Source organism: Zea mays, chromosome 10, assembly GCF_902167145.1.
Source record: "Zea mays cultivar B73 chromosome 10, Zm-B73-REFERENCE-NAM-5.0, whole genome shotgun sequence".
Taxonomy (NCBI): domain Eukaryota; kingdom Viridiplantae; phylum Streptophyta; class Magnoliopsida; order Poales; family Poaceae; genus Zea; species Zea mays.
This window is the reverse complement of record NC_050105.1, coordinates 132,116,332-132,260,510: the sequence shown is the minus strand read 5'-3', so window position 1 is coordinate 132,260,510 and position 144,179 is coordinate 132,116,332. Positions and strand designations below refer to the sequence as shown.

The window sequence follows — 144,179 nt, the reverse complement described above, 5'->3', positions numbered from 1 at the left end:
TCCGCTGTCGATAATCCAGCTTGAACCCCCGGATGCATAAACCTGCAAGGCAAATTTAGGCTTGGGTCTTAGGTACCCAACTCTTGTTGGGTCCTACAAGGTTAGTCAAAATTGTCTTAGGGACCCAAATGCAAGTTTTATCACCCTTGCATTTTGCCCCTAACTTCCTAGCAACTATCTTCCTATCCTTTCTACAAATAGCAAAGGAAACATTTAAAGCATGATAAATTGTAGAGGGTCCATTCATAACTTTCCTAGGAGCATGAACAATATTCTTTCTAGGCACATGATGAATATTTTTCCTAGGCATATCTCTACCATGCATATAGGAAGAACTGGAAGCATACATAGCATAAGAATCATAGGCATGTGAATCAAACGCATTACAACTTCTATGAGACTGTCTTCTATCATTGTACATAAAAGCATGATTCTTTTTAGTACTACTTGCCATAGGGGCCTTCCCTTTCTCCTTGGCTGAGATGGGAGCCTTATGGCTTGTTAAGTTCTTGGCTTCCCTTTTGAAGCCAAGCCCATCCTTAATTGAGGGGTGTCTACCAATCGTGTAGGCATCCCTAGCAAATTTTAGTTTATCAAAATCACTTTTGCTAGCCTTAAGTTGGGCATTAAGACTAGCCATTTCATCATTTAATTTTGCAATAGAAGCTATGTGTTCACTACAAGCATTAATATCAAAATCTTTACATCTATTGCAAATAACAACATTTTCTACACAAGTTGTTGATTTACTAGCTATTTCTAACTTAGCATTCAAATCATCATTAATGCTCTTTAAGCTAGAAATTGTCTCATGGCAAGAAGATAATTCAAAAGAAAGCATTTCATTTCTCTTAACTTCTAAGGCATGAGATTTTTGTGCTTCTACAAATTTGTCATGTTCTTCATACAACAAGTCCTCTTGTTTTTCTAAAAGCCTATTTTTATCATTCAAGGCATCAATCAATTCATTAATTTTATCTACCTTGGTTCTATCTAGGCCCTTAAACAAACATGAATAATCTATTTCATCCTCATCACTAGACTCGTCCTCACTTGAAGAAGCATAAGTAGAGTTTTGACTACATACCTTCTTCTCCCTTGCCATAAGGCATGTGTGACGCTCGTTGGGGAAGAGGGATGACTTGTTGAAGGCGGTGGCGGCGAGTCCTTCATTGTCGGAGTCGGAGGAGGAGCAATCCGAGTCCCACTCCTTTCCTAGATGTGCCTCGTCCTTGGCCTTCTTGTAATTTTTCTTCTTTTCCCTCTTGCTCCCTTGTTCCTAGTCACTTTCATTATCGGGACAGTTAGCAATAAAATGACCAATCTTACCGCATTTGAAGCATGAGCGCTTCCCCTTGGCTTTGGTTTTGCTTGGCTGTCCCTTGCGACCCTTAAGCACCGTCTTGAATCTCTTGATGATGAGAGCCATCTCTTCATCATTAAGTCCGGCGGCCTCAATTTGTGCTACCTTGCTGGGTAACACCTCCTTGCTCCTTGTTGCCTTGAGAGCAACGGGTTGAGGCTCATTGATTGGACCGTTTAGAGCATCGTCCACGTACCTCGCTTCCTTGATCATCATTCGCCCACTTACGAATTTTCCAAGGACTTCTTCGGGCGACATTTTGGTGTACCTGGGATTCTCACGAATGTTATTCACCAAATGAGGATCAAGAACGGTAAAGGACCTTAGCATCAATCGGACGACGTCGTGGTCCGTCCATCGCGTGCTTCCGTAGCTCCTTATTTTGTTGATAAGGGTCTTGAGCCGGTTGTATGTTTGAGGCGGCTCCTCGCCCCTTATCATCGCGAATCGTCCAAGCTCGCCCTCCACCAACTCCATCTTGGTGAGCAAGGTGACGTCGTTCCCCTCATGTGAAATCTTGAGGGTGTCCCAGATCTGCTTGGCGTTATCCAAGCCGCTTACTTTGTGGTATTCATCCCTGCACAATGAAGCTAGAAGAACAGTAGTAGCTTGTGCATTCTTATGAATTTGCTCATTAATGAACATGGGACTATCCGAACTATCAAAGTGCATTCCACTCTCTACAATCTCCCATATACTAGGATGGAGAGAGAACAAGTGACTACGCATTTTGTGACTCCAAAATCCGTAGTCCTCTCCATCAAAATGAGGAGGTTTACCAAGTGGAATAGATAATAAATGAGCATTTGCACTTTGAGGAATACGCGAATAATCGAAAGAAAAGTTCGAGTTAACCGTCTTTCGTTTGTCGTAGTCGTTGTCGTCGTTGTCCTTGTGGGAAGAAGTGGACTCATCACTGTCGTCGTAGTAGACGATCTCCTTAATGCGCTTTGTCTTCTTCTTCTTCCCATCTTTTCGTCTATGACCCGAGCCCGAGTCGGTAGGCTTGTCATCCTTTGGCTCGTTGACGAAAGATTCCTTCTCTTTATCGTTGATCACGATACCCTTCCCCTTAGGATCCATCCCTTCGGGCGGTTAGTCCCTTTGTGAAGAGAACGGCTCCGATACCAATTGAGAGCACCTAGAGGGGGGTGAATAGGTGATCTTGTAAATCTTGAAAACTTAAGCCACAAAAACTTGGTTAAGCGTTAGCACAGTAAATGCCAAGTGGCTAGAGAGGAATCTCAACAAAACACAATAACCACAAGAAAACAATCACAGAGATGGCACGGTGGTTATCCCGTGGTTCGGCCAAGACCAACGCTTGCCTACTCCATGTTGTGGCGTCCCAACGGACGAGGGTTGCAATCAACCCCTCTCAAGCGGTCCAAAGACCCACTTGAATACCATGGTGTTTTGCTTGCTTTTTCTCAATCCCGTTTGCGAGGAATCTCCACAACTTGGAGCCTCTCGCCCTTACACTTGAAATTCACAAAGAACACGGAGCAAGGGAGGGATTAGCAACGCACACAAGACACAAGAATCAGAGTGTCAACACGCACACAAGTCGCAACAAGAGCTCGCAACACAACTCAATGAGTTCACAACTCCACTAGAGCTCTATATGCTATCACAATGAAACGAATGTGCGAAATCGATGTCTTGGTGCTTAGGAATGTTGTAGGAATACTTGGTGTTCTCCTCCATGCGCCTAGGGGTCCCTTTTATAGCCCCAAGGCAGCTAGGAGCCGTTGAGAGCAATCTAGGAAGGCTGATCTTGCCTTCTGTCGACTGGCGCACCGGACAGTCCGGTGCACACCGGACATTGTCCGGTGCCCGATTTCCTTCCATAAATGTCGCAGTCGACCGTTGGGAGCCTGAGAGCCGTTGGCGCACCGGACATGTCCGGTGCCCCCTTCTAGCCGTTGGCTCGGCTACGTGTCCCGCGCAGATCGCGCGGCCGACCGTTGGCCCTGCCGACCGTTGGCTCACCGGACAGTCCGGTGCACACCGGACAGTCCGGTGAATTATAGATGTACGTCGCCGGTGAATTCCCGAGAGCGGCCACTTCGCTCGAGCCAGCCTGGTGCACCGGACACTGTCCGGTGCACCACCGGACAGTCCGGTGCTCCCAGACTCAGCAGATTCTTGGCTGCTCGAGCCAAGACATTTTCAATTGGATTTTTCCTGTTTCCAGCACTTAGACACAATACATTAGTCCACAAAACAATGTACTAAGTCTGAGAAACATACCTTTATCCTTGATTTGTACATTGTCCACCTTTTTACAATTTGGCACTTGTGTTGGACACTAAATCACCAAAATACTTAGAAATGGCCCAAGGGCACATTTCCCTTTCAGTATGGCCGAGCTACGAAGACAAACTTCAGAATGCATGTTTGGTACCAGTACTCCATGCATGACTTACCAGCGTATGGGCTATTATGCGCCTGGTGTGTTCACGGTAAGTTCCCATGCCCAGTTTGCAAGGAAGCTCTCAGGTTCATTTGGTTGAAAAAGGGTGGCAAATATTCGTCCTTCGATAAACATCGACAATTTCTCCCTGCTGACCATCCATTCCGCCTAGACATCAAGAACTTTACGAAAGGTGTCGTAGTGATAGACCGCCCACCTGCAACGATGACTGGTGCTGAAATTCGTCAACATATAGATGGGCTTGTGGCCATACAGAAGGTGGTTTTGTGGGATATGGTGAGCAGCATATGTGGACACATAAGTCTGGCTTGACTCGGCTCCCCTATTATGACGACCTGCTCCTTCCACACAACATTGATGTGATGGACACTGAAAAGAATGTTGCCGAGGCACTGTGGGCAACAATTATGGACATTTCTGATAAGTCAAAGGATAACGTGAAGGCAAGAGTGGACCTGGCAGCGTTATGTGATAGACCAAACCTAGAGATGAAGCCGCCAAGTGGCGGAAAGACGTGGAGAAGGCCTAAGGCCGATTTCGTCCTAAGCAGGGCCCAGAGGAAGGAAGTACTTCAGTGGATCAAGATGTTGATGTTCCCTGATGGGTATGCAGCTAACCTGAGTAGGGGGGTGAACTTATCTACTATGCAAGTCTTAGGGATGAAGAGTCATGACTTCCACATATGGATTGAACGGACTCTTTATGCGATGGTTCGAGGCAATGTCCCTAAGCATGTCTGGCTAGCGCTTTCAGAGTTGAGCTATTTCTTCCGTCAGCTTTGTGCAAAAGAGTTATCTCGGACCGTGGTTGTAGACTTGGAAAGATTGGCACCCGTGTTACTGTGTAAGCTTGAGAAGATATTTCCACCCGGCTTCTTCAATCCAATGCAGCATTTGATTCTTCATCTCCCCTATGAGGCACGAATGGGGGGCTCGTGCAGGGACGTTGGTGCTATCCAATCGAGAGATGTCTAAAGACTATTCGAAAGAAATGTAGAAATAAATGCAAAATCGAGGCTTCCATTGCAGAGGCATACATTCTAGAGGAGGTCTCAAACTTCACAACAACTTATTATGGTGACAAACTGCTGAGCGTGCATAATCCACCCCCTCGTTACAATGATGGCGACAATGAATCGAACCTTAGCATATTTCGAGGTCAACTTGGAAGCGCAAGTGGCTCGACCACCAAGACCCTAACACATGAAGAGTGCGCGGCATATCATGCTATATGTATTGACCAACCTTGAAGAGGTGACGCCATACATGGAACAATTCCTTCATGAATTCTGGCGTCGATCAAGGGACCCCACTCCACAGGAATATGAAGCTCTTCTTAGAAAGGGTGCGAGAAATGGGTTGCCCGATTTCATTTCCTGGTTCAAACGTAAGGTACGTGCTTAGTTTGTAAAAGACATACGTCTTTGAACTCAATTTAGCGTCTTTTAACTTGCGAATACTTGCAGGGCCAAAGAGATTCGTCTATGAGTGCCGAGTTGAGACAAGTAGCCAACGACTTTGCTTATAGGGTCAAGAAATATTCTGGGTATGACGTCAATGGATACCGTTTTCGCACAACAAACTACGACAAAAGTCGGCCCAATCGAAAAACAACGTGTTCTGGAGTCTTTACGCCCGGCCTTGACAATGTCGATTATTTTGGACGAATCGAAGAAATATATGAGCTCAATTTTTATGGTTCCAAACCTCTTACTCTAGTGATATTCAAATGTCATTGGTTTGACCCTCAAGTGATGAGACGGACACATTCTAATCTTGGGATAGTCGAAATTCGACAAGATTCCACCTTACCAGGAGATGATGTCTATATCGTGGCCCAACAGGCCACACAAGTGTATTATCTCCCATATGCGTGCCAAACGAAAGAACATCTTAAGGGTTGGGATGTTGTGTATAAGGTATCGCCGCACGGGAGGTTACCTGTTCCTAACGATGAAGATTACAACTTAGACCCGGACACATATGATGGAGAGTTCTTCCAAGAAGATGGGCTAGAAGGGCGATTTGAGATAGACTTAACCGAAGCTATCGGAATGGATGTAGATATTGAAATGGTTGTTGATGAGGAGGAGGATGAGGTGCAAAATGATAATGACTTAGTAATCCTTAAATGCAATGACATTAATGACGAACTTGCGTCTTCCGATGGTGTTGAGATTAAAATGGTTGATAGTGATGATGAGAGTTATGATCCGGCTAACCCCGACACATATAAAGATTATTTTTAAACGATGTAATGTTATATGACTTTTTATTTCGCACATGTTTTTAAATACATCTTTTTATATGTGATTATTTGTTTACTCTTAATTGTAGGTTTTTGGACAAATATGGTCAGCGGTAATTGGCTGAGGAGGAGGAGGGGAGTAGGACGGCGGATGAGGCAGAGCAGGCAAAGCAGCAGGACGACCTTGTCCAGCAGCAGGCGGCGCCTCAGGACGACGACGACCAGCAGCAGGACGATGACGACCAGCAGCAAGATGCCTCAGGTTCAGGTGGCTCAAGTTCGAGGAGCATCTACCTGCGACGCCCCGCGAGTCTCCCTGAGCGTCCCATACTTCGGGACAGGCGGCCGCTGATTCGGCCGGAAGGGGAGAGGTATGTAACTTTATGTTCTTCATTCTTGTTCATATTATGTGTTCAAAATCATAATATAAACTAATACTTTTTATTTATCACTTGGACAGGTCTTGGACGGTTTTGGATTATGCTGGGGGTCATCGTCGCCCCCCCCCCAATGGCATCCTCGGCCTGCTGTGCAGGGAACACTTCCCTGGACTGATGGAGTACGCCAGAGTGACGGGCCCAGCCTTCACCTTCGACCACTACGCCGTCGCCCCCGATGCAGTAGACCGGGACGGCCGGGAATTCAATAACAAGGCGGAGCGGGTGAAGCAAGAGATGTGGGTAAGTCTTAGTATAATGTAAAATATGTCGCAAATTCTTGAAATAATGTATGGATATATCGTTTTTGTATGCAGGATTTCTTCAGATGTGATGCTGGATACGAGGCTAGGACGGATGTGGTGGCCACCACGAGCTGTAAGAAGCTCGTCGTGGACATGCACTATGAGGCCCGAATCCATGCCATCGTCACCTACCACGGCTCCGTCCTTGGGGAGAGGGTGACCAAACCTCAAGCCCGAACCATGTCATTGACCAGGGAGCAGTACCTGCAGGTAAAGTCATGCATGTTTGGTACCAATACTCCATGCATGAATTTTATTTTATCTTCTCATATGAACTTTATGTGTTTACTTTGTAGATGATTCCACATTGGTGCGCCGCACATCCTCTGTGTTGGGAGCAAATGGTGGATAGGTGGTGTTCGGCTGAGTGGGACGAGGCGCACACCGCTAGCCGGGAACGGCGTTTGATGATGCAAGGCCCCTCCCACCACCAAGGCAGTCGGAGCCTGGGCCAATATGCCGAAGCATGGGTACGCCCTCTTTTTATTTAGGTATATAGCATTGAATTAAATATTATTTCTAACTATCTCGTTGGTTTTCTTGCAGTCGGCGTCACATGGTGGCCGGCCTTGCTCCACCTTCTCGGCCTATGCTATGGCCCATAAGGGTAAGGCGACGTCCGACGTCACCTACAACCCGGATGACGGGCCCAAGGCCTACACCAACCCCGCCGTCTACAGCCGCCTCCATAACTACACCGCCATGGCGCAGGAGGTCCATGGCCCAGAATATGATCCGAGCACCGAGCCGATCGACCCCGATGTGCTCATGAGGGTCGGAGGAGGCAAGAGACATGGGCGGTACTGGATTGCCGATGGGGCAATCAACTCATCCTCCACTCCCACTCTGTCTCAGGTGAGAGCAAGGAGCGTGGGCTCGAGTCCAGTCGTACGACCTCGGCACGATAGCTCACAACATCGCATACAACAACTCGAGGTTAGTGCTTCTGTAACTCGTCCTTCCTTTAGTTATATACCTTCTCTTTGAGTTAGTATAACTTTGGCTTGTAATATTACAGACCCAACTAGAAGAAGAGAGGAGGGAACGTCACGAGATGGAGGCGAGGATTATGGCGGAGCGGGAGGCAGAGCGGGAGGCGGAGCGGGAGGCTCGCCGGGCAGATCATCAGAGGATGGCGGAGATGTTCCAGTACATGCAGAGCCTTGGCGCCGCAGAGGGCATCGCTCCACCACCTCCATTGTTCCCTCCAGTTGACCCTGCTCTCTTCCATACTCATGTGAGTATCAAAATTGTAGTTAGATGTTTGTAATGCATCTGGTATAACACATGCAATCTCTTCTCTGTGCAGGGCCAATCTGGGGCGGCATCCAACAACCCTCCGGAAGGGTTCAGCCCAACGCAGCACCAGTCAAACCGCCCACCTCCATGAGTGTTGTGTTTTCAGTGTTTAGACTTCATAACTTGTGTATAATACTTATGTTTGTGTTTCATACTTATGTCAGAGCTTGATACGTATGAGACTTATGTTTGTGTTTGATACTTGTGTTGAACACTTATGTTTGTGATGAATATTTATGTTTGTGGTGACAGTTTTATGTTTGTGTTGGCTATTTATGTTTGTGATGATATATGTGATGTATATATGTGATATCTTTTGTTTGTGTGGATAGAATACAAAAAACAAATAAAAAAGGTACATACTGGTCACTTTGCCAAGTGTAACACTCGGCAAAGAGGTGCTTTGGCCGAGTGTCAGGGTCATAACACTCGGCAAAGAGCACAGACCTGGGCACCAGTTTAGGGACTTTGTCGAGTGTAATGTCGCTGGCACTCGGCAAAGAACCTGACATGGGAACCCTCCATGGCGGGCTCTTTGCCGAGTGTCCCAGGTGGCACTCGGCAAAGATTGATTCTTTGCCGAGTGCTGCTGGGCAGACACTCGGCAAAGGTAACTCCTTTGCCGAGTGTCATCCGTGACACTCGGCAAAGAAGCCGTCTCCGTCACCCCGTCACCGTAACGGTTGCTTTTCTTTACCGAGTGCCCCCTGGCACTCGGCAAACCTCTTTGCCGAGTGTCCGAGAAAAAGTACTCGGCAAAGAAGGCTTTGCCGATGCACTGTTTGCCGAGCCTTCTTTGCCGAGTATGACACTCGGTAAAGCCTTTGCCGAGTGTTTTTACGGCTTTGCCGAGTGCTTCGGTCACTCGGCAAAGCGCCTGTTTCCGGTAGTGCAGAGGACCGGCTGCTATAGCTCGTAACTGCCGAGCATATAAATGTTTGACATGCACGCAGGGATTGTACATGATTTTTAGAGGTACCAGTTTATTTTCATGGAACAACTACTAGTACAGATAAGCTCTATAGTGGCGGTTGTAAACCTATTTACAGTGGCGTTTTTCGTAACCGCCAGTGCTAGGGGCCAGTAGAAATCATCATTTTTACAGGCGGGTAACTGAGAACCGCCAGTGAAAATAATAAAACCGCCAGTGAAAATCGTTTCCAGGAAACATAAAACGGATTTTAAAAATAGCAAAAAAAGGGATTGTACATGATTTTTAGAGGTACCAGTTTATTTTCATGGAACAACCACTAGTACAGATAAGCTCTATAGTGGCGGTTGTAAACCTATTTACAGTGGCGTTTTTCGTAACCGCCAGTGCTAGGGGCCAGTAGAAATCATCATTTTTACAGGCGGGTAACTGAGAACCGCCAGTGAAAATAATAAAACCGCCAGTGAAAATCGTTTCCAGGAAACATAAAACGGATTTTAAAAATAGCAAAAAAATATTTTTTATTAGGAAGGCCTCGCGGCCCACCCACCCCACCTGTCGTCTCTGTCGAAGTCGCAGGTCGCGGAATTTTTTGTGCACTACGCGGTTGTTAGGAATCGAACCCCTGACCTCACCCTCACACGTACCCTCCTCTATCACTTCGGCTATGGCATGCTTTGTGTCTAGTTTGTAGTTTTGTTGCCCACATATTACAACCAACTGAGTGTAAATTGCTTGTTTGAGATCGTAAACGAATTCAAATAAAACAGTTGTCAACTACAAAGTTGAATAATTTTTGAAGTTCTAAAACTTTCATTTTGATAATTTTTTCATCCGAGGTCGTTTGCAAAATTTGAATTTTAAATTTGACAAATTTAGATATAATTTTTGCGAGCCAAAATGATTTCAAATAAAAAAGTTGTCAACTACAAAGTTTTATAACTTTTAGAGATCTACAACTTTTATTTTGGTGGTTTCGTCATACGAGGTCGTTTGAAAAATTCGAAAAAATAAGGATAAAAATGATTTCCAGTGGCGGTTCCTTAAGAAAACCACCACTAGAAATCGATTTCTACATACGGTTTCTTAAGAAAACCGCAACTAAAAATCATGGATTTCTATAGACGGTTTTCATAAGGAATCGGCTCTAGAAATACAATTTCTAGTGGAAACCGCCATTAAAAATAGCACAGACGGTTGATAAACGAATCCGTCTATAAAAATATACCGCACCGCAGACTTTGAACCTTTTTCTACTAGTGAACGCAGAAAAAAAAGGGGATCATAATATTCCTGTTCGAACGACTGATATATAGTGTGTTGGAGCTTGAGTTGCACACACACACATATCGTTCTGTTTGTTTGAATTTACTAAATTCGATCTTGGAATAGCTAATAAATAATAGCTTAATTCGCAAGCAAAGAAACAAATTAAGTTTGTTCAAAGAGAGTAACGCGGAGCGTAAATTATTAGAACTAAGCCACCGAGATGGTGGAGACGAGGAAACGTGTATGCTGCATGCAATCTGGAGCTAGAGCGAGCGTGCAAGCAAACCGAAGTTTAATTACTACCGCTGCCTGCACGCGCTGGTGCAATTTACCTTTGCCCATTGATGTGTAAAGCTGCAGGTCACGGTCGAGAGCTACTACCTTTTCAGCAGTGCCTCACACTTTAGCACCATTATTATCTCAAGCTCGATCTCACGCACCATTAATTAATTTGTCGGACGTGACTGTTCCTGGCTAGTGCACAGCTAACTAGCTTTGTGTCGGGAAGAACGCCGTATCTAATTGCTTTCTACTTTTAGCTCCCGCGAGTTCCGTGTTGTGACCGAGATGGCGAGCTGCTTGCTTGCTTGGAGTATAAACATACCACTCCAATCCAAATGGATGTACATGCGTAGCTACGCCCAGCTTTTTGGGTGTTTATTAAGGCTTTTCGGGAGCCTTCTGGATCTCCAAAGTAAAAAGTGAGGAAAGCAAGCATGGTAGCTACCCCAGCTAGCTAGCCGTGCCTCGTCACACCATCACACATACAAATAATCACACATACAAATGGGAGGAGGATGCTTCATTTCACCGCACATACATGCATTAACATATATAATAACCCTTTGCAGCTCGATCAGCCACGAAAGCATTAATGAAAACCCAGCAGGCCGAATAATAATGGGACGCGGCCTACGTGCAATGGCCGAGAGCAAACGACGACATGCAATTGCAACCAGCTGCTGACAGAAAGCTAGCAGAGCGAATCATGAAGACCCCGGCCGGCCGGCCGTAACATGCACTGCAAGGCTAGCTAAACGACCTATAGATAATTATATACTAGCAAGCGATCTGCCGCCGTCTCTGTAGTGGTCCGCGCGGCCGTGCTTTATGCTCGCCGGAGTTGGCGACGCGATTAATAAACAAGGCGGTGGTCCTGGCGGAGCGGGCGACACCTGTCGCCGCACCCACGGCCCGGAGACGGCGATGCGCGCATAGAATAACCGCCCGCCGTACGTACGTGCTCGCTTGCCCGAAATAGCAGCCACGTTATTTTACGGGCGACGTCGCTAGCTATAGCTAGCTGCCCCCGGCCCACGGCGCGGGTGGCGCGGCGCGGTTGGGCGAGTGGTCACCCATCGCCATCGGCGCAACAGCGTAGCGCACCATGGATGTGGCACGTACGCGCGGGCCGGCCGGCCGGCGGCAGCAAGTTAAGGACGTCGGTCTACGACTAGCTAGCTTGTGAGGAACCTTAGCTACCTAGCGCCATGCATGCCGCCATATGTATATATATGTCGTGCTGATGCGCGCGCTGACGTTTGCAATGGAACCCTACCATATGAGCTCTTAATATATATAATACTATATATCAAATATATCAATGCATCACAACAGGACCTATAAACTCGTGCTGTGTTTGTGCCAACAATAATATATGAACTATAGCTATTTTTTTGTTGAATTTAGTTAGGCAATCTTTAATAAAAAGCTCATTGTTCGAACCCAAAAATGACCGTGCGGACGGTCCGGCCCGGAGGCCGGACGGTCCGCGGTCCGGACCGTCCGCGGTGGTGGCGCGGACGGTCCGCGCGTGCGCAGAGTTAGTTAGGGTTCCTAGTTTCTCGCGGGATTTGTTACCTAAAACCGCGAGATTAACTCGGAAATCAGTTGGAAGCGGATCCAGACCTCCCCCTTTATATAGATGAAGGGCTACGGCCGATTGAACCCCCAACAATCGAACAAATCAAGTCTATTACTCGTTTTTACCTTATGCATTAGGAGTAGTTCTAGTCTAGTTCTAGTTTAGCCCTAGTTTAGTATTTCCAATCCCCAAATTCTCCGCCTCTCCTCGACTCTACATCGATTAGAGGAGTCTAGATCGGCCTGCCCGAGCCTAGACAACTCCTATGATCTCTCCTCCCCGACGGGGTCCCTCCCGGGAGCGAGATCCAGGCGCCGTCGGCGATCTTCCGCCACCCCCGCGCACGCGCGGACCGTCCGGCCCCAGGGCGCGGACCGTCCGGCCGTCAGGCAGGGAATTCTTGCTCCTGCACCAGGTCGCGGACCGTCCGGCCCTGTGCCGCGGACCGTCCGCGTCTGACCAGAGAGCACCGCCGCCTCGCACCAGGCCGCGGACCGTCCGGCCCCAAGCCGCGGACCGTCCGCGCCTGACCAGAGAGCACCGCCGCTGGTTCTTTTGAGTGATTGGCGCCTCCGAAAAGGTGTCAACATACTTTTGGCGACTCCGCTGGGGACTAGGTGTCTAGACCTGCTAAAAATCGGCCCATAGATGGCCGGTTCTAAGGATCACACTAAGATCTCCACCACCAACATCATCAAGCCGGCCATGGAGGCGCTCCCGGCTGATGACCAAATGCCCTTTGAAGACCTCGTAATGCGCGATGAGAAGGAGGTGATGCGGCAATGGAACGAACAACGCGACAAGGAAGAGGCGGAGCTGCTGCATAAACTCTCCGAACGGCGCAAGGAGGCGGCGGACAAGTACTTGTCACACTTCACGGTAGATCGCCACCAGAAGATCGTCCGTCAAGGGGAGATCGATATGGAATCTCTCCTACCTCCACTTCAGGGTCCCGCTGTAAGTACTCCAGATCTATCTCTTACGACTTTCATGGATCAACGAGGAGATCAGTTAAAGCAATATGTAGATGAATCTATTAAAATGCATTTACGTGCATACGAGAAATCAGCTGCTCCTAACTTTCCATCGCGAGAGTCTAATACAGTGCCACCCGCGTCAAACACATCGGCTATAAATGGGTCACCCTTGACCCAGCCATCATATGGTATGCCGATACACGCTTTCGCGCCACCACCACAGCCACAACCACTAGGCACGCGGCAAGTACTGGACGCGGCCGGACCGTCCGAACATCATCTCAGACAGTCCGGTTATACCGCGGACCGTCCGGCGTATTTCGCCGGACCGTCCGACCAGATGCAGGCCCGCACACAAAACACTCAGGTCGCACCGTACATGGCCGGAACATCAGGATACAACCCTGAACACTTCGGCCCCATCACGGACCGTCCGGTGCATCACGCCGGACCGTCCGGATATGTTGCGGACCGTCCGCCATCTTACGCCGGACCGTCCGGATATGGCATGAACCGGCCGACGTATTACGCTGGACCATCCGACTCTACACGGGTCCATGCGCAGACTGCCCAAGTCACGCCATATATGGCTGATCCATCCGGGTACAGCCCTGGACCATTCGGCCCGATCGCGGACCGTCCAGTTCTTTACGACAGACGGTCTGGGTATGAGACTACCCACGTAGCACCATATACAGCTGGACAATCTGGATATACCTTCAGACCATTTGGCCAGGTCGCGGACCATTCGGCCTCTTACGCCGGACCGTCCGGATATGCATACGCAGAGCCGAGAGCTGCGCAATACGCACAGTTCCCACATTCATCGCAGCAACATTATGGTGCCCCACCAACAACACATTATAATCATGCCATACCACCTCATGGACATAGGGCTGAATACTATTCGGCCACAAGAGAGCCTGAGGGGTATAGGGCAGGAGCTGGTGACATTAATAGGACACCTAACACACACCTCAAACATACCTGGGAGGAAAGCCGACAGAGTAATGTCAGGCAACCTGAAATCTCCACCCACAAACTCAATGGATGGTCGCCAGACATGGCAGAGAGGGTCAGAGACGAGGTAGCCGAGATGTTCAGGGACAAACTCGGTGTTAGTGTGTCAGGTACAGGGCAATCGTATCGGAAGCCTTATAGCCACCGATTCAACACCGTGCCATACCCACAGGGAACTAGAATACCAGACTTCTCTAAGTTTTCTGGTGAAAGTGGGAAAAGCACACACGAACATATAAGCCAATTCATAGCACACTTGGGAGAATTGGCTGATGGGGAAGCCTACCGCGTTCGTTTATTCTCGTTGTCCCTTACTGATACTGCATTTGCATGGTACGCTGCTTTGCCACCAAATTCTATTAACTCTTGGGAAGAATTAGAGCAGAAATTTCATGAGCACTTCTTCTCAGGAGAACATGAGTTAGAATTGGCTGACTTAGCTTCAGTCCGACAGGGGCCTGAAGAATCGGTTAATGACTATATCCGGAGATTCCGGGACACTAGAAACCGATGCTTTCAGATTCATGTCGCGGAAAAACAACTAACAGGGCTAGCTTTCAATGGGTTGCGACCCTACTTAAAAGAAAAATTAGATGGCACTCAATTCTTTTCGCTAGTGCACTTGCACCAGCGGGCTATGACATGTGAAAGCCGAAGTAAGGAAACATCAAAATCGGCTAGCCATAAGATGCATCTAGTGGGATACGATAACTCGGACGATGAATCCACGGATGTATACACCGCCGAACTGGTTTGGCCAGGGCAGGCTAAACCTTCACCATGTTCTGCTTTACAGTCGATTCGAAAGAATCGACAAGAAGAAGTTAAGTTTACGTTTAATGTTGCCAAATGCGATAAAATATTTGACGAGTTACTGAAAAACGGCAACATTAAATTAACTCATTCTATTCCTCCTCCTGATGAATTAAAGAGGCGTGCTTATTGTAAGTGGCATAATTCCTTTTCTCATGCCACCAATGATTGTAATGTTTTTCGTCGACAGATACAATCGGCCATAAATGAGGGTCGATTGGCTTTTCAGGAGATGCAAGTAGACACACAACCCTTTCCTGTTAATACAATAGAACTCACATGCAAAAAGGTCTTGGTTCGGCCCGAAATGGCCGATAAAGGCAAAGGCAAGGGTATCATCATTGGCGATCCCCGCATGTCAGATATATCACAAAAGGAGATTGCTCGAAAGGCTTCGGACGAGAAGGCTAAAAAGTCCGAAGACACTGGGGGGCAGGCACAGTTAATGAACCAAACACATCAGCCTAGCCCGAACATCGTAGATGGTCCGGCACCTACGTGCGGACGATCCGGTGCTCAGACAAACGGTCCGGCTAACTCAGCCGGACAGTCCCCCTATGACCAAAGGCGTCAACCTCTACATAAAGCAAGAAAAAAGACGCAAGGTCAAAGCACATATAATCGGCTGATCAAAGCCGATCCTACTTTTGATCAGTTGCTCTCCAAAAATGCTAGCAAAAAGACTGTTCCACGTGATCGGTCAACAAAGAAACCCTGGCCACCTGCTAAAACAAAACGGTTAAACAAAACGGCCCAAAAGGCGACACAACAAGCATCGCCTATTCATTCTATGAGACCAGGGTACTTTCCACCTATTTACTCATCGTCGGTATATTATCCTGTTCAAACATGGAATGGCACGATGATGAATCCATGGTACATGTATAATCCCTTCGTCTATCCAGACTGGGGGGCACCTCCATTCTATTCCTTTTGATCCATTGATCAAATGGTCATGGCCGAGAAAGATACAATCCGAAACGGCCTTTATATTGGTGCTTTATTGAATAAATCTCCATATCGAAAAGCCGGTGACTTACATCAGGTTTAGTTCATATGCTTTTGGTTCGTCAACCTTCACCAAAAGGCAGGGGGCATATGTTCGAACCCAAAAATGACCGTGCGGACGGTCCGGCCCGGAGGCCGGACGGTCCGCGGTCCGGACCGTCCGCGGTGGTGGCGCGGACGGTCCGCGCGTGCGCAGAGTCAGTTAGGGTTCCTAGTTTCTCGCGGGATTTGTTACCTAAAACCGCGGGATTAACTCGGAAATCAGTTGGAAGCGGATCCAGACCTCCCCCTTTATATAGATGAAGGGCTACGGCCGATTGAACCCCCAACAATCGAACAAATCAAGTCTATTACTCGTTTTTACCTTATGCATTAGGAGTAGTTCTAGTCTAGTTCTAGTTTAGCCCTAGTTTAGTATTTCCAATCCCCAAATTCTCCGCCTCTCCTCGACTCTACGTCGATTAGAGGAGTCTAGATCGGCCTGCCCGAGCCTAGACAACTCCTAGGATCTCTCCTCCCCGACGGGGTCCCTCCCGGGAGCGAGATCCAGGCGCCGTCGGCGATCTTCCGCCACCCCCGCGCACGCGCGGACCATCCGGCCCCAGGGCGCGGACCGTCCGGCCGTCAGGCAGGGAATTCTTGCTCCTGCACCAGGTCGCGGACCGTCCGGCCCTGTGCCACGGACCGTCCGCGTCTGACCAGAGAGCACCGCCGCCTCGCACCAGGCCGCGGACCGTCCGGCCCCTGCGCGCGGACCGTCCGCCCCTGTGCAGAGGGCACCGCCGCCGGTTCTTCTTGAGTGATTGGCGCCTCCGAAAAGGTGTCAACACTCATAAACCGATAGTAGGATATATAAATGATTAATCTTGCATATGGGAAATGGCATAAGATTAACTCAACTTAAATAAATAGCTACTATATGTGTTAGCAGAAACACTAGAAAGAACGAAATAGATCAACCAACAAATCGCATAGTGAAAGTCGCCTAGAGGGGGGGTGAATAGGGCGAAACTGAAATTTACAAAGTTAATCACAACTACAAGCCGGGTTAGCGTTAGAAATATAATCGAGTCCGTGAGAGAGAGTGAAAAACAAATCGCAAGCAAATATGAAGTATGACACGCGGATTTGTTTTACCGAGGTTCGGTTCTCGCAAACCTACTCCCCGTTGAGGAGGCCACAAAGGTCGGGTCTTTTTCAACCCTTTCCCTCTCTCAAACGGTCCCTCGGACCGAGTGAGCTTTCTCTTCTCAAATCAACCGGGAACAAAACTTCCCGCAAGGACCACCACACAATTGGTGTCTCTTGCCTTGGTTACAATTGAGTATTGATCACAAGAAAGAATGAGAAAGAAGAAAGCGATCCAAGCGCAAGAGCTCAAAAGAACACGACAAATCACTCTCACTAGTCACTAATGCTTTTGTGGAATTGGGAGAGGATTTGATCACTTGGGTGTGTCTTGTATTGAATGCCTAGCTCTTGTAAGTGGTTGGAAGGTTGAAAACTTGGATGCAATGAATGGTGGGTGGTTGGGGGTATTTATAGCCCCAACCACCAAACTAGCCGTTTGGTGGGGCTGTCTGTCGCATGGTGCACCGGACAGTCCGGTGCACACCGGACAGTGTCCGGTGCGCCAGCCACGTCACCAGGCCGTTGGGTTCCGACCGTTGGAGCTCTGACTTCTGGGCCCGCCTGGATGTCCGGTGGCGCACCGGACATGCACTGTAGAGTGTCCGGTGCGCCACTTCGTGCGTGCCTGACTTCTGCGCGCTCTGGCGCGCATTTAATGCTTCTGCAGGTGACCGTTGGCGCGAAGTAGCCGTTGCTCCGCTGGCTCACCGGACATGTCCGGTGAATTATAGCGGAGCGAATTCCCGAAGCTGGCGAGTTCCTGAGACGCTCTTCCTTGGAGCACCGGACACTATCCAGTGTACACCAGACAGTCCGGTGAATTATAGCGGAGCGCCTCTGGATTTTCTCGAAGGTGAAGAGTTCAGCGTGAAGTCCCCTGGTGCACCGGACACTGGCCGGTGGCACACCGGACAGTCCGGTGCGCCAGACCAGGGCACACTTCGGTTATCCCTTTGCTCTTTTGTTGAACCCAATTCTTGGTCTTTTATTGGCTAAGTGTGAACCTTTAGCACCTGTATAACTTATACACTAGAGCAAACTAGTTAGTTCAATTATTTGTGTTGGGCAATTCAACCACCAAAATCAATTAGGAAATAGGTGTAGGCCTAATTCCCTTTCAATCTCCCCCTTTTTGGTGATTGATGCCAACACAAACCAAAACAAATATAGAAGTGCATAATTGAACTAGTTTGCGTAATGTAAGTGCAAAGGTTGTTTGGAATTGAGCCAATATAAATATTTATAAGATGCGCATGGATTGTTTCTTCATTTTTAACATTTTGGACCACGCTTGCACCACATGTTTTGTTTTTGCAAATTCTTTTGTAAATCTTTTCAAAGTTCTTTTGCAAATAGTCAAAGGTAGATGAATAAGATTTTGCAAAGCATTTTCAATATTTGAAATTTTCCCCCGGTTTCAAATGTTTTTCCTTTGACTAAACAAAACTCCCCCTAGATGAAATCCTCCTCTTAGTGTTCAAGAGGGTTTTGATATATCAATTTGAAATACTACTTTCTCCCCCTTTTGAACATAATAGGATACCAATTTGAAATTTCCAATTGAAAATCATTTTAAAATTAGGTGGTGGTGCGGTCCTTTTGCTTTGGGCTAATACTTTCTCCCCCTTTGGCATGAATCGCCAAAAAAACGGAGTCATTAGAGCCCTTCGAATTACTTTCTCCCCCTTTGGTCATAAATAAATGAGTGAAGATTATACCAAAGACGGAGTCCTTCTCCCCCAAAGGTGGAGAGTGGCTCGGAGCGACGGCGAGGGATGAGTTACGGAGTGGAAGCCTTTGTCTTCGCCGAAGACTCCAATTCCCTTTCAATACACCTATGACTTGGTTTGAAATAGACTTGAAAACACATTAGTCATAGCATATATAAAAGAGACATGATCAAGGTATATTAATGAGCGATGTGTGCAAATCAACAAAAGAAGTTTCTAGAATCAAAAATATTTAGCTCATGCCTAAGTTTGTTAAAAGTTTGTTCATCAAGTGGCTTGGTAAAGATATCGGCTAATTGATCTTTAGTGTTAATATATGAAATCTCGATATCTCCCTTTTGTTGGTGATCCCTTAGAAAGTGATACCGAATGGCTATGTGTTTAGTGCGGCTATGCTCAACGGGATTATCCGCCATGCGGATTGCACTCTCATTATCACATAGAAGAGAACTTTGGTTAGTTTGTAACCGTAGTCCCTAAGGGTTTGCCTCATCCAAAGCAATTGCGCGCAACAATGACCTGCGGCAATATACTCGGCTTCGGCGGTAGAAAGAGCTACGGAATTTTGCTTCTTTGAAGCCCAAGACACCAAGGATCTTCCCAAGAACTGGCAAGTCCCCGATGTGCTATTTCTATTAATCTTACACCCTGCCCAATCGGCATCGGAATAACCAATTAAATCAAAAGTGGATCCCCTAGGATACCAAAGCCCAAACTTAGGAGTATAAACTAAATATCTCAAGATTCGTTTTACGGCCGTAAGGTGAGCTTCCTTAGGGTCGGCTTGGAATCTTGCACACATGCATACGGAAAGCATAATATCCGGTCGTGATGCACATAAATAGAGTAAAGAACCTATCATCGACCGATATACCTTTTGATCAACGGATTACCTCCTTCGTCGAGGTCGAGATGCCCATTGGTTCCCATGGGTGTCTTGATGGGTTTGGCATCCTTCATCCCAAACTTGCTTAGAATATCTTGAGTATACTTCGTTTGGCTTAGGAAGGTGCCCTCTTGGAGTTGCTTCACTTGAAATCCTAAGAAATACTTCAACTCCCCCATCATAGACATCTCGAATTTTTGTGTCATGATCCTACTAAATTCTTCACATGTGGACTCGTTAGTAGACCCAAATATAATATCATCAACATAAATTTGGCATACAAACAAGTCATTTTCAAGAGTTTTAGTGAAGAGTTTAGGATCGGCCTTTCCAACTTTGAAGCCATTAGTGATAAGAAAATCTCTAAGGCATTCATACCATGCTCTTGGGGCTTGCTTGAGCCCATAAAGCGCCTTAGAGAGTTTATAAACATGGTTAGGGTACTCACTATCTTCAAAGCCGGGAGGTAGCTCAACATAGACCTCTTCCTTGATTGGTCCATTGAGGAAGGCGCTTTTCACGTCCATTTGATAGAGCTTGAAGCCAAGGTAAGTAGCATAGGCCAATAGTATACGAATTGACTCAAGCCTAGCTACGGGTGCATAGGTTTCACCGAAATCCAAACCTTCGACTTGGGAGTATCCTTTGGCCACAAGTCGTGCTTTGTTCCTTGTCACCACACCATGCTTGTCTTGCTTGTTGCGGAACACCCATTTGGTTCCTACAACATTTTGATTAGGACGTTGTCGGCTTTTCGAGACCGGGGGGTCCCTGGGCCGATGAGTGAGTGTCGCCGCGTGCCCCAACCCAGATGGGTCGAGCGCGAGGGCGAGCGCAAAGGGGGGAGAGCGAGGCGGCCGGAGACCGGCGTGAGAGAGGTGGGAATCCCGCGGCCTTCGTGTTCGTCCCGCGCCCAGGTCGGGTGCGCTTGCAGTAGGGGGTTACAAGCGTCCACGCGGGAGAGGGAAGCGAGCGGCTCTCAGGCGAGCGCCTGTCTCGTCCTCGTCCCCGCGCGGCCAACCCTCTCTAAGAGGGCCCTGGTCCTTCCTTTTATAGGCGTAAGGAGAGGATCCAGGTGTACAATGGGGGGTGTAGCAGAGTGCTACGTGTCTAGCGGAGGAGAGCTAGCGCCCTAAGTACATGCCGTTGTGGCAGCCAGAGAGATTTTGGCACCCAGCTGGTGTGATGTCGTGGCCGTCGGAGGAGCGATGGAGCCTGGCGGAGGGACAGCTGTCGGAGCGGTTGGGTCCTTGCTGACGTCCTCTTGCTTCCGTAAGGGGGCTGAGAGCCGCTGTCGTCATAGAGTATGCGGGGCGCCATCATTGCCTATCTGGCGGAGCTAGCCTGATGGGACGCCGGTCTTGTTCCCTGCAGCCCGAGTTAGCTCGGGGTAGGGTGATGATGGCGCCTCCTGTTGACGTGGCTGGCCTGCGCCCTAGGTTGGGCGATGTGGAGGCTCCTCCGAAGCCGAGGTCGAGTCTGTCTTCCGTGGCTGAGGTCGAGTCCGAGCCCCTAGGTCGGGCGAGGCGGAGGTCGTCGGCTGAGGCCAGGGCGGAGTCCGAGCCCTGGGGTTGGGCGAAGCGGAGTTCGTCGTCTTCTGGGGCTGAGCCCGAGTCCGAGCCCCTGGGTCGGGCGAGGCGGAGGTCGTCGGCTGAGGCCAGGGCGGAGTCCGAGCCCTGGGGTTGGGTGAAGCGGAGTTCGTCGTCTTCTGGGGCTGAGCCCGAGTCCGAGCCCTGGGTCGGGCGGAGCGGAGTTCGTCGTCTTCTGGGGCTGAGCCTGAGTCCGAGCCCTAGGTCAGGCGGAGCGGAGTTTGCCGTCTTCCGGGACTTAGCCCGAGTCCGAGCCCTGGGTCGGGCGGAGCGGAGTTCGTCGTCTTCCGGGACTTAGCCCGAGTCCGAGCCCTGGGTCGGGCGGAGCGGAGTTTCCTATGGTGCCTTCGGCAGGGCCTGACTGCCTGTCAGTCCCACTCTGTCAAGTGGCACTGCAGTCGGTGTGGCGCAGGCGACGCTGTCCTTCTGTCAGGCCGGTCAGTGGAGCGGCGAATTGACGGCGGTCACTTCGGCTCTGCCGGGGGGGCGCGCGTCAGGATAAAGGTGTCAGGCCACCTTTGCATTAAATGCTCCTGCGACTTGGTCGGTCGGTGCGGCGATTTAGTCAGGGTTGCTTCTTAGCGAAGGCAGGGCCTCGGGCGAGCCGGAAATATGTTCGCCGTCGGAGGGGGGCCTCGGGCGAGACGGAAATCCTCCGGGGTCGGCTCCCCTTGTCCGAGGCTAGGCTCGGGCGAGGCGTGATCGAGTCGCTCGAATGGACCGATCCCTGACTTAATCGCACCCATCAGGCCTTAGCAGCTTTATGCTGATGGGGGTTACTAGCTGAGAATTAGGAGTCTTGAGGGTACCCCTAATTATGGTCCCCGACAGTAGCCCCCGAGCCTCGAAGGGAGTGTTAGCACTCGCTTCGAGGCTTTCGTCGCACTTTTTTGCAAGGGGACCAGCCTTTCTCGGTGGCATTTTGTTCCGGTGGGTGCGCGCGAGCGCACCCACCGGGTGTAGCCCCCGAGGCCTCGGAGGAGTGGTTTCACTCCTTCGAGGTCTTAATGCCTCACGTAATGCTTCGGCTGGTCTGGTTGTTCCCTCATGCGAGCTGGCCGTAGCCCGGGTGTACGGTCGGGGCCCAGGTTCTCGGGCTGGTATGTTGACGCTGTCAACGGTTCGGCTGGAGCCGGGTTTGCGAGAGCAGCCCCCGAGCCTCTGCACAGGGCGAGAGGGCGATCAGGGGCAGACTCGGCTTTTTTACATACGCCCCTGCGTCGCCTTTCCGCAAGGAGGAGGGGGGGAAAGCGCCATGTTGCCCTCGATGGGCGCCGAACATGGTGTCTCCGGTGAGCTGCAAGCGGGTAATCCGAGTGGACGTCCGTGCCCCGTTCGTTAGGGGTCGGCTAGGGGCCCAGAGGCATGCCCAAAAGTACCTGCGGGTGATCTGCCGGACCCGGTCCCCTGGCGACGGGGTCCGAGGGCTCGATGCCTCTCTTTGATGGGATTCCGTTATAAGATCGCTCCCACTGGTCTCGGAAATGTCCTAGGGTACCTCGGGAGCGCAGCCCGAGCCTTGGTTATGTATCGAACGTACCCATGGTCATCCCTCGCTCAGCGTCTGAGGCGGCTGTGAACCCTTCGGGGGCCAGCCTTCGAACCCCTGATCAGTAATGGGCGCGGAGCCCGAGTAGCCTGAGGCGGCCGTGGAACCCTTCGGGGGGCCGGCCTTCGAACCTCTGACCAGTAGTGGGTGTAGGGCCCACGCGATCTGAGGCGGCTGTCGAACCCCTCCGGGGGGCCAGCCTTCGAACCTCTGATCAGTAGGGAGGCTCGGAGCCTGGTTCCTTCACGGGGAAGGATCCTTTTCGGGGTATCCCCCTTTCCCGGTCCCTGTTGCAAGAGAGAGAAAGAGGAAAAAAGGAAAAGGATATGAAATCGAACGACACGGCGTACCTTTACTGACGCGGTTATTATGGCGAAGGCGAAGCGTCGCCCGCTTCTCCTGCCTGAGGCGCCGCCTGTCCCGCCGCGGAGTTGATGCGACGGGGCGAGTGGTTGGTGGGGCGACCGTTGCGCGTGCGCGAGCCGTTCGAGGAACGGAACACGGGCGCGTTGTCTTCACGCCGTGAGGGAGGTTTCCCTCGCTGCCCCCGGATGGGACGTGAGCTTGGCTGACGACGTGACTGTTGCTCCTGCCCGCCTGCCACCGTCATTACTGCCGGCCCATTTTTGGTCGCATTGACCGTCGCGCCAGGCTGGCGCTGCTGGGTCGTGCGCTGGGTCGCCTCGAGCCGCGGTATTGGTTCCGCAGTCGAGGAGGCGCGGTAGTGGCGCGAGTGGCGGTGCAGTTGCTCGCACGAAGCATCCGGCGCGCCAGTTGCGTGACGCGTGGACCTGGGCCTCCATGCTGGGCGTGTCAGGAGTCGGAGAAGGGCGTCCACTTGGCGCGGTTGCATGCCGCCTGCATGGCTGCCCGCCCCTTTCGCCCGTTGGTCTGGGTAAAAGTGGAGGGTCACTTGTAACCGCTGGGCGGTCGTGCGCACCGCGCACGGCAGTTTGGCTTCTTCTGCTCTGAGCCGGCTTGCATGACATGTGGGACCCAGCCCTCGCGCCGCGGGGGAGGGCCTTGGAGTGTGTTGGAGGAGACCCAGCTCGTGACGGCTGGGGACGCAAGTAGGGATAGTCGCCTTTAAAAGGAGGATGACCCCCTTCGGAAGGCGACCATGTCTTCGCACTCCCTTATGCATCGTGTCTTTCCACCTTCCAAGCCCCCGGATGGGGGATACCCGCCGTCTTTTCGCCTCATCGTTGGAGGAACGCAACTCCGTGGGAGTTGGTACCTTTCAGCCATCGTTCGGCTTCAAGGATTTTCATCAGCCGGCCCAGCTGCACCCCTTCGCCGGCGGTCACCCGAGACGGCGACCACCAGCCCCTGGGTGGGGAGAAGCAAGCCGGGCTGCGATCTTGGTCCCACCCTCAGCTTCAAGGATGTTCATCATCCTCGCTGGGGTGGAGGCCGGGCTGAGCCGGAGCTCTACCTCCCTCGCGGGTTCGTGGGTCACCCTCTCCCGCGGTGTTCGAGGGAGAGGGCGCTCGCTGGCCCTGCGGGCGGGCCGGACTTCGACAACGCGGGGCTGGTCGACGGCGGGCGTCGTCAGCCCCAGCGTGTCGAGCTCGTCGACTTGGCTCCTAGTGACCCCTTCTGCCGGAAGGCGGCTGCCGCGCCGTGTGCACGGGAGGACCGCCCAAGATGTCGCGCGCTGCTAGGGCGGCGTTCGTGTTCTGGGGCGGTCATGCCTTTGCACCAGTATGGCGCCTCCGCGCAGAGGTCGGTGCCCCACTCGTCCGGGAGGATTTGAGTGGGGATCTGCCGGAGGGCTGACGGCCCCTGTCGTCGGTGCCGAGGCGGAGGCGGCTCGAGAAGTCCCCATCGCCGACGGGATCGCCGCCGCCATCCGCGCTTCGGGCCTCCGGCTCTTTGTACTTGTCCTCGCCCCTCGAGCGTCGGCGTGGGCGAGGGCAAGATTGCAGCAGCGCCCACCCGGAGCGGGGGTCGTTGTTGTCGCTGTTAGAGCGGGCGGCGGCGAGCCGCCCGTCAGTCTTCTGTTGCTCCGCAGGCCTTCCCCCATCGAGTGGGGTTGTTCGTACCTGCGGAGGGGGAACCGGAGTTCCGCTTGTAATGGCACTTTGAATGCAAGTGTTTTTGTTCATTGTGGCTGTCGAGGCCTGAACATGTATGTAATTTCGGCACGGAGCCGTATTTTTTCCTCATTTTCGAGCACTAAGACTCGCCTGTTGGTTATCTGAACCGCTTCACCAAGCGTGAGTCGCCCCGTGTCAAGGTGACGAGTGAGGTATCCGTATCCCGGAGGCGTAGGAGTCCCTCGGCTCGGTCGGCCTTGTTGTCCGAGGCTCCTCTAGCTTAGTTAAAGGGACCCCTCGGCCGCTCTTGAATGAGCCGAGGCCAGGGGTAGCGATATCAGCATGAACAGGGGCAGAGTTGGCTCAAAAAATGAAACCTGGTTGGCCGGAGCCTAGCCGGGGCGTCCGTTGGCGGGACCGACGCTGGGGTCGACCAGCCGACGCCTCGGGTCGGGCTGGCGCCCTTGGTGGAAGGCTGGTCGAGGCCCCGGAGCGACCGGCTGAGCCGCCTGCTCGGGTCGGACTCCCAGAGGAAACCCTGGCAGCGATTGCCCGGGCGTGGCGATGACGTCGTCCTTCAGAGCGGAGATCCTCGGACCGCGTCGCCGTCCGAGGCTAGGTCGAACCTCACCGAAGGTATCATCGATGCCAGGGTGCTGCTGCCCCCTTCCAGCGTCAAGACCCGAGCCTGCAGGATCAGATTGTCTTGTAGCATGTGTCTCCTGCGGCCGCTGAGGCCAGAACACACCCTCGCTGTGTTGTAAAGCTGCGTCTCTTTTCCTCTTGTTTCGAGTATCTGGACTTTTTTGTCGGTAACAGGGACGTTTGTGCGAGCGAGAGTTGCTTCTCGTGGAAGGTGATGAGTGAGGTATCCGTATCCCGGAGGCGTAGGAGTCCCTCGGCTCGGTCGGCCTTGCCGCTTATGCGCACTTTTACCCGTCCATGAGGCTCTGTTACCGACTCAGTCGAGAAGGCTCGAAGGATCGCTTCAGCAGAAGAACTTCCGAACGTGAAGACTTGTTCGGTCCGCGGAATCACTTATCCGAACGTGAGTTACTTATCGCAGAAGGTGATGAGTGAGGTATCCGTATCCCGGAGGCGTAGGAGTCCCTCGGCTCGGTCAGCCTTGGCTGCTTACGTGTACTCCATCGTTTTCAGGATCCACTTTTCGAAGTAGTCAAAAAGCAAGAAAGACATTCTGGCAGAAGAGATCTTTTTTCGAGGAAAATTTCAATGCAGAGGGGGTTCCCCCCCTTTTAGCCCCCGAGGGAGGGTCGGGCTTTGCCGAGGCGAGGCCGACCCTTCCTTGATGACTAAACTTTGCGTGGGTGCGAGGTATATGAACAACTTGAAAACATCTTAAGGGTAGAAGCGACGTAGCTGTTGGATGTTCCAAGCGTTGCCGTAGACCTCGCCTTGACTGTTGGCCAGCTTGTACGTTCCGGACTTCAGAACCTTGGCGATGACGAACGGTCCCTCCCAGGGGGGCGTGAGCTTGTGCCTCCCTCGGGCGTCTTGTCGCAGCCGAAGCACCAGGTCGCCCACCTGGAGGTCTCGGGACCAGACCCCTCGGGCGTGGTAGCGTCGCAGGGACTGCTGATACCGCGCCGAGTGTAGTAAGGCCTTGTCCCGAGCCTCTTCCAGCTGGTCCAGCGAGTTTTCTCGGCTAGCTTGGTTGCTTTGATCGTTGTAGGCCCTCGTCCTCGGGGAGCCGTATTCCAGGTCTGTGGGCAAGACGGCCTCGACCCCGTAGACTAGGAAGAACAGCGTGAAACCCGTGGCTCGGCTCGGCGTTGTCCTCAGGCTCCAGACCACCGAGGGGAGTTCCTTCATCCATCGCTTGCCGAACTTGTTGAGGTCGTTGTAGATCCGAGGCTTGAGCCCTTGTAGAATCATGCCGTTGGCACGCTCTACTTGCCCATTTGACATGGGATGAGCCACGGCGGCCCAGTCCACCCGGATGTGGTGATCCTCGCAGAAGTCCAAGAACTTTCTGCCGGTGAACTGGGTGTCGTTGTCGGTGATGATGGAGTTTGGGACCCCGAAGCGATGGATGATGTTGGTGAAGAACGCCACCGCCTGCTCAGACCTGATGCTGTTCAGAGGTCGGACCTCGATCCACTTGGAGAATTTGTCGATGGCGACCAGCAGGTGCGTGTAGCCCCCGGGTGCCTTCTGCAAGGGGCTGACGAGGTCCAGGCCCCACACAGCAAAGGGCTAGGTGATGGGTATCGTCTGCAGAGCCTAAGCGGGCAGGCGGGTCTGCGTCGCATAGAATTGACACCCTTCGCAGGTGCGGACAATTCTAGTGGCGTCGGCCACCGCCGTGGGCCAGTAGAAGCCCTGTCGGAAGGCATTCCCGACAAGGGCTCGAGGCGCTGCGTGATGGCCGCAAGCCCCCGAGTGTATCTCCCACAGGAGTTCCTGACCTTCGGCGACGGAGATGCATCGCTGGAGGATGACTGAGGGGCTGCGGTGGTAGAGCTCCTTTTCTTCGCCCAGCAAGACGAACGACTTGGCGCGCCGCGCCACCCGCCGAGCCTCGGCTCGGTCGAGGGGTAGCTCTCCTTGGTGGAGAAATTGCAGGTACGGGGTCTGCCAGTCTCGATCAGGCGTGGCCCCGCCTCGCTCCTCCTCGACGCGCAGTGCCTCACCCTCGGGGGCCGAGGGTACCTCGGGCTGAACCGAGGGCACCTCGGGCCGAGCTGAGGGTGCCTTGGGCTGTGCCGAGGGTACCTCGGGCTGGACCGAGGGTACCTCGGACTGGGCCGAGGGCGTCTCAGGCTCGGGCGTGTCGTCGATCTTGACGGAGGGTTGATGCAGATCCCGGGAGAAGACGTCCGGGGGAACCGTTGTTCGCCCCGAGGCTATTTTAGCCAGCTCGTCCACAGTCTCGTTGTAGCGTCGAGCGACGTGGTTGAGCTTGTGGGGGATAGATATTCCCCGGGTCCACTAAAGGAGTAAAAGACCTCACGAAAGGACCAAGGGCCCAATAAATCGTAAGGTCATTCTTTCGTGGGCCTGGGGAGAAACAACCAACAAAGCAGAGCGACGTGAGACCAGATTGGTGCAAACCCGGACGACCCACAACGTCGAGCGAGTAAATCGCAACAGAGACCCGACTTTCCCGCGCCGAAGCCCCCATGCAACGGAGTCATGCGAGGATAAGTCGGCGAGGGTTACGTAGGGATAATCTCAAGAGGTTCACTATCTTTTAGCTACTTGTTGTTATCATATCCACGTGTACTGCCCCACGGTCGAGTATATAAGGCCTAGGGGCGCCCCTTCAGATCGATCGACCTATCTTACTTAGCCACCCACATAAACTCTCTGCGTCCTCAATCCAGAGAGTCCCCTTGTAACCACGCCCACCAAGCATACTCACCAGGACGTAGGGTGTTACGCATTTCTAAGTGGCCCGAACCTGTAAATCTTGTCCACTGCCCCTCGTGCGATCGGCACGAACCATTTTGCTACAGTCGTCGACACCGTCCTACTCCTAAAAACACCTTGAGGGGCAACCCCGGGTGTGCGGTCGGACCCAAAACACCGACAGCTGGCGCGCCAGGTAGGGGGTGTGTCGACGATCCAAGCTAGCTTAATGGCCGTCACCTTCCACAGCAAGATCGCCCTCCGCCCCGGATCCGTATTCTGCTTCGGGACAATCTCATCCGTAGCAGATGAAGAGGGAACTCTACACCGCATTGCGGATTCGCCAGAAAAAAAGTCTCCTCCAACAAACTCCGAAAATGCCGGAAAAGCGCAACCTCCAGCTCTCCGGAAAAAGATCGTCTCCGGAAAGTCAGGGGCTGAGGGCTCGCTGACCCAAAGAACTCCACTGTCTACTTCTCCGACAACAGAATGGACACAGATCGCGAGGAAGAAGGAGACCAGGGAGAAGCAAGTCGTTCTTTCCGTTCTTCTGACCTCAAAGGAGAACGGAAAGAAAGTCGCCGCGACAGCAGCACCATTCTACCCCGACGTCCTCTTCATCGGGAGAGTGGAGTCACCTACCGTCTCCGATGACGAACCGACTACACCCGGAGAAGAACCGCCTCAACGAGAATCCCGCCGACGGAGGAATCGGCGCAGGAACGTTCGATGACATCACGCGGCCGGTGAGCGGGATCCGGAGCAGCCTGTCTCGCGAGACGAGGTCTCGGAGATAGGAGAAACTCCGGAAGAACGCGTCTTCAGAGAACGAAGGAACTCCCGACGACGTGATCGCCGGTGGGCCCAGGAACAAGCCGAGCAAGATGCAAGGCAACGCCGAGAGAATCCACTCTTCGGACGCAACTTGAATCCCGACTTCGCCCGAGCTATGAACACGCCGAGCGAAGTCGGAGGGGTACTAGCTCGGATAGCAGACGGACTTCCTCGGACCCCTGACGCTGAGGGCTACCGACGGCTGTTCACCCAGGCGGCCAACCATCTTCTACCGCTTGCTCACCCGCCGAACGATCTACGACATGCCATCAACAGTCGCCGGGACGCGCGAAGCTCCATCAATGCTTCGCGCGAACGGCGGCATGAGAATGAGATTCACCGTCGGGAGGAGTACGACAGGGACCATGGCATCCCGACTCAGAGCCAGGCCACCAGGACTGAGTCGGCAACAGCTTCAACTGGCGGTACCACCCGGGGACGGTCGAGGAACCACAATCACAACTCCCCTCCCCGGGACAGACATCGTCCCCGACGACAAGAGGACACGTGCGGAGTGTCCGCCCTTACTCCGCGCCTTAGGGCCATTCAATGGCCTCCCAACTTCAAGGTATCCAACGTTGACAAATATGAACCTAAGCAGGATCCAGGGGGTTGGCTAGCCGTCTACACCACCGCTGCTCGAGCTGCCGGAGCGTCCGAAGACGTCATGACCGCGTATTTGCCCATTGTCCTTGGGCAAGAAGCGCTGCATTGGCTGCGACACCTACCCCGACACTGCATCGACGACTGGGGAGACTTTAGCCGACGTTTCACCGCCAACTTCCAGTCCCTCTCCGACAAACCGGCGCAACCATGGGACCTCAAATCCATCAAGCGCCGAGGGGATGAGACTCTCCGGTCGTACCTCAAAAGGTTCCAGACCATGAGAAATCGCATCCCCGAGGTCACGGAAGCGGCCGTGATCGAGGACTTCTACAGAGGATCCAACGACTCGGCTTTTGTCCGAACCATACTACAGAAGGCGCCAACTACCTCCGAGGAGCTGTTCCGGGAAGCTGACCTCTACATAACCGCCGACGAGCGAGCTCAGGACCTCATTGGAGGAGCGAAGCCCGCACCGGCAGCACCACGACGCGACACGAACCAGCCGACCGACAAATGCTGGGAGAAGAGGCCTCGCGAAGAAGTGCACGCCGCCGGACCACCTGCCTCTCACGCCCGAGGAGGACCTCGCGGAGGCGAACGCACGCTGGACGACATCCTCGACGCCCAGTTCCCATACCACAAGGACATGCGCCACACTCTTCGCAACTGCCGGGACTTCAAGCACTCCGTCGGGCATGGCCGACCTTTCCAACCTCTACCTCCTCCTCCGCCGAGGGGAGGACCAGATGAACCACGACAACCCCATCAGCAGGAGGAGGGAGGAGGAGGATCTTTCCCGCGCATTGACAGGGAGGTCAACGTCATCTTCGGCGGACATGGGTCGCAGGAGAACAAAAGACAACAAAAGCTCAACGACCGCCAGATACTGGTGGCGACCACCGGTCCTCCCGCCCCATACCGGTGGTCGGAGCACCCGATCACTTTCACTCGGGAGGATCAATGGCTCAACTTCGACCATCCCGGCAAATACCCGCTCCTCGTCGATCCGGTGATCCAAGAGAGCTGGGTGAAGAAGGTGCTAGTGGACGGGGGGAGTAGCATCAACGTCACCTTCCCCCGGACACTCCAAGGCTTGGGAGCTCACCTCAAAGAGCTCCACAAGTCGGACACTCCTTTCTTCGGCATCGTGCCGACTGAAGGGGAATACCCGCTGGGCCACATCTACATGCCGGTCACCTTTGGAACTCCGGAGAACTACAGAACCGAGTTCCTGAGGTTCGAAGTGGCGAACTTCGACTGCGGGTACAACGCCATCATCGGAAGGCCGGGATTGGCCAAATTCATGGCCATTCCGCATTATACATACATGATACTGAAGATGCCAGGACCACAAGGGATCATAACTGTGCGCGCCGACTTCCAAGGCGCCGCAGAGTGTTTCCGAGTGGCCATTCAAGCAGCCCTCACCACTAAGCCGTCGATGGCTCCTTCTACACCGGTGAACTCTAAGCCTGAGGAGGACCTCGCGGTACCGACAAATGAAGCTCAGGCCGCGACCTCTATGCGGCCGACTGAAGAAACCAAGAGAATCAACTTGGGGTTCGCTGATGAACGCAAGACTGCCATCATCAGCTCCAGCTTGGACGACAAATAGGAAAGCGCGCTCGTCCAGTTTCTGCAAGATAACCGAGATGTATTCGCATGGCAACCTGCGGATATGCCGGGAGTCCCGAGAGAACTGGCCGAGCACAGTTTGAAAGTTTATCCCCAGGCGAGGCCGATCCGGCAAAAGCTACGTCGTTTCACGCCCGACAAGAGAGAGGCCATTCGCGCCGACTTAGCTCGCTTGGTCGCGGCTGGATTTATTAGAGAAGTATTACACCCCGAGTGGTTAGCCAACCCTGTTCTTGTACTCAAAAAGAATAAAGTGGATTGGCGCATGTGCGTCGACTATACCGATCTCAACAAACACTGTCCGAAGGATCCCTTCGGGCTCCCGAGGATAGATCAGGTGGTGGACTCCATCGCTGGATGTTCTATGCTGTCTTTCTTAGATTGCTACTCCGGATATCATCAGATTAGTCTGACGAAAGAGGACGAGGAAAAACGGCGTTCATTACTCCGTTTGGTGCTTTCTGTTATACCTCCATGCCGTTTGGCCTCAAAAACGCTGGAGCGACTTATCAGAGAGCCATTCAAACATGCTTAGCCGATCACTGGGGCAAGCGTGTGGAGGCCTATGTAGATGATGTGGTAATCAAAACGGAGAACTCGGAAAACTTCATCGAAGACTTGCAGCTGGTTTTCAACAGCCTGAGACGGTATAGATGGAAGCTTAATCCCGAAAAATGTGTTTTCGGAGTACCAGCAGGAAAGTTGCTCGGGTTTATCGTCAGCCACCGGGGAATTGAAGCTAATCCAGATAAGATTGAAGCTATCATGAAAATGGAAGCTCCTCGATCACAAAAGAAGGTGCAACGACTTACTGGATGTATGGCAGCTCTGAGCAGATTTATATCCAGGCTGGGAGAAAAAGGTTTGCCGTTTTACAAGCTACTCAAGAAGGTGGATAAGTTTCAATGGACTTCAGAAGCACAAGAAGCTCTAGATGCACTGAAAAAATTCCTGACAACACCACCAGTACTGAAACCACCTCGGCGGGCTACCTTAACTCAACCAGCTGAAGATTTGCTATTGTACATCTCTTGCACGACTCACGCGGTAAGCACCGCGTTGGTAGTCGAGCGAGTAGAAGAAGGACATGCCTATCCAGTACAACATCCTGTTTACTTCATCAGTGAGGTTCTAGGCCCCTCAAAGAAAAAGTATCCTCAAGTTCAGAAGCTATTATACGCAGTACTTCTAACTGCCCGCAAGCTGCGTCACTACTTTGACGACCACAAAGTCATAGTAGTTACTGGTTTTCCAATAGGGGATATTCTTCACAACAAGGAAGCCATTGGCCGAATAGCCAAGTGGGCTTGCGAGCTGGGATCCCACGACATCGAGTTCCGACCTCGCACTGCCATCAAAACTCAAGCACTGGTTGATTTCGTATCAGAGTGGACAGAACAGCAAGTACCGGATAATCCAGAGACTACAGAAGTATGGCGAATGTATTTTGATGGCTCGCTGAAACTGCAGGGAGCGGGAGCAGGGATTCTCTTCACCGCACCAGGAGGCGAACACCTCAAGTACGCCCTCCAGTTGCTATTCCCGGCCTCTAACAACGCAGCCGAGTATGAAGCTCTTATCCACGGATTGAACATCGCCATATCGTTGGGCGTCAAGAGATTGATGGTATACGGAGATTCCCTGGTAGTCATCAGCCAGATAAACAAGGAGTGGGATTGTTCAAGTGATTCAATGGGAAAATATTGCGCTGCCGTTCGAAAGCTGGAAGATAAATTCGAGGGTCTGGAATTTCATCATGTGGAAAGAGACCGGAACACAGCAGCTGATATACTGTCCAAGCTCGGATCCAGTCGAACTCAGGTCCCACCTGGAGTCTTCGTGCAAGAAATCCTGCAGCCGAGTATTTCAATGGATCAAACAGAAGAGTGCAACATCATAGATCAACCCGAGTCAGACTCTGATGACTGGAGAAGGCCGATCATTAAGTATATAAAGAATGAAGAAGAACCAGACGACAAAAACTCGGCAGAGCGTATTGCCAGGCAATCGGCTCACTACACACTCATTGGGGAGACATTATACAGAAGGGGTGCATCGGGCGTCCTCATGAAGTGCGTTCTCCCGTCCACTGGGAAGCAACTTCTGGAGGAGGTCCATGCTGGGCAATGTGGAATACATGCAGCATCCAGAACACTAGTTGGGAAGGTTTTCAGGTCAGGATTCTATTGGCCGACGGCGAAGAATGATGCGGCCGAGTTAGTTCAAAGGTGCGAAGCTTGCCAATACTTGTCAAAGCAACAGCACGTGCCCGCACAGCAACTGCAGACCATACCAGTAACCTGGCCTTTCGCATGCTGGGGACTGGATATGATTGGACCTTTCAAGAAAGCTCAAGGGGGATATACTCATGTATTGGTGGCGATCGACAAATTCACTAAATGGATAGAGTTCAAGCCCATTGCTTCTTTAACCTCTGCTAAAGCCGTGGAATTCATACAAGACATAATATTCAGATTCGGGATACCAAACAGCATCATCACTGATTTAGGATCCAACTTCACCAGTGCAGAATTCTTCGACTTCTGCGAGCAAAGAAGCATTCAGATCAAGTATGCATCTGTAGCACATCCAAGAGCCAACGGGCAGGTTGAGCGAGCCAACGGAATGATATTAGAGGCACTCAGGAAAAAGGTCTTCGATAAAAATGAAAAATTCGCAGGAAAATGGATAAGGGAATTGCCTTACGTTGTTTGGAGCCTAAGAACCCGACCTAGCCGAGCCCTGCATGGAAACACTCCTTTCTTCATGGTCTATGGGTCGGAGGCAGTGCTACCTGCTGATCTCAAGTTTGGGCGCCAAGGTTGATCTTCGAAAGCATAGCAGAAGCCGAGGCTACCAGGCTGGAGGACGTTGATGTACTTGAAGAGGAACGGCTTAATGCAGTAATCCAATCAGCACGGTACCAGCAGACTCTAAGGCGCTATCACGACAAGGCTGTGCGACAACGATTCTTCTCAGTAGGGGACCTCGTCCTCCGCCGAATTCTAACGGGGGAAGGACGGCACAAGTTATCACCCTTATGGGAAGGACCCTTTGTGGTAGCAGAAGTCACTCGGCCCGGATCATATCGCCTCACTCAGATGGATGGCACGGAAGTTGGGAACTCCTGGAACATAGAACACCTCAGAAAGTTTTATCCCTAGCTGTATCTCAAAACTGCTAGGATAACGATGTACTCTGTAAGGTGGAAATACATCATCAATAAAAAAGAAATTTCAGAGATACTCAGCTCATTTACGATTGACTTGCATTCTTACTTAACTCGGGGTGACCACTATGCCCTGCTAACGGAGCAATCGACTTAAGTCGGCAACGACTTAAGGCGGTGCAACATGCTCACGCTTGCTTAACTCGGGGTGACCACTATGCCCTGCTAACGGAGCAATCGACTTAAGTCGGCAACGACTTAAGGCGGTGCAACATGCTCACGCTTACTTAACTCAGGGTGACCACTATGCCCTGCTAACGGAGCAATCGACTTAAGTCGGCAACGACTTAAGGCGGTGCAACATGCTCACGCTTACTTAACTCAGGGTGACCACTATGCCCTGCTAACGGAGCAATCGACTTAAGTCGGCAACGACTAAGGCGGTGCAACATGCTCACGCTTACTTAACTCGGGGTGGCCACTATGCCCTGCTAACGGAGCAATCGACTTAAGTCAGCGACGACTTAAGCCGGTGCAACGTGTTCGCGCCTATGTAATCCAGGGGATGACTTCTATATCCCGCGAACAAATTCCATAATCATCATACGTCGTTTCATCACTGCAAATTTACGAATTGATGAATTCTGATACAATAAGAGAGTAATTATATCATTCGAATGCTGAACTGATGTCCTCTAACGAATACTTGATTATGCTAACTGCGCGCTCAAGGCACGCAAAATGTTTCTCTATTTCGCGATATCTTTCTCAGGAGCGACTGGCGAAGAAGGGCGACTCGAGGAATCGGGGGCAACATTCACGTCAGCCCTTATGTCCTCAGGAACAACCACGCCAGGTCTCCTCATCAAGATTCGTCCTGCCCGAACAGCCTTGTCCATGGCTTTGTCGCGCTGGGTTTTGAGAGTAACAGCAGTCTCCTCGACAACTTTAGCAGCCAGTCGAGCAGTCTCTAACTCCTGGGCAATGGATTTCTTGGAGGCTCGTAGTTCTTTAATGGTGGCATCCTTTGCTGATATCAACTGCCTAAGGCGAGTCACTTCATCCGCGGATTCCTGCAACTTACAACGTTGATTGTCCAACTCTTCCATGGTGAAGCGATGACTCCTCTCCAAGATGGTCAGCGAGTTGCTAGAATCCCGGTACAATCTGTCAAGACTGTCAGGAGAAGCAGCAAGGATACACTTTTCTTCCTGCGAGCAAAACTCAACTCCATCAATAATCAAATAATGGGAATAGGGCAAGGCAAAACGCAGTTTTGTAAATTACCTTTTCAGAATCAAGCTGAGCATGAAGAGAGGAACTCAGGGCATTGGCATCATCCAAAGCAGCGGAGACCTGACACAGTTCAGTTTGGCTCTGAGAGTACTTCTCCTCGAAGTCAGCACACCGCTGAGCTGATTCAGCCTGATTTCGGGAATGTTTCTCCTCATGAGTTGAGATCTGCCGAGTCATTCCTAGCAGGAGATAACCAGACAAAAAGGGGTCAGAATGTAAAGCAGTCCACAATGAAGGCAAAGAGAAACAAAAAAAGCACCAACCAGCATTGGTCGCCTCCAATTCAGAGACACGATGTTGAAGCGACACCGGATTCCAGCACGCGAGATACGACGCCACTTCTGGGACGGAAGTACCCTACAATCTCAGCTGGCTAGCCATCCCATCCACCAAAGCCTGATGAGAGGAACAGATGAGTATAATGACGGAAGTTCATACAACGTAAAAATCAAGCTAAAATGCAACACAATACCTGGAGGTTGGAAAAGAATGAAGGAACCCCCAAGTCAGGAGAGATCAGTTGATAAGCAGGCATAAGGCCACCACCCGGAGCAGCTTGCAATGAACCAGCAGAGATCAACTCAGTACCTTCAACAGAGTCCAACGCTCGGTCAGCAGGGACGCTGCCCTCTAAAGCGACCCCCTGATCCAAATTCTGGGCTACCACCATACAGCCAGAGTGTGGAGGAGATCCCGCGTGAACGTCCATGGAAGTACAGGAAGGAGACCCTGCTTGGGCACCCTCGGGGGCTGGGTTATAGTTGGCACTGCCCACTTGAGCCGGATCATCCCCGGCAGCACCCTCGGGGGCTGGGCAGTGGCTCACACTCTTCACCCGAGTTAAGTCATCCCCGGTAACATCCTCGGGGGCTGGGCATATGTCAGCACCATTCTTGGGGTCCAGACTCTTGGCAATAACCACCTCTAAGGTTGATGGGCCCTCAACTACTTCCATGGGACCAGGACGATCCAAGTCAGTCTCCCGACCCTCGAGATCGCGCTCTAAGGTCGACGAGGCACGGGATGACCTCAACCCAGCATCAGGCACGGCAGCGCAAGCTTCTGTTGCATCATCATCCACTGGCTCTGATAACAAGTCCTCTGGGACCATATCCTCAAGAGTTTGATCAAAGTTGGCCAAGGACAGTCCCTGCAGATCAATAAGGGCAGATAAAGCAGGAGAGGGAATTCCACTACTTTCACCACTGGCGATGAACTGCCGACTGTTTTTCCGAGTCAAAGGAACTTCATTTTCTTCCTCCTCATCTTCCACAGTGACAACACATGCAGCACCCCCATTGGGATCAGTAGCAGTTTGGGTACACCCATTGGGGTCAGCGTCATTAAGTCTAGTCGCAGGCACTTCTTCAGGAGCAGGAACTGAGGTACCAGCGTCCCCATCAAAACTGGACACTCGCCGGAGGCGTCTTCTTTTCTTCTTTTGCTCATCAGCAGAAGGCTCAGGCTGATTGGTTCGGCTAGGGCGCCTCGGGCGAGTACTGACAGGTTTCTGAACATCCAAAGTTGTATCAACCTCTGGGAGGGGCACCACTGCCAACGTACCAGCAGGAGCAGCGTCGGAAGAATCCTCAGCTAGCAGATCAAGCATGACATTTATATCTGCATCACTAGGGTTCAAGGGCACCTCGAAATGGACCTCTCGTTTGTCAGTAGGAATCTCCCCAAGCGAAGCAACCAAAGCACTGACTTCTTCAGCAGAGGGTCGCACTCTAAGGCCCAAACTGCCATCAGTAACAGGTGGATTTGATACAAATAGGGTGAAGGCTTTGGGAGGAGGCAGGTTCCAGGCCGAGTACGCTACTGGAGCACCAACATTTGACACCTTCCCCCTGAGGATCATTTCAAGTCGGCTCACCAAGTCTGCAGGAGGAATTCTCCTGTTGGTAACCCGAGTTGAGTCGGCTAGCCCTCGATACAGATAAGCTGGGTAGGCCCTGTCTTTCAGTGGCTGAATATTCTTGAAAACAAAATCAGTGACCACAGCTTCAGCAGTCAGACCTCTCTCTTTCAGCAGTCCTACTTCAGCTAGCAACACACCCGCCTCAGCTACCTCCTCATCTGTGGGAGACTCAGTCCAGCTTGGAGTGCGAACGTCTGGCTGTCTTCCCGACCGGGAGGGGAGAGAATTTCCATAATTATCAACTATGAACCACTCTAGACGCCACCCCTTGATACTGTCCTTAAGGGGAATCTCAAGGTACTCAGTTTTCCGCCCGCGGCGCATCTCCAAACTAGCACCTCCGACCAACTGATGTTGTCCCCCGGCCATCCCAGGGCGACAATGATACAGGTATTTCCATAAGCCGAAATGCGGCAGCACGCCAAGAAAGGCTTCGCATAAGTGAACGAAGATGGAGATTTGCAGAATTGAGTTAGGGTTCAGATGGGTCAGGTTAATGTGGTAGAAATCAAGGAGACCGCGGAAAAAGGGAGAGATGGGAAGGCCAAGGCCGTAGAGAAGAAAAGGGGCGTAAACTACAGACTCGTGGGTATCCTCTGTCGGGACAGTAGTCCCGTGGCAAATCCGCCAAGAACAGAGTTCCCGCGGAGGAAGAACCCCGATGGACACGAGGTGGAGGAGTTCAGCTTCGGAAATGATGGACATGTGGTTACCTGCAAAAGGCAACTGGCTGTTGGGATCGATTGGAGGAATCACCACAGCAGACGAGCTCGCGGTCTTCCTCTTGGGCGTCATCTCGATTCTACCAGCGAGTAGAGTGGAGGCGAGCGGCAGAGAGGATTCGGAAGTGGGAATGCAAGAACTAGGGCACGGAAAGCAAAGGTGGCTAAAAGCGCAGCTCTTATGGGATATTCTCGAGCCAGATACCGTTTCAAAAAGTGCTCAGTCATCACCCGGCGGTTATTTCCAAAACCAGCGTGCCACGTGGTCACCCGGCAGTTATCCCCAGAACACCGATGTGCCACCTCATCACTCGGCTATCATCCTCAAAGTGGCTCAGGCGGCCTGCCGTCACTCGGCGTTGCCTCTAAAACGCTGATTTCGCATTCAGTTGCTCGGCATTACTTCTAAAATGCCGACGTTGACCTTCAGTCACTCGGCGTTGCCTCTAAAACGCTGATTTCGTATTCAGTTGCTCGGCATTACTTCTAAAATGCCGACGTCGACCTCCAGTCACTCGGCGTTGCTTCTAAAACGCTGATTTCGTATTCAGTTGCTCGGCATTACTTCTAAAATGCCGACGTCGACCTTCAGTCACTCGGCGTTGCCTCTAAAACGCTGATTTCGTATTCAGTTGCTCGACATTACTTCTAAAATGCCGACGTCGACCTCCAGTCACTCGGCGTTGCCTCTAAAACGCTGATTTCGTATTCAATTGCTCGGCATTACTTCTAAAATGCCGACGTCGACCTCCAGTCACTTGGCGTTGCCTCTAAAACGCTGATTTCGTATTCAGTCGCTCAGCATTACTTCTAAAATGACGACGTCGACCTCCAGTCACTCGGCGTTGCCTCTAAAACGCTGTTTTCATGTTAAGTTGCTTGGCATTACTTCTAAAATGTCGATGCCGACCTCCAGTCATTCGACGTTACTTCTAAAACGTTGATATCATATTCAGTCACTCGGCGTTGCCTCTAAAACGCTGATACAATGATCAGTTGCTCGGCGTTGCTTCTAAAAACGCTGACACAATCTTCAGTTACTCGACAGTTACTTCTACAAGCGCCGACACCACCTACAAAGTTACTCGGCAACCATTTCGGAAAACACTAGTTCAATGCCCGAGTATTTCATTTACTCTTTCAAAGGAATTAGACTCACAAGTAAGCAGGACAGTCATCAAAAGAGAAGCCAAACACCATTCTTTCATTCAAAGGGAAGTTAATAAACTTACAAATCAACAATTCGCGAGTTGATACTTCCCTACTATTACTACATTACTACTACTACACTACGCTATACTACTCTACATTACTACTACATTATTCTAACTATACTATACTATACTAATATCTAAGAAGACCAATGACGTCTAGCCACTGGCCCTGCCCCTGCCGCCGCCGCCGCCCTTGGTGCTGCCCTTGCTGCTGCCGCCTTTGGTGCTGCCCCTGCAGCTGCCGCCGTCACCGTCCCTGCCGCCGTCACCGCTGCCCCTGCCGCTGCCGTCGCCGTCGCCGTCGCCACCGTCGTCGTCGTCGTCGTCGTCGTCCTCGTCCTCGCCGCCGCCGTCCGAGTCCTCCTCATCCGAGGAGTACTCCGACTCATCCGAGCCCTCGAGCCCGGAGCGCTCGACGGCCCGGATGTATGTCTAGACTTCCGCGGCTATCCCCTGGGAGTCGTCCGAGTCATCGGACGACGCCGGGGGAGAGACGGGAGCCGGAGATCCCTCGGACCCGGAGGAGAACTCCTCCTCCGAGTATTCCGAGTCACCGAAATCCTCCGATGGAGGAGTCGGTTCGCGCTTGCGCTTGTTACTCTTGCCCATGGCGGAAGCAGACGGGAGAGAAGAGAAGGAAGCAGTAAAGAACAGCGAGGAGATGTGAAAAAAACAGAAAGGCAACGACGTTATTTATAAAGGGAGAAGGCAACCGCTCACCTCCAACCGCGGTCACTGAACAGTCGCAAAGCATTCAATAAGCACTTCCACCCGTCTGAAGACACGTCAGGCGGCTGACGCCGTTTCACGCAACACTACACCCATTGGGACTCCAGTCAACAGCGCGAAGGATATGATTACACTTGCCGTCACATCACATTACTACTCAGAAGCAGCCAGCTAAAAACTCAGCATACCAAGCCGTCCCTTGCCCACACCCATTGGGGGGGGGACGCCCAGGAATTATCAGTATATTTTTCAAATTGGTCACATCTGTGCAGGGCACGCAGTGAATGCCTCAAGACAAAAATGAGATATCAGTGAGAATTAGAGGGAAGCCAAATATAGCCAGTGGAGTACAAAATAGGGTCGACAGAAACGACTTGAAGACTAGACAGAGAACGTCCATCAAATGTCCAATCAGTCACAGAGCAAATAAATTGCACTACCCAGCAAGATATGGATGGATTGCGAACTCGGCTGCAAAAGACAAAATGCATGCTGACCTATGAAGCATAATATTGATGACATAGTGCGGATGACATCATGCCAATTTTTTACAAGCAGAAAGGATAATCTTCAGCAAAAAGACACAAAAGGAAGACCTTCGAGTGGATTATCCTCAAAAATCCACTTGAAGGTCGGAGGCTACACCCATTGGGTGCACCTCCGGTGCACCCCATGGATTATCATTCCAAGCCGAGATAGTGCCGATTTCTAAAGCGTGGGACAAGATTAAAAAGCCAACCCTCAACCAAAATGAAGGAACACAAATGGAAATAATCTCTACTGAAGACCTTCGAGTAGATTATTTTCTAAAATCTACTCGAAGCTCGGGGGCTACACCCATTGGGTGCACCTCCGGTGCACCCAATGAAGTTCAGAATCCTACAAATTGAAATGCCGACCTCTAAGGCACAAGCATGAAACTAAGCTTCGGTCAAATGAGTGATCGGAGCAAGAGAAGACAGCAGGAAATCATTTTTCTTCAAAACACCCGCAAGTTGGACCTGGGATCTTTGGGCTGATTACCTCTAAATTAACCCAAAGATCGGGGGCTTGTGGGGGATAGATATCCCCCGGGTCCACTAAAGGAGTAAAAGACCTCACAAAAGGCCCAAGGGCCCAATAAATCATAAGGTCATTCTTTCGTGGGCCTGGGGAGAAACAACCAACAAAGCAGAGCGATGTGAGACCAGATTGGTGCAAACCCGGACGGCCCACAACGTCGAGTGAGTAAATCGCAACAGAGACCCGACTTTCCCGCGCCGAAGCCCCCATGCAACGGAGCCATGCGAGGATAAGTCGGCGAGGGTTACGTAGGGATAATCTCAAGAGGTTCACTATCTTTTAGCTACTTGTTGTTATCATATCCACGTGTACTGCCCCACGGTCGAGTATATAAGGCCTAGGGGGCGCCCCTTCAGATCGATCGACCTATCTTACTTAGCCACCCACATAAACTCTCTACGTCCTCAATCCAGAGAGTCCCCTTGTAACCACGCCCACCAAGCATACTCACCAGGACGTAGGGTGTTACGCATTTCTAAGCGGCCCGAACCTGTAAATCTTGTCCACTGCCCCTCGTGCGATCGACACGAACCATTTTGCTACAGTCGTCGACACCGTCCTACTCCTAAAAACACCTTGAGGGGCAACCCCGGGTGTGCGGTCGGACCCAAAACACCGACAGAGCTCGAGCCCGTAGAACTTGTCTTCCAGGCGCCGAACCTCATCGCAGTAGGCCTCCACCTTCGGGTCACGGCAGTGGAAGTTCTTCATGACTTGGTCGATGACGAGCTGCGAGTCACCGCGGGCGTCGAGGCGCCTGACCCCTAGCTCGATGGCGATTCGCAACCCGTTGACCAGAGCCTCATACTCAGCCACATTGTTGGACACCGGGAAATGGAGGCGTAGCACATAGCGTAGGTGTTTCCCGAGGGGCGAGATGAAGAGTAGGCCTGCGCCAGCTCCCATCTTCATCAACGACCCGTCGAAAAACATGGTCCAGAGCTCCCGTTGGATCGGAGCCGTCGGTAGCTGGGTGTCGACCCATTCGGCTACGAAGTCCGCCAAGACCTGGGACTTGATGGCCTTCCGAGGGGCGAACGAGATTGTCTCGCCCATGATTTCCACCGCCCACTTTGCAATCCTACCCGAGGCCTCTTGTCACTGGATGATCTCCCCTAGGGGGAAGGATGACACCACAGTTACCGAATGAGACTCGAAGTAATGTCACAACTTCCGCCGTGTCAGGATCACTGCGTACAACAGCTTCTGAACTTGTGGGTAGCGGACCTTGGTTTCGGACAGTACCTCGCTGACGAAGTAGACTGGCCTCTGAACGAGCAATGCATGCCCCTCTTCTTGCCTCTCGACCACAATCGCGGCGCTAACCACCTGAGTGGTCATGGCGACGTAGACCAAGAGGGCTTCTCCGGCAGCTGGAGGCACCAAGATAGGCGCCTTTGTGAGGAGCGCCTTCAGGTTCCCGAGAGCTTCCTCGGCCTCAGGGGTCCAAGTGAAGCACTCGACCTTCCTTAAGAGGCGGTACAGGGGCAGACCTCTTTCGCCGAGACGTGAGATGAAGCGGCTCAGAGCCGTGAGACATCCCATGACCCTCTGTACGCCTTTCAAGTCCTTGATGGGCCCCATGCTGGTGATGGCGGCGATCTTCTCCGGGTTGGCTTCGACGCCCCGCTCGGAGACGATGAACCCCAAGAGCATGCCTCGGGGCACCCCGAAGACACACTTCTCGGGATTGAGCTTGATGCCTTTCGCCTTGAGACATCGGAATGTCACTTCAAGGTCGGAAAGGAGGTCGGAAGCCTTCCTCGTCTTGACTACGATGTCATCGACGTAGGCCTCGACCGTGCGGCCAATGTGTTCGCCGAACACATGGTTCATGCACCGCTGGTACGTCGCGCCCGCATTCCTCAAGCCGAACGGCATGGTGACATAGCAGTACATGCCGAAGGGCGTGATGAAAGAAGTCGCGAGCTGGTCGGACTCTTTCATCCTGATTTGATGATACCCGGAGTAGGCATCGAGGAAAGACAGGGTTTCGCACCCAGCAGTGGAATCCACGATTTGATCGATGCGAGGCAGAGGGTAGGGAACCTTCGGACATGCTTTGTTGAGACCAGTGTAGTCTACACACATCCGCCATTTCCCCCCTTTCTTGCTCACAAGCACGGGGTTGGCAAGCCATTTGGGATGGAATACCTCTTTGATGAACCCTGCCGCTATTAGCTTGTGGATCTCCTCGCCTATGGCTCTGCGCTTCTCTTCGTCGAATCGGCGTAGAGGCTACCTGACGGGTCGAGCTCCGGCTCGAATGTCCAGCGAGTGCTCGGCGACATCCCTCGGTATGTCGGGCATGTCCGAGGGACTCCACGCGAAGACATCGGCGTTCGCGCGGAGAAAGTCGACGAGCACTGCTTCCTATTTGGGATCGAGCCCGGAGCCGATCCGGATCTGCTTGGAGGTGTCGCCGCTGGGGTCGAGGGGGACGGCCTTAACCGTCTCCACTGGCTCGAAGTTGTCGGCATGACGCTTCACGTCTGGCACCTCCTTAGAGAGGCTTTCCAGGTCGGCGATGAGGGCCTCGGACTCGGCGAGGGCCTCGGCGTACTCCACGCACTCCACGTCGCATTCGAACGCGTGTTTGTACGTGGGGCCGACGGTGATGACCCCGTTGGGGCCCGGCATCTTGAGCTTCAGGTAGGTGTAGTTAGGGATGGCCATGAACTTCGCGTAGCATGGCCTTCCCAGTACCGCGTGGTAGGTTCCTCGGAACCTGACCACCTCGAACGTCAGAGTCTCCCTTCAGAAGTTGGAGGGTGTTCTAAAGCAGACGGGAAGGTCGAGTCGTCCGAGGGGCTGGACGCGCTTCCCGGGAATGATCCCATGGAAGGGCGCAGCGCCTGCCCGGACGGAGGACAGGTCAACACGTAGGAGCCTGAGGGTCTCGGCGTAGATGATGTTGAGGTTGCTGCCTCCGTCCATAAGGACCTTGGTGAGCCTGACGTCGCCGATGACGGGGTCGACGACGAGCGGGTATTTCCCCGGGCTCGGCACGTGGTCGGGGTGGTCGGCTTGGTCGAAGGTGATGGGCTTGTCGGACCAGTCTAGGTAGACTGGCGCCGCCACCTTCACCGAGCAGACCTCCCGACGCTCTTGCTTGCGGTGTCGAGCCGAGGCATTCGCCGCTTGCCCACCGTAGATCATGAAGCAGTCGCGGACCTCGGGGAACTCTCCTGCTTGGTGATCTTCCTTCTTGTCATCATCGCGGGCCTTGCCACCCTCCGCGGGTGGCCCGGCCCTGTGGAAGTGGCGCCGAAGCATGACGCACTCCTCAAGGGTGTGCTTGAAGGGCCCCTGGTGATAGGGGCACGGCTCCTTGAGCATCTTGTCGAAAAGGTTGGCACCTCCGGGGGGCTTCTGAGGGTTCTTGTACTCGGCGGCGGCAACAAGATCCGCGTCGGCGGCTTCGCGTTTCGCTTGTGACTTCTTCTTGCCTTTCTTCTTGGCGCCGCGCTGAGTTGACGCCTCGAGAGCATCTTCCGATGGGCGGCCCTGGGGCTGCTTGTCCTTTCGGAAGATAGCCTCGACCGCCTCCTGGCCGGAGGCGAACTTGGTGGCGATGTGCATCAGCTCGCTCGCCCTGGTGGGGGTCTTGCGACCCAACTTGCTCACCAGGTCGCGGCAGGTGGTGCCGGCGAGGAACGCGCCGATAACATCCGAGTCGGTGATGTTGGGCAGCTCAGTGCGCTGCTTCGAGAATCATCGGATGTAGTCCCGGAGAGACTCTCCCGGCTGCTGCCGGCAGCTTCGGAGGTCCCAGGAATTCCCGGGGCGCACGTACGTGCCCTGGAAATTGCCGGCGAAAGCTTGGACTAGGTCGTCCCAGTTGGAGATCTGCCCCGGAGGCAGGTGCTCCAACCAGGCACGAGCGGTGTCGGAGAGGAACAGGGGGAGGTTACGGATGATGAGGTTGTCATCGTCCGTTCCACCCAGTTGGTAGGCCAGGCGGTAGTCCGCGAGCCACAGTTCCGGTCTCGTCTCCCCCGAGTACTTTGTGATAGTAGTCGGGGGTCGGAACCGGGTCGGGAACGGTGCCCGTCGGATGGCCCGGCTGAAGGCCTGCGGACCGGGCGGTTCGGGCGAGGGACTCCGATCCTCCCCGCCGTCGTAGCGTCCCCCACGCCTGGGGTGGTAGCCTCGGCGAACCCTCTCGTCGAGGTGGGCCCGACGGTCGCGGTGATGGTGCTCGTTGCCGAGGCGGCCCGGGGCCGCAGGCGCGGTGTTGCGCGTGCGCCCGGTGTAGACCGAGGCTTCCCGTATGAATCGGGAAGTCGCGGCGTGAGGTTCCGAGGGGTACCCCTTCCTTCGGGAGGCAGAGCTCTCGGCCCGTCGGACCGCAGCGCCTTCCAGGAGATTCTTGAGCTCCCCCTGGATTCGCCGACCCTCGGTGGTTGACGGCTCCGGCATCGCGCGGAGAAGCATCGCTGCTGCAGCCAGGTTCTGGCCGACCCCACTAGATGCGGGTGGTGGCCTGACCCTGACGTCGTCGGCGACGCGGTGCTGGAGACCCTAGGGCAGATGACGTATTTCTCCGGCCGGGGGTTGGCCCGCCCATGCCTGCCCGACGTCCCGGCGGATCGGCTCAAGCGCTCCTGCTCCCTCGTCGAGCCTGGCCTGCACCCCGCGGATTTGCTCGAGCTGTGGGTCATGGCCCCCCGCCTGAACGGGGACCACAGCTAGCTCCCGCGGGATGTCGACGCGGGGCGCCGGCCTAGGGAGATCACCGTCCTCCGGCATGCCGAGATGATTGCCTTCGGTGGGACCCCCTAGATCGACGTGGAAACATTCGCGGCTTGGGCCGCAGTCCTCTTCGTCGAGGCTGCGGCTACCGTCGGAACAGTCGGAGAGGCAGTAGTCACATGCGGTCATAAAGTCCCGCATGGCACTGGGGTTGCCAAATCCAGAGAAATCCCAACAGATGCTAGGGTCGTCGTCTTCCTCGGACCCAGAGGGCCCGTAGGTCGAGACGTCCGTCAACCGGTCCCAAGGCGACCGCATGCGAAACCCCAGAGGGTTTGGACTCACCTCTACGTGAGCGCCCGCCAAAGCGAGGTCGCTAGGCGGGTTGAGGCTGAATCCAAATGAAGTGGGATGGGAATCGGTTGGTACCTCTTGGTCGACGAGCGGCGATAAAGTCACGTCGGGGACTGACTGCACCGTCGCCTCAGGTACGAGGGCGACGTCCAGCAAGCTTTCCGCAAGCGCGCTGGCGTCGTCCGCTTGCTTGGGATTGGCGTGTCGCGGGGAGACGGCGCTCGTCTTCGTCTCAAGCGCGAAGTCGATACCCGGTGCGCCCCCCGTTGGGGTGCCGGCGCTGTCGACTTGCTTGACAGCCGACGAGGCGCTGCCTCCTGCTTGGCCTTGGCTGCCCTGCCTTCCCCTCCGTCGGCGGGGAAGAAGGCGGGACGAGGTCGAAGGTTGTTCTTCCACCATGCGGGGAAGACGTCGTCGATTCCGCCGCCGGCGGGCGGGCTGTCGGCCGCCATTGTCGTCGTCGCGCGGCGGGGGGAGGAGTATCATGTCGTAGCTGCCGTCGAAGGACATGAACTCAAGACTCCCGAAACGGAGCACCGTCTCGGGTTGGAGAGGTTGCTGGAGACCGCCCATCTAGAGTTTGACGGGAAGCTATTCGTCAACACGCAGCAGGCCCCTACCTGGCGCGCCAACTGTCGGCGTTTCGAGACCGGGGGGTCCCTGGGCCGACGAGTGAGTGTCGCCGCGTGCCCCAGCCCAGATGGGTCGAGCGCGAGGGCGAGCGCGAAGGGGGGAGAGCGAGGCGGCCGGAGACTAGCGTGAGAGAGGTGGGAATCCCGCGGCCTTCGTGTTCGTCCCACGCCCAGGTCGGGTGCGCTTGCAGTAGGGGGTTGGCCGCGCGGGGACGAGGACGAGACAGGCGCTCGCTTGATGTCACACCCGGTTTTGGAAGGCAAACCGAATGCGAACTATGTACGTGCCAGGATCAGAACTCACGTACACAGCGATTACATAAATGAACATCATCGCACAATGCTCGAATAATAACATAAAAGAGTAATAACTTATTACATCGCAGAGTCATAGACATCCACATAGTCATTGTCTTAACAGGTAAATCAAAGTACTAGCGAAACGCAGTAAAGATAAGGCCTCCACAGGCAGCTGACTGGGGGTTGCCGCCAACCCACACCTAGAATTCGTTGTAGTCTTGGAACTCCTGGAAGTCTCCTTCCACGGCTTCGCCTTCTCCTGAGCAGTGGTTACAATGCGGACAACCTGGTGTTTTGTGGTAAAGCAAGGATGAGTACACATCAACGTACTCAGCAAATGTCCCGTTTGGCTGAAGTGGACTAGCTTTATGTGGGGTTAGGCTCAAGCAGTTGCTTTTAGTTGGTCAGGTATTTATCATTAGTAGAAGCCAGATTTTAGCATTAACCAACCCATGAATCATTTCCTCATTGAGGAACAACACCATCATAGTCGAACCAAAACCATAACATAATCCTTGTATCTCGAACCATCTGTATCTCTAATCAAAGAGGATCACAAGGCTGCTCTTAACCGTGAGCACGGCTGATATACCAGTTTCACTACCCTCTGCAGAGGTCGCACACTTTACCCATGAGTCATGATTCCCTTTCTGCCTGGGGAGAGCTAATCCCCATTGACCACTACCTAGGTGGTCCGGCAGGGCATCACTACGTAGCTTTTACAAAGATTCCCCAGAGATCATAGCTGCCTGTTAGGTTTCTCCAGTTTGATAAACACAGTACCCCTCCCCGCAGGAGAGTGACTAACAAAGAGCAAAACGAAAGAACCTCGGCACTCAGCCTCGGCAGAGCAAGCACTGTGCCTGGACCCCATTGACGGCACGACGGCTAAGCAACTACACCTCTAGTTCATCCAATTAATCAGCTAAGGGCATCCCATTTCACCCTCATGGTTGCACTGTTATCCCGGGTGGTCTCTCAACGAACAGGTCCTTACGGAGAGGTACTCAGGAAACAGCCTGAGCCCCCTAGAGTATCACAAGATCATCAACATCATCAGGATAACAGTATCATAAATAGTCGCATCATGTTCATTGATTAAGTTAAGGCAATAGCAGAGTGCTAACCATAACAGCCCATAAGGTCATCAAGGATAAAGTAAAGTGTAAAGCTAGTCAATCCTTAGGTTTCAAGTAAGTAATGCGGGGTAGTAAGTTATAAATGAATAGGACATAATGGGACAGAGGACACTTGCCTTCACCAAACTGCTGATCAGGGACTTCCTCTGCAACCTCCTCGGGAAACACAGACTGCTCGTTGTCTACGTAAAGTAATCATTCACACTATGCACTTGGGAAAATAACAAACAGAAAGCAACATACCAAACATATGCAGCAGAGAGAGATCACAAGTTCATAGTAGAAAAGAGATAGGCACTCTAGTGTTCCCTAGGTCTGGGGTAGAGGACTATACAAAGTGATTCATTATCCACTAATCAGGTTTAAGTCAGTGGAGGGATTAAATCATTACATGGTATTAAGTTCCTCCACTTAGGTGTTTAAGTCCCTAAACTTAAGTATTCTAACTTTTATTAAAGTCTACCAACTTCTAATTATCTCAAATAGGGTTCCAATAGCCTTAATCCTATCCTAGTGATTAACTATTAATTGGTACATGGAAACAGCAGGGAAACATTGTTTAAATAGATAGACAAAAACATCATGAGCATTTTGCAATTTGAAGCACCTAATTTGGAGTTCATATGACAAAGTTATGAATTTTACAAGTTTGGGGATTAAAAATATACCCTAAATACCTATTTTGAATTAAATAAAAGGCCCAGGGACCTAACTGAGAGAAACCAGGGACGGCGGGTTCAAATTCCAGAAAACCGGGGGTCTCTTTAAGAAAACGCGCGGGCGAAGGGGTATCGGGCTACTACGGCCGTCAGATCTAAAGCGAACGACCAGGATTAGATTCTGCGGGCGGGCGCGCGAGCGCGCGGCGGCCTGGGCGGCTGACAGGCGGGACCGGGCGGGCAGCGTGGGGCGCGAGCAGGCTGACAGGCGGGGCCGGCAGGCAGAGCGAGCGCGCGGGCGGGCTGACAGGCGGGGCCGGCGGGTAGAGCGAGCGCGCGGGCGGGCTGACAGGCGGGGCCCAAACGGCAGGGAGACGAGGTGTGGGGGAAGCGGGCCTGGGCCGCTGGATCTCCGGCGGACGGCCAGGATTAGGCTTGACCTAATTAAAACGGGACCGCCCGATCTGGGACGGACGGTGGGGATCGGGTGGCCGGCCTGGGCTTCTCCTACGGCTAGCTGGGGCGGCGGCGCTCGTCCCCGCGGCGGAGGACTCGCCGGAGACGAGGGGCGCGGGCGTTTGGCGGGCCTCCGAGGCGACCTGAGCGGCCGGGAAGGTTGGGGAGGGCACGGGGAGTCCTCTGGTGGGGTCTGGGTCGGGGCAGGGGCACCGGAGGGGGGGGGGGCGGTCCACGGCGGAGCGGCTCGGCGGCGGCATAAATCTACTCCGGCGAGGAATTACACACGGCAGAAGGCAATACACGGGTCGATAGGGGCGGGAGAGGTTCTTTACCTCAAGGCGGGCTCCGGGGACTCCTCGGCGGCGGCAATGGCACGACGGTGGCCCGGGGCGGCGGTGGCGGACCTCCGCGGCTGCACGGGGAACGGCGGGTGAGCGCGAGCAGAGAGAAACAGGGAGGGGGAGGGGAAATTGGGGCGCGTCCCGGGTTGCGGACGTCGAGGCGAAGCTCACCGTGGCAACGGGCACGGCGGAGCTCCAACGCCGGCCGGGAAACGAGCTCGGGACGGCGGGGATTTGTGGCGGCGGCGCTCGGGCGTGCGTGTAGCGAGGGGGAGGTGGAAGAGGGGTCTGCTAGAGCGCAAATGAGGGAGGGGGGAGAGGGCGAGTGGGGCTCTGGGCTCAAGTGGCCAGGGGTAGGGCGGTTGCGAGCTCCACGCGCGACGTGGGCGCGGAGAAGGCGGCCGCGCGCAGCTCGGGCGGCAGTTACGCGAGGACGACGGGGCTGACAAGCCGGGCCCACGAGCAGAGAGAGAGGGGAAAGCGGGGGCGGGCGCGCGGAAGGCGGCCGCCCTGACGGGCGGGCCCGCCAGGGCAGAGAGAGCGGGGGGGGGGGAGAGGCGCGCGCGCGGGATGGGCCTAGCTGGGCCGAAAGGCTGAGGGGGGCGGGGGAGTGGGCTTCTTTCCTCTTTTCTTTTATTCTGGAATTGTTTTCTCTTTTCTTTTTATTTTCTCTATTTGATTCAAATCCAAATAAACCACAAATTCAAACTAGACTTTCCAAGAATTATGCACCAAGCAATAGTGAAATCTAGGGTTCAACATGATGCAACAATTCATACTCCCTTAGGGTTTAACCTATTAAACTATAATTACAAATAAAATAAGCACTTTTCTCCTATAGAAATGAGAAAGAAAAGAATGAGGAAGGATGAGAAAAGGGAAGTAACACCTGAATTTGTGAATATGAGCAAAGAAATTTTATACCCCCAAATTCAGGGTGTTACAAACCTATCCCCCTTAAAAGAATCTCGCCCCGAGATTCAAGGTTGGTCAGCAAAGAGTTCAGGGTATTTGGCCTTCAGATCATCTTCTCGTTCCCAGGTTGCTTCTTCCTCGGAGTGGTGACCCCATCTGACTTTGCACATTCTGATGGTGTTCCTCCGGGTGACTCTGTCTGCAACCTCCAAAATCTGCGTTGGCTTCTCTATGTAGGTCAGATCCTCCTGGACTTCCAAACCCTCCACTGGCAACTGTTCTTCTGGTACTCGCAGACACTTCTTCAATTGCGACACGTGGAACACATTGTGCACTGCCGACAAACTTTCTGGTAGGTCAAGCTGGTAGGCCACTTCTCCACGCTTTGCTTGAATCTGATATGGTCCGACGTACCGGGGTGCTAACTTGCCTTTAACTCCGAACCTTCTGACTCCCCTGATAGGTGACACCTTTAGATAGACGTAGTCTCCCACTTCAAAACTCAGTTCTCTTCTCCTTCTGTCCGCGTAGCTTCGCTGCCTTGACTGGGCTATCTTCAGATTCTCCCGAACCATTTTGATATTCTCTTCGGCTTCAAGCAAGATGTCGGGGCCAAACACCTGTCTCTCTCCTGGCTAGTCCCAATGCAGCGGAGTCCTACAACTCCGTCCATAGAGCGCCTGAAACGGTGACATCTTCAAGCTGGCCTGGTAACTATTGTTGTAGGAGAATTCTGCATAAGGTAACCTTTTGTCCCATCCTGACTTGTCTTGCAACGCACAGGCTCTCAACATATCTTCTAGGATCTGATTAGTTCTTTCAGTCTGACCGTCTGTCTGCGGGTGATAAGATGAGCTGAAGTTCAAATGTGTGCCCAAAGCTTCTTGTAGCTGTTGCCAAAAATGAGAGGTGAACTGCGTTCCTCGATCTGACACTATCTTCTTCGGCACACCATGAAGGCAGACTATCCGTGACATGTATAACTCAGCTAACGTTGCTCCGGTGTATGTTGTCTTCACAGGTATGAAATGGGCCACCTTTGTTAAGCGATCCACAACCACCCAGATGGAATCATAGCCGGCCCGGGTACGAGGTAGGCCAACTATAAAATCCATCCCGATCTCATCCCATTTCCACTGAGGAATCCGCAATGGCTGCAACAATCCGGCGAGCCTTTGATGCTCTGCTTTGGTCCTCTGACAGCTATCACAGAAGGCGACATATTCTGCGATTTCTCTTTTCATGCCATACCACCAAAACCTCATTTTTAAATCCTGATACATCTTCTCACTTCCAGGGTGTATTGAGTAGGCTGTCTCATGAGCTTCCTTTAGGATCAGCTCCCGAATAGGTTTGATGTCGGGAACACACAATCGGTCCTTGAACCATATTACTCCCTCTTCGTCCTCTCGAAAGTCTTTGCCTCTTCCTTCTAAGATCAGCTGCCGGATCTTGTTGATGTTTTCATCATCCTTCTGCCCTTCTTTGATCTCCCGCTCTAGGGTGGGCTCTAATTCCACCGTTACTCCTTGCGTACTGTTCAAGAAACCGAGGCTCAGTCTGTCGAACTCCTTGGCTAACTCATACGGCATCGGATACGTGGCCATCATATTGACTTGACTCTTCCTGCTCAGAGCATCTGCAACAACATTGGCTTTGCCTGGATGGTAATGTATCTCCAACTCGTAGTCTTTGATCAATTCCAACCATCTTCGCTGCCTCATGTTTAACTCTGACTGGGTGAATATGTACTTCAGACTTTTATGATCTGTGTAGATGTCACACTTCTGCCCATACAGGTAATGTCTCCAGGTCTTTAAAGCATGAACCACTGCTGCCAACTCCAGGTCATGTGTGGGATAATTTTTCTCATGGATCTTCAGCTGTCGAGATGAGTATGCTACAACTCTTCCTTCTTGCATTAGCACACATCCCAATCCGGTGTAAGAAGCATCGCAATACACTGAGAATGGCTTGTGAACATCAGGCAGGACTAACACAGGAGCTGTAGTCAATCTATTTTTCAGTTCTTCGAATGCTTCCTGACACTTTTGAGTCCATTTAAACTCAACTTTCTTCGCCAGCAACGCTGTCATTGGTCTAGCAATCTTTGAAAAGCCTTCAATGAAACGCCTATAGTATCCGGCCATTCCAATGAAGCTCTTGATCCCACGAACATCCTTCGGTGCTTTCCAGTTCAGAATATCTACTACTTTCTTTGGATCCACTGCTAACCCATCTTGGTTTATGATGTGACCCAAAAACAGGACTTCATGAATCCAGAACTCGCATTTACTCAGCTTGGCATACAACTGATGCTCTCGAAGTCTTTGCAATACCATCTTCAAATGCTCTACATGATCTTCCTCACTTTGAGAGTATATGAGAATGTCATCGATGAACACTACCACAAACTTGTCCAGATAATCCATGAACACACTGTTCATCAGGTACATAAAGAAGGCTGGCGCATTTGTCAAACCAAAGGACATAACTGTGAACTCATATAACCCATACTTGGTGATGAATGCCGTCTTCGGTATGTCCGAGGGTCGGATTCTGAGTTGATGGTAGCCTGACCTCAGATCTATCTTCGAGAATACGCTGGCACCTCTGAGCTGGTCAAACAGATCTTCTATCCTTGGCAGGGGGTACTTGTTCTTGACAGTGACTTCATTCAAGGCTCTGTAGTCTATGCACATCCTTTTGGTACCATCTTTCTTCTCTACAAACAACACTGGAGCGGCCCAAGGCGAGGTACTTGGCCTGATGTAACCCTTCTCTAACATCTCATCTATCTGCTTCTTGAGTTCCACCAATTCTGGTCCAGACACTCGATAGGCTCTTTTGGAAATGGGGGCGGTACCAGGGATAAGCTCTATGGCAAATTCAACCTTTCTCTCGGGTGGCATGCCCGTTAGCTCCTCGGGAAACACATCCGGAGAATCTGACACAACCTTGATAGCCTCGAGCGGGTTAGGCTCCTTACTATCAACTGAAATCTGGTGACAGACTCCCTCCGCTGATTTAGGCATCCATAGCTCGCCCACTACCTCTTCTCCTGACGGGGACTTCAATGTTACGGTCCTCTTGTCACAACTAACATTTGCCTCATACTTCATTAACCAATTCATCCCTAGAATAACATCTATCCCAGGGGTGTCTATTACTATTAAGTCACTGGGGAATCCTATCCCCCTTATTTCCACCATTATATTTGAGCATATTTTATCTGTTTGCACCTTGCCACCAACCGAATTAATCCTCATGGGCGGCATCATTGCCTCTACTGAAATATTATGCAATTCTACCCAGGTTGCAGTGACAAATGAATGAGTTGCACCAGTATCAAATAGCACTTTTGCGGGATGAGATTCGACTGAGAACATACCTACTGCCACATCTGGTGCATCCTGGATTGCTTCGGCCTCCAAGTGGTTCACCTTCCCACGGTTGTACGCTTGGCCACGATTGCCTGCTGCCGGCTGCAGTACACCTTGCCTTGTTGGAGCATTGGGGTTGGTCTGCTGCTGCGCCATCTTCTTCGGGCACTGCATCGCCCAGTGTCCTTGTTCTCCATAGTGGAAACATCCTCTGCCTCCTCCTTGTGCTGGGGCTGCTTGATTGTTCTGATTTGCTGTTGGGGCAGGAAGGCGAGGTGCCTGGTTGTTCTGCTTCTGATACTGATTACCTCCCTGCTGGCTGTGCTGACGATACTGCTGCTGCTGCTGTGGGTACTGCCTCTGAAACTGCTGCTGATGCGGACGCTGATTCTGATTCTGGTATCCCTGTGGGTGCCCAGGCCTGCCTTGCTGAGACGAACTGCCTGAGAAACGTGGACGGCTGATGCCTCCGGTCTGGGGTCCACTCATCTTGCGCTTCCGATCTTCCATATCCTTACGCTTCTTCTCAGTCATAACTGCCCTATCGATCAGGTGCTGGAAGGTGGGGAAGGTGTGATTCATCAGCTGGTAATGCAGGGGATCCACCAAACCCCTCATGAACCTGTACTGCCTTTTAGCATCAGTGTTGACATCCTCGGGTGCATACCGAGACAGCTGCAAAAACTTGTCTCTGTATTCACTAACAGACATGGGTCCCTGCTTCAGAGCCAGAAACTCCTCCTTCTTCACGATCATCAGCCCCTCTGGCACATGGTACCTGTGGAAACTCTCGCTGAATTCTTCCCAGGTGATGGCTTCGGGGTCAGCATGTGTGGCGAGGTAGGACTCCCACCAGGACTGGGCTGCTCCCCTTAGCTGACGGGGACCATACAGAACCTTCTCCCTGTCGTCACATTGGGCGGTGCGCAGTTCTCTTTCCACTGCGCGCAACCAGTCTTCTGCATCCATGGGGTCAGCAGAATGGGCGAAGGTAGGAGGGTGCCCTCTCATGAACTCGCCACGCTTATCTCGTGGCATCTGGGGCATCTGCACTTGCAATTGGGGTTGGGGTTGCTGTTGAGCCTGCTGCATGGCTGCCAGAGTCTGCCCAATGGCCTGCACTGCCTGCGTCTGCATCAAGAACATCTGCTCCACTGACATCGGGGGTGGTGGGGGAGGCTGCCTCTGTTGTTCCTCTTGCTGGTCCTGCTGCTCTTGCTGAGCACGCCTGTTGCATCGGCGCCTGTTGTCAGACATCTGTGGAAGACATTCATACATCAGCATTGATCTTACAACCCTTCAGCATAAGAAAAGAGAATACAGAATTCTTCATGACACTGAGTGAACAAATAGCTTCACTGATCCTCATTATGATTCAACACAGCCTCTCAGATAAGAAGGAAAGTAGAAGTAAATGGTTTCCCAACTAAGCAACTGACTTCATTAACATTACTAGCTAAGCCAAACTGCAGGGGAAACCCACATGTTGGCTACAGTCATTACAAAGATTCAAATCCAGCACAAGTTCATCATAACAAACATGAAAGCAACTGATAAGCAAACTAAACTAAATCGAAGCAACTGATAAGCAAACTAAACTGACTACCTAAGACTGAGACATCTGACTTAAGAATTATTACAAACTCCGACGCTAACGATCTAAGGATCCAGATCTATCCTGGTCTTACAGACAGGGGAACCATAAGTGTGGTGACCACGTGGCGGTGAGCGGTATGGGTGCTGAGTCCCAACAGGAGCGGGGGACCCACCCTCCTGGTGATGGCGCTCTGCCAGCTCAGCACGCAACTCCGCAATCTCCGTTCGAGCCCTGCTTAGCTCGTCCAGAGAGTGATCCAGCTCAGTGTTAAGCACTGCGACTAGGTTGACTGTGCTGCTCAACCTAGGGTTACCCTCACCAACAGGTGAGACAACCACACTCTCTGTGCTGCCAGTAGGGCGGCGGGGGTAGTACCGAAGGTTAAGACCGTCGGCCACCCCACCGAACAAAGAACAGTACTGGGAGAGTGCACGTCGTGCTGCATCCTGCATAGCCGCCTCTGCAGTGTCCCTCTCGGAGATGGAATAGTGCTCCGAAACGGCCTCCGCACCCCGGAGGTCATCCTCCGGACGGCGAACTAGGCAGGTAGCCTCCCAGCGGTCCGGGTACCTCCCGCGACTGTGCTGGTAGACTACACAACGATACTCGATCGACCAGGTGTGCCGGTCGAAAGCCTGGCGCAGCAAGGTGTCAAGTGTGTCGTGGAAGTGGCAACCACGAGCGGCGTCACGGGTGATGGGTCGGGCGACCCATCCTTCCGCCTCCTGCGGCTCAGAGGACTCCGTGCTGTGGTCTGAGTCGTCGTCGTCGGGGTCTCCTCCAGGATCTCCTCCAGTAGCTCCTCCAACAGCCGGAACGTCCCGCGGTGGTGCAGGGGGCGCCTCCAGCTGGGCAACAGAGGAACGGGGCCTCACGGACTCCACCTCTTGCTGGGGTGGGGAGGAAGAGCCCTGCTGCTCTCTGTGCTGGCGCCGGCGTTCCTGCTCCTCACGCAGGCGGCGGTGCAGTCTCTCCAGGTGACTCGACTGACCGGACACGGTGCGGTGCAGAGGACGCTCCGCAAGTCGAGACGGCAGGAAAGGAATCACCGACTTACGTGCAGTGTGTCTAAGACGAGCCATCTACAAAAGACACAGTAAGCATAAGAGTAAGAGCAGAACTAATATGACAAGTGAGAAAACCATAGACAGAATAAGATAAAAATTTCTTTAACAAGGTATAATATAGTATATATATGTAGTAAAACATAGGGTTGGTCGAGGTGACCGACTTTTGAAGTAACATCAGAGGTCAAGGTGAGAGGGAAGGTCAATAGTCCTTAGTACGACCAGTGCTACTCTAGGTCAGCGGTCCTACAGTCAACCTGGCTTTGATACCACTTATGTCACACCCGGTTTTGGAAGGCAAACCGAATGCGAACTATGTACGTGCCAGGATCAGAACTCACGTACACAGCGATTACATAAATGAACATCATCGCACAATGCTCGAATAATAACATAAAAGAGTAATAACTTATTACATCGCAGAGTCATAGACATCCACATAGTCATTGTCTTAACAGGTAAATCAAAGTACTAGCGAAACGCAGTAAAGATAAGGCCTCCACAGGCAGCTGACTGGGGGTTGCCGCCAACCCACACCTAGAATTCGTCGTAGTCTTGGAACTCCTGGAAGTCTCCTTCCACGGCTTCGCCTTCTCCTGAGCAGTGGTTACAATGCGGACAACCTGGTGTTTTGTGGTAAAGCAAGGATGAGTACACATCAACGTACTCAGCAAATGTCCCGTTTGGCTGAAGTGGACTAGCTTTATGTGGGGTTAGGCTCAAGCAGTTGCTTTTAGTTGGTCAGGTATTTATCATTAGTAGAAGCCAGATTTTAGCATTAACCAACCCATGAATCATTTCCTCATTGAGGAACAACACCATCATAGTCGAACCAAAACCATAACATAATCCTTGTATCTCGAACCATCTGTATCTCTAATCAAAGAGGATCCCAAGGCTGCTCTTAACTGTGAGCACGGCTGATATACCAGTTTCACTACCCTCTGCAGAGGTCGCACACTTTACCCATGAGTCATGATTCCCTTTCTGCCCGGGGAGAGCTAATCCCCATTGACCACTACCTAGGTGGTCCGGCAGGGCATCACTACGTAGCTTTTACAAAGATTCCCCAGAGATCATAGCTGCCCGTTAGGTTTCTCCAGTTTGATAAACACAGTACCCCTCCCCGCAGGAGAGTGACTAACAAAGAGCAAAACGAAAGAACCTCGGCACTCAGCCTCGGCAGAGCAAGCACTGTGCCTGGACCCCATTGACGGCACGACGGCTAAGCAACTACACCTCTAGTTCATCCAATTAATCAGCTAAGGGCATCCCATTTCACCCTCATGGTTGCACTGTTATCCCGGGTGGTCTCTCAACGAACAGGTCCTTACGGAGAGGTACTCAGGAAACAGCCTGAGCCCCCTAGAGTATCACAAGATCATCAACATCATCAGGATAACAGTATCATAAATAGTCGCATCATGTTCATTGATTAAGTTAAGGCAATAGCAGAGTGCTAACCATAACAGCCCATAAGGTCATCAAGGATAAAGTAAAGTGTAAAGCTAGTCAATCCTTAGGTTTCAAGTAAGTAATGCGGGGTAGTAAGTTATAAATGAATAGGACATAATGGGACAGAGGACACTTGCCTTCACCAAACTGCTGATCAGGGACTTCCTCTGCAACCTCCTCGGGAAACACAAACTGCTCGTTGTCTACGTAAAGTAATCATTCACACTATGCACTTGGGAAAATAACAAACAGAAAGCAACATACCAAACATATGCAGCAGAGAGAGATCACAAGTTCATAGTAGAAAAGAGATAGGCACTCTAGTGTTCCCTAGGTCTGGGGTAGAGGACTATACAAAGTGATTCATTATCCACTAATCAGGTTTAAGTCAGTGGAGGGATTAAATCATTACATGGTATTAAGTTCCTCCACTTAGGTGTTTAAGTCCCTAAACTTAAGTATTCTAACTTTTATTAAAGTCTACCAACTTCTAATTATCTCAAATAGGGTTCCAATAGCCTTAATCCTATCCTAGTGATTAACTATTAATTGGTACATGGAAACAGCAGGGAAACATTGTTTAAATAGATAGACAAAAACATCATGAGCATTTTGCAATTTGAAGCACCTAATTTGGAGTTCATATGACAAAGTTATGAATTTTACAAGTTTGGGGATTAAAAATATACCCTAAATACCTATTTTGAATTAAATAAAAGGCCCAGGGACCTAACTGAGAGAAACCAGGGACGGCGGGTTCAAATTCCAGAAAATCGGGGGTCTCTTTAAGAAAACGCGCGGGCGAAAGGGTATCGGGCTACTACGGCCGTCAGATCTAAAGCGAACGGCCAGGATTAGATTCTGCGGGCGGGCGCGCGAGCGCGCGGCGGCCTGGGCGGCTGACAGGCGGGACCGGGCGGGCAGCGCGGGGCGCGGGCAGGCTGACAGGCGGGGCCGGCAGGCAGAGCGAGCGCGCGGGCGGGCTGACAGGCGGGGCCGGCGGGTAGAGCGAGCGCGCGGGCGGGCTGACAGGCGGGGCCCAAACGGCAGGGAGACGGGGTGTGGGGGAAGCGGGCCTGGGCCGCTGGATCTCCGGCGGACGGCCAGGATTAGGCTTGACCTAATTAAAACGGGACCGCCCGATCTGGGACGGACGGTGGGGATCGGGTGGCCGGCCTGGGCTTCTCCTACGGCTAGCTGGGGCGGCGGCGCTCGTCCCCGCGGCGGAGGACTCGCCGGAGACGAGGGGCGCGGGCGTTTGGCGGGCCTCCGAGGCGACCTGAGCGGCCGGGAAGGTTGGGGAGGGCACAGGGAGTCCTCTGGTGGGGTCTAGGTCGGGGCAGGGGCACCGGAGGGGGGGCGGTCCACGGCGGAGCGGCTCGGCGGTGGCATAAATCTACTCCGGCGAGGAATTACACACGGCAGAAGGCAATACACGGGTCGATAGGGCGGGAGAGGTTCTTTACCTCAAGGCGGGCTCCGGGGACTCCTCGGCGGCGGCAATGGCACGACGGTGGCCCGGGGCGGCGGTGGCGGACCTCCGCGGCTGCACGGGGAACGGCGGGTGAGCGCGGGCAGAGAGAAACAGGGAGGGGAGGGGAAATTGGGGCGCGTCCCGGGTTGCGGACGTCGAGGCGAAGCTCACCGTGGCAACGGGCACGGCGGAGCTCCAACGGCGGCCGGGAAACGAGCTCGGGACGGCGGGGATTTGTGGCGGCGGCGCTCGGGCGTGCGTGTAGCGAGGGGGAGGTGGAAGAGGGGTCTGCTAGAGCGCAAATGAGGGAGGGGGGAGAGGGCGAGTGGGGCTCTGGGCTCAAGTGGCCAGGGGCGGGGCGGCTGCGAGCTCCACGCGCGACGTGGGCGCGGAGAAGGCGGCCGCGCGTAGCTCGGGCGGCAGTTACGCGAGGACGACGGGGCTGACAAGCTAGGCCCGCGAGCAGAGAGAGAGGGGAAAGCGGGGGCGGGCGCGCGGAAGGCGGCCGCGCTGACGGGCGGGCCCGCCAGGGCAGAGAGAGCGGGGGGGGAGAGGCGCGCGCGCGGGATGGGCCTAGCTGGGCCGAAAGGCTGAGGGGGGCGGGGGAGTGGGCTTCTTTCCTCTTTTCTTTTATTCTGGAATTGTTTTCTCTTTTCTTTTTATTTTCTCTATTTGATTCAAATCCAAATAAACCACAAATTCAAACTAGACTTTCCAAGAATTATGCACCAAGCAAAAGTGAAATCTAGGGTTCAACATGATGCAACAATTCATACTCCCTTAGGGTTTAACCTATTAAACTATAATTACAAATAAAATAAGCACTTTTCTCCTATAGAAATGAGAAAGAAAAGAATGAGGAAGGATGAGAAAAGGGAAGTAACACCTGAATTTGTGAATATGAGCAAAGAAATTTTATACCCCCAAATTCAGGGTGTTACACTTGAGAGCCGCTCGCTTCCCTCTCCCGCGTGGACGCTTGTAACCCCCTACTACAAGCGCACCCGACCTGGGCGCGGGACGAACACGAAGGCCGCGGGATTCCCACCTCTCTCACGCCGGTCTCCGGCCGCCTCGCTCTCCCCCCTTCGCGCTCGCCCTCGCGCTCGACCCATCTGGGCTGGGGCACGCGGCGACACTCACTCGTCGGCCCAGGGACCCCCCGGTCTCGAAACGCCGACAGACGTGGAACTAAATGCCATACCTCATTGCTCGTGAAGTTGTTGAGCTCCTCTTGCATCGCCACCACCAAATCCGAATCTTGAAGTGCTTCCTCTACCCTGTGTGGCTCAATAGAGGAAACAAACGAGTAATGTTTACAAAAATGTGCAACATGAGATCTAGTGGTTGCCCCCTTATGAATGTCGCCGAGAATGGTGTCGACGGGGTGATCTCGTTGGATTGCTTGGTGGACTCTTGGGTGTGGCGGTCTTTGTTCTTCATCCTCCTTGTCTTGATCATTTGCATCTCCCCCTTGATCATTGTCGTTATCTTGAGGTGGTTCATTTGCTTGATCTTCTTCTTCATCAACTTGAGCCTCATCCTCATTTTGAGTTGGTGGAGATGCTTGCGTGGAGGAGGAAGGTTGATCTTGTGCACTTGGAGGCTCTTCGGATTCCTTAGGACACACATCCCCAATGGACATGTTCCTTAGCGCGATGCACGGAGCCTCTTCATCACCTATATCATCAAGATCAACTTGCTCTACTTGAGAGCCGTTAGTCTCATCAAACACAACGTCACAAGAAACTTCAACTTGTCCAGTGGACTTGTTAAAGACTCTATATGCCCTTGTGTTTGAATCATATCCTAGTAAAAAGCCTTCTACAGTCTTAGGAGCAAATTTAGATTTTCTACCTCTTTTCACAAGAATAAAGCATTTGCTACCAAAGACTCTAAAATATGAAATGTTGGGCTTTTTACCGGTTAGGAGTTCCTATGATGTCTTCTTGAGGATTCGGTGTAGATACAACCGGTTGATGGCGTAGCAGGCGGTGTTGACCGCCTCGGCCCAAAACCGATCCGAAGTCTTGTACTCATCAAGCATGGTTCTTGCCATGTCCAATAGAGTTCTATTCTTCCTCTCCACTACACCATTTTGTTGAGGGGTGTAGGGAGAAGAGAACTCATGCTTGATGCCCTCCTCCTCAAGGAAGCCTTCGATTTGTGAGTTCTTGAACTCCGTCCCGTTGTCGCTTCTAATTTTCTTGATCCTTAAGCCGAACTCGTTTTGAGCCCGTCTCAAGAATCCCTTTAAGGTCTCTTGGGTATGGGATTTTTCCTGCAAAAAGAATACCCAAGTGAAGCGAGAATAATCATCCACAATAACTAGACAGTACTTACTCCCGCCGATGCTTATGTAAGCTATCGGGCCGAATAGGTCCATGTGTAGGAGCTCCAGTGGCCTGTCAGTAGTCATGATGTTCTTGTGTGGATGTTGGGCACCAACTTGCTTCCCTGCTTGGCATGCGCTACAAATCCTGTCTTTCTCAAAATGAACATTTGTTAATCCTAAAATGTGCTCTCCTTTAGAAGCTTATGAAGGTTCTTCATCCCAACATGTGCTAGTCGGCGGTGCCAGAGCCAGCCATGTTGGTCTTAGCAATTAAGCAAGTGTCGAGTTCAGCTCTATCAAAATCTACCAAGTATAGCTGACCCTTTAACACTCCCTTAAATGCTATTGAATCATCACTTCTTCTAAAGACAGTGACACCTATATCAGTAAATAGACAGTTGTAGCCCATTTTGCATAATTGAGATACGGAAAGCAAATTGTAATCTAAAGAATCTACAAGAAAAACATTGGAAATGGAATGGTCAGGTGATATAGCAATTTTACCCAATCCTTTCACCAAACCTTGGTTTCCATCCCCGAATGTGATAGCTCTTTGGGGATCTTGGTTTTTTTCATAGGAGGAGAACATCTTCTTCTCCCCTGTCATGTGGTTTGTGCACCCGCTGTCGATGATCCAACTTGAGCCCCCGGATGCATAAACCTACAAAACATGTTTAGTTCTTGATTTTAGGTACCCAAATGGTTTTGGGTCCTTTGGCATTAGATACAAGAACTTTGGGTACCCAAACACAAGTCTTTGACCCCTTGTGCTTGCCCCCAACATACTTGGCAACTACCTTGCCGGATTTGTTAGTTAAAACATAGGATGCATCAAAAGTTTTAAATGAAATGTTATGATCATTTGATGCACTAGGAGTTTTCCTTTTAGGCAACTTAGCACGGGTTGGTTGCCTAGAACTAGATGTCTCACCCTTATACATAAAAGCATGATTAGGGCCAGAGTGAGACTTCCTAGAATGAATTCTCCTAATTTTGCTCTCAGGATAACCGGCAGGGTACAAAATGTAACCCTCATTATCTTGAGGCATGGGAGCCTTGCCCTTAACAAAATTAGACAATTTCTTAGGAGGGGCATTAATTTTGACATTGCATTCCTGTTGAAAGCCAATGCCATCCTTAATGCCAGGGCGTCTCCCTCTATAGAGCATGCTTCTAGCAAATTTAAATTTTTCATTCTCTAAGTCATGCTCGACAATTTTAGCATCTAATTTTGCTATATGATCATTTTTTGTTTAATTAAAGCCATGTGATCATGAATAGCATCAATGTTAACATCTCTACATCTAGTACAAATAGAAGTGTGCTCAACGGTAGATGTAGAGGGTTTGCAAGATTTCAATTCTACAACCTTAGCATGCAATATATCATTTTTAGTTCTAAGGTTGGAAATTGTATCATTGCAAACATCTAATTCTTTAGTCTTAGCAAGCAATTTTTCATTTTCAATCCTAAGGCTAGCAAGAGATAAGTTCAATTCTTCAATCTTAGCAAGCAAATCATCATTATTATTTCTAAGATTGGGAATTGAAACATTACAAGCAATGGAATCAACCTTAGCTAACAAATTAGTATTCTCATTTCTAAGGTTGTCTATAGTCTCATGGCAAGTGCTTAGCTCACTAGATAATTTTTCGCACTTTTCAACTTCTAGAGCATAAGCATTTTTAACTTTAACATGCTTTTTGTTTTCCTTGATTAGGAAGTCCTCTTGGGAGTCCAAGAGATCATCCTTCTCATGGATGGCACTAATTAATTCATTTAATTTCTCTTTTTGTTGCATGTTTAAGTTGGAAAAAATAATACGCAAATTATCTTCCTCATCACTAGCATTATCATCACTAGAGGACTCATATCTAGTGGAGGATTTAGTTTTAACCTTCTTCCTTTTGCCGTCCTTTGCCATGAGGCACTTGTGGCCGACGTTGGGGAAGAGAAGTCCCTTGGTGACGGCGATGTTGGCGGCGTCCTCGTCGTTGGAGGAGTCGCTGGAGCTTTCGTCGGAGTCCCACTCACGACAAACATGGGCATCGCCGCCCTTCTTCTTATAGTACTTCTTCTTCTCCTTTCTTCTCCCCTTCTTGTCATCGCCCCTGTCACTGTCACTAGAAATAGGACATTTTGCAATAAAGTGACCGGGCTTACCACACTTGTAGCAAACCTTCTTGGAGCGGGGCTTGTAATCTTTCCCCCTCCTTTGCTTGAGGATTTGGCGAAAGCTTTTGATGACAAGCGCCATTTCCTCGTTGTCGAGCTTGGAGTTGTCGATGGGTGTTCTACTCGGTGTAGACTCCTCCTTTTTCTCTTCCGTCGCTTTGAATGCGACCGGTTGAGCTTCGGACGTAGAAGGACCGACAAGCTCGTTGATCTTCCGTGAGCCCTTGATCATAAATTCAAAGCTCACAAAATTCCCGATTACTTCCTCGGGAGTCATTAGTGTATATCTTGGATTGCCACGAATTAATTGTACTTGAGTAGGGTTAAGGAAAATAAGTGATCTTAAAATAACCTTAACCACCTCGTGGTCATCCCATTTCTTGCTCCCGAGGTTGCGCACTTGATTCACCAAGGTTTTGAGTCGGTTGTACATGTCTTGTGGCTCCTCCCCTTGGCGTAGACGGAAGCGACCGAGCTCCCCCTCGATCGTTTCCCGCTTGGTGATTTTGGTGAGTTCATCACCCTCGTGCGCGGTCTTGAGCACGTCCCAAACTTCCTTGGCGCTCTTTAATCCTTGCACCTTGTTGTACTCCTCCCTACTTAGAGAGGCGAGGAGTATGGTTGTGGCTTGGGAGTTGAAGTGCTCGATTTGGGCCACTTCATCAATATCATAATCTTCATCCCCTACGGATGGTACCTGTACACCAAACTCAACAACATCCCATATACTTTTGTGGAGTGAGGTTAGATGAAATCACATTAAATCACTCCACCTAGCATAATCTTCACCATCAAAAGTTGGTGGTTTGCCTAATGGGACAGAAAGTAAAGGTGTATGTTTAGGAATGCGAGGGTAGCGTAGGGGGATCTTACTAAACTTCTTGCGCTCATGGCGCTTAGAAGTTACGGAGGGCGCGTCGGAGCCGGAGGTGGAAGGTGATGAAGTGTCGGTCTCGTAGTAGACCACCTTCCTCATCTTCTTTATCTTGTCGCCACTCCGATGCGACTTGTGGGAAGAAGCTTTCTTCTCCTTCCCCTTTCCCTTTTTGCGGGACTCTTCCGATGAAGCCTTCCCGTGGCTTGTAGTGGGCTTTTCGCCGGTCTCCATCTCCTTCTTGGCGTGATCTCCCGACATCACTTCGAGCGGTTAGGCTCTAATGAAGCACCAGGCTCTGATACCAATTGAAAGTCGCCTAGAGGGGGGGTGAATAGGGCGAAACTGAAATTTACAAAGTTAATCACAACTACAAGCCGGGTTAGCGTTAGAAATATAATCGAGTCCATGAGAGAGGGTGAAAAACAAATCGCAAGCAAATATGAAGTATGACACGCGGATTTGTTTTACCGAGGTTCGGTTCTCGCAAACCTACTCCCCGTTGAGGAGGCCACAAAGGCCGGGTCTTTTTCAACCCTTTCCCTCTCTCAAACGGTCCCTCGGACCGAGTGAGCTTTCTCTTCTCAAATCAACCGGGAACAAAACTTCCCGCAAGGACCACCACACAATTGGTGTCTCTTGCCTTGGTTACAATTGAGTATTGATCACAAGAAAGAATGAGAAAGAAGAAAGCGATCCAAGCGCAAGAGCTCAAAAGAACACGACAAATCACTCTCACTAGTCACTAATGCTTTTGTGGAATTGGGAAAGGATTTGATCACTTGGGTGTGTCTTGTATTGAATGCCTAGCTCTTGTAAGTGGTTGGAAGGTTGAAAACTTGGATGCAATGAATGGTGGGTGGTTGGGGGTATTTATAGCCCCAACCACCAAACTAGCCGTTTGGTGGGGCTGTCTGTCACATGGTGCACCGGACAGTCCGGTGCACACCGGACAGTGTCCGGTGCGCCAGCCACGTCACCAGGCCGTTGGGTTCCGACCGTTGGAGCTCTGACTTCTGGGCCCGCCTGGATGTCCGGTGGCGCACCGGACATGCACTGTAGAGTGTCTGGTGCGCCACTTCGCGCGTGCCTGACTTCTGCGCGCTCTGGCGCGCATTTAATGCTTCTGCAGGTGACCGTTGGCGCGAAGTAGTGAAAGTCGCCTAGAGGGGGGGGGGGTGGATAGGCGAAACCTGAAAATTAAAACTTTATCCCCCAACTAGATCCTTTGATTAGTGGTTAGAACAAGATGAACAATTATCGGAGTATAAAAACTAAGTTCTTGCTAGTAAAGAGTATAGCTTTCAAATTATGCGGAAGTGATAAATCAATACAACTAATAATTCTATGATAACAAAGCAAGAAAGCTTAGATGAAAAAGAGCACTAACTCAAGTTCTTTTCTTGCGGAGTGTTGCTTCACTTAAATGAGATTTTAACTTGAAGCAACACCAAATGATATGAGCAAAGAATAGTGCAAGTGAACTTAGAGTAAGGGAAAGCAAACAAATCACAAGCAAAAACACAATGAACACGGGTGATTTGTTTTACCGAGGTTCGGCCCTCGAAGGCCTAGTCCCCGTTGAGGAGTCCACTTAAGGACGGGTCTTTTTCAACCCTTTCCCTCTCTCCCGATCACACAAGGATCGGCGAGCTCTTCTTCTTCACAAGGATCACTCTTGATCCCACAAGGACCACCACAATCTTTGGTGTCTCTTGCTAGCTTTTACAAGCTTCCAACACTTTGGAGGAAGTTCGAATGGGAGTCAAAAACTCCACGCACAAATGAACACAAAGATGTAGCACACACTATCTCTCAATGAATCTCACAAGGCGCTAGGGCTAAACTCAATTGAGTAGCTCTCAATTGCTTGCTCTCTCTTTTGTGGCACTTGTGTTGGTTGTAGTGGACTAAATCTTGTGTATAGGATGGATCAATGAATATAGGTGGTTGGGAGGGCTTGAGTATGTCAACTAGGTGACTTGGAATGTTGCTTGGACTCCCACACCTTGAAGTGGCCGGTTGGGGTGGTATTTATAGCCACCATCCAAAAACTAGCCGTTGATGAAGTCTGCTGGCGATGGGCGCACCGGACAGTCCGGTGCACACCGGACATGTCCGGTGTGCCAGCCACGTCATCCTAGCCGTTGAGATTGGAGCTGGTCGACCGTTGGAGGCTTTGTCCTCATGTGGCACCGGACAGTCCGGTGCCTCTCTGATCCTCTGCTCTGACTTCTGCCGCGTGTACTGTTCTGCACTGTTTACTGTCAGAGTCGACCGTTAGCGCGAAGATGACCGTTGCTCCGCTGGCACACCGGACAGTCCGGTGTACACCGGACAGTCCGGTGAATTTTAGCGGAGCAGTCTTCGTGAAATCCCGAGGCTGCCGAGTTCCTGAGGCCGCGTTCCGTTGGAGCACCGGACACTGTCCGGTGTACACCGGACAGTCCGGTGTACACCGGACAGTCCGGTGAATTATAGCGCGCCGGCCCTGGACTTTCCCGAAAGTGGCGAGTTTGAGTCTGCGTTTCCTGGTGCACCGGACAGGTACTGTGCACTGTCCGGTGGCACACCGGACAGTCCGGTGCGCCAGACCAGGGGTGCCTTCGGTTGCCCCTTTGCTCCTTTATTTTGACTCTTGTCTTGTTCTTTTTATTGGTTTTATGTTGAATCTTTGGCACCTGTAGAACATGTAATCTAGAGCAAACTAATTAGTCCAATTGTTTGTGTTGGACATTCAATCACCAAAATCATTTAGGAAAAGGTTTAAAGCCTATTTCCCTTTCAATCTCCCCCTTTTTGGTGATTGATGCCAACACAAACCAAAGCAAATATATAAGAGAATAATTGAACTAGTTTGCATAGAATAGGTGCAAAGATTACTTGGAATTAAACCAATATTCATTTCATAAAATATGCATGGATGCTTTCTTTCTTTATTTTATTTAGTATTTTGGACCACGCTTGCACCACATGTTTTGTTCTAGCAAATTCTTTTTGTAAATCCATTTCAAAGATCTTTTGCAAATAGTCAAAGGTAAATGAATAAGAGTTTGTAAAGCATTTTCAAGATTTTAAATTTTCTCCCCCTGTTTCAAATGCTTTTCTTTTGACTTAACAAAAACTCCCCCTAAAAGAGATCCACCTCTTAGTGTTCAAGAGGGTTTTGATATACCATTTTTGAAATACTACTTTCTTCCCCTTTTTGAACACAATAGGATACCAAATGATAAATACTTTTGGAAAGCACTAAGTTTTTGAATTTGGTGGTGGTGGTGCGGTCCTTTTGCTTTGGGCTCATTTCTCCCCCTTTTTGGCATGAATCGCCAAAAACGGAATCATTAGAGCCCTTGAAGTGCTATCTTCCCCTTTGGGCATAAATAAATGAGTTAAGATTATACCAAAGGCGAGGTTCGGTCTTTTAGCTTTGGGCTCTTACTCTCTTCCAGAGACGAAGTCCTTTTCTTTGATGCTCATTTCTCCCCCAAAGAATAGAGAGTTGCTTGGAGTGATGGCGAAGTATGATTTACGGAGTGGAAGCCTTTGTTTTCGCCGAAGACTCCATTTCCCTTTCAATCTACGACTTAGCATAGTAATATACTTGGAAACATATTAGTCGTAGTCATGGTACGGGAATAATAGGATATATGCATTTGTACCAAAATGAAAGAGATATGATCAAGAGATATGTCAATCAAGTATGATCATAGTTCTATATAATATAGATTTCTCCCCCTAAATATGTGCCTTGAGAGGAATACATATTTTGGCCTTAAATGCCAAGTGCACATAATTAGGTTAATGAGAACAAGTCTATATCATAGAGAAAGTGAAGTGCATTGTGTCATAGTATATGAGTGATGCTCAAGACAGTTTATGCACTTATGAAAGCATGTTGCAAACAATTTTAAGCATTTTCCTTTAAGGATTTCAAAGAGACTTAAGGACCATCCACCTTTGGAACAAAGGTAGCTTATCCTCGTTACAAGGTTAAGCTTTAAGCTCTTTGACAATAGAATCACTTCATCTAGTTTTAGCAAAGATGCAATAATGCATGAGTGAAATTTTAAGAGGTTAAACTAGGTATGAAGCAGGGATAAATGCAAAGGACATGCTTTCTCTTCCTTATGTATAAGATATGCAAAGAATGTATATAAGAGGAAGATTTAGGTACAAGTTTGAATGAAAGGAAGTGGTTTTACCCTTTTGTACCTTCTCATAGAGACGCTCTCTTCATTGTGCGTTGTCCTTAGTCTTAGTTGCTTAAGACCTATACTCAATGACAATATATGGAAATACTTTGCACAAGAGAGAGTTCTACAACTAGTGATCTTTTTCAAGTTATTGCTAGCATATATCAAATGGATCACAAGTTGTATAAATGAATCATGAATTCTCCTTTTTCCTTAGTGCATATCAAGATAGATGTCAATTAAAATTACCAATTGAGATCAAATTTAAATTACATGAGGCACTAAGAAACATAAGTGATACTCGAAGTTGTTTAATGATCAACAAATATGCGATCAAGAGAGCAACAAGGACATTAAACTTTCAATCAAGTTTAAAAATAGGAGAATCCAATAAGCATGCTACTTTTAGAAATGAAAGCAACAATCCTTGATAAAAGCGATATTACTTTAACAAGTTTGATTGATGTGAAGTAGCATACTATATGAGAAACATTATTCTCATGCAAGAGACTATATGAAATTACTAAGATAAAGCAATAGTCTCAACAAAATCAAAATATAATAATGGACTCCCCCTAAAGATATGCATCAAGTAATTGAGAGAATTGATTTCAATGCATTCAATTTTAAGAACATAAAAGGAGAATCATTATACATCTTGATCAAGGCTCATAAATTTTGCAATAAACAACTTAAGCCGGGTAACTCCATAATGAAAAAGGATTTAGAATGCTTACAACCACACCATTGATTGTTGTGAAAAACTTATTATCCAAGTAGGTGTTGTTGTCCTTGATGTTCTTTCTTTTTCATTTGAGTGTCCTCCCTTTATATTTGTCTCTTTTTCCTTCCAAACTTATTGAAAATACTCAAGAGACATGTTAATAGCGCAAGGAAGTATATGGTGAAGGATGATTACTTTAGATAATTAGCATACAAAATTCATCATCCACAAGTCACACAGACATGAAGTAAAATCCTTAACATTAGTGCATTTCATTTGAGAAGAATGAGTGAGCACCTTTTAAGCATTTTAATAATCATTGGAGATTTTACTTTATCATATTGAAGTTAGTTAATCATCACTTGGAAGCAAATCAATATGATAATATATATATATATATAAATCGCAAAGGCTTTAAATAGATTCTAATGGACATGAGCATTAAGAAAATGATATTTGAATGCACACTTAGTTAATTTCGGTCCAATAGCGGATCTATTCCTCACAAGGGTAGAATATGATAATTTAGATTAAATACCCATTGAGATGGGAACCAAACTTAAGAAGATGAGTTCCCATACCTTTGCTTTTATCTTTCTTCTTTTGGGTGAAGATCAACCCATGAGGCTTGTGTACTTTCCCTTCTATGTATATTTATAAGTAAGCTCAAGAGATATGTTAGCAACACAAGCACTAGTTTCCATTTAGTAATCATTTTGATAGGGAATGAAAAGGTGAATTACTAGAGCATGGAAACTTTATAATATGAACTAGATTATTCCATGAAGTATGCCTAGTTTTAAACTCATAAAACAAGCATGGTTAAATTCTTGAGACTTAAGGGAATAAATCTAATTCATTACATGGAGAGCGATAAATGTAGAAGAATCATATCCAATTAAGCAAAAAGAGATACAACATATATTATTGGATTGATTTTCCTTGCCATGATGGATTACGCATTTCCATAGAGAAATTTATCTCTACAAGTGAGACTACTTAAATTACTTAGATAAAAACATTAGTCTCACTTTTCTAGCTATAGAGAGAATTTTCCTTTTATAAGTGTCCTAAGTATTTGAATTCCTTACATGACACCTTATTCTTTTAAGAACATGAAGTATCTCTCTATATCTAGAACATGGCAATAATAGAATAATTAATGTAGAAACATGCCATGAGAACTTGCAATAATTTAAAGCATGTAGATTGTCATAATATAGAATTTGATAAATACACAATCTACCATATGAGAGGAATTTCTTTAAAGAATGATGACATAATTTTAAAACATCCTTAAGTGCTTTCTATTTCTATGTGACTACACAAGACACATGACGAATTAAGATAATTGCACTTAAGAATATAAATGTTACCATCCCTTGACTTTCCTCCATGTTGTAGGCTTTGATATACCGCACATGATGATTCTTTATTTCCTACAACATCAATATCTTCCCCGAGATGATATGGGTTTTGAATAACATGTTGAAATAACCTTGGGTCAATCTTAAATATGTAGATTATTTGAAGATTGATAGCTTGAGTTGATAAGAATTGAATTAACTCCCTCAAGCACCCCAAAGGTTCATACCATCTCCTTCTCCTACAAATCTTGTCAAGCATATTTTGGTACCCATCGCTTGATGGGTCCGTTAAGGTTAGTAAACAAAGATCTAGGAACCCAAGTGTCCTTTGTGCTAGCGCTTGGTAAACTTGTTACTTTTCTAGCACAAGTTGCAATCTTGGGTTGCCTAGTTATATATGAATCAAATGACAAGTTAGGAGTGGGATTTTTACCAATGGGACAATCTTTGCATTGATGTCCCTTCTTTCGGCATGTGTAGCATAGGCGTTTTCCAAATTTTGAAGATTTCTTCTTTCCTTGTTTATTGCCTGCTACATGGTTAGTAAAAATTTTCTTTCCTAACCCTATGCCTCTTTGTTTTAAATGGGGACAAGATCTAAGCAAGTGTCCCTTCTTGGAGCATTTAAAACAAAGTCTATCATCCTTGTTAATAATCAAGCCATTTTTAATGTAGGGACATGACCTAATCAAGTGCCCCTCTTTAAAGCATTCACTACACCTCTTAATGTGAAGTGTGGCTTGATCATTACCTTGGATGTTACCTTTTGTGGAGGCGTGGTTGAGGCTTTTGGAGGAGGTGTTGAATTTCATCTTTTGTTTCTTCCTCTTGATAATCCTCAAATCCTTGACATTTTCTTCAAGGGATGTAGTACATGCCACGGTTGTTCCCGTCTCAAGCTTCTTCACCATGTGATCACGGTTATCTTGAGAAGGTTGGGCAATGCATTTCCCTTTTAGTTGTGTCAAGCTCTTCTTTAGCCTCTCATTTTCTTCTTTGAGCTTTTGATATGAATCATCATTTGTTCCTGCAGATTCTAGCTCAAAGGAAGATTTGCTTGTTGACAAACAACAAGCATTAGCACATGGTAATATAGTATCAATTTGAATACATGTGCATGAGTGAGGTTGTTGGGATTTTAAATTTTCTATCACAACCTCATGAGCAATGTTTAATATGATATGATCATCTCTAAGATTTTCATGAGAGCATAGGAGCATATCATATTTTTCTTGAAAAGCTAGATTTTCAATTTTTAGCTTTTCCACTTGGTCCTTAAGCAAGGTATTCCTATTTACTAATTGAGCGATACAATGTGAAGCATTATCTTGCTCAATTGAAATAGTTTCATACCTTTGGACCAAATCAACATGAGAGCACTTTAGCTCCTCATGTTCTTTAGTCAACTCGTCAAAGTGTTGCATCTTTATGGAGAGAATATCTTCTAGCCTTTGACGAGCTTCGCTTTGCTCTCTCGCTCTTTCTAGAAGTTTGAGCATGACCGCCTTATCTTCTTGGCTTAGGCGAGCGTAGAGATGCACAAAGCTTCTTTCTTCCTCCTCATCCTCATTTGTGCTTCCGCTATCATTTTCATTAGCCACACAACACATGTGGGAATCGAAATGGGAAGACAAACCTTTTGGAGAGGTGGATTCATCGTTTGGTCTCCATCGTTCATTCTCTTCTTCTTCCTTGCAAGGGTTAGTATCACAAATACCAAAGGAAGTAGAGACACAAAATGAACTATCATGTTTGGACTCATCAAATTTGCTTCTAATTCTAGTCCAAATATCATGCGCATCATGGACGGATTCGTCATAGTTTGATATGAAGGCATGATAATCTTCTTTGCTAAGAGAATTAGTTAAGATGTCAAAAGCTAGATAGTTTAAGCGATAACATCTTTGATCCTCCTCGGAGTTAATTTTTCCATTGAAATTAGAGGGAAAAATACTCTTGTCTATAATTTGTTCTAATCGAGGATCTATGGTTCTAAAAGCATTTATCACACTAGTAGACCATGAATCATAATTAGAACAATCATCACATAATATCTCAAGAGTTACCTCCTTCCGAGTTGGGTTCTCCTGGGTCTTCTTGTTCTTTTGGGATCTTCTACGAGCCATCACTTCGAGTTGTTAGACTCAAGATGAAGTGCCTAGCTCCGATACCAATTGAAAGTCGCCTAGAGGGGGGGGTGGATAGGCGAAACCTGAAAAATAAAACTTTATCCCCCAACTAGATCCTTTGATTAGTGGTTAGAACAAGATGAACAATTATCGGAGTATAAAAACTAAGTTCTTGCTAGTAAAGAGTATAGCTTTCAAATTATGCGGAAGTGATAAATCAATACAACTAATAATTCTATGATAACAAAGCAAGAAAGCTTAGATGAAAAAGAGCACTAACTCAAGTTCTTTTCTTGCGGAGTGTTGCTTCACTTAAATGAGATTTTAACTTGAAGCAACACCAAATGATATGAGCAAAGAATAGTGCAAGTGAACTTAGAGTAAGGGAAAGCAAACAAATCACAAGCAAAAACACAATGAACACGGGTGATTTGTTTTACCGAGGTTCGGCCCTCGAAGGCCTAGTCCCCGTTGAGGAGTCCACTTAAGGACGGGTCTTTTTCAACCCTTTCCCTCTCTCCCGATCACACAAGGATCGGCGAGCTCTTCTTCTTCACAAGGATCACTCTTGATCCCACAAGGACCACCACAATCTTTGGTGTCTCTTGCTAGCTTTTACAAGCCTCCAACACTTTGGAGGAAGTTCGAATGGGAGTCAAAAACTCCACGCACAAATGAACACAAAGATGTAGCACACACTATCTCTCAATGAATCTCACAAGGCGCTAGGGCTAAACTCAATTGAGTAGCTCTCAATTGCTTGCTCTCTCTTTTGTGGCACTTGTGTTGGTTGTAGTGGACTAAATCTTGTGTATAGGATGGATCAATGAATATAGATGGTTGGGAGGGCTTGAGTATGTCAACTAGGTGACTTGGAATGTTGCTTGGACTCCCACACCTTGAAGTGGCCGGTTGGGGTGGTATTTATAGCCACCATCCAAAAACTAGCCGTTGATGAAGTCTGCTGGCGATGGGCGCACCGGACAGTCCGGTGCACACCGGACATGTCCGGTGTGCCAGCCACGTCATCCTAGCCGTTGAGATTGGAGCTGGTCGACCGTTGGAGGCTTTGTCCTCATGTGGCACCGGACAGTCCGGTGCACACCGGACAGTCCGGTGCCTCTCTGATCCTCTGCTCTGACTTCTGCCGCGTGTACTGTTCTGCACTGTTTACTGTCAGAGTCGACCGTTAGCGCGAAGATGACCGTTGCTCCGCTGGCACACCGGACAGTCCGGTGTACACCGGACAGTCCGGTGAATTTTAGCGGAGCAGTCTTCGTGAAATCCCGAGGCTGCCGAGTTCCTGAGGCCGCGTTCCGTTGGAGCACCGGACACTGTCCGGTGTACACCGGACAGTCCGGTGAATTATAGCGCGCCGGCCCTGGACTTTCCCGAAAGTGGCGAGTTTGAGTCTGCGTTTCCTAGTGCACCGGACAGGTACTGTGCACTGTCCGGTGGCACACCGGACAGTCCGGTGCGCCAGACCAGGGGTGCCTTCGGTTGCCCCTTTGCTCCTTTATTTTGACTCTTGTCTTGTTCTTTTTATTGGTTTTATGTTGAATCTTTGGCACCTGTAGAACATGTAATCTAGAGCAAACTAATTAGTCCAATTGTTTGTGTTGGACATTCAATCACCAAAATCATTTAGGAAAAGGTTTAAAGCCTATTTCCCTTTCAAGTAGCCGTTGCTCCGCTGGCTCACCGGACAGTCCGGTGCACACCGGACATGTCCGGTGAATTATAGCGGAGCGAATTCCCGAAGCTGGCGAGTTCCTGAGACGCTCTTCCTTGGAGCACCGGACAGTCCGGTGAATTATAGCGGAGCGCCTCTGGATTTTCCCGAAGGTGAAGAGTTCAGCGTGAAGTCCCCTGGTGCACCGGACACTGTCCGGTGGTGCACCGGACACTGGCCAGTGGCACACCGGACAGTCCGGTGCGCCAGACTAGGGCACACTTCGGTTATCCCTTTGCTCTTTTGTTGAACTCAATTCTTGGTCTTTTTATTGGCTAAGTGTGAACCTTTAGCACCTGTATAACTTATACACTAGAGCAAACTAGTTAGTTCAATTATTTGTGTTGGGCAATTCAACCACCAAAATCAATTAGGAAATAGGTGTAGGCCTAATTCCCTTTCACATAGCACAACACACAGATTTACGTGGAAAAACCCTTCGATGCGACGTGAAAAACCACGGGCACCAGCCAGGCAAAAACCTTCACTACATATGAAGTGTTTACATAACGCCGTCCGTAGACGGCAGCTTACAAGAGGAGTAAAAAAGACGACACGCAACAAATCGTAATTAGGGTCACTAATATATACTGTGGGGGGCTCCACCCCCCCCGTACCGGCCCAAGCCTCCCGGCGACGGGTCTCCGCTACACTCACCAACACGGCCTCCATATGCATAATTTAGATCGCAAACTCAACAATATGCACCTCTTAAGTTAAAATACAAGTAGGGGTGTCAATAAAACACGATTCAAATGTTTCTTCACAATAAGTTAGGGTTCTTAAATAATAATCGTAGTTCAAAAATAAATAAAAATAGAGTTTGATCCCAATCTGATTCGATCCTTAAATTTTATAGTGTAAAATCTCGAGCTCATTACCACCTCTAAATACAAGTCACAAACTGGAATGGTGTGAGATTGGAGACCCTAACCATGACAAGAATGGCATTGGAGCACCAAACCCTAACCAAGATGGGTATGAGCAAGGAGCTATAGATCGAGAGAAGGAAGTGGTGTGAGATGAGGGGACACATGGAGAAAGAGAAAACTTACCACTATTAGTATTAGATGTAGATAAGATTGTATACATATATATTATTATAAAGGTTAAATATATCTACGGATTCGTAGACAAGTCACACTTGTACCCTAGTTGGTGGTTTTGAAAGAGATGATTAATTAGCTGACGAGGCGAGATATCGAGAGGGACCAGAGGGGTACGTGGAGGGGCGACCACCAGGCCAGGGTGCCGTACCAAATTGCAATACTTGTTAATCCCTGCTGGGAGACGTAGCTAGCTAGTGATGATCTATTAATTAGCATATATAAGCACATCATTCGTTCTGTGTTGGATGTCACGACGAGGAGGTCTCTCGAAGGGGTAAGGGGACCAAAAGGACTTGTTTACATGATTCCCCTTGTTAGGTGAGGTCTTCCAATCTTGCACTTGGACGGACGTACGTACGCACACACATCCTATTGTACTACTCCTTTCATTTTAAATTATAGTAATTACTTTTTTATTTACAGACACCCCGGCCTAAGTGTCATGCTATATGCGTACCTTCAGCTTTCGGACTAATGTACTTGATAAAGGTTGAGAAAAACTGTCGTTCATATAGCCATATAGGTATATATGTGTAGATGATGAGAAAAACTGTCGTGCAATCACCGTGTAATTAAACAACGTACTAAAAGTCATAAAACTTATAGGTATACTTATATATGCCATCGATATATCAAATTTTAATTTCTAATTCAGTATATATTAAAATGTATATAAAAACGGAAGTTCTATCAGTGAAGTATATAATAAAACGTGTTTATAATTTTTTTTTAAAATATATATATGATTTTAGTTGTTTGATTGCACGACATCTACAAAGCTACTCAACAGTGTCTCGTGTCTGTACTGTCCTTTATTACCTGACTCTGATGGTAACAGGGATCGACCAGGTACGGTGATCTTGATCGGATCGGAGTAACATTTTCTTCCCTTTTTTCTTTGTTCCAAAGTAATAAGGGGGGCCACATAATCATATATGACACACACATGCATGCATGTAACCTTTAATTTGTTACCGCGTGCCAGCTCACGCAACACGCACGCTAGCTGAACGTACCGAGATATACGGCCGGGGCATGCGTGATGTCGTGTTCATCGCTTAAGTGTGCAGGGGATTAGTTTAGTTCGTTTGTGCGTCGGAAAGTGATCGCGGACGCTACAAGTACATTTGCCATCTATCGGTCTAGCTTTAAATTTAAAGCGTTGTTACGTACGCCACCAGCAGGTTAGAGCTAGCACCTGTTGCAAAGTGTGTGTATCCACGCGTCGCCTTTCTAGAACCCGAGCCACAAAAGGTATCTCTTCCATATGCAATGCATTAGAGACATCAAAGAAGGATGATTAAACATCCCACATCATATACTGAAACATAGCAGTATATTTTTTTAAAATGAATCGGACAGAAGAGTTACAGATTATATTGACAAAAGAATAATAAGATTTCACTAGACAAGTCCACGCGCCAGGGTTATGTGTATTCATATGTGCATTAGACACTAGTAGAAAAGAGCTCATAGCCTGCGGCACTGTAACACTCCAGGTTCCACAAACAACCCGGTATGCTACTGTACTACACTTCCGACGTCCATATATAAAATTTCGGCAGCATCCCCTTTGCAAGATTGCATAAAACAGGGAGCAACAGAGTATAAACATATATCATGACTAAAACATACTAAGTATTATTACTCGGCTAGCAAGGAAAGATAAACATACGACCTGAACTGAATTAACCAGTGCGCACGACCATTTAAAAAAAATAAACAAACTTCCTTTGACAATAAGTTTCTAATTAAATCATGGCTGCGCCTGGGCAGCGTTATTGTGAGAGTGAAAGTGGACGTGCTGCTACTCCCCTCATTCCCAACATGTATCAAGTACCTGCATTGAGTAATGCAAAAGTGAGATGACACATCTCAGCAAGTAAAATAATATCAAACAGTTTAACCACATAAGAACATTGTTTTACCACCACTTAATTCCACAACCTTCTTATTACGAAGGTGCAGCACGTATACAACGTACAACGCACCTAGTTACCACACCTCGCAGGTAGAAACCACAATAGTAACATAGTAATGTCACACTTCATATATTCCTCATGAGTGCAAATGTCTGCAAATGCAAGGATGACTTCTGTCTTCATACCTCTAAGAATATGAAGCCGCATCGTACCCCTCCTCGGGCAACGTACGATGCTAAAAATGTACCGGTACGGTCGGACTATAAGATCACGACATAACTTCAAAATGCAAGATGGATGATGCGATGTGCATGTCATGCCTACAACACTTCATATAACATGATTCAAAAAGACACTTCAACTTCATCCAGATGGGAATCAACCACATATATCATTACCAAATTATGATCATCCACAATATTAGAAAATTGAGAATTAATACTTCCAAACAAATAAACTTCATCATAGAATTCAATGATTAACATAATTAAAACTTATGCATACTCAATGACAGGGAATAGGATGCAAACCAAACGGTAGCAACCACCACTGTATTTACTTGCCTTTACCGGAAGTTCGGGCAAATCCCAAGTACGATCCGGAAGCCCACCACCTGTTTTTGACACCCAACTTAGTACACCAATTTCACATAATCAGGCTCATAAGCGACGCCGCACCTACGCACAAACTCAAACCCCGCCGCGGGTTACATCTCTCCCTACACCCACCAAACTGCAGCGGCGCTGCTTAATAATTTCATAACTTTAAAATTATGACAGCAGTGGTAACAAACAAAAACTCCAGAGGCATCTACATAAAATTCCCCACAAGTTTTGTATACAATTTATAATTAAATTCCAATATCTAATTAGCCCAAAACAGTCCACAAGATGAACCCTGTAATCTGTTTTTCTTTGTCTTTTGGACAGCGACATACCCAGATTCAAACAGCGATATCTTTTAAAATATAATTGCAAATCAAGCGCATAAGTACTCATTGGAAAGATAAGACAAATCCCTACATGATTACCATACTGGTTAACACTAATTACCCACGAAAAATTCCCAGAAACTGCTAATACCACTGCTGTTCACCCACCTGAAAAATCTGTTTTTTTGGACAGCAACATAACCGGATTCAAACAACGATATCTCCTGAATTATAACTCCGAATCGAGCGCATAAGTACTTGTTGGAAAGATAACATAAAGCCCTACATGATTCTCATACTGATTAACACTAATTACTCCCGAAAAATCCCCAGAAACTGCTAATACTGCTGCTGTTCATCCTCCTGAAAAATCTGTTTTTTTGGACAGCCACATACCCGGATTCAAACGGTGATAACTTTCAATTTATAACTCCAAATTGAGCGCATAAATACTCGTTGGAAAGGTAAGGTAAAGTTCTACATGATCCTCATACTGATTTCCCTTAATTCCTCACGAAAAAAACACAGAAACTGCTAGACTACTGTTGTTCACCCACCACCTAAAATTCTGGACAGCCCCCCTCTACCCCAATCGCAAACGCAACCTCTAATCAATTAAATTGCAGCGCAAATGAACAAGGGATGAACACAAAAATCACCTTGGATTCTCCCCCTTTCCTTCCTCCCTTCTTCCCTCCACCAAAACGATTGAAGACTCGCACCACGACGACGATGATCCGAGCGGCAAGGATTGGCACCTTCGGAGGAGGGGATTGAGAGGGGGGGCTAGGGTTTGGTGGCTGCAAGAATTGAGAGAGGAGGAGATGGGCAGGGGGGCGGCGGCCAAGGGGGAAGAGAAGTGGGGGGGCGGCTGCACATGGGGGGAGGGGGTTAGGAGGGAGGCGGCTAGGGTTTGGGAGGGTTAATGGGCCGAAACTCCAATTGCGGCCCAACTAACCCACGCGACAGCTCCCGACCGCAACGCAAGCGTCAAACCAAATAAATTCTACTGCCCTAGTTGTGAATGTTTGCCACAAAATCCCAAATCCCCAAAACAACAACCGGATGAGGAAAAAAACAAAAATAACAACCCCCAACTTCTCTTCTTTGCAAACCGGGTATCACACTCTACCCCTCTTAAAAAGAATTCGACCTCGAATTCTGACGCTTCTATCGGAACAACAAAAGAAAGGTTAATGAATCAACAAAACTCACACATAAAGAAAAGTTCGAGTACTTCTGCCGTATCAGCTCCTCAAGCTCCTAGGATTCTAAGATACGCAGCAGACGACACTCTAGAGTCTGCTCTTGCTACACAGGAATCGGCTCTAGCTCGATTTGATGGTCTGGATTCCGCAAATACTTCCTCAACAAAAAGCCATGGAATACTTGGTGTACTCTGATCACAGATTCCGACAATTACATGTGCTAAGCCCAGCTGCCAACTCGGCCAAGATAGCAGACGGTCCTATATACCTCGGACCAAGCTTTCCTGACACCAAATCAATCATTGACATATGCAAGTACTTCAAGGAATGTATATATGAATGCAAGGCATATAATGTTCCTATAGGCTAAACCAAACTTAGCCACACAAGAGCAACTTCAAGAGAGCAACTTAATGCTTGCATATTTCTAGATAACAGCACAGCGGTTAATTGTTTTGCTCCTAACTCACAAAAATATGCATCGAAAATTAGTAAACTAGGACTTTATGGAAAACTTATAAAGTCCACTATACCCTTGGTATTATCATCACAACAAGATTTGACACTTAGAAAGGTCAAACAGTGCTAAACGTAAATTCTGTCCAGACTTGGACATAATTCAACTACTCAATTCAAAAATCCATAATTGGAGTCTCAATCATCCAATTCAGGTGCTCCCAGACTTTTTAGAAAGCTAGTAGAATTGTCTATAATTCATTTATAAACATATCAAGTTAATTCAATGCATATTAAGGTCAAAAGACACGAGAAAGGCTCTGCTGTCCAAATTTGGACAGATTCAGAGATCACACTTAAAACAGATGTAACTTAACTTATAGATCTCCAAAAAAATTAATCCAAAATTTGTTGTAACGATTAAGAAAAGTACTACAACTTATTTATAATTTATAATAAGTTATTCGAAGTTTAAATTGGGCAAACAAGGTCAGCTTCGAAATCTGTATAGAATCTGCACAGATTTCAAGACTGGACTTGACAAAATCATAACTCCCAAACTACTAGACCTATGGTCATGAAAGTTTTACACAAGTAAGATAAATAAGTTGGCTACAACTTTTATATATAACATCTCTACAGAAAAGATGGTTTACTTCACTGAACTAGCTGCATAACTAAAACTGGTCATGCAGTCCCAATAGCAAGCAATAGATTTTATCAGGTTCATTACTCTTCTAAGATTAAGCGTTCATTGAAAGACTAATAACTTTAGGTTCTTCATTACGAGATACCTAGAACAAATATAAGTATAGAAGCAATATGATAACTTTTTAAATCATTTAAGCCTAATCTCACATCATGCAAACAAGAATCAATTTAAGCATGTTATGTCTGCCCACATATTCATCCAAGCACATTCTATATATGATATCATAACTCCCTGTAGCTAACAAAATTTTGCAAATATAAACTCACTAAAAAGATTATAACATTCCCTAGAACTTTTATTATAATGGATGTCTCGGAATTGGTTTCCAAACCGATAAAACAATGCAACTCTTTTATTTCAAAACTGATAAGATTGAAACAATGGACAACTAAAATTCAAAAACCTATAACTCCTGCTATACTCAACTTAAACTACAACGAACACGCGTTGGAAAAGTTTTGAAAATTGTCCACGACTTTTGCAATAAAGTTGCACCCAAATTTATCCTTATAGCCCACAACTCTGCATGACCTACAGCTAAACTCAGCCTGAGATACTGCACATTAGAGATTCGACTTATATCCGGGCAACCACCTCTCCAAATCTATTTAACAGACAGTTACAAGTAAATACCCATTAAAAAGGTACTGAAAATACCTACAAGTTTTGCTTAAAGAGAATTCGCAAATTTGTGCTCTGCAACTATCAAAACGCGGTCGATTTATTGGTGATTATAACGACGCCTAAAGTTTAGACACAACAGTGCAACAACTTCAGAGCAACCTAACTCCAATTATATGCAATGAGAATTAGAAAACCCATACTCTTTGAAAAGATCATGAAATTACTAAAACTTTCATAATCCACAAAGACCAAATTATACCGTCTTCAATGTCTACTCTTCCGTACAAAATTAAAGACTCACTCTGCTAGAGACACCAACAAAGATGTTTTAAGAAACCCATATCTCTCAAATGTTTAGACCAAACATGGTGATTAAGCATCCTATGGAAAGATGCAGAAACATACTACAAAACATTCTAGATAAGTGAGCCTGATTCAGCCTCCAACTAATTTAAAATGCCTCCCGAAACCAAACAACACATTATCAACAATAAAAAAACAATATATAATGAAACCCAAGTCATTGGCAGGTGCCATCAACACTAGGATTTTCCACTACCAAACTGGGATGCAACTCCACAAAGTCTTTAAATAACACTCTACCAAATAGGTTAGAACACTAAGCACAACAATCAATGAATTCAACAACCTCGTTTGTTAATGCCACTAAGGTCAAACATCCATGTACCGATAATGTATGAAACACCTGACATACCCGTCTCCAGCTCTATAAAACATGGTTGTTATTACACTAGAATCCAACTACTAGAAATCTCCAAAACTATTCTGTTGACGTGAAGCAAATGGTGCTCATGTCATATAACATCTTTTCCCCCTCTCAAAAGAGATAAAATTTGCAATACTCATAAAGCAATGGAGGGATAACAACAAGAAAAAACTAATGTACTTCTTGACACAGACTCATGCAAAAGTTTCATAAATATTACTTTCAACACTAAAATAATATCACGATACTATGCTCAACAGGAGTAATTGGACTTCAATAAGATAATCCACCTAACCCAACTACTTTGATTAACCTCACATACAACAATACCTCCTATTATTGCACTTGAACAATTTGTACCTGTGATGTCATAGGATGAATTCAAAGTAGTAGACATACATGATCTATCAAACCATCATTCATATAATAAAAATCTCCATCTAATGCAACAACCACATCATTATAGAGATAGATGACTAACAAACATAAGCAACTTCCAGTTAAACATTGACTTTGTTTAAGATAAAGCGGTCCAAATAATAATTCCACAAGCATGCATAGAGAACTGATCATATAAAAAAAACTACCATGTATCATCGGCGATTAAAACAATATAAAACGGGTTGTCCATATCGTCCGCCTGACTAGCCTCCAACAAATAGAAATTATGCATAACCTTTTTGGCTATAGAAACAAACCATAGAAGGAAAACATGCATGCCTCTTCAACTATAATATAGACATAAAATCCACTTGAAATCACCCTATTTATTATTAAAGATAAGGTTGCACACAATAAGAAAACCTATCATGTAAACATGGTTGGACTTATCTACCCACGTCATCTTGCAAATTCACTTGAGTTCTTCTAGTCTCAAGATTTCATAGACAGTACAACATTGCCTTTGCTCTATGGAGACAAACCTATTGTACTCTAAGATCAAGTTGGCAAGTAGCCACACTAGCCAAAAAAAAGGTGAGGTGTAAAGCACTGCACCCATAGAAATATTACATTGATAAGTTGGGTTGTAACCCAACAGTCAATCCAACTCAACAACACCATAAAACTTCATTGTATAGTGTTTTCACACTACACCAAGTCGGATTAGATCCTCTATACACAAGCTCAATAAACAATCGGTCCTACAAGTACTAGAACCCAAGAATCCTTTTGGGAAAAAAACATCCACAGTCAAGCATATAGAAATATATGATGGTAATAGCTCAGAGATTAGTAAACATTGCATCCCAAAAAACATCATGACGATATGTATATAAAACAAGTACATTAGTAGCTTCACTCGCATAATAATTTCAATAACAACCACATCAAGAAACCAATATTAAATAGAAGCAACATTTCATATCAAGCATTACGTCGTTAACGACATACCTCATCAAACCATAAAGGGGTTTGGAGTAAGGAAATTCTAGTCATCTATACAATAAAATACTAATATGAAAGATATATGAACCCATACCCTTCCTATATGTGCAAGTGTGTCAAATTTATCTTCAAATTGCGTAGAATCTAAAGCCTATCCTCTGATACCAACTGTAACACTCCAGGTTCCACAAACAACCCGGTATGCTACTGTACTACACTTCCGACGTCCATATATAAAATTTCGGCAGCATCCCCTTTGCAAGATTGCATAAAAGAGGGAGCAACAGAGTATAAACATATATCATGACTAAAACATACTAAGTATTATTACTCGGCTAGCAAGGAAAGATAAACATACGACCTGAACTGAATTAACCAGTGCGCACGACCATTTAAAAAAAATAAACAAACTTCCTTTGACAATAAGTTTCTAATTAAATCATGGCTGCGCCTGGGCAGCGTTATTGTGAGAGTGAAAGTGGACGTGCTGCTACTCCCCTCATTCCCAACATGTATCAAGTACCTGCATTGAGTAATGCAAGAGTGAGATGACACATCTCAGCAAGTAAAATAATATCAAACAGTTTAACCACATAAGAACATTGTTTTACCACCACTTAATTCCACAACCTTCTTATTACGAAGGTGCAGCACGTATACAACGTACAACGCACCTAGTTACCACACCTTGCAGGTAGAAACCACAATAGTAACATAGTAATGTCACACTTCATATATTCCTCATGAGTGCAAATGTCTGCAAATGCAAGGATGACTTCTGCCTTCATACCTCTAAGGATATGAAGCCGCATCGTACCCCTCCTCGGGCAACGTACGATGCTAAAAATGTACCGGTACGGTCGGACCATAAGATCACGACATAACTTCAAAATGCAAGATGGATGATGCGATGTGCATGTCATGCCTACAACACTTCATATAACATGATTCAAAAAGACACTTCAACTTCATCTAGATGGGAATCAACCACATATATCATTACCAAATTATGATCATCCACAATATTAGACAATTGAGAATTAATACTTCCAAAAAAATAAACTTCATCATAGAATTCAATGATTAACATAATTAAAACTTATGCATACTCAATGACAGGGAATAGGATGCAAACCAAACGGTAGCAACCACCACTGTATTTACTTGCCTTTACCGGAAGTTCGGGCAAATCCCAAGTACGATCCGGAAGCCCACCACCTGTTTTTGACACCCAACTTAGTACACCAATTTCACATAATCAGGCTCATAAGCGACGCCGCACCTACGCACAAACTCAAACCCCGCCGCGGGTTACATCTCTCCCTACACCCACCAAACTGCAGCGGCGCTGCTTAATAATTTCATAACTTTAAAATTATGACAGCAGTGGTAACAAACAAAAACTCCAGAGGCATCTACATAAAATTCCCCACAAGTTTTGTATACAATTTATAATTAAATTCCAATATCTAATTAGCCCAAAACAGTCCACAAGATGAACCCTGTAATCTGTTTTTCTTTGTCTTTTGGACAGCGACATACCCAGATTCAAACAACGATATCTTTTAAAATATAATTGCAAATCAAGCGCATAAGTACTCATTGGAAAGATAAGACAAATCCCTACATGATTACCATACTGGTTAACACTAATTACCCACGAAAAATTCCCAGAAACTGCTAATACCACTGCTGTTCACCCACCTGAAAAATCTGTTTTTTTGGACAGCAACATAACCGGATTCAAACAACGATATCTCCTGAATTATAACTCCGAATCGAGCACATAAGTACTTGTTGGAAAGATAACATAAAGCCCTACATGATTCTCATACTGATTAACACTAATTACTCCCAAAAATCCCCAGAAACTGCTAATACTGCTGCTGTTCATCCCCCTGAAAAATCTGTTTTTTTGGACAGCCACATACCCGGATTCAAACGGTGATAACTTTCAATTTATAACTCCAAATTGAGCGCATAAATACTCGTTGGAAAGGTAAGGTAAAGTTCTACATGATCCTCATACTGATTTCCCTTAATTCCTCACGAAAAAAACACAGAAACTGCTAGACTACTGCTGTTCACCCACCACCTAAAATTCTGGACAGCCCCCCTCTACCCCAATCGCAAACGCAACCTCTAATCAATTAAATTGCAGCGCAAATGAACAAGGGATGAACACAAAAATCACCTTGGATTCTCCCCCTTTCCTTCCTCCCTTCTTCCCTCCACCAAAACGATTGAAGACTCGCACCACGACGACGATGATCCGAGCGGCAAGGATTGGCACCTTCGGAGGAGGGGATTGAGAGGGGGGGGCTAGGGTTTGGTGGCTGCAAGAATTGAGAGAGGAGGAGATGGGCAGGGGGGCGGCGGCCAAGGGGGAAGAGAAGTGGGGGGGCTGCACATGGGGGGAGGGGGTTAGGAGGGAGGCGGCTAGGGTTTGGGAGGGTTAATGGGCCGAAACTCCAATTGCGGCCCAACTAACCCACGCGACAGCTCCCGACAGCAACGCAAGCGTCAAACCAAATAAATTCTACTGCCCTAGTTGTGAATGTTTTCCACAAAATCCCAAATCCCCAAAACAACAACTGGATGATGAAAAAAACAAAAAGAACAACCCCCAACTTCTCTTCTTTGCAAACCGGGTATCACAGGCACCCATAAATTATCACTGGCGGTTTCAGTTATCGCGCGCCAGTAAAAAAACGAGGTGGGCCCGGCTTTGGAACCGCCAGTGGAAACCCATTTCCACTGGCGGTTATCTTAACACAACCGCCAGTGTAAATAGGGTATTTCCACTGGCGGTTGGTGTAACATAACCGCTAGTGGAAACCAATTTCCACTGGCGGTTGGTGTAACAGAACCGCCAGTGGAAATACCCTATTTACACTGGCGGTTAAGTTAAGATAACCGCCAGTGGAAATAGGTTTCCACTGGCGGTTTTTCAAGCCAACCGCCAGTGAACTGTCTGTTATAAATAGCCCTCTTCTTCCCCCCGACAGTGAACTGTATGCTCGCAGCCAGCTTCCATTGGAGGCGATTTTGGAGGTCCAGATTTCACAAAAATATAAGGGGGAGGTTTTGGTCTTCATTTCTTGGAAGAAGGTGGATAAGAAAGGTTGGTTTATGTTTCTTTATCAATTTTTGTTCATTCTTGCTCAATTTTAGCCACATTTTGGATCTAGGGTTTTACATGTGAGAGAGAAGAGTATAGCTAGGTAATTTTCTCTATTTCCTCAAATGAGGTTGCTTAAGATGGTTAGTTTTTGTCTATTCCCTCTCCTTTTTCATGTTTAGTTCTCAAATAAGTTTATCCATAACACATATTTAGTTGCTTTATGAATGGTGAATGTGTTGTATGGAAGGTTGGTTTAATTATGTTTCAATTGTCAGTTATTGTTTATTTTTGCTCAATTTTAACTACATTTTGAAACTAGGCTTTCACCATGTGTTAGAGATAGGTTTGGGTATTAAATTTTTTTGTTTATTAGTTGCTAGGAAAGTTTGGCTTATGTTTCTTTTGCCAAATTTTGTTCATTTTTCCTCTATTTTAGCCACATTTGGATATAGGGTTTCACCATGTGTTAGAGATAAAGTAGTCTAACTACTTTTATTGGAAGAGATAAAGTAGTCTAACTACAAACTGAAGCATGTAATTTTAAACGACTTTCTAGAGAGGAGAGGGAGAGGGAGAGAGAGCTATTGTTGCCAATGCGCTCGGAGCAGGTCCAGCACTTACCATCCGTGCGGATGCAGCACTTTGCACATCCAGAATGCCCGTTCTTGCACTGATTTTACACAAAACAGAGCATCATGCTGGAGCCTACCGATCAATATGTATTGTATATATACATGCATGGTAATCTGACTTGCCATGAAAACTTCGGACTGGAAGGGTAGGCAGCAGATGTCGCACTCCAGCGCGTCTTTCTCCATGGATAGTGTCACAGTCGCCTCTTCCTCATCCTCCAACCCCGCCTCTTCCTCATCCTCCACCACCACCTTGGCTTTCTTTGGAGTGCCGCCGTAGAGAAGCCCGCCTCTTCCTCATCCTCCATAGAGAAGCCGTGGTCTTTTTCCTGGTCATGGTCTTTTTCCCGGTCATGGTTTATCACCAGATCTGATACTTGTGAAAGAACTTCACACCAATGGTGATGAGAGACGCGAAGCCAGGAGACGACGTAGTATTTAAACACTGCAAGAACGGACATTCTAGTGACAGAGGAGGGAGAGAGAGGGAAGAGAGAGGAGGGAGAGAGGAGAGAGAGAGGAGAGAGAGAGATAGAGGAGAGAGAGGATAGAGAGAGAGGAGAGAGAGAGAGGATAGAGAGAGAGAGAGGAGAGATAGAGAGAGAGGGTTTCACATTTTAGCCACATTTTTGGATATAGGGTTTCACCATGTGTTTTATGTTACTTTTTTACAGGTGATGATGATGAGGATATCCTAGATGTATAACTTATCAAGGCTAGACCCATCATACATATCTGAGGTCCATAAGTTTATTGTTGTCGCTAAGAACCATGCTTGGAGAACAAAGACAAAGCACATATATTGTCCATGCATGGACTGCAAAAATGCTGTTGTATTTGATGACACAGAACAAATCATATCTCATCTGGTATGCCGAGGATTTGTAAAGGATTACATAATTTGGACAAAGCATGGAGAGGGTAGCTCTTCGCCTTATACAGTTGGAAACCCTGCGAACATCGACGGCAGCTTTCAGTTCGTTCACGAGACACAACAACCTCTTCCACAGAGCGAACATGTAGTGCCAAATGTTACTGATCATGGTTACGCCGGAGGAAATGAACGTGAAAGAACCCATGTTCTGCCAAATGCTGCTGATGAGCACAAAAAACGATGGGAAGCTTCGACATCCAGCCGATGGGAAGCATTGGCAAGATTTCAATGAGAACCACCGAGACTTTGCCGATGAACCAAGAAATGTTAGGTTCGCACTGAGTACTGATGGAATGAATCCATTTGCTGAAAGGAGCAGCAAGCATAGCACATGGCCAGTGATCCTCACCATATACAACCTTCCTTCATGGTTGATGCAGAAACGGAAGTACATTTTGCTAACCATGCTTATTTCTGGACCTACACAACCTGGAGTTGATATGGATGTTGTCGGCGTTTCGAGACCGGGGGGTCCCTGAGCCGACGAGTGAATGTCGTTGCATGCCCCAGCCCAGATAGGTCGACGCGAGGCCGAGCGCGAAGGGGGGAAAGCGAGGCGGCCGGAGACCGGCGTGAGAGAGGTGGGAATCCCGCGGCCTTCGTGTTCGTCCCGCGCCCAGGTCGGGTGCGCTTGCAGTAGGGGGTTACAAGCGTCCACGCGGGAGAGGGAGCGAGCGGCTTCAAGCGAGCGCCTGTCTCGTCCTCGTCCCCGCGCGGCCAACCCTCTCTAAGAGGGCCCTAGTCCTTCCTTTTATAGGCGTAAGGAGAGGATCCAGGTGTACAATGGGGGGTATAGCAGAGTGCTACGTGTCTAGCGGAGGAGAGCTAGCGCCCTAAGTACATGCCGTCGTGGCAGCCGGAGAGATTTTGGCACCCAGCTGGTGTGATGTCGTGGCCGTCGGAGAAGTGCTGGAGCCTGGCGGAGGGACAGCTGTCGGGGCTGTCGAGTCCTTGCTGACGTCCTCTTGCTTCCGTAAGGGGGCTGAGATCCGCCGTCGTCACAGAATATGCGGGGCGCCATCATTGCCCATCTGGTGGAGCGAGCCAGATGGGACGCCGGTCTTGTTCCCCGTGGCCCGAGTCAGCTCGGGGTAGGGTGATGATGGCGCCTCCTGTTGACGTGGCTGGTCTGCGCCCTAGGTTGGGCGATGTGGAAGCTCCTCTGAGGCCGAGGTCGAGTCTGTCTTCCGTGGTCGAGGTCGAGTCCGAGCCCCTGGTTCAGGCGAGGCGGAGACCGTCGGCTGAGGCCAGGGCGGAGTCCGAGCCCTGGGGTCGGGCGGAGCGGAGTTCGTCGTCTTCTGGGGCTGAGCCCGAGTCCGAGCCCTGGGTCGGGCGGAGCGGAGTTCGTCGTCTTCTGGGGCTGAGCCCGTGTCCGAGCCCTGGGTCGGGCGGAGCGGAGTTCGTCGTCTTCCGGGACTTAGCCCGAGTCCGAGCCCTGGGTCGGGTGGAGCGGAGTTCGCCGTCTTCCGGGACTTAGCCCGAGTCCGAGCCCTAGGTCGGGCGGAGCGGAGTTCGTCGTCTTCCGGGACTTAGCCCGAGTCCGAGCCCTGGGTCGGGCGGAGCGGAGTTCGTCGACTTCCGGGACTTAGCCCGAGTCCGAGCCCTGGGTCGGGCGGAGCGGAGTTCGCCGTCTTCTGGGGCTTAGCCCGAGTCTGAGCCCTGGGTCGGGCGGAGCGGAGCTTCCTATGGTGCCTTCGGCCGGGCCTGACTGCCTGTCAGTCTCACTCTGTCAAGTGGCACCGCAGTCGGAGTGGCGCAGGCGGCGCTGTCCTTCTGTCAGGCCGGTCAATGGAGCGGCGAAGTGACGGCGATCACTTCGGCTCTGCTGGCTGGGGGGCGCGCGTCAGGATAAAGGTGTCAGGCCACCTTTGCATTAAATGCTCCTGCAATTTGGTCGGTCGGTGCGGCGATTTGGTCAGGGTTGCTTCTTGGCGAAGACAGGGCCTCGGGCGAGCCGGAAATATATTCGCCGCTGGAGGGGGGCCTCGGGCGAGACGGAAATCCTCCGGGGCCGGCTGCCCTTGTCCGAGGCTAGGCTCGGGCGAGGCGTGATCGAGTCCCTCGAATGGACTGATCCCTGACTTAATCGCACCCATCAGGCCTTTGCAGCTTTATGCTGATGGGGGTTACCAGCTGAGAATTAGGAGCCTTGAGGGTACCCCTAATTATGGTCCCCGACAGTAGCCCCCGAGCCTCGAAGGGAGTGTTAGCACTCGCTTGGAGGCTTTCATCGCACTTTTTTGCAAGGGGACCAGCCTTTCTTGGTTGCGTTTTGTTCCGGTGGGTGCGCGCGAGCACACCCGCCGGGTGTAGCCCCCGAGGCCTCAGAGGAGTGGTTTCACTCCTTCGAGGTCTTAATGCCTCGCGTAACGCTTCGGCTGGTCTGATTGTTCCCTCATGCGAGCTGGCCGTAGCCTGGGTGTACGGTCGGGTCCCAAGTTCTCGGGCTGGTATGTTGACGCTATCAACGGTTCGGCCGGAGCCGGGTTTGCGAGAGCAGCCCCCGAGCCTCTACACAGGGCGAGAGGGCGATCAGGGACAGACTCGACTTTTTTATATACGCCCCTGTGTCGCCTTTCCGCAAGGAGGAGGGGGGAAAGCGCCATGTTGCCCTTGATGGGCACCGAACATGGTGTCTCCGGTGAGCTGCAGGCGGGTAATCCGAGTGGACGTCCGTGCCCCGTTCGTTAGGGGTCGGCTAGGGACCCAGAGGCACGCCCAAAAGTACCTGCGGGTGATCTGCCGGACCCGGTCCCCTGGCGACGGGGTCCGAGGGCTCGATGCCTCCCTCTGATGGGATTCCGTTACAAGATCGTTCCCGCTGGTCTCGAAAATGTCCTAGGGTACCTCGGGAGCGCAGCCCGAGCCTTGGTTATGTATCGAACGTACCCATGGTCACCCCTCGCTCTGTGTCTGAGGCGGCTGTGAACCCTTCGGGGGCCAGCCTTCGAACCCCTGATTAGTAGTGGGCGCGGAGCCCGAGTAGCCTGAGGCGGTCGTTGAACCCTTCCGAGGGGCCGGCCTTCGAACCTCTGACCAGTAGTGGGTGTAGGGCCCACATGATCTGAGGCGGCTGTCGAACCCTTTCGAGGGGCCAGCCTTCGAACCTCTGATCAGTAGGGAGGCTCGGAGCCTGGTTCCTTCACGGGGAAGGATCCTTTTCGGGGTATCCCCCTTTTCCGGTCCCTGTTGCAAGAGAGAGAAAGAGGAAAAAAGGAAAAGGATACGAAATCGAACGACGCAGCGTACCTTTTCTGACGCGGTCATTATGGCGAAGGCGAAGCGTCGCTCGCTTCTCCTGCCAGAGGCGCCGCCTGTCCCGCCGCGGAGTTAATGCGACGAGGCGAGTGGTTGGCGGGGCGGCCGTTGCGCGTGCGCGAGCCGTTCGAGGAACGGAACACGGGCGCGTTGTCTTCACGCTGTGAGAGAGGGTTCTCTCGTTGCCCCCGGATGGGACGTAGGCTTGGCTGGCGACGTGACCGCTGCTCCTGCTCGCCTGCCACCGCCATTACTGCCGGCCCGTTTTTGGCCGCATTGATCGTTGCGCCAGGCTGGCGCTGCTGAGTCGTGCGCTGGGTCGCCTCGAGTCGCGGTATTGGTTCTGCAGTCGAGGCGCGGTGGTGGCGCAAGTGGCGGTGCAGTTGCATGCACGAAGCATTCGGCGCGCCGGTTGCATGACACGTGGGCCTGGGCCTCCATGCTGGGCGTGTTGGGAGTCGGAGAAGCGCGCACACTTGGCGCGGTTGCATGCCGCCTGCATGGCTGCCCGCCCCTTTCGCCCGTTGGTCTGGGCAAAAGTGGAGAGTCGCTTGTAACCGCTGGGCGGTTGTGCGCACCGCGCACGACGGTTTAGCTTATTCTGCTCTGAGCCGGCTTGCATGACGTGTGGGACCCAGCCCCCGCGCCGCAGGGGAGGACCTTGGAACGTGTTGGAGAAGACTCAGCCCGCGACGACTGGGGATGCAAGTAAGGAGAGTCGCCTTTAAAAGGAGGGTGACCCCCTTAGAAGGCGACCATGTCTTCGCACTTCCTTATGCGTCGTGTCTTCCCACCTTCCAAGCCCCCGGATGGGGGATATCCGCCGTCTTTCTGCCTCGTCGTTGGAGGAACGCAACTCCGTGGGAGTTGGTACCTTTCAGCCATCGTTCGGCTTCAAGGATTTTCATCACACAGCCCGGTTGCACCCCTCCGCTGGTGGTCACCCAAAACGGTGACCTCCAGCCCCTGGATGAGGAGAGGCAAGCCAGGCTGTGATCTTGGTCCCGCCCTCAGCCTCGAGGGTGTTCGTCATCCTCGCTGGGGCGGGGAGCGAGGCGAGCCGGGGCTCTACCCCCCGCGCGGGCCGGCGGGCCACCTCTTCTTCCAGCTTCTGGTGGTGGCAAACATCCTCCAGCTCTGCGGAGGAGACGTCCTCCAGCCATGCCGGGGAAGGCGAACTGTTGCTACCCAGCTAGGATGCAACATTCTGCCCTCTTCCTCGCTTTCGCGGTGAGGACGGCAGCGAGGACCTGCCGGTGCGCTTTGGAGCGGCCCGCTCTTTGGCTTTAATAGCTGGTTCGCGTCCCTTGAGCGGGAACGCGAACAAGAGCCCTCCGGCGGCCGCATCCGTCCTGGGACCATGGCTGCTGCTGCAGAGGTCGTTGGCGGGTCCCCCGACGTTCGTTGCCCCGCAGGCTCCCCTATGTGGAGGTTGTTCATACCCGCGGGGACGGAACCAGAGTTCCGTCTGTAATGGCACTTTGAATGCCAGTGTTTTTGTTCATCGTGGTTGTCGAGGCCTGAACATGTACGTAATTTCGGCACGGAGCCGTGTCTTTTCCTCATTTTCGAGCACTAAGACTCGCCTGTTGGTTGTCTGAACCACTTCACCAAGCCTGAGTCGCCCCGTGTAAAGGTGACGAGTGAGGTATCCGTATCCCGGAGGTGTAGGAGTCCCTCGGCTCGGTCGGCCTTGTTGTCCGAGGCTTCTCTAGCTTAGTTAAAGGAACCCCTCGGCCGCTCTCCGATGAGCCGAGGCCAGGGGTAGCGGTGTCAGCATGAACAGAGGCAGAGTTGGCTCGAAAAGAAAACCTGGTTGGCCGGAGCCTGGCCGGGTCGTCCGTTAGCGGGACCGACGCCGGAATTGACCAACCGAGGCCTCGGGTCGGGCTGACGTCCTTGGGGGACAACTGGCCGAGGCCCCGGGGTGACCGGCCGAGCCGCCTGCTCGGGCCGGATTCCCGGAGAAGACCCTAGCAGCGATGGCCCGGGCGTGGCGATGACGTCGTCCTTCAGAGTGGAGATCTTTGGACCGCGTCGCCGTCCGAGGCTAGGTCGGACCTCGTCGAAGGTGTTGTCAACGCCGAGGGTGCTGCTGCTTCCTTCAAGCGTCAGGATCCGAGCCTGTAGGATCGGATTGTCTTGTAGCGTGTGTTTCCTGCGGCCGCCGAGGCCAAAACACACCCTCGCCGTGTTGTAAAGTTGCGTCTTTTTTCCCCTTGTTTCGAGTATCTGGACTTTTTTGTCGGTAACAGAAATGTTTGTGCGAGCGAGAGTTGCTTCTCGCGGAAGGTGATGAGTGAGGTATTCGTATCCCGGAGGCGTAGGAGTCCCTCGGCTCGGTCGGCCTTGCCGCTTACGCGCACTCTTACCCGTCCATGGGGCTCTGTCACCGACGCAGTCGAGAAGGCTCGAAGAATTGCTCCGGCAGAAGAGCTTCCGAGCGTGAAGACTTGTTCGGTCCGCGGAATCACTTATCCGAACGTGAGTTACTTATCGCAGAAGGTGATGAGTGAGGTATCCGTATCCCGGAGGCGTAGGAGTCCCTCAGCTCGGTCAGCCTTGGCTGCTTACATGTACTCCGTCGTTTTCAGGATCCACTTTCGAAGTAGTCAAAAAGCACGAAAGACATTCTGGCAGAAAAGATCTTTTTTCGAGGAAAATTTCGACGCAGAGGGGGTTCCCCCCTTTTAGCCCCCGAGGGAGGGTCGGGCTTTGCCGAGGCGAGGCCGACCCTTCCTTGATGACTAAACTTTGCATGGGAGTGAGGTATATGAACAACTTGAAAACATCTTAAGGGTAGAAGCGACGTAGCTGTTGGATGTTTCAAGCGTTGCCGTAGACCTCGCCTTGACTGTTGGCCAGCTTGTACGTTCCGGGCTTCAGAACTTTGGCGATGACGAACGGCCCCTCCCAGGGGGGCGTGAGCTTGTGCCGCCCTCGGGCGTCTTGTCGCAGCCGAAGCACCAGGTCGCCCACCTGGAGGTCTCAGGACCGGACCCCTCGGGCGTGGTAGCGTCGCAGGGACTGCTGGTACCGCGCCGAGTGTAGTAAGGCCCTATCCCGAGCCTCCTCCAGCTGGTCCAGCGAGTTTTCTCGGCTAGCTTGGTTGCTTTGGTCGGTGTAGGCCCTCGTCCTCGGGGAGCCGTATTCCAGGTCTGTGGGCAAGACGGCCTCGGCCCCGTAGACTAGGAAGAACGGCGTGAAGCCCGTGGCTCGGCTCGGCGTTATCCTCAGACTCTAGACCACCGAGGGGAGTTCCTTCATCCATCGCTTGCCGAACTTGTTGAGGTCGTTGTAGATCCGAGGCTTGAGCCCTTGTAGAATCATGCCGTTGGCACGCTCTACTTGCCCATTTGACATGGGGTGAGCTACGGCGGCCCAGTCCACCCGGATGTGGTGATCCTCGCAGAAGTCCAGGAACTTTCTGCCGGTGAACTGGGTGCCGTTGTCGGTGATGATGGAGTTCGGGACCCCGAAGCGATGGATGATGTTGGTGAAGAACGCCACCGCCTGCTCGGACCTGATGCTGTTTAGGGGTCGGACCTCGATCCACTTGGAGAATTTGTCGATGGCGACCAACAGGTGCGTGTAGCCCCCGGGTGCCTTCTGCAAGGGGCCGACGAGGTCCAGACCCCACACAGCAAAAGGCCAGGTGATGGGTATCGTCTGCAGAGCCTGAGCGGGCAGGTGGGTCTGCCTTGCGTAGAATTGACACCCTTCGCAGGTGCGGACAATTCTGGTAGCGTCAGCCACCGCCGTGGGCCAGTAGAAGCCTTGTCGGAAAGCATTCCCGACAAGGGCTCGAGGCGCTGCGTGATGGCCGCAAGCCCCCGAGTGTATCTCTCGCAGGAGTTCCTGACCTTCAGCGATGGAGATGCATCGCTGGAGGATGCCAGAGGGGCTGCGGTGGTAGAGCTCCTTCTCATCACCCAGCAAGACGAACGACTTGGCGCGCCGCGCCACCCGCCGGGCCTCGGCTCGGTCGAGGGGTAGCTCTCCTCGGTGGAGATATTGCAGGTACGGGGTCTGCCAGTTTTGATCAGGCGAGACCCCGCTTTGCTCCCCCTCGACGTGTAGCGTCTCGCCCTCGGGGGCCGAGGGTACCTCGGGCTGAACCGAGGGTGCCTCGGGCTGTGCCGAGGGTGCCTCGGGCTGTGCCGAGGGTGCCTCAGGCTCGGGCGTGTCGTCGATCTTGACGGAGGGTTGATGCAGATCCCGGGAGAAGACGTCCGGGGGAACCGTTGTTCGCCCCGAGGCTATTTTAGCCAGCTCATCCGCAGTCTCGTTGTAGCGCCGGGCGATGTGGTTGAGCTCGAGCCCGTAGAACTTGTTCTCCAGGCGCCGAACCTCATCGCAGTAGGCCTCCATCTTCGGGTCGCGGCAGTGGGAGTTCTTCATGACTTGGTCGATGACGAGCTGCGAGTCACCGCGAGCGTCGAGGCGTCGGACCCCTAGCTCGATGGCGATCCGCAACCCGTTGACCAGAGCCTCATACTCGGCCACATTGTTGGACGCCGGGAAATGGAGGCGTAGCACATAGCGTAGGTGCTTCCTGAGGGGCGAGATGAAGAGTAGGCCTACGCCGGCTCCTGTCTTCATCAGCGACCCGTCGAAGAACATGATCCAGAGCTCTGGTTGGATCAGAGCTGTCGGTAGCTGAGTGTCGACCCATTCAGCCATGAAGTCCGCCAAGACCTGGGACTTGATGGCCTTCCGAGGAGCGAACGAGATCGCCTCGCCCATGATTTCCACCGCCCACTTTGCAATCCTACCCGAGGCCTCCCGGCACTGGATGATCTCCCCCAGGGGGAAGGATGACACCACAGTTACCGGATGAGACTCGAAGTAGTGTCGCAGCTTCTGCCGCGTCAGGATCACCGCATACAACAACTTCTGAACTTGTGGGTAGCGGATCTTGGTTTCGGACAGTACCTCGCTGACGAAGTAGACTGGCCTCTGAACGGCAATGCATGCCCCTCTTCTTGCCTCTCGACCACAATCGCGGCGCTAACCACTTGAGTGGTCGCGGCGACGTAGACCAAGAGGGCTTCTCCGGCAGCTGGGGGCACCAAGATAGGCGCCTTCGTGAGGAGCACCTTCAGGTTCCCGAGGGCTTCCTCGGCCTCAGGGGTCCAAGTGAAGCACTCGGCCTTCCTCAAGAGGCGGTACAGAGGTAGACCTCTTTCGCCGAGGCGTGAGATGAAGCGGCTCAGAGCCGCGAGACATCCCATGACCCTTTGTACGCCTTTCAAGTCCTTGATGGGCCCCATGCTGGTGATGGCTGCGATCTTCTCCGGGTTGGCTTCGATGCCCCGCTCGGAGACGATGAACCCCAAGAGCATGCCTCGGGGCACCCCGAAGACACACTTCTCGGGATTGAGTTTGACGCCTTTCGCCTTGAGACATCGGAATGTCACTTCAAGGTCGGAAAGGAGGTCGGAGGCTTTCCTCGTCTTGACTACGATGTCATCGACGTAGGCCTCGACCGTGCGGCCAATGTGTTCGCCGAACACATGGTTCATGCACCGCTGGTACGTCGCGCCCGCATTCCTCAAGCCGAACGACATGGTGACATAGCAGTACATGCCGAAGGGTGTGATGAAAGAAGTCGCGAGCTGGTCGGACTCTTTCATCCTGATTTGATGATACCCTGAGTAGGCATCGAGAAAAGACAGGGTTTCGCACCCAGCAGTGGAATCCACGATTTGATCGATGCGAGGCAGAGGGTAGGGAACCTTCGGACATGCCTTGTTTAGACCAGTGTAGTCTACACACATCCGCCATTTCCCCCCTTTCTTTCTCACAAGCACAGGGTTGGCAAGCCATTCGGGATGGAATACCTCTTTGATGAACCCTGCCGCCATTAGCTTGTGGATCTCCTCGCCTATGGCTCTGCGCTTCTCCTCGTCGAATTGGCGCAGAGGCTGCTTGACGGGTCGGGCTCTGGCTCGGATGTCCAGCGAGTGCTCGGCGTCATCCCTCGGTATGCCGGGCATGTCCGAGGGACTCCACGCGAAGACGTCGGCGTTCGCGCGGAGAAAGTCGACGAGCACTGCTTCCTATTTGGGTTCGAGCCTGGAGCCGATCCGGATCTGCTTGGAGGCGTCGCCGCTGAAGTCGAGGGGGGCGGACTTAACCGTCTCTGCTGGCTCAAAGTTGCCGGCATGTCGCTTCACGTCTGGCACCTCCTTAGAGAGGCTCTCTAGGTCGGCGATGAGGGCCTCGGACTCGGCGAGGGCCTCGGCGTACTCTACGCACTCCACGTCGCATTCGAACACGTGTTTGTACGTGGGGCCGACGGTGATGACCCCGTTGGGGCCCGACATCTTGAGCTTCAGGTAGGTGTATTTGGGGACGGCCATGAACTTCGCGTAGCATGGTCTTCCCAGCACCGCGTGGTAGGTTCCTCAGAACCCAACCACCTCGAACGTCAGGGTCTCCCTTCGGAAGTTGGAGTGTGTTCCGAAGTAGACGGGAAGGTCGAGTTGTCCGAGGGGCTGGACGCGCTTCCCGGGAATGATCCCATGGAAGGGCGCAGCGCCTGCTCAGACGGAGGACAGATCGACACGCAGGAGCCCGAGGGTCTCGGCGTAGATGATGTTGAGGCTGCTGCCTCCGTCCATGAGGACTTTGGTGAGCCTGACGTCGCCGATGACGGGGTCGACGACGAGCGGGTATTTCCCCGGGCTCGGCACATGGTCGGGGTGGTCGGCTCGGTCGAAAGTGATGGGCTTGTCGGACCAGTCTAGATAGACTGGCGCCGCCACCTTCACCGAGCAGACCTCCCGGCGCTCTTGCTTGCGGTGCCGAGCCGAGGCATTCGCCGCTTGCCCACCGTAGATCATGAAGCAGTCGCGGACCTCGGGGAACTCTCCTGCTTGGTGATCTTCCTTCTTATCGGCGTCGTGGGCCCTACCACCCTCCGCGGGTGGCCCGGCCCTGTGGAAGTGGCGCCGAAGCATGACACACTCCTCAAGGGTGTGCTTGACGGGCCCCTGGTGATAGGGGCACGGCTCCTTGAGCATCTTGTCAAAGAGGTTGGCACCTCCGGGGGGTTTCCGAGGGTTTTTGTACTCGGCGGCGGCGACAAGGTCCGCGTCGGCGGCGTCGCGTTTTGTTTGCGACTTCTTCTTGCCCTTCTTCTTGGCGCCGCGCTGAGTTGACGCCTCGGGGGCATCTTCCGATGGGTGGCCCTTGGGCTGTTTGTCCTTTCGGAAGATAGCCTCGACCGCCTCCTGGCCGGAGGCGAACTTGGTGGCGATGTCCATCAGCTCGCTTGCCCCTGGTGGGGGTCTTGCGACCCAGCTTGCTCACCAGGTCGCGGCAGGTGGTGCCAGCGAGGAACGCGCCGATGACATCCGAGTCGGTGATGTTGGGCAGCTCGGTGCGCTGCTTCGAGAATCGCCGGATGTAGTCCCGGAGAGACTCTCCCGGCTGCTTTCGGCAGCTTCGGAGGTCCCAGGAATTCCCGGGGCGCACGTACGTGCCCTGGAAATTGCCGGCGAAAGCTTGGACTAGGTCGTCCTAGTTGGAGATCTGCCCCAGAGGCAGGTGCTCCAACCAGACGCGAGCGGTGTCGGAGAGAAACAGGGGGAGGTTGTGGATGATGAGGTTGTCATCGTCCGTTCCACCCAGCTAGCAGGCCAGACGGTAGTCCGCGAGCCACAGTTCCGGTCTCGTCTCCCCCGAGTACTTTGTGATAGTAGTCGGGGGTCGGAACCGGGTCGGGAACGGCGCCCGTCGGATGGCCCGGCTGAAGGCCTGCGGACCGGGTGGTTCGGGCGAGGGACTCCGATCCTCCCCGCTATCGTAGCGTCCCCCACGCCTGGGGTGGCAGCCTCGGCGCACCCTCTCGTCGAGGTGGGCCCGACGGTCGCGGTGATGGTGCTCGTTGCCGAGGCGACCCGGGGCCGCAGGCGCGGTGTTGCGCGTGCGCCCGGTGTAGACCGAGGCTTCCCGCATGAATCGGGAAGTCGCGACATGAGGTTCCGAGGGGTACCCCTGCCTTCGGGAGGCAGAGCTCTCGGCCCGTCGGACCGCGGCACCTTCCAGGAGATTTTTGAGCTCTCCCTGGATTCGCCGCCCCTCGGTGGTTGATGGCTCCGGCATCGCGCGGAGGAGCATTGCCGCTGCAGCCAGGTTCTGGCCGACCCCACTAGATGCGGGTGGTGGCCTGACCCTGACATCGTCGGCGATGCGGTGCTGGAAGCCCTGGGGTAGATGACGTATTTCTCCGGCCGGAGGTTGGCCCGCCCATGCCTGCCCGACATCCCGGCGGATCGGCTCAAGCGCTCCTGCTCCCTCGTCGAGCCTGGCCTGCACCCCGCGGATTTGCTCGAGCTGTGGGTCATGGCCCCCCTCCTAAACGGGGACCACAGCTAGCTCCCGTGGGATGTCAACGCGAGGCACTGGCCTAGGGAGATCACCGTCCTCCGGCATGCCGAGATGGTTGCCTTCGGAGGGACCCCCTAGATCGACGTGGAAGCATTCGCGACTTGGGCCGCAGTCCTCGTCTCCGAGGCTACGGCTACCGTCGGAACAGTCGGAGAGGCAGTAGTCGCATGCGGTCATGAAGTCCCGCATGGCACTAGGGTTGCCAAGTCCAGAGAAATCCCAACAGAAGCTGGGCTCGTCGTCTTCCTCGGACCCAGAGGGCCCGTAGGTCGAGACGTCCGTCAGCCGGTCCCAAGGTGACCGCATACGAAACCCCATAGGGTTTTGGCTCGCCTCTACGAGAGCACCCGCCAAAGCGAAGCCGCTAGGCGGGTTGAGGCTGAACCCAAATGACGTGGGATGAGAATCGTTCGGTACCTCTTGGTCGACGGGCGGTGATGGAGTCACGTCGGGGACTGAATGCACCGTCGTCTCAGGTACGAGGGTGACGTCCAGCAAGCTTTTCGCGAGCGTGCTGGCGTCGTCCGCTTGCTCGGGATTGGCGTGTCGCGGGGAGACGGCGCTCGTCTTCGTCTCAAGCATGAGGTCGATACCCGGTGCGCCCCCCGTTGGGGTGCCGGCGCTATCGACTCGCTCGACAGCCGACGAGGCACTGCCTCCTGCTTGGCCTTGGTTGCCCCGCCTTCCCCTCCGTCGGCGGGGAAGAGGGCAGGATGAGATCGAAGGTTGTTCTTCCACCACGCGGGGAAGACGTCGCCGATTCCGCCGCCGGCGGGCGGGCTGTCGGCCGCCGTTGCCGCTGCCGCCCGGCGGTGGAATGAGTATCATGTCGTAGCTGCCGTCGAGGGACATGAACTCGAGACTCCCGAAACGGAGCACCGTCCCGGGTTGGAGAGGTCGCTGGAGACTGCCCATCTGGAGCTTGACGGGAAACTGTTCGTCAACACGCAGCAGGCCCCTACCTGGCGCGCCAACTGTCGGTGTTTCGAGACCGGGGGGTCCCTGAGCCGACGAGTGAATGTCGCCGCGTGCCCCAGCCCAGATGGGTCGACGCGAGGCCGAGCGCGAAGGGGGGAAAGCGAGGCGGCCGGAGACCGGCGTGAGAGAGGTGGGAATCCCGCGGCCTTCGTGTTCGTCCCGCGCCTAGGTCGGGTGCGCATGCAGTAGGGGGTTACAAGCGTCCACGCGGGAGAGGGAGCGAGCGGCTTCAAGCGAGCGCCTGTCTCGTCCTCGTCCCCGCGCGGCCAACCCTCTCTAAGAGGGCTCTGGTCCTTCCTTTTATAGGCGTAAGGAGAGGATCCAGGTGTACAATGGGGGGTATAGCAGAGTGCTACGTGTCTAGCGGAGGAGAGCTAGCGCCCTAAGTACATGCCGTCGGGGCAGCCGGAGAGCTTTTGGCACCCAGCTGGTGTGATGTCGTGGCCGTCGGAGGAGTGCTGGAGCCTGGCGGAGGGACAGCTGTCGGGGCTGTCGAGTCCTTGCTGACGTCCTCTTGCTTCCGTAAGGGGGCTGAGAGCCGCCGTCGTCACAGAATATGCGGGGCGCCATCATTGCCCATCTAGTGGAGCGAGCCAGATGAGACGCCGGTCTTGTTCCCCGTGGCCCGAGTCAGCTCGGGGTAGGGTGATGATGGCGCCTCCTATTGACGTGGCTGGTCTGCGCCCTAGGTTGGGCGATGTGGAAGCTCCTCCGAGGCCGAGGTCGAGTCTGTCTTCCGTGGTCGAGGTTGAGTCCGAGCCCCTGGTTCAGGTGAGGCGGAGACCGTCGGCTGAGGCCAGGGCGGAGTCCGAGCCCTGGGGTCGGGCGGGCGGAGTTCGTCGTCTTCTGGGGTTGAGCCCGAGTCCGAGCCCTGGGTCGGGCGGAGCGGAGTTCGTCGTCTTCTGGGGCTGAGCCCGAGTCCGAGCCCTAGGTCCGGCGGAGCGGAGTTCGTCGTCTTCCGGGACTTAGCCCGAGTCCGAGCCCTGGGTCGGTTGGAGCGGAGTTCGCCGTCTTCCGGGACTTAGCCCGAGTCCGAGCCCTGGGTCAGGCGGAGCGGAGTTCGCCGTCTTCCGGGACTTAGCCCGAGTCCGAGCCCTGGGTCGGGCGGAGCGGAGTTCGTCGTCTTCCGGGACTTAGCCCGAGTCCGAGCCCTGGGTCGGGCGGAGCAGAGTTCGCCGTCTTCCGGGGCTTAGCCCGAGTTCGAGCCCTGGGTCGGGCGGAGCGGAGCTTCCTATGGTGCCTTCGGCCGGGCCTGACTGCCTGTCAGTCTCACTCTGTCAAGTGGCACCGCAGTCGGAGTGGCGCAGGCAGCGCTGTCCTTCTGTCAGGCCGGTCAGTGGAGCGGCGAAGTGACGGCGGTCACTTCGGCTCTGCCGGCTGGGGGGCGCGCGTCAGGATAAAGGTGTCAGGCCACCTTTGCATTAAATGCTCCTGCAATTTGGTCGGTTGGTGCGGCGATTTGGTCAGGGTTGCTTCTTGGCGAAGACAGGGCCTCGGGCGAGCCGGAAATATATTCGCCGCTGGAGGGGGGCCTTGGGCGAGACAGAAATCCTCCGGGGCCGGCTGCCCTTATCCGAGGCTAGGCTCGGGCGAGGCGTGATCGAGTCCCTCGAATGGACTGATCCCTGACTTAATCGCACCCATCAGGCCTTTGCAGCTTTATGCTGATGGGGGTTACCAACTGAGAATTAGGAGCCTTGAGGGTACCCCTAATTATGGTCCCCGACAGATGTATTTTTAGAGCCCTTAATGGAGGATATGAAAATATTGTGGGTAACGGGTGTTCAAATGTTGGATGAGTATCGTAAAGATTCATTCACGCTGAGAGCAATTATTTTTGTTACGATCAACGATTACCCTGCACTCTTCACATTATCAGGCCAGTTTAAGGGAAAGGTTGGCTTCACAGTATGCATTGATGAAACTGCTTACGTGTCCCTTACTGCATCTAAGAAGATAGTGTACATGAGGCACAAACGCTTTTTATTGGAAGGACACAGGTACCGCATGCGAAAGATGGATAAGTACTTTGACAATAATGGTGAACTACATTCTACTGCTCCATCGGGTAACAATAAAGGTCATAGAGTTTTTGAAATAGTCAAGAATATCAAGTTTGTTTTCGGGAAGAAGACAAAAGACGGAAAAACAAGGAAAGATGTCAAACCAGCTCCGGGGGCTATATTCAAGAAAAAGTCTATTTTCTTCGAGTACTTGCCTTACTGGAAAGAGTTAGATGTGCGGCATGCGATCGATGGTATGCACGTTCAAAAGAACGTGTTTGAAAGCATAATTGGCACCTTGCTAGACATAAAGGCAAAACAAAAGAAGGGCTCAATTCACGCATGGACTTGGTAAATTTAGGCATAAAAAAGGAACTACATCCTGTTCTTCAAGAAAATGGGAAGTATCATCTCCCAGCAGCAAGCTACAATCTCAATGTAGATGAGAAACATGCGATGTGTGTTTGGCTAAAGAATTTGAAAGTCCCATCCGGATTCTGCTCTAGCATACGAAGTATTGTGTCAATGAAAGACCTGATAGTCACCAACTACAACTCACATGATTGTCATGTCATGCTGACTACATTCCTACCTATTGCCATCAGGGCTATAAATCCTTTGTTTTTAAAGATGGCAATCACACGGTTGTGCTACTTTTTCAACAGAATTTCACAAAAGGTAATTGACCGTGATGAGTTGGCATCTCTTTAGGAATTCGCAGTGGAGACAATAGCACAGTTTGAGATGTGTTTCCCTCCATCGTTCTTTGATATTATGGTGCACCTTGTGGTGCACTTGGTGCCACAAATAGAGGCATTGGGTCCTATGTACTTACATGAAATGTGGACGTACGAGCGTTTCATGTCAATACTGAATGGCTATGTATCAGCCCGTGCTCGTCCCGAGGCATCCATGATAGAGGGGTACTGTACTGAAGAGGCCATTGAGTCCGGAGGTCCATTCTGCAATAATATCCTAAAAGATCAGGTTGCAATAGGTCTGCCTCCGTCACAACACGAGGGTAGATTGTATGGAAGCGGGAGGATGGGACGGAAATCTTTCATTCCACCAGATTACAATACAGTACTTGAGGCACATCACAGCATCCTACATCAGCTAGCGATAATAGAGCCATTTATCCAACAACACATCAATGAGCTTCACGAGCAAAATCCTGGGCATACGGCTGATTGGGTAATGAAGCAACATAAGCAGCGGTTCAACACATGGCTAATGGTGAAGGACATTCCACGTGGAGAAACAATAGAAGAAAAAACCATCAAGGGGTTGGCATCTGGACCTTCACGCCAGGTCACAACATGGCAAACCTATGACATTAGTGGATTCACATTTTGTACAAAGTCCAAGGACAAAAAGAGCATGTCACAAAACAGTGGTGTTCGATGCGAGGCCATAGATGATGAAACTGGTGAGATTATTACATATTTTGGCTTTATTGAGGACATATGGGAACTAGACTATGGTACATTTCAGATCTCGGTTTTCCGATGTCAATGGGTTGAAGACAAACATGTCACGGTAGACAACTATGGGGTCAGAGTTCTTGATCTAAGTAAGGTAGGTTACAAAGATGACCCATGGATCCTTACTAATCGTGCTGCACAGGTCTTCTATGCTGAACAGATCATTTCTAACAATGAGAAGAAAAGCACCGACGAATCGAAGCATGTAGTTTTTCCTGGAAAACAACAAGCTATAGGAGTTGATGGTGTATCTGATTTAGAGGATTTTAACCAGTTCAACGACATGTCTCTTTTCATAGACCATCCAACCAAGATAAGGAACGTTGAGCGAAGCATCCCACACAATTCGATGCCCTGGGTACGCCACAATGGACAAGGCAGAACAATAGCTCCCTAGATTATATAGTTGTCATGTAATTGATTATTGTTAGGACATGTCATGTAATTGATTATTGTTAGCGACAAACCGAAGCATGTAATTTTACACAGAGCAGAGCATCATGCTGGAGCTTATCGATCAATATGTATTGTATATATACATGCATGGTAATCTGACTTGCCATGAAAACTTCGGACTGGATGTCGCACTCCAACGCGTCCTTCTCCACAGATAGTGTCACAGTCGCCTCTTCCTCATCCTCCAACCCCGCCTCTTTCTCATCCTCCACCACCACCTTGGCTTTCTTTGGAGTGCCGCCGTCAGAGGAAGTCGTGGTCTTTTTCCCGGCCAATGGTGATGAGAGACGTGAAGCCAGGAGACGACGTAGTATTTAAACACTGCAAGAACGGGCATTCTAGTGACAGAGGAGGGAGAGAGAGGGAAGAGAGAGGAGGGAGAGAGGAGAGAGAGAGGAGAGAGAGAGGATAGAGAGAGCGAGGAGAGAGAGAGAGAGGGAGAGGGGAGAGAGAGGAGCTAGGGAGAGGAGAGAGAGGAGAGATAGAGGAGATAGAGAGAGGGAAGAGAGAGGAGGGAGAGAGGAGAGAGAGGAGAGAGAGAGAGAGAGATAGAGGAGAGAGAGAGAGGGAAAGGGGAGAGAGAGGAGCTAGGGAGAGGAGAGAGGAGAGAGAGAGAGGAGAGAGAGAGAGGGAGAGGGGAGAGAGAGGAGCTAGGGAGAGGAGAGAGAGAGGCGAGAGAGGAGAGATAGAGGAGAGAGAGGAGAGATAGAGGAGAGAGAGGAGAGATAGAGGAGTAATATATAAATATATATTATGTATACTAAATATATATATTTATATATTTAATATGTACAAAAATATATATAATTAATGTATGAATATTGTCGGGGGCCATAATTAGGGGTACCCTCAAGACTCCTAATTCTCAGCTGGTAACCCCCATCAGCATAAAGCTGCAAAGGCCTGATGGGTGCGATTAAGTTAGGGATCAGTCCATTCGAGCGACTCGATCACGCCTCGCCTGAGCCTAGCCTCGGACAAGGGCAGCCGACCCCGGAGGATTTCCGTCTCGCCCGAGGCCCCCCTCCGACGGCGAACATATTTCCGGCTCGCCCGAGGCCCTGCCTTCGCTAAGAAGCAACCCTAACTAAATCGCCGCACCGACCGACCAAGTCGCAGGAGCATTTAATGCAAAGGTGGTCTGACACCTTTATCCTGACGCGCGCCCCCCGGCAGAGCCGAAGTGACCGCCGTCACTTCGCCGCTCCACTGACCGGCCTGACAGAAGGACAGCGCCGCCTGCGCCACTCCGACTGCAGTGCCACTTGACAGAGTGAGACTGACAGGCAGTCAGGCCCTGCCAAAGGCACCATAGGAAGCTCCGCTTCGCCCGACCCAGGGCTCGGACTCGGGCTAAGTCCCAGAAGACGGCGAACTCCGCTCCGCCCGACCCAGGGCTCGGACTCGGGCTAAGTCCCGGAAGACGGCGAACTCCGCTCCGCCCGACCCAGGGCTCGGACTCGGGCTAAGTCCCGGAAGACGGCGAACTCTGCTCCGCCCGACCCAGGGCTCGGACTCGGGCTCAGCCCCAGAAGACGACGAACTCCGCTTCGCCCGACCCCAGGGTTCAGACTCCGCCCTGGCCTCTGCCGACGACCTCCGCCTCGCCCGACCCAGGGGCTCGAACTCGGCCTCGGCCATGGAAGACAGACTCGACCTCGGCTTCAGAGGAGCCTCCACATCGCCCAACCTAGGGCGCAGGCCAGCCACGTCAACAGGAGGCGCCATCATCACCCTACCCCGAGCTGACTCGGGCCGCAGGGAACAAGACCGGCGTCCCATCTGGCTAGCACCGCCAAATAGGCAATGATAGCGCCCCGCATACTCTGTGACGACGGTGGCTCTCAGCCCCCTTATGGAAGCAAGAGGATGTCAGCAAGGACTCAACCGCTCTGACAGTTGTCCCTCCGCCAGGCTCCATCGCTCCTCCGACGGCCACGACATCACACCAGCTGGGTGCCAAAATCTCTCCGGCTGCCACATCGGCATGTACTTAGGGCGCTAGCTCTCCTCCGCTAGACACGTAGCACTCTGCTACACCCCCCATTGTACACCTGGATCCTCTCCTTACGCCTATAAAAGGAAGGACCAGGGCCCTCTTAGAGAGGGTTGGCCGCGCGGGGACGAGGACGAGACAGGTGCTCGCTTGGAAGCCGCTCGCTCCCTCACCCGCGTGGACGCTTGTAACCCCCTACTGCAAGCGCACCCGACCTGGGCGCGGGACGAACACGAAGGCCGCGGGATTCCCACCTCTCTCACGCCGGTCTCCGGCCGCCTCGCTCTCCCCCCTTCGCGCTCGCCCTCGCGCTCGACCCATCTGGGCTGGGGCACGCGGCGACACTCACTCGTCGGCCCAAGGGACCCCCCGGTCTCGAAATGCCGATAGTTGGCGCGCCAGGTAGGGGCCTGCTGCGTGTTGACGAACAGCTTCCCGTCAAGCTCCAGATGGGCAGTCTCCAGTAACCTCTCCAACCCGGGACGGTGCTCCGTTTCGGGAGTCTTGAGTTCATGTCCTTCGACGGCAGCTACGACATGATACTCCTTCCACCGCCGCGCGACAACGACAATGGCGGCCGACAGCCCGCCTGCCGGCGGCGAAATCGACGACGTCTTCCCCGCGTGGTGGAAGAACAACCTCCGAGCTCGTCCCGCTTTCTTCCCCGCCGATGGAGGGGAAGGCAGGGCAGCCAAGGCCAAGCAGGAGGCAGCGCCTCGTCGGCTGTCGAGCAAGTCGACGGCACCGGCACCCCAACGAGGGGCGCACCGGGTATCGACTTCGCGCCTGAGACGAAGACGAGCGCCGTCTCCCCGCGACACGCCGATCCCGAGCAAGCGGACGACGCCAGCGCGCTCGTGGAGAGCTTGCTGGACGTCACCCTCGTACCTTAGACGACGGTGCAGTCAGTCCCCGATGTGACTTCATCGCCGCTCGTCGACCAAAAGGTACCGACCGATTCCCATCCTACGTCATTTGGATTCAGCCTCAACCCGCCTAGCGACCTCGCTTTGGCGGACGCTCTCGTAGAGGCGAGTCCAAACCCTCTGGGGCTTCGCATGCGGTCGCCTTGGGACCGGTTGACAGACGTCTCGACCTACGGGCCCTCTGGGTCCGAGGAAGACGACGACCCCAGCATCTGTTGGGATTTCTCTGGACTTGGCAACCCCAGTGCCATGCAGGACTTCATGACCGCATGTGACTACTGCCTCTCCGACTGTTCCGACGGTAGCCGCAGCCTCGACGACGAGGACTGCGGCCCAAGCCGCGAATGTTTCCACGTCGATCTAGGGGGTCCCTCCGAAGGCAATCATCTCGGCATGCCGGAGGACGGTGATCTCCCTAGGCCGGTGCCCCGCGTTGACATCCCACGGGAGCTAGCTGTGGTCCCCGTTCAGGCGGGGGGCCATGACCCACAGCTCGAGCAAATCCGCGGGGTGCAGGCCAGGCTCGACGAGGGAGCAGGAGCGCTTGAGCCGATCCGCCGGGACGTCGGGCAGGCATGGGCGGGCCAACCCCCGGCCGGAGAAATACGTCACCTGCCCTAGGGCTTCCAGCACCGCGTCGCCGACGACGTCAAGGTCAGGCTGCCACCCGCATCTAGTGGGGTCGGCCAGAACCTGGCTGCAGTAGCGATACTTCTCCGCGCGATGCCGGAGCCATCCACCACCGAGGGTCGGCGAATCCAGGGGGAGCTCAAGAATCTCCTGGAAGGCGCCGCGGTCCGACGGGCCGAGAGCTCTGCCTCCCGAAGGCAGGGATACCCCTCGGAACCTCATGTCGCGACTTCCCGATTCATGCGGGAAGCCTCGGTCTACACCGGGCGCACGCGCAACACCGCGCCTGCGGCCCCGGGCCGCCTCAGCAACGAGCACCATCACCGCGACCGTCGGGCCCACCTCGACGAGAGGGTGCGCCGAGGCTACCACCCCAGGCGTGGGGGACGATACGACAGCGGGGAGGATCGGAGTCCCTCGCCCGAACCGCCCGGTCCGCAGGCCTTCAGCCGGGCCATCCGACGGGCACCGTTCCCGACCCGGGTCCGACCCCCGACTACTATCACAAAGTACTCGGGGGAGACGAGACCGGAGCTGTGGCTCGCGGACTACCGTCTGGCCTGCCAACTGGGTGGAACGGACGACGACAACCTCATCATCCGCAACCTCCCCCTGTTCCTCTCCGACACCGCTCGCGCCTGGTTGGAGCACCTGCCTCCGGGGCAGATCTCCAACTGGGACGACCTAGTCCAAGCTTTCACCGGCAATTTCCAGGGCACGTACGTGCGCCCCGAGAATTCCTGGGACCTCCGAAGCTGCCGGCAGCAGCCGGGAGAGTCTCTCCGGGACTACATCCGGCGATTCTCGAAGCAGCGCACCGAGCTGCCCAACATCACCGACTCGGATGTCATCGACGCGTTCCTCGCCGGCACCACCTGCCGCGACCTGGTGAGCAAGTTGGGTCGCAAGACCCCCACCAGGGCGAGCGAGCTGATGGACATCGCCACCAAGTTCGCCTCCGACCAGGAGGCGGTCGAGGCTATCTTCCGAAAGGACAAGCAGCCCCAGGGCTGCCCATCGGAAGATGCTCCCGAGGCGTCTACTCAGCGCGGCGCCAAGAAGAAAGGCAAGAAGAAGTCGCAAGCAAAACGCGACGCCGCCGACGCGGACCTTGTCGCCGCCGCCGAGTACAAGAACCCTCGGAAGCCCCCCGGAGGTGCCAACCTTTTCGACAAGATGCTCAAGGAGCCGTGCCCCTATCATCAGGGGCCCATCAAGCACACCCTTGAGGAGTGCGTCATGCTTCGGCGCCACTTCCACAGGGCCGGGCCACCCGCGGAGGGTGGCAGGGCCCGTGACGACGACAAGAAGGAAGATCACCAAGCTGGAGAGTTCCCCGAGGTCCGCGACTGCTTCATGATCTACGGTGGGCAAGCGGCGAATGCCTCGGCTCGACACCGCAAACAAGAGCGCCGGGAGGTCTGCTCGGTGAAGGTGGCGGCGCCAGTCTACCTAGACTGGTCCGACAAGCCCATCACCTTCGACCAAGCTGACCACCCCGACCACGTGCCGAGCCCGGGGAAATACCCGCTCGTCGTCGACCCCGTCGTCGGCGACGTCAGGCTCACCAAGGTCCTTATGGACGGAGGCAGCAGCCTCAACATCATCTACGCCGAGACCCTCAGGCTCCTGCGTGTTGACCTGTCCTCCGTCCGAGCGTGCGATATGCCCTTCCATGGGATCATTCCCGGGAAGCGCGTCCAGCCCCTCGGACGACTCGACCTTCCCGTCTGCTTCGGAATGCCCTCCAACTTCCGAAGGGAGACTCTGACGTTCGAGGTGGTCGGGTTCCGAGGAACTTACCACGCGGTACTGGGAAGGCCATGCTACGCGAAGTTCATGGCCGTCCCCAACTACACCTACCTGAAGCTCAAGATGTCGGGCCCCAACGGGGTCATCACCGTCGGCCCCACGTACAAACACGCGTTCGAATGCGACATGGAGTGCGTGGAGTACGCCGAGGCCCTCGCCGAGTCCGAGGCCCTCATCGCCGACCTGGAAAGCCTCTCTAAAGAGGTGTCAGACGTGAAACGTCATGCCGGCAACTTCGAGCCAGTGGATACGGTTAAGGCCGTCCCCCTCGACCCCAGCGGCGACGCCTCCAAGCAGATCCGGATCGGCTCCGGGATCGACCCCAAATAGGAAGCAGTGCTCGTCGACTTTCTCCGCGCAAACGCCGACGTCTTCGCGTGGAGTCCCTCGGACATGCCCGGCATACCGAGGGATGTCGCCGAGCACTCGCTGGATATTCGGGCCGGAGCCCGACCCGTCAAGCAGCCTCTGCGCCGATTCGACGAGGAGAAGCGCAGAGCCATAGGCGAGGAGATCCACAAGCTAATGGCGGCAGGGTTCATCAAAGAGGTATTCCATCCCGAATGGCTTGCCAACCCTGTGCTTGTGAGAAAGAAAGGGGGGAAATGGCGGATGTGTGTAGACTACACTGGTCTCAACAAAGCATGTCCGAAGGTTCCCTACCCTCTGCCTCGCATCGATCAAATCGTGGATTCCACTGCTGGGTGCGAAACCCTGTCTTTCCTCGATGCCTACTCAGGGTATCATCAAATCAGGATGAAAGAGTCCGACCAGCTCGCGACTTCTTTCATCACGCCCTTCGGCATGTACTGCTATGTCACCATGTCGTTCGGCTTGAGGAATGCGGGCGCGACGTACCAGCGGTGCATGAACCATGTGTTTGGCGAACACATCGGTCGCACGATCGAGGCCTACGTCGATGACATCGTAGTCAAGACGAGGAAAGCTTCCGACCTCCTTTCCGACCTTGAAGTGACATTCCGATGTCTCAAGGCGAAAGGCGTCAAGCTCAATCCCGAGAAGTGTGTCTTCGGGGTGCCCCGGGGCATGCTCTTGGGGTTCATCGTCTCCGAGCGGGGCATCGAAGCCAACCCGGAGAAGATCGCAGCCATCACTAGCATGGGGCCCATCAAGGACTTGAAAGGTGTACAAAGGGTCATGGGATGTCTCGCGGCTCCGAGCCGCTTCATCTCACGCCTCGGCGAAAGAGGTCTGCCTCTGTACCGCCTCTTAAGGAAGGCCGAGTGCTTCACTTGGACCCCTGAGGCCGAGGAAGCTCTCGGGAACTTGAAGGCGCTCCTCACAAAGGCGCCTGTCTTGGTGCCTCTAGCTGCCGGAGAAGCCCTCTTGGTCTACGTCGCCGCGACCACTCAGGTGGTCAGCGCCGCGATTGTGGTCGAGAGGCAAGAAGAGGGGCATGCATTGGCCGTTCAGAGGCCAGTTTACTTCGTCAGCGAGGTACTGTCCGAAACCAAGATCCGCTACCCACAAGTTCAGAAGCTGTTGTACGCAGTGATCCTGACGCGGCGGAAGTTGCGACACTACTTCGAGTCTCATCCGGTAACTGTGGTGTCATCCTTCCCCCTGGGGGAGATCATCCAGTGCCAAGAGGCCTCGGGCAGGATTGCAAAGTGGGTGGTGGAAATCATGGGCGAGGCAATCTCGTTCGCCCCTCGGAAGGCCATCAAGTCCTAGGTCTTGGCGGACTTCGTAGCCGAATGTGTCGACACCCAGCTACCGACGGCTCCGATCCAACCGGAGCTCTGGACCATGTTTTTCGACGGGTCGCTGATGAAGACGGGAGCCGGCGCGGGCCTACTCTTCATCTCGCCCCTCGGGAAACACCTACGCTATGTGCTACGCCTCCATTTCTCGGCGTCCAACAATGTGGCTGAGTATGAGGCTCTGGTCAACGGGTTGCGGATCGCCATCGAGCTAGGGGTCCGGCGCCTCGACGCCCGCGGTGACTCGCAGCTCGTTATCGACCAAGTCATAAAGAACTCCCACTGCCGCGACTCGAAGATGGAGGCCTACTGCGATGAAGTTCGGCGCTTGGAAGACAAGTTCTACGGGCTCGAGCTCAACCACATCGCTCGGCGCTACAACGAGACTGCGGATGAACTGGCTAAGATAGCCTCGGGGCGAACAACGGTTCCCCCGGACGTCTTCTCCCGGGACCTGCATCAACCCTCCGTCAAGATCGATGACACGCCCGAGCCTGAGGCGCCCTCGGCCCAGTCCGAGGTACCCTCGGTCCAGCCCAAGGTACCCTCGGCACAGCCCGAGGTACCCTCGGCACAGCCCGAGGTACCCTCGGCACAGCCCGAGGCACCCTCAGCTCGGCCCGAGGCACCCTCGGTTCAGCCCGAGGTACCCTCGGCCTCCGAGGCTGAGGCACTGCGCATCGAGGAGGAGCGAAGCGGGGCCACGCCTGATCGAAACTGGCAGACCCCGTACCTGCAATATCTCCACCAAGGAGAGCTACCCCTCGACCGAGCCGAGGCTCGGCGGGTGGCGCGGCGCGCCAAGTCGTTCGTCTTGCTGGGCGATGAGAAGGAGCTCTACCACCGCAGCCCCTCGGGCATCCTCCAGCGATGCATCTCCGTCACCGAGGGTCAGGAACTCCTGCGAGAGATACACTCGGGGGCTTGCGGCCATCACGCAGCGCCTCGAGCCCTTGTCGGGAATGCTTTCCGACAAGGCTTCTACCGGCCAACGACGGTGGCTGACGCCACTAGAATTGTCCGCACCTGTGAAGGGTGTCAATTCTATGCGAAGCAGACCCACCTGCCCGCTCAGGCTCTGCAGACGATACCCATCACCTGGCCCTTTGTTGTGTGGGGTCTGGACCTCGTCGGCCCCTTGCAGAAGGCGCCCGGGGGCTACACGCACCTGCTGGTCGCCATCGACAAATTCTCCAAGTGGATCGAGGTCCGACCTCTGAACAGCATTAGGTCCGAGCAGGCGGTGGCGTTCTTCACCAACATCATCCATCGCTTCGGGGTCTCGAACTCCATCACCGACAACGGCACCCAGTTCACCGGCAGAAAGTTCTTGGACTTCTGCGAGGATCACCACATCCAGGTGGACTGGGCCACCGTGGCTCATTCCATGTCAAATGGGCAAGTAGAGCGTGCCAATGGCATGATTCTACAAGGGCTCAAGCCTCGGATTTACAACGACCTCAACAAGTTCGGCAAGCGATGGATGAAGGAACTCCCCTCGGTGGTCTGGAGCCTGAGGACAACGCCGAGCCGAGCCACGGGTTTCACGCCGTTCTTCCTAGTCTACGGGGCCGAGGCTATCTTGCCCACAGACCTGGAATACGGCTCCCCGAGGACGAGGGCCTACAGCGATCAAAGCAACCAGGCTAGCCGAGAAGACTCGCTGGACCAGCTGGAGGAGGCTCGGGACAAGGCCTTACTACACTCGGCGTGGTACCAGCAGTCCCTGCGACGCTACCACGCCCGAGGGGTCCGGTCCCGAGACCTCCAGGTGGGCGACCTGGTGCTTCGGCTGCGACAAGACGCCCGAGGGAGGCACAAGCTCGCGCCCCCTGGGAGGGACCATTCGTCATCGCCAAAGTTCTGAAGCCCGGAATGTACAAGCTGGCCAACAGTCAAGGCGAGGTCTACGGCAACGCTTGGAACATCCAACAGCTACGTCGCTTCTACCCTTAAGATGTTTTCAAGTTGTTCATATGCCTCGCACCCACGCAAAGTTTAGTCATCAAGGAAGGGTCGGCCTCGCCTCGGCAAAGCTCGACCCTCCCTCGGGGGCTAAATGGGGGGGAACCCCCTCTGCGTTGAAATTTTCCTCGAAAAAAGATCTCTTCTGCCAGAATATCTTTCGTGCTTTTTGACTACTTCGAAAAGTGGATCCTGAAAACGACGGAGTACACGTAAGCAGCCAAGGCTGATCGAGCCGAGGGACTCCTACGCCTCCGGGATACGGATACCTCACTCATCACCTTCTGCGATAAGTAACTCGCGTTCGGATAAGTGATTCCGCGGACCGAACAAGTCTTCATGTTCGGAAGCTCTTCTGCCGAAGCGATCCTTCGAGCCTTCTCGACTGAGTCGGTGACAGAGCCTCATGGACGGGTGAAAGTGCGCGTAAGCGGCAAGGCCGACCGAGCCGAGGGACTCCCATGCCTCCGGGATACGGATACGTCACTCATCACCTTCCGCGAGAAGCAACTCTCGCTCGCACAAACATCCCTGTTACCGACAAAAAAGTCCAGATACTCGAAACAAGAGGAAAAGAGACGCAGCTTTACAACGCAGCGAGGGTGTGTGTTCTGGCCTCGGCGGCCGCAGAAGGCACACGCTACAAGACAATCTGATCCTGCAGGCTCGGGTCTTGACGCTGGAAGGGGGCAGTAGCACCCTCGGCATCGACGACACCTTCGGCGAGGTCCGACCTAGCCTCGGACGGCGACGCGGTCCAAGGATCTCCGCTCTAAAGGACGACGTCATCGCCACGCCCGGGCAATCGCTGCAGGGTCTTCTCCAGGAATCCGGCCCGAGCAGGCGGCTCGGTCGGTCGCCCCAGGGCCTCGGCCAGCCGTCCTCAGAGGGCGCCAGCCCGACCCGAGGCTTCGGCTGGTCAACTCCAGCATCGGTCCCGCCAACGGACGACCCGGCTAGGCTCCGGCCAACCAGGTTTCATTTTCGAGCCAACTCTACCCCTGTTCATGCTGATATCGCTACCCCTGGCCTCGGCTCATCGAAGAGCGGCCAAGGGGTCCCTTTAACTAAGCTAGAGAAGTCTCAGACAACAAGGCCGACCGAGCCGAGGGACTCCTACGCCTCCGGGATATGGATACCTCACTCGTCACCTTGACACGGGGCGACTCACGCTCGGTGAAGCGGTTTAGACAACCAACAGGCGAGTCTTAGTGCTCGAAAATGAGGAAAAAACATGGCTCCGCGCCAAAATCACATACATGTTCAGGCCTCGACAGCCACAATGAACAAAAACACTAGCATTCAAAGTGCCATTACAAACGGAACTCCGGTTCCCCCTCCGCAGGTACGAACAACCCCACTCCATGGGGGAGGGCCTGCGGAGCAACAGAAGACCGACGAACGGCGCGCCGTCACCCGCTCCAGCAGCAACGACGACGATGACTTCTGCTCCGGGGGGCCGAACAGCGGCAGCACTGACCTCAGGGCGGATGTTGCTGCCAAGAGGCCCCCGCCCATGCCCAAACTCGTGAGGCAAGAACGGGCAGAAGGCCGTAGAGTTGGAGGTCGGTCCGTGGCCGGCCCTGGCTATCTCTCCGGCGGAAGAACCTCTTCCAGCTGCCGTGGCAGACGCCGGCGCCGCGAGCGGCTCCGAAGCCACTCGTGTCCGAGAGCCAGGCACGGTGCAGCTGCCGGCGCCACGGACGACGACCGCCATTCCCTCCGATCACTGAGTGAAGGAGCGGGCCACCGCCCACGCAGGGGCCGACCCCAACTCGGCACACTCCCCTCCCTAGCCCTGGTGATGAAAATCCTTGAGGCTGAGGGAGGGGCAGAGGCCGCAGCCCGGCTCACTTTCCCCCACCATCAAGCTGGAGGTCACCATCTTGGGTGACCGCCGGCGGAGGGGTGCAGCCGGGCTGCATGATGAAAATCCTTGAAGCCGAACGATGGCTGAAAGGTACCAACTCCCACGGAGTTGCGTTCCTCCAACGATGAGGCGGAAAGACGGCGGGTATCCCCCATCTGGGGGATTGGAAGGTGGAAAGACACGATGCATGAGGGAGCACGAAGACATGGTCTACTTCCAAGGGGGTCACCCTCCTTTTAAAGGCGACTATCCCTACTTGCGCCCCCAGCCGTCACGGGCTGAGTCTTCTCCAACACGCTCCAAGGCCCTCCCCTGCGGCGCGGGGGCTGGGTCCCACACATCATGCAAACCGGCTCAGAGCAGAAGAAGCCAAACCGCCGCGCGCGGTGCGCACGACCGCCCAGCGGTTACAAGTGACCCTCCACTTTTGCCCAGACCAGCGGGCGAAAGGGGCGGGTGGCCATGCAGGCGGCATGCAATCGCGCCAAGTGGACGCGCTTCTCCGACTCCCGACACGCCCAGCATGGAGGCCCAGGCCCACGCGTCACGCAACCGGCGCGCCGGATGCTTCATGCAAGAAACTGCACCGCCACTTGCGCCACCACCGCGCCTCCTCGATTGTGGAACCAATACCGCGACTCGAGGTGACCCAGCGCACGACCCAGCAGCGCCAGCCTGGCGCGGCGGTCAAATGCGGCCAAAAATGGGCCGGCAGTAATGACGGTGGCAGGCGGGCGGGAGCAGCGGTCACATCGTCAGCCAAGCTCACGTCCCATCCGGGGGCAGCAAGAGAACCCTCTCTCACGGCGTGAAGACAACGCGCCCATGATCCGTTCCTCGAACGGCTCGCGCACGCGCAACGGCCGTCCCGCCAACCACTCGCCCCGTCGCATTAACTCCGCGGCGGGACAGGCGGTGCCTCTGGCAGGAGAAGCGGGCGACGCTTCGCCTTCGCCATAATGACCGCGTCAGTAAAGGTACGCCGCGTCGTTCGATTTCGTATCCTTTTCCTTTTTTCCTCTTTCTCTCTCTTGCAACAGGGACCGGGAAAGGGGGATACCCCGAAAAGGATCCTTCCCCGTGAAGGAACCAGGCTCCGAGCCTCCCTACTGATCAGAGGTTCGAAGGCTGGCCCCTCGAAGGGTTCGACAGCCGCCTCAGATCACGTGGGCCCTACACCCACTACTGGTCAGAGGTTCGAAGGCCGGCCCCCCGAAGGGTTCCATGACCGCCTCAGGCTACTCGGGCTCCACGCCCATTACTGATCAGGGGTTCGAAGGCTGGCCCCCGAAGGGTTCACAGCCGCCTCAGACGCCGAGCGAGGGATGACCATGGGTACGTTCGATACATAACCAAGGCTATGGCTGCGCTCCCGAGGTACCCTAGGACATTTCCGAGACCAGCGGGAGCGATCTTGTAACGGAATCCCATCAGAGGGAGGCATCGAGCCCTCGGACCCCGTCGCCAGGGGACCGGGTCCGGCAGATCACCCGCAGGTACTTTTGGGTGTGCCTCTGGGCCCCTAGCCGACCCCTAACGAACGGGGCACGAACGTCCACTCGGATTACCCGCTTGCAGCTCACCGGAGACACCATGTTCGGCGCCCATCGAGGGCAACATGGCGCTTTGCCCCCCTCCTCCTTGCGGAAAGACGACGCAGGGGCGTATGTAAAAAAGCCGAGTCTGTCCCTGATCGCCCTCTCGCCCTGTGCAGAGGCTCAGGGGCTGCTCTCGCAAACCCGGCTCCGGCCGAACCGTTGACAGCGTCAACATACCAGCCCGAGAACTTGGGACAAGACCGTACACCCGGGCTACGGCCAGCTCGCATGAGGGAACAACCAGACCAGCCGAAGCATTACGCGAGGCATTAAGACCTCGAAGGAGTGAAACCACTCCTCCGAGGCCTCGGGGGCTACACTCGGCGGGTGCGCTCGCGCGCACCCGCCGGAACAAAATGCAACCGAGAAAGGCTGGTCCCCTTGCAAAAAAGTGCGACGAAAGCCTCCAAGCGAGTGCTAACACTCCCTTCGAGGCTCAGGGGCTACTGTCGGGGACCATAATTAGGGGTACCCTCAAGACTCCTAATTCTCAGCTGGTAACCCCCATCAGCATAAAGCTGCAAAGGCCTGATGGGTGCGATTAAGTCAGGGATCAGTCCATTCGAGCGACTCGATCACGCCTCGCCCGAGCCTAGCCTCGGACAAGGGCAGCCGACCCCGGAGGATTTCCGTCTCGCCCGAGGCCCCCCTCCGACGGCGAACATATTTCCGGCTCGCCCGAGGCCCTGCCTTCGCTAAGAAGCAACCCTGACTAAATCGCCGCACCGACCGACCAAGTCGCAGGAGCATTTAATGCAAAGGTGGCCTGACACCTTTATCCTGACGCGCGCCCCCCGGCAGAGCCGAAGTGACCGCCGTCACTTCGCCGCTCCACTGACCGGCCTGACAGAAGGACAGCGCCGCCTGCGCCACTCCGACTGCAGTGCCACTTGACAGAGTGAGACTGACAGGCAGTCAGGCCCTGCCAAAGGCACCATAGGAAGCTCCGCTTCGCCCGACCCAGGGCTCGGACTCGGGCTAAGTCCCGGAAGACGGTGAACTCCGCTCCGCCCGACCCAGGGCTCGGACTCGGGCTAAGTCCCGGAAGACGGCGAACTTCGCTCCGCCCGACCCAGGGCTCGGACTCGGGCTCAGCCCCAGAAGACGACGAACTCCGCTTCGCCCGACCCCAGGGTTCAGACTCCGCCCTCGCCTCTGCCGACGACCTCCGCCTCGCCCGACCCAGGGGCTCGAACTCGGCCTCGGCCATGGAAGACAGACTCGACCTCGGCTTCGGAGGAGCCTCCACATCGCCCAACCTAGGGCGCAGGCCAGCCACGTCAACAGGAGGCGCCATCATCACCCTACCCCGAGCTGACTCGGGCCGTAGGGAACAAGACCAGCGTCCCATCTGGCTAGCACCGCCAGATAGGCAATGATGGCGCCCCGCATACTCTGTGACGACGGCGGCTCTCAGCCCCCTTACGGAAGCAAGAGGACGTCAGCAAGGACTCAACCGCTCCGACAGCTGCCCCTCCGCCAGGCTCCATCGCTCCTCCGACAGCCACGACATCACACCAGCTGGGTGCCAAAATCTCTCCGGCTGCCACATCGGCATGTACTTAGGGCGCTAGCTCTCCTCCGCCCACGTAGCACTCTGCTACACCCCCCATTGTACACCTGGATCCTCTCCTTACGCCTATAAAAGGAAGGACCAGGGCCCTCTTAGAGAGGGTTGGCCGCGCGGGGACGAGGACGAGACAGGCGCTCGCTTGGAAGCCGCTCGCTCCCTCACCCGCGTGAACGCTTGTAACCCCCTACTGCAAGCGCACCCGACCTGGGCGCGGGACGAACACGAAGGCCGCGGGATTCCCACCTCTCTCACGCCGGTCTCCGGCCGCCTCGCTCTCCCCCCTTCGCGCTCGCCCTCGCGCTCGACCCATCTGGGCTGGGGCACGCGGCGACACTCACTCGTCGGCCCAAGGGACCCCCCGGTCTCGAAACGCCGACAAATATACAATAAAAAATAATATACTAAAAACATTACTACTGGCGGTTCACAACGAAAACCGCCAGTATAAATGATTTCTACTGGCGGTTGTCGATGAAACCGCCTGTAGAAATGGCCTCCACAGTTTGTGGACGGCATTTCTACTGGCGGTTCTCTATGACAACCGCCAGTAGAAATATCTCCTATATAAAGGAGCGCACGCGGGGCCGAAAAAATTCGCTAAGTCTCTGGCGCCCTGTCTTTCCATCTTCCCGCCGTCAGGCTGCCAAAATTTCGCCCGCCGATTTTCTCCGCCGTGCGCCGCCGTCGTTCACGCCGTCGTCCACGCCGTCGTCCCCGCGCTGTAGGTAAGTTCTTCTCTCTCTCCCTTTCTTCGACTATTTCGCTCGGGCTAGCTCGGGCATGCGCGCCGCCGCCGCCGCCGTGCAAGCGCCGCCGCCGTGCACGCACCGCGGCTAAACCCTAAGCCTAGGAAGAGTGAGAGGGAAGAGAGAGGAGGAAGAGGGAAGAGAGGGAGACCCTGCGCGCGTCTCTGCAGAGAGTGAGAGAGAGGGAGAGAAGATAGAGGAGGGAGAGGGAAGAGAGAGGAGAGGACCTCTCCCTCCTCTCTCTTCTCTCTCTCTCCCTCCCTCCACTCTCTTTCCTCTCTCTTCCCTTTCCCTCTCTCTCCGGAGAGAGAGGGAAAGAGAAGAGAGAGGAAAGAGAGTGGAGGGAGGGAGAGAGAGAGAAGAGAGAGGAGGGAGAGGGAGTGTATATATAGGAAAGAGAGTGGAGGGAGAGAGAGAGGAGAGAGAGGGAAAGGGAAGAGAGAGGAAAGAGAGTGGAGGGAGGGAGAGAGAGAAGAGAGAGGAGGGAGAGGGAGTGTATATATAGGAAAGAGAGTGGAGGGGGAAGGGAAGAGAGAGGAAAGAGAGGGAGAGGGAGGGAGGGAAGAGAGAGGAAAGGGAGGGAGATTAGAGAGAGAGAGGATAGAGCAACGGAAAGCATGTTTTTTTCCATCGTATTCCATTGTAAACAACATATTCTATTGTATTCTATTGTAAACAACATATTGTAAAATGTAGACTAGATTCACTAGTAAACAACGTATTCCTTCATGGTTTCGATTAAGAGCAACTCATCAGAACCCCACTTGACCAGAGCGAGTTCTCATCACCTCTCTCCCTCTCTATACGTCCTATACGACTCCTCCTCTCTCCCTCTCTCTCTCTCTATACGTTCTATACGACTCTCCATCTCCCTCTCTCCCTCTCTATACGTCCTATACGACTCCTCCTCTCTCCCTCTCTCTCTATACGTTCTATACGACTCCTCCTCTCTCCCTCTCTCTCTCTCTATACGTTCTATACGACTCCTCCTCTCTCCCTCTCTCTCTTTCTATACGTTCTATACGACTCCTCCTCTCTCCCTCTCTCTCTCTCTCTCTATACGTTCTATACGACTCTATACGTCCTATACGACTCCTCCTCTCTCCCTCTCTCTCTATACGTTCTATACGACTCTCCATCTCCCTCTCTCCCTCTCTATACGTCCTATACGACTCCTCCTCTCTCCCTCTCTCTCTCTATACGTTCTATACAACTCTCCATCTCCCTCTCTCCCTCTCTCTCTCTCTATACATTCTATATGACTCTCCATCTCCCTCTCTCCCTCTCTATACGTCCTATACGACTCCTCCTCGATAAGGGTTAGGGTATTTGTTAATACGAATTTAATTATTGCTTATGTTAATATGTAGCTCAATGAGTTCTCCAACCAAGGACCAAGGATTAGGGCCCGACCACATGGACAAGAGTGTTGCTCAAGAAGAATCCAGCAGTGAAGGATATGAAACGCCTAGCGACCCTTTTCCTACCACTAGGATAGACAGGGCCGCTGCGCGTGAGTTGCAACGTGACCCTACTTATGATCCACAAGAACATGAGGTAAATTACACATCCTTAATTTCGTGTGTGTACCTAATTAATTAGCTGATTTCACAATGTCTATTACACATGCATGATTCTCTTGTGCATTTTATTACATGAATAGGAGGTCTTGTCTGAATTTCGTGCGATGCTCGAAAAAGCCGTGGCACAATACCAAGACGCACCGGAACCGATCCAAGGCGCACCAGAACCGACCCAAGGCGCACCGGAATCGACCGAGATAACCACCGAGAGGTCAAGGAAAAGGAAGCAGAGCGATCGGAACAGAGGTGACAGGGGGCTAAACAAGTTTCCTGACAAGACATATAAAATCACAGACGTGAGCCCGAATGGTCAGCCCCTAGCTCCAGAAGAGGCACTGCCTAAGTTTCGGAATGCACTTGGGTTCTTAGTTAGAGATAATCTTGACATCACAATCCGACAGTGGAGAGATGTATCAGATGATGTCAAGAATCAAATGTGGAATAAGCTAGTAACGAGGTTCGTTTTGCCTGGGGGTTCAGAAGAACTCGTGAAAAAATACACGATGAAGCAGTTTGCAATAAATTTCCGAAACTGGAGGTCTGAGATGAATACAAAGTTTGCAAAGAAAGGCCTAGACCCGACGAAAAAATATAAAATCTCAGCAGGTCAGTGGGCAGTATTTCTAGAACAGAGGAGCAGTCCTGATTTCATATCGCTAAGTGAGGCAAATTCAGAACTGTCTAAGAAGAACAAATACCGCCACCACCTTGGCACAGGTGGTTACAAGCGTCAGGTTCCTAAATGGAGACAAGAAGACGCCGAGAAGAAGGCTGCAGGGTTGCCGACGCTGTCCGAGCAACTCGGTGAAAGGACAGCTAATTGGATCCGTGCTAGAAAACCAAGGGAAACTGAGTCTGGTGTATCTTTTGATGATCCCACTGTCGAAGAAGCGGCAAAAAACATATATGCAATTGCAGCTAAGCAGAGCGAAGGAACATTTAAGCCGCAAAGGGAGAAAGACATTCTAACGGCTGGTCTCGGTAACCCTGAGCATCCTAGTCGTGTACGAGGAATATCATCTAAGGAAGGATGGAAGGAAGGATTCGGACCACAATAGGAAGGTCTGTACAATAAACGTGATCGATACAAGAAAGAGATGGCAAATTATTTTAAGGAGGAGGCCAAGAAAGAGTTCAAAGGCCTGATGTCTGAAATGCTATCGAATCCTCCTCCAGAATTGATGCAGCAATTGGCGATGGCGAGTGCGATGTCTGTTCAACAGATGACCACTCCACAGATGCAAATAATTCCAGCAGCTCAAACGCCGGCTGCCACCAAGGGTACGACCATCCCAAGCTCTGTCGCGTCAACGGGAAATAAGGTCCGCTATCCAGTTGATGACATCACAAGGCCTGTGGCATGCACACTAGTTATAAGATATGGTATTAACAATCAGCGTACAAGGAAAGTAGCCACAGGCCTTGCGATCCCAGGACGCAAGTTCCATGGAAACGACATTCCAGAAGAATATTGCAGGGTAGAAGTGACGACAGTCATCCAAGGATACGAGGACGACATGCTAGACATCCCTGGGCCCGAAGGTATCGAGACACTTGGACAAGCTATCAAGAATTTTATCCTTTGGCCTCGAAGGGATGTCGAATTGGTTGATATCGCACGACAACCGTCGTCGCAGGCCCAACCGTCTCCGCCTTCTCAAATTGTTGTTCCTATTGTACATCCATCATCACCTCCTCAAACTTCACATGCTGCTCCTCATCCTCTTTCTGACCCTCCTTCTCCTCATCCTCATGGTGGCCCACCGTCTCCGCCACATACATCGCCCTTTAGGGATCCACCTTCTCCACAGCCATCTCCACGACCATCAAAGAAATCTAAAGTTTCTATACCAAAAGTAGTGTCCCCGTATGATAAGAAAAAGAAGAGTAAATCCACTGCTGGCACTGTTCGTTTTTTGAAAGGGATTGGACGGAGCCTCACGTCAGACAATGTTGATTTGGCCGATCTCGAGGAGTCCACAAAAAAGGCTGAGGCAATGGCCGCAAAGATAAAGAAGCCAACTAAGGCAGATTATAAAAACGTGCCTAAAAAATATGTGTCGGGCAGACCACTACTCACTTTTGAGAAACTAAGGAAGGTCCCGGCTAATATTAAAAGGTTGCATGATTGGTACATGCGGGCATCTTCAGTTGGCATCGACACCATCAGTGTTAATATACCAGCCCATGCTTTTATTGGTTCAAATCAAAAGGCCGTTGTTACATTCGAGGACATGTGGTTAATGATGAACCTTCAGAGACTCGACGTGCAACTTGTAACCATATTTGCATTGTAAGTGTCACTCATACTCCACATATATGTGTTATTATTAGTGAGTTGTATAAATTTTCAATATCTGACATGCACGTGTGCGTTGCAGAATGCAACATGATCAGCAGGAGATCCTTTATGGTACCAATCCCAATGCTAGTGCCAGTAAAAGGGTTGGGTATCTCAACCCAATAAAGATATGCGAGGATAACCACACTTTTAGAATCGGAAAAGACAACGAAGCATTACAGGGGCTAACAGACGAAGAAATTGAGGTGCGTATCCAGGATCTGAAGAAGGATTTTGAAGCAAGATACGCCACCTACATAGGACACGCAATGCTTCAATTTGAAGACAGGGAATCCATAGTGGCCCCGTACAACTTTAAGTAAGTGTGATTTTGCATAAATAAAATTAATAATTTCAATACACATGTATCACAAGTTTGATTCGTACAGGGACCACTGGATATGCTTCTTCATTTATCCTAAGGTTGGAAAGGTGCTGGTGCTCGACTCCTTGCACACCGAGCCTTCGGCCTATTCAAAATTCCTCGGCATCTTAGAGCTGTAAGCCTTTTCTATGCATGCATACTTATATCGATGAGAATTGTAGAATAACATGGTGATTCTATTTGAGATCACAGGGCATTTAGGTTTTATAAGCTACGAGGTGGAAAGTACGACACGTCCAAAAAAGGCGTGCCACTAGACATCCATTATAACTGGCCGGTAAGTATGTGAATTTATGAATACATATCATACATGTACGTACATAGGACAATGTTGCAACTAAATAACCAATCTCCCGTTATGTAGTGCCACAAGCAACCACCCGGATCGGTCCTATGTGGGTTCTACGTGTGCGAGTTCATGAGAATGAACGGACGATACATCACGAACCCTGATAAGGTATTATTAGTAATAGTCACGTATGTATTTATGTCATTTAAGATGCAAATGTGTTATTATTGAGTATAAATAGATAATGTTTATAAACTTCCTTTACAACAATTTCAAAAAGAAAGCCCGGAGAACTTGACTGAAGGTGCATTGTATGGCATAGTTGAGGACCTGTGCACATACATATTGAAAGAGGTCATTCCCGCAGAAGGGAAATATCACGATGCTTCCGGAACATTAGCTTTGCCAGAGTTTAGAATACTAACAGAAATTAGTAGACTATCTCTTAGCCGAGATAGTTATTAGAGCTTAAGTGAAAACTTTGATGTATATAATGTGTGATGCATACATGGTTGTAAACAAGACTTTGATGTATATAAATGTATGATAGAATTTAATTCCATGTTGCTTTTAATATCAATACTACATGTTTATCAATATCAATATATATATATATGTTTTTGTGTGTGTAAATATATATAAATTTCAGTACTGATTGAAAATTTAAAAAAAGAGGGAAAACTTTCCACTGGCGGCTAAATAAAACAAACCGCCAGTGAAAATGCTATTTCCACTGGCGGTTGCTTAAGAAAACCGCCAGTGAAAATATCATTTCCACTGGCGGTTCTAGAATAACCGCTAGTGGAAATGACGATTTCCACTGGCCCCTAGCACTGGCGGCACTGAAAAGCGCCAGTGAAAACGTCTTTAGAACCGCCACTATAGAGGCTGTGTGTACTAGTGAGAGACACCGATCACCCCGTGAAGAAGTTGTCGGCAATCACTCGTTACATCGCCGTTAATGTGTTTGTTGAATTTATGGCGTGTTCCGAGGCAACGATGTAGTAATTATGGCTTACGAAATTTATTTTGTGGTCGACAACATTGAAAAGCCACTGAAATTATACTGCGACTTGAGCCACCAGGATTTAATTACTCTTATAATAATAAACGAAGTGGTGCTGCCAAATCGCATTGACATTAAGTTTCTATATTGTGAAAGGAAAAAAATCTAGGATCAGACGGTTATTCACCTTGAGCATATAAGTTCAAAAGAAATGCTAGCGGATTCGCTCGCAAAAGGTGACGTGTGTTTGTGAAGCACATATGTAGTGTTTAATGGAAACGCTATGTGATTCCAGATATAAGTGGTCACATCATTCAACCATATCTCTTGTAAGTTCAAAATTTTCTCTTTCGAGGTAGAAAGATGCACTATATATAAGTAATATAACCATTAAGGTCAACGATACATATTTGACTACTGTAATATCTTGACCTTGCTATACTAATCTATTGAGGAGTGGGAATGTAAGATGAAAAAAACTAAACCATAATCCGTCTGATTGGTTGGGTGGACGCACGTGGTCAAGCTTGTGCGAGCTAGGTGCGCGGGAAACGGGATGTCGTCTACGTATTATTTGCGCATGCATGCAGTGAGGGAAGTCGATTCTAGCTTGCGCATGCAGCTGGCGGGTGCAGCTTTGTCTCCGTGAACACAGGTAACCAAACAGATCGAGGCCGCCACTTAGTCAACCCATACGGAGAATCCAGCTTAGGGTACACATGAAACCAATCAGTCGCAATGAGACCAGAGGGAAGAATATTGGGTTGATCTCAATGGTTTAGGGCATGGTAAAGGGATGGCCCTGATGACCTTATGGCTCGTTTGGTAGAGCTTCGCTCCATGATTCTCTAGTTCGGAGAGTTGATTCTTCAATGGAGTGATTTTGAATGATTCTCTAGTAAAAGTGAATCTATCTGACAAAAACTTTTTGGCAAATAGTGTGTGAAGTGATTCTTAAGGGGTTAGAGAGTGGGAGTAGTTTGGGAGCGGCAAGATGTGGGAGTTTTTTAGCTTCCACTCTCTAGTACAAATGGAGACTAGATTCATTATGCTCCCAACATGGAGCAGTTTACTTTTTTACTATTTAGCTACATAGAAGTAATTCTCGCTGGGTAGAGCTGTGAGAGCTCTGTCAAACGCCCCTTTACTCACCTTAATCGAGGGTGCAAGAATCTGTTGGTAGTGGCCTTCTTAAACCGTGCAAATTAAAAGGTGGGACAAGACCAAAATGTGTCGTAGTACCTCCTTTCTCAAAACAAAACAAAATGAAAACGAGCCGCTCTTGAGCTTGGAAAACTATATTATTGCAGCACTTAAAAATAAAAGTTGAATCCTATATTATTGCAGCATGTATGACAGATTGCCAGTGTATGAGAGATTTATGGGCAAAACTGAAGCTCGATCGCGTTACGCTGTTGCACCACGCGCGGGGGGCATTTCGGGAAATCAATCCAACTCGGCAGTAGGGGTAGCTGGTGGTGGAGTATGGAATTCCACCGACAGCGACGCGGCCCTTGGCGATGGCCGCTGGCGAGCGACGGGGGGAATAGAGAGCCCCCGCCGGTGCCGATATATACGCGGCAGCGGCTCACTCGCTCGCTCCACGCCCTCACTCAGTGCGGGTGGACAGGCAGCATCAACGGCAAAGAAAGGCTGCTTGCTCCCACGCACGCCGGCAAATAGCTAGCTAGCTAGCTGCCAACGGGCCGGGCAGAACAAAAATCTCCAGGAAACCAGCACAGCCGGCCGCCGTCGGAGAGGCAAATGGAGGAGGGGCCGCTCGGCTGGGGACGGCGCCAGGAGGAGGTGGTGGACGGGTGGAGGAAGGGGCCCTGGACCAGCCAGGAGGACAAGCTGCTCGTCGAGCATGTCAGGCAGCACGGCGAAGGGCGGTGGAACTCCGTCTCCAAGCTTGCAGGTACTGTATCTGTATGTGTGCCGGCCGGTTTGGAAATCAATAGTTAGTGTCTGCTGGCTCCTAATAATTGTATCTTCTAGCTTGTATGTGTATTTACCTAACTAAGTATACGAATACGAATCGAACAAAAACAGCAGGTCGTAGCTGCGCAACTACTTTGCGACTTGTTGAGTCTGCAAGTTGCACGGCCGTACGTCAATCTGACGGTGCTGTTATCGGTGTGCACCTACTTTATTAGGCTTGTGATTTTCCAGGATAATCTTCAGGTGGCGCATGCAGCTTAATTGCAGAGGATCCTCATCTGTCCCAGGATCCTACCATGCACGCACGCACGACTCCCTCCCCTTTGCTTGCCCAACTCGCTGCCACCAGCCAGTGCCATGCCATGCATGCATAGACGACGGCATGAATGTTGTGTATATGCATGCAGTGTGAGTAAACATGCATGATATCCATCTTCAGAATAGCTAGCTAGCTAGTATATATCGTTCGTCCTCGATCAAATTCTAATTCAAGTATATATATGCAACCAGAGGAGGCAAATGGACAAGCCTACTTTTTGATGGTACGGTAGGACCGTTTCAAAGGCCTTTACAAATTACAAACAGAGAGACTGCTTTTGAAATGAACTTCTAACTTGTACAAACAGGGGGTCCAGACTCCAGCGTGAATCATATGTGACGTACGTGAGAGTGAGTGAGTACCAGTAATAATCGTCAGAAGGGGCATGCCTATGGTAATGTAGCGGCAAGTTTAACCGGTTGGCAGAGCCCAAGCTCCAAGTTCTTAGTACCATTGGATTTGGATGCCCATCGTCGGCCATCTCCATGCTGATGAGTACAGGTGTACCTATCAGTCAATTTTCAAGAAAAGATAGAGCTAGAGTTGCCGGTCTTTTTATCAAAAGCTTCTTCTTCTTTTCTTTTTTGTTACACATCCTTTTAGTTAATTAGTTGCATGGTTAGATCATGACAACCACGCTTGCTTACCACTTAATAAAGTTAGTGATTAACCATCCATTGTTGGTGCACATGGGTGCGTGATAGATTGAGATATATATTCGTCGCCTAATATGGGACCCTCCTCCACAGCATTCTCATTTTGGCATTTCTGTGCTTGATTCAGGGCTCAAGAGAAGTGGCAAGAGCTGCAGGCTGCGGTGGGTCAACTACCTGAGACCAGATCTGAAACGGTGTAAGATCACACCCCAAGAGGAGAGCGTCATAGTCCAGCTCCATGCTTTGTGGGGGAACAGGTGTAGTAAATTTACCCAGCTTTTGTTTATCATGAAAGCAAACAAAGTTGATCGAACGAACGAACCTGATGCACTAAATAAAGTTCTTAATTTGGCATCTGATGTGTAGTATTATTACTCATTATAGTACTGTACTGTACGTCGTACGACGCGTGCATAAGCAGGTGGTCGACGATCGCTCGCAGCCTCCCCGGCAGGACGGACAACGAGATCAAGAACTACTGGCGGACGCACTTCAAGAAGGGCAAGCCGTCCAAGAACGTTGAGCGCGCGAGAGCCCGGTTCCTCAAGCAGCGCCGGGAAATGATGCAGCAGCAGCAGCAGCAGTCGTCTCTTGGGCGGCAGCACCTGCACCTCGACGAGGGCGGGGACCAGCGCCGCGGCGCGTGCTGCACCACCGGCGCCACGGCGGCGTCCGGCGACAACGACTGCGGCAGCGCGACCGGTGACGCGTGCGCGCCGCCGCCGACGACGACGGTAGCCACCGAAGGCGCCGGGGCCGACCTGGTCATGCACGACGCCATGGATTGCTTCTTGTGCCCCATGTCCTGCTGCGACGACCTCCTCGTGCTCCACGGCGCCGGCGGACAGGCCGGCACCGGCAGCTGCTGCGGCTCAACGGCCAGCGACGAGTACGGGTCCAGCGAGGAGGACGGCGCCACGTGGGGCAGCCTGTGGAACCTCGACGGCGCCGGGGAGGTGTGCACGCTGTGGTAGAGATCGATTCGCTAACCTGCCGCTGCCGGTCGTAGTACTGCAGCGGCAAGCCGCGCGCATGCCGTTCTGCTTGAGGGGAGGGAACAGGTGATCGTCGTCGTCGTCGTGTGGTGCTGGTGGATAAGGACGGAACGGAACAACTGCTACCGCGTACGTTCACTTTGCAGCCGCATCACTGCATCAGCAGCTATACCGCCGCCTGAGCCGAGGACACGTGTGTCGTTAAGCTCTGGTGAACCGAAACCTTTTTTTTGTGCATGGAAAACAAACAAGTTTTTCCGCTAGCTAGCTATCCATCCGTACCTGAAAAACTAACAGACACGAGGGACAAATTTAGGGATGTTTGATTTATAGTGACTAACTCTTTATTTTATTTTATTTTAGTCTCTAAATTGCTAAATACGGAAACTAAAACTATATTTTAGTTTCTATATTTAATAATTTATAGATTAAAATAGAATAAAAAAAGAACTAAAAATTAGTCTCTGAAATCAAACGCTACAATACAAATGGATTCTCGCTGGATTACTCCACTGTCGTTTGTTGTGAGTCCAGTCTTACCAAAGTGCCTATTTTACCAATGTTAAACACTTCCCAGTTAACACTTAGCAGTTAAACAGGCGTCGTTGTTTGCCTTTACTGCAACGCTACTTTTGTAAGTTTACTTCTGCTCTACACACGATATAGCATGGCCATGTTCAGTTGCACGAGGATTAGGAGAGATTGAGAGGATTAAATCTCTTCCTATTCAACTTGAATTCTTCTCGGTGGAATTCCCAAAAAAAATGGGCACCTTTTTTCTCTCGAATCTGCTACAACCTGAAGCCTTCAGATGGTCGAAGTCTTTTCTGTTATCAGAAATTCCTACAGCTCTGCTGGAGCCGGGGCTAAAGTCTTTATCTTTTGTCATTCCTAAGGAATGTCCGAAAGATAAATTAATGGATGATGTCCTTTCTGAGAACTCCAAAAAAACGGATAGTTGTGATGACCCGACACCAATCATAGTGGAGTCTGAGCTCAGAAGAAGTAAGCGCTTGAACGAATCACGTGGTGGGTTCAGGCAAGGGGCCTGCCCAAAAAGGAATTGCCTGATGTGCCAGCATAACTTTGATGGCCCCCCTCTTTGTCGTCCAAGGTGATTCTGAATCTGGGGACTAGGTTCTGCAACTTGTCAGAAGATGACTTATCTGAGCACAGTTTGAAGAAGAAGAAATTTGTTGCAGGATCAGTTGGCCAGAAGAGGACGGGCAGAAAGGATATGGATGATGAGAGGAATGAAGACTCAACAGATGAAGATAAGCAAGATAAGCTCTAGGTGGAAGGCGGGTGGTCTGGGCTGTGACTTTTGCCCCTTTAACTTTTGGGTGCGCATGTTTATGGGTTGGGTATTCCTAGGACTTCTGGTTCCTTGGCTGGCACCTGAGCGTGCATGTTTTACCTTTATGATACTCTTTTGCTTGTCGACTGACACTTATTTTACCCACTGGTTTGGGTATCCTTCTGACCCAAAAACTTCAATGAGTAATTTAAATGATGTTAATTATTTGGATTGGTTTGTGCTGACTCACAATGTTAGAGGAATTAATTCTACTACTAAATGGAATGGCATTCGTTGTTCAATTCGGGATTCTGGATGCGATGTTATCTGTTTGCAAGAAACAAAAAAGGAATTCTTTGATTCAGTTTACCTTAAAAACTTTTGTCCTCCTCAGTTTGATTCGTTTGCTTTTGTCCCCTCGGTGGGGAACTCGGGAGGTTCAGTTATCATCTGGAAAAGTTCAAAACTTTCAGGAAATGTCATCTTTCAAAATGATTATGCTCAGTCAGTGGAATTTACTTCAAATTTATCGGCTTGCTCCTGGATTATTACAAACGTTTACGCTCCTTGTACTCCACAAGGGAAAATTGAATTTCTCAACTGGCTTCATAATATTTCTATGCCATCTGACAAACTTTGGCTCCTTGTTGGGGACTTCAATTTAATTCGTCGACCAGAAGACAGGAATAAAGCTGGGGGTGATATTAACTTAATGCTGAAGTTCAATGAAGCAATAAGCAACTAAGATTTGATTGAAATTCCCCTTCACGGCTTAGCATACACCTGGTCGAACAGACAGTGGGAACCCCTTCTTCAGAGGCTGGATTGGTTTTTCATCTCGCAAGAATGGTCGATCGTTTATCCGGATTCCTATGCCAAAACGATGCCGCGAGACATCTCTGATCACGTTCCTTGCCTGGTTTCTTTTAAGTCCAAGATCCCTAAACCTAAGATTTTTCGATTTGAAAACTTCTGGCTAGAATTGGACGGATTCATGAATTTCTTCCAAACCACGTGGACTGGACTTCCTTGCCTTCCCGATAAAGCTAAAAACCTGACCGCCAAGTTTAAGTGTGTTCGAAAGGTTCTGAAGGATTGGCAGAGATCATTACCAAAAAATTGATAAAACGGTGAAAAACATCAAGTTACTAATAGAACTTATAGACAATATGGAGGAACATCGGGATCTTTCTATTGAGGAATGAAATTTCAGAGATATTCTGCAGCAAAAAGTGGTTGATCTGCTAAACATTCAGAAAATTTATTGGAAGCAGCGGGCGGCTATTTAGTGGATCACTGATGGAGACATTTGTTCTTGCTTCTTCCACGCGCATGCCACAGTTAAACACAGGAAAAATTCAATTGCCTCTTTGATTGACGAGAATGGGATCATCCATTTTGAGAACGAACATAAATCTGGTCTCCTCTGGGATGCTTTCAAGAGCAGATTAGGATCGTCTGATTTCTCAGGTATTGATTTTGATCTTCTAGAGCTTTTAATCCGTAATGAAGAGCTTCATGAGTTAGATTCCCCGTTCTTTAAGTTGGAGATTGACAACATTATAAAATCATTACCTTCGGATAAATCACCTGGTCCTGATGGTTTCAATACCAACTTCATTAAGAAGTGTTGGCATATCATTGCTCAAGACTTCTATGATCTTTGTGACAATTTTTATCATGATGAAGTTTGCCTGAGAATTATTAATGGATCCTTCATTGTTTTGATTCCGAAGAAGGAGAACCCGCAGAAGGTGGGAGATTATAGGCCAATTTCGTTATTAAACAACAATATGAAAATTTTAACGAAGCTTTTGGCAAACCGTTTGCAACCATTCATGTCTCGACTAATTCATAGGAATCAATATGGTTTCATCAAAGGAAGATCTATTCAGAATTGTTTGGCTTGGGCTTATGAATACATTCACCTATGTCACTCCTCAAAGAAAGAAATCATTGTGCTTAAACTAGACTTCGAAAAGGCCTTTGACACTGTAGAGCATGAACTGATTCTTCAGATTATGATCCATAAAGGTTTTGGTCCTAAGTGGATTAACTGGGTTCGGAGCATTCTTCTTTCTGGCACTTCTTCGGTGTTACTCAATGGCGTCCCTGGTAAATCCTTTCATTGCAAGCGAGGTGTTAGACAAGGAGACCCTCTCTCGCCACTGTTGTTTGTCTTGGCGGCCGACCTTCTTTAGAGCATTATTAATAAGGCTAGACATTTGAATATTCTTAAGCTTCCTCTACCTGATATTGGGGACCAGGATTTCCCTATTGTTCAGTATGCAGATGATACTCTTTTGATTTTGGAGGCCTGTCCAAAGCAACTTTTCTTCCTTAAGGCAATTCTCAATTCATTTGCATCTTCTATTGGCCTAAAGGTTAACTATAACAAATCAAATATGTATCCAATAAATGGTCATTCTGAGAAGATGGAGATCCTTTCTCGCACTCTCAATTGCCAGATTGGAGAAATGCCATTCACTTATCTTGGATTGCCCCTGGGCCTTGTGAAACCCAGAAATCAACACTTTCTGCCTCTTATTCAAAGGATTGAAAAGAGATTGTCATGCTCAGCAAATTTTCTATCTCAAGCTGGGCGCTTGGAGTTGGTAAATTCAGTTTTTTCAGCTTTGCCAACCTTCTTTCTGTGTACGCTCAAGATTCCTAAAACCATCATTAAGCAAATAGACATTTTCAGGAAGCACTGTCTGTGGAGAGGGAATGACATTAGCTCTAAGAAGCCGCCTCTGGTTGCTTGGGTTTCGGTTACTCAGAGGAAAGTGAATGGTGGTCTGGGTGTGCTTCGCCTTGAAACCCAAAACGATGCTCTTCTGATAAAATTCTTGCATAAGTTCTTTAATAGCTATGACTTACCCTGGGTAAAACTCATCTGGAATAATTATTATTTGTCCGTGGACTCCCAGGTCATAGAAACATTGGTTCCTTCTGGTGGAAAAGCATGATCAAACTCCTTCCTAACTTTAAGGGTCTGGCGCACCCAGTCATTGGCAATGGCAGATCAATTTCTTTCTGGGATGACCAGTGGAACCAGAACATTCCAAGACAACATTTTTGAGAATTATTCTCTTTTGTCAAAAACACAAAACTGTCTATCGCAGAGGCTAAAGATCAGGATCATTTTGCTGGTTTTTTCCATTTTCCTATTTCTGAGCAAGCTTATGATCAATATCTAGAGTTGCAGGTGGCCTGGGAACAAATTGCCCTCAGTAATGTACACGACCGTTGGAGATACATTTGGGGCTCTGACAACTACTCATCTCAAAAAAACTTACAAGCATTTTATGGGCCAGACTCAGGTTCACCCTATCTACAGGCACTTATGGAAGAGCAAATGACAGCCTAAGCATAGAGTTTTCTATTAGTTGTGGCTTAAAAACAGACTAAATACCAGGGATATGCTGAGAAGGAAAAACATGACTCTGGAATCTTACTCATGTGATAATTGTTTATGGCAAAGAGAGGAGACTCTTTATCATCTGTTCCTCAGATGCAATTTTGCAAAGGCTTGCTGGAACTCAATTGGAATAACCCCCCTAGAATTGCTAATCCAGAGGAGGCCTCAGCAAACCTTAAAACCCAACTTAACGTCCCTTTTTCTATGGAGGTTATTATTCTCATGACATGGAGCATCTAGAAAAGTCGCAATGAATGGTTGTTTGCAAGTAAAGATCCCTCAGTTCATCATTCTACGCAAGAATTTTGTAAGGAGCTTCGGTTGATCATCCACAGAGCGCGTGGGAATTTTGACACTTCCATCCAGAACTGGCTGAGTTTGTGGCAGACATAAGAGTTGTTTTTCTTACTCCAATTCTTGTAACTGTTTATTTAGATCTTTCAGATTACCTTTTGTAATCAGGCTAAGTTGTAACCTTTTCGTTTTTCATTTTCAATAAAATCTCAGTAGGGGCTTCCCCTCCTGAACCTTTAAAAAAAACCGAATAAGCCTTAAAAGGCACTAAAGATGAAAAGCACAAGTTAACAGAATTCAAGAGCGGCCAGGCTTGGCGCAGAGGATTAATAAACTCCCCAGGAATGAACATTGTATCACGTTATTAGAGCCCCGGACCCACCCACCCAGTCCATTAGTAATAGCAACGTCCCTAAGAAATTCTGGAACAAAAACAGGAAGACAGACTCGCAGTTATTCAGACCACAATTAACTCAGTTAAGGCTGAAACTATGAACAATTGCTTTCGATCTTCAGTTAAGGCAAACAGTGATTGTTTAACTGGGCTGGGAAGTGCTTCATAGGGGTAAAATAAGCACTTTAGCAAGACTAGACTCAACAACAAATGGTAGTGGGGTAATCCATCGAGAAACAGTTGTATTGGGTGGTATTTTAGCTATTGTCAACGACAATATATAGGGTATTTTGGCGACATAACCAAATTTGTCGGATATATGGGGGTGATGACATGCAATTACCCCAGACTCGATATTGGTTATTTCCAACCACACATCATATGCATATATGCATGCATGCACGCTCGAGTGTAAAGTGTATTTACTTGTATGAATAACTGAAAGGGAAATGTGCCCTTGGGCCATTTCTAAGTGTTTTGGTGATTTAGTGTCCAACACAAGTGCCTAAGTGTCAAATGGTGGACGAAGTACAAATCAAGTATAAAGGTATGTTTCTCAGACTTAGTACATTGTTTTAGAGACTAATGTATTGTGTCTAAGTGCTGGAAACAGGAGAAATCGAATTGGAGAAGAGATGGCCTTGTTCAGCCAAAGCCAGCTCTGTCTGGGTGCACCGGACTGTCTGGTGGTGCACCGGATAGTGTCCGGTGCGCCAGGCTGGCTCAGGCGAACCTGCTACTCTCGGGAATAAATTAACGGCGTACGGCTATAATTCACCGGACTGTCCGGTGAGCCAACGGTCGGCCGGGCCAACGGTCGGCCGCGTGATCCGCGCGAGACACGTGGCCGAGCCAACGGTCGGGAGGGGGCACCGGACTGTCCGGTGTGCACCGGACAGTGTCCGGTGCGCCAACGGCTCCAAGGCTGCGAACGGTCGGCTTCGCCAAATAAGGAAGGAAATCCGCACCGGACAGTGTCTGGTGGTGCACCGGACTGTCCGGTGCGCCAGGCGACAGAAGGCAAGAATTGCCTTCCCGGATTGCTCTCAACGGCTCCTAGCTGCCTTGGGGCTATAAAAGAGACCCCTAGGCGCATGGAGGAGGACAACCAAGCATTCCTTGAGCACTCTTGATCACTCACACTCCATTCTTGCGCACTTGTTCGACATTCTAGTGATTTGAGCTCCGTTCTAGTGTGCTAGTCTTTTGAGCTTAAGTCTGGGTCTTGTGTGTGCGTATTTGCTGTGATCTTTGTGTCTTGTGTGAGTTGCTAATCCCTCCCTTACTCTGTGCTTCTTTGTGAACATCTTTGTAAGGGCGAGAGACTCCAAGTTGTGGAGATTCCTCGCGAACGGGATATAGAAAAGAAAAGCAAACATCGTGGTATTCAAGTGGGTCTTTGGACCGCTTGAGAGGGGTTGATTGCAACCCTCGTCCGTTGGGACGCCACAACGTGGAAGTAGGCAAGTGTTGTACTTGGCCGAACCACGGGATAAACCACTATGTCTACCTGTGTTGATTCTCTTGTGGTTATTGTGTTTCGCTAAGACTCTTCTCTAGCCACTTGGCAATACTGTGCTAACACTTAACCAAGTTTTTGTGGCATTAAGTTCAAGTTTACAGGATCACCTATTCACCCCCCTCTAGGTGCTCTCAATTGGTATCAGAGTCGTTCTCTTCAAGAAAGGGACTAACCGCCCGAAGAGATGGATCCTAAGGGCAAGGGGATTGTGATCAATGATAAGGAGAAGGAGTCCTTCATCAACGAGCCCAAAGATGACAAGCCTACCGACTCGGGCTCGGGCCACAAACGCAAAGATGGGAAGAAGAAGAAGACAAGACGCATCAAGGAGATCATCTACTACGACGATAGCGATGAGTCCACTTCTTCCCAAAAGGACAATGACGACAACGACTACGACAAAAGAAAGACGGTTAATTCGAACTTTTCTTTCGATTACTCTCGTATTCCGCATAGCTCAAATGCACATTTGCTTTCCATCCCTCTTGGCAAACCTCCACACTTTGATGGAGAGGACTACGGATTTTGGAGTCACAAAATGCGTAGTCACCTGTTCTCTCTCCATCCAAGTATATGGGAGATTGTTGAGAATGGAATGAAATTTGATAGCTCGGATAGTCCTATATTTATTAATGAACAGATTCATAAAAATGCACAAACTACTACTGTGTTGTTAGCCTCTTTGTGCAGGGACGAGTACCATAAGGTGAGCGGCTTGGACAATGCCAAGCAGATCTGGGACACCCTCAAGATCTCTCATGAGGGGAACGACGTCACCTTGCTCACCAAGATGGAGTTGGCAGAGGGCGAGCTCGGGAGATTTGCAATGATAAGGGGCGAGGAGCCAACCCAAACATACAACCGGCTCAAGACCCTCATCAACAAAATAAGGAGCTACGGAAGCACGCGATGGTCGGACCACGACGTCGTTCGCCTAATGCTAAGGTCCTTTACTGTTCTTGATCCACATCTGGTGAACAATATTCGTGAAAATCCTAGGTACACCAAGATGTCGCCCGAAGAAGTTCTTGGGAAGTTCGTGAGCGGGCGAATGATGATCAAGGAGGCGAGATACGTGGACGACGCATTGAATGTTCCAATCAATGAGCCTCAACCCTTTGCTCTCAAGGCAACAAGAAGCAAGGAGGCGCTACCTAGGAAGGTGGCACAAGTTGAGGCGGCAGGGCTAAATGATGAAGAAATGGCTCTCATCATCAAGCGCTTCAAGACGGCGCTAAAGAGTCATAAGGGGCAGCCAAGCAAGACCAAGACAAAGGGGAAGCGCTCATGCTTCAAGTGTGGTAAGATTGGTCATTTTATCGCTAACTACCCCGATAATGATAGTGACCAGGAACAGGAGAACAAGAGAGAGAAGAAGAAGGCATACAAAAAGGCTAAGGGCGAGGCACACCTTGGCAAGGAGTGGGACTCGGATTGTTCGTCATCCGACTCCGACAATGAAGGACTTGCCGCCACCGCCTTCAACAAGTCATCCCTCTTCCCCAACGAGCGTCACACATGCCTCATGGCGAAGGAGAAGAAGGTATGTACTCGAAACAATGCCACTTATGATTCTTCTAGTGATGATGAGTCTAGTGATGAAGAAATAGATTACTCTAGTTTGTTCAAGGGATTGGATAGAACTAAAATAGATAAGATTAATGAATTGATTGATGCCTTGAATGAAAAGGATAAACTTTTAGAGAAACAAGAGGACCTTTTATATGAAGAGCATGACAAATTTGTAGAGGCACAAAAATCTCATGCTTTAGAAGTTAAGAGAAATGAAATGCTTTCTTGTGAACTATCTTCTTGCCATGAGACAATTTCTAGCTTAAGGAACATAAATGATGATTTAAATGCTAAGTTAGTTATAGCGAGTAAATCTAACTCTTGTGTAGAACATGTTATGATTTGCAATAGGTGTAAAGATTTTGACATTGATGCTTGTAGTGAACACCTAGTTTCAATTTCCAAATTGAATGATGAATTAGCTAGTCTTAATACCCAACTTAAGACTAGCAAGAATGAATTTGACAAGCTAAAATTTGCAAGGGATGCCTACACGATTGGTAGACACCCCTCAATTAAGGATGGACTTGGCTTCAAGAGGGAAGCCAAGGACTTAACAAGCCATAAGGCTCCCATCTCCGCCAAGGAGAAAGGGAAGGCCCCTATGGCTAGTAGTGCTAAAAAGAATCATGCTTTTATGTACCATGATAGAAGACAGTCTTATAGGAGTTGTAATGCTTATGATGCCGTTGACTCTCATGCCATGTTTGCTTCTGGTTCTTCCTATATGCATGGTAGAGATATGCCTAGGAAAAATATTCATCATGTGCCTAGAAAGAATATTGTTAATGTTCCCAGGAAAGTTATGAATGGACCTTCTACAATATATCATGCTTTAAATGCTTCCTTTGCTATTTGTAGAAAGGATAGAAAGATAGTTGCTAGAAAATTAGGGGCAAAATGCAAGGGAGACAAAACTTGCATTTGGGTCCCTAAGGATATTTGTACTAACCTTGTAGGACCCAACATGAGTTGGGTACCTAAGACCCAAGCCTAAATTTGCCTTGCAGGTTTATGCATCCGGGGGTTCAAGCTGGATTATTGACAGCGGATGCACAAACCATATGACGGGGGAGAAGAAGATATTCACCTCCTACATCAAAAACAAGGATTCCCAAGATTCAATAATATTCGGTGATCGGAATCAAGGCAAGGTAAAAGGGTTAGGTAAAATTGCTATTTCATCCGAGCACTCTATATCTAATGTGTTTTTAGTTGAGTCTCTTGGATATAATTTGTTATCTGTTAGTCAATTATGCAATATGGGATATAACTGTCTATTCACAAATATAGATGTGTCTGTTTTTAGAAGGTGTGATGGTTCACTAGCTTTTAAGGGTGTACTAGACGACAAACTGTATTTGGTTGATTTTGCAAAAGAAGAGGCCGGTCTAGATACATGCTTAATTGCTAAGACTTGCATGGGTTGGTTGTGGCATCACCGTCTAGCACATGTGGGGATGAAGAACCTCCACAAGCTTCTAAAGGGAGAACACGTGATAGGTTTAACTAATGTGCATTTCGAAAAAGATAGACCTTGTGCAGCTTGTCAAGCAGGCAAACAAGTGGGAAGCTCTCATCACACCAAAAATGTGATGACCACATCAAGAACTTTGGAGATGCTTCACATGGACCTCTTCGGACCCGTCGCCTATCTAAGTATAGGAGGAAGTAAGTATGGTCTTGTTATAGTTGATGATTTTTCCCGCTTCACTTGGGTATTCTTTTTGCAGGATAAGTCTGAAACCCAAGGGACCCTCAAGCGCTTCCTAAGGAGAGCTCAAAACGAGTTTGAGCTCAAAGTGAAGAAGATAAGGAGCGACAATGGGTCCGAGTTCAAGAACCTTCAAGTGGAGGAGTTCCTTGAGGAGGAGGGGATCAAGCACGAGTTCTCCGCTCCCTACACACCACAGCAAAATGGTGTGGTAGAAAGGAAGAACAGGACGCTTATAGACATGGCGAGGATGATGCTTGGAGAGTTCAAGACCCCCGAGTGCTTTTGGTCGGAAGCCGTGAACACGACTTGCCACGCCATCAACAGGGTCTACCTTCATCGCCTCCTCAAAAAGACGTCATACGAGCTACTAACCGGTAACAAACCCAATGTTTCGTATTTCCGAGTTTTTGGGAGTAAATGCTACATTCTAGTGAAGAAGGGTAGGAATTCCAAATTTGCTCCCAAAGCCGTAGAAAGGTTTTTGTTAGGTTATGACTCAAATAAAAAGGCGTATAGAGTCTTCAACAAATCATCGGGTTTGGTTGAAGTCTCTAGCGATGTTGTATTTGATGAGACTAATGGCTCTCCAAGAGAGCAAGATGTTGATTTTGATGATATAGATGAAGAAGTTCCAACGGCCGCAATACGCACCATGGCGATTGGAGATGTGCGGCCACAGGAACAAGATGAACGAGATCAACCTTCTTCCTCAACAATGGTGCATCCCCCAACTCAAGATGATGAACAGGAGGCGTGTGATCAAGGGGGAGCACAAGATGATCATGTAATGGAGGAAGAAGCGCAACCGGCACCTCCAACCCAAGTTCGAGCGATGATTCAAAGGGATCATCCCGTCGACCAGATTTTGGGTGGCATTAGCAAGGGAGTAACTACTCGGTCTCGATTGGTTAATTTTTGTGAGCATTACTCCTTTGTCTCTTCTATTGAGCCTTTCAGGGTAGAGGAGGCCTTGCTAGATCCGGACTGGGTGTTGGCCATGCAAGAGGAGCTCAACAACTTCAAGAGGAATGAAGTTTGGACATTGGTGCCTCGTCCCAAGCAAAATGTTGTGGGAACCAAGTGGGTGTTCCACAACAAACAAGACAAGCACGGGGTGGTGACAAGGAACAAGGCTTGACTTGTGGCAAAAGGTTATGCCCAAGTCGCAGGTTTGGACTTTGAGGAGACTTTTGCTCCTGTGACTAGGCTAGAGTCCATTCGTATTTTGCTAGCATATGCCGCTCACCATTCTTTCAGGTTGTTCCAAATGGATGTGAAGAGCGCTTTCCTCAACGGGCCAATCAAGGAGGAGGTGTACGTGGAGCAACCCCCTGGCTTCGAGGATGAACGGTACCCCGACCACGTGTGTAAGCTCTCTAAGGCGCTCTATGGACTTAAGCAAGCCCCAAGAGCATGGTATGAATGCCTTAGAGACTTTTTAATTGCTAATGCTTTCAAGGTTGGGAAAGCCGATCCAACTCTTTTCACTAAGACCTGCGATGGTGATCTGTTTGTGTGCCAAATTTATGTCGATGACATAATATTTGGCTCCACTAACCAAAAGTCTTGTGAAGAGTTTAGCAGGGTGATGACGCAGAAATTCGAAATGTCGATGATGGGCGAGTTGAACTACTTCCTTGGGTTCCAAGTGAAGCAACTCAAGGACGGGACCTTCATCTCCCAAACGAAGTACACGCAAGACTTGATCAAGCGGTTTGGGATGAAGGACGCCAAGCCCGCAAAGACTCCAATGGGAACCGACGCACACACCGACCTCAACAAAGGAGGTAAGTCCGTTGATCAAAAGGCATACCGGTCAATGATATGGTCTTTACTTTATTTATGTGCTAGTAGACCGGACATTATGCTTAGTGTATGCATGTGTGCTAGATTTCAATCCGATCCTAAGGAGTGTCACTTAGTGGCGGTGAAGCGAATTCTTAGATATTTAGTCGCTACGCCTTGCTTCGGGATCTGGTATCCAAAGGGGTCTACCTTTTACTTAATTGGATATTCAGACTCCGATTATGCTGGATGTAAGGTCGATAGGAAGAGTACATCGGGGACATGCCAATTCTTAGGAAGGTCCCTGGTGTCATGGAGTTCTAAGAAACAAACCTCCGTTGCCCTATCCACCGCTGAGGCCGAGTACGTTGCCGCAGGACAGTGTTGTGCGCAACTACTTTGGATGAGGCAAACCCTCAGGGACCTTGGCTACAATTTGAGCAAAGTCCCACTCCTATGTGATAATGAGAGTGCTATCTGCATGGCGGATAATCCTGTTGAACACAGCTGCACAAAGCACATAGACATCCGGCATCACTTTTTGAGAGACCACCAGCAAAAGGGGGATATCGAAGTGTTTCATGTTAGCTCCGAGAACCAGCTAGCCGATATCTTTACCAAGCCTTTAGATGTTTTGCAAGTTGCGTAGTGAGCTAAATGTCTTAGATTCACGGAACTTGGATTGATTTATAGCATACATGTGTTTATGCCTTTGATCATGTTCCTTATGCATTTTACTGTTACTTATGGTGCTCAAGTTGTACAAGCACTCCCCGGACCTCACAAGTCCTTTGCAAGTGATGCACAAATTTAGGGGGAGATGTGCTACAACTTGACCCTTTGAGACTAACTGTGTGCTTGAGTTTGCTTAATTTAGTCTCAAATGAGGTTTGAAAGGGAAAAGGTGGACTTGGACCATGCAAGACTTCCACTGCACTCCGATGAAAGAGTAACTTTTCCAAGTTCATCTTTGTACTCTTATTGCCTTTTTACTCTTAGTTGAAGATTTTGGTGAGGCAATGGGGTTTAAGGGCCAAAATTGACCCCGTTTTGGTGCTTGATGCCAAAGGGGGAGAAAATAAGGCCAAAGCAATAAATGGATCAGCTACCACTTGTGAATTTTGAAACTTGTGAATTTTGAAAATAGTAGTACTCTTATTTGCTCTTATTGTCAAGAGTTGGTCTCCTGTGGGGAGAAGGTTTAATTATGGGAAAAAGGGGGAGTTTTTGAATCCTTGATCAATTTCTCATGAAATATCTCTCTTTATGTTTCAACATGTGTGTTTGACTTAGAGATAGGAAATTGAGGTTGATTTGCAAAAACAAACCAAGTGGTGGCAAAGAATGATCCATATATGCTAAATTTGAGTCAAAACAAATTTGAGTTCTTATTTGAATTGATTTTGTACTTGTTCTACTTGCTTTATGTTGTGTTGGCATAAATCACCAAAAAGGGGGAGATTGAAAGGGAAATGTGCCCTTGGGCCATTTCTAAGTGTTTTGGTGATTTAGTGTCCAACACAAGTGCCTAAGTGTCAAATGGTGGACGAAGTACAAATCAAGTATAAAGGTATGTTTCTCAGACTTAGTACATTGTTTTAGAGACTAATGTATTGTGTCTAAGTGCTGGAAACAGGAGAAATCGAATTGGAGAAGAGATGGCCTTGTTCAGCCAAAGCCAGCTCTGTTTGGGTGCACCGGACTGTCCGGTGCGCCAGGCTAGCTCAGGCAAACCTGCTACTCTCGGGAATAAATTAACGTCGTACGGCTATAATTCACCGGACTGTCCGGTGTGCACCGGACTGTCCGGTGAGCCAACGGTCGGCCGCGCGATCCGCGCGAGACATGTGGCCGAGCCAACGGTCGGGAGGAGGCACCGGACTGTCCGGTGTGCACCGGACAGTGTCCGATGCACCAACGGCTCCAAGGCTGCCAACGGTCGGCTTCGCCAAATAAGGAAGGAAATCCGCACCGGACAGTGTCCGGTGGTGCACCGGACTGTCCGGTGCGCCAGGCGACAGAAGGCAA

The 144,179-nt window shown here is 50.8% G+C and overlaps 1 protein-coding gene across 1 annotated transcript; it reads left to right on the top strand.

The window, feature by feature from the left end:
* The first annotated feature begins 127,746 nt into the window (after positions 1 to 127,746).
* On the top strand, positions 127,747 to 131,748 carry LOC103642827 (transcription factor MYB2). Its single transcript, XM_020546127.3, has 3 exons — positions 127,747 to 128,156; positions 129,282 to 129,411; positions 129,576 to 131,748. The coding sequence occupies exons 1-3, from the start codon at positions 128,003 to 128,005 to the stop codon at positions 130,126 to 130,128; spliced, it is 837 nt and encodes a 278-aa protein (XP_020401716.1). The 5' UTR covers positions 127,747 to 128,002; the 3' UTR covers positions 130,129 to 131,748.
* Positions 131,749 to 144,179: the final 12,431 nt, after the last annotated feature.

Coding starts and splice junctions, on each gene's coding strand:
- LOC103642827 (XM_020546127.3), top strand. CDS start 128,003: ATGGAGGAGGGGCCGCTCGGCTGGGGACGGCGCCAGGAGGAGGTGGTG. Junction 128,157..129,281: donor CTCCGTCTCCAAGCTTGCAG/GTACTGTATCTG, acceptor TGCTTGATTCAG/GGCTCAAGAGAAGTGGCAAG. Junction 129,412..129,575: donor CATGCTTTGTGGGGGAACAG/GTGTAGTAAATT, acceptor GTGCATAAGCAG/GTGGTCGACGATCGCTCGCA.